Source organism: Haliotis rubra, unplaced genomic scaffold (genome assembly GCF_003918875.1).
Source record: "Haliotis rubra isolate DU_JTF1 unplaced genomic scaffold, ASM391887v1 Scf1070, whole genome shotgun sequence".
Lineage (NCBI taxonomy): Eukaryota > Metazoa > Mollusca > Gastropoda > Lepetellida > Haliotidae > Haliotis > Haliotis rubra.
In genome coordinates this window covers 123,882-268,060 of record NW_025764971.1, presented here as the reverse complement: position 1 = coordinate 268,060, position 144,179 = coordinate 123,882, and the positions used below count along the sequence as shown (strand labels likewise).

At 41.6% G+C, this 144,179-nt stretch overlaps 2 protein-coding genes across 2 annotated transcripts; one reads left to right on the top strand and one right to left on the bottom strand.

The window, feature by feature from the left end:
- Positions 1–34,097: 34,097 nt before the first annotated feature.
- On the bottom strand, positions 34,098–70,281 carry LOC124280002 (sodium-coupled monocarboxylate transporter 1-like). The gene is made up of 12 exons (XM_046715885.1): positions 70,218–70,281; positions 66,484–66,638; positions 66,080–66,220; positions 62,969–63,098; positions 59,405–59,493; positions 55,908–56,023; positions 40,045–40,112; positions 39,814–39,900; positions 38,116–38,300; positions 37,858–37,958; positions 37,586–37,704; positions 34,098–34,579 (listed from the first exon to the last, which is right to left on the bottom strand). The coding sequence occupies exons 1-12, from the start codon at positions 70,275–70,277 to the stop codon at positions 34,508–34,510; spliced, it is 1,323 nt and encodes a 440-aa protein (XP_046571841.1). The 5' UTR covers positions 70,278–70,281; the 3' UTR covers positions 34,098–34,507.
- Positions 70,282–82,683: 12,402 nt separating this feature from the next.
- On the top strand, positions 82,684–125,499 carry LOC124279970 (probable beta-D-xylosidase 7). Its single transcript, XM_046715855.1, is given in 10 exon segments — positions 82,684–82,993; positions 89,203–89,362; positions 101,096–101,282; positions 109,578–109,880; positions 110,228–110,478; positions 113,462–113,684; positions 114,101–114,190; positions 114,420–114,647; positions 115,058–115,258; positions 125,394–125,499. Coding segments are annotated over 9 exon segments (1,938 nt in total). The 5' UTR covers positions 82,684–82,688; the 3' UTR covers positions 115,249–115,258; positions 125,394–125,499.
- The last annotated feature ends 18,680 nt before the right edge of the window (positions 125,500–144,179 follow it).

The window sequence follows — 144,179 nt, the reverse complement described above, 5'->3', positions numbered from 1 at the left end:
GACTGGCTTTTACCAGTGATTATCTCCTGGCCAGTGTTGCCCCTTTACCTACCATTAGACTGGCTTTACCAGTGATTATCTCCTGGCCAGTGTTGCCCCTTTACCTACCATTAGACTGGCTTTACCGAGTGATTATCTCCTGGCCAGTGTTGCCCCTTTACCTACCATTAGACTGGCTTTACCAGTGATTATCTCCCTGGCCAGTGTTGCCCTTTACCTACCATTAGACTGGCTTTACCAGTGATTATCTCCTGGCCAGTGTTGCCCCTTTACCTACCATTAGACTGGCTTTACCAGTGATTATCTCCTGGCCAGTGTTGCCCCTTTACCTACCATTAGACTGGCTTTACCAGTGATTATCTCCTGGCCAGTGTTGCCCCTTTACCTACCATTAGACTGGCTTTACCAGTGATTATCTCCTGGACAGTGTTGCCCCTTTACCTACCATCAGACTGGCTTTACCAGTGATTATCTCCTGGCCAGTGTTGCCCTTTACCTACCATTAGACTGGCTTTACCAGTGATTATCTCCTGGCCAGTGTTGCCCTTTACCTACCATTAGACTGGCTTTACCAGTGATTATCTCCTGGCCAGTGTTGCCCTTTACCTACCATTAGACTGGCTTTACCAGTGTGATTATCTCCTGGCCAGTGTTGCCCCTTTACCTACCATTAGACTGGCTTTACCAGTGATTATCTCCTGGCCAGTGTTGCCCCTTTACCTACCATTAGACTGGCTTTACCAGTGATTATCTCCCTGGCCAGTGTTGCCCCTTTACCACCATTAGACTGGCTTTTACCAGTGATTATCTCCTGACAGTGTTGCCCCTTTACCTACCATCAGACTGGCTTTACCAGTGATTATCTCCTGGGCCAGTGTTGCCTTTACCTACCATTAGACTGGCTTTACCAGTGATTATCTCCTGGCCAGTGTTGCCCCTTTTACCTACCATTAGACTGGCTTTACCCAGTGATTATCTCCTGGCAGTGTTGCCCCTTTACCTACCATTAGACTGGCTTTACCAGTGATTATCTCCTGGCCAGTGTTGCCCCTTTACCTACCATTAGACTGGCTTTACCAGTGATTATCTCCTGGCCAGTGTTGCCCCCTTTACCTACCATTAGACTGGCTTTACCAGTGATTATCTCCTGGCCAGTGTTGCCCCTTTACCTACCATTAGACTGGCTTTACCAGTGATTATCTCCTGGCCAGTGTTGCCCCTTTACCTACCATTAGACTGGCTTTACCAGTGATTATCTCCTGGCCAGTGTTGCCCTTTACCTACCATTAGACTGGCTTTACCAGTGATTATCTCCTGGCCAGTGTTGCCCCTTTACCTACCATTAGACTGGCTTTACCAGTGATTATCTCCTGGCCAGTGTTGCCCCTTTACCTACCATTAGACTGGCTTTACCAGTGATTATCTCCTGGCCAGTGTTGCCCCTTTACCTACCATTAGACTGGCTTTACCAGTGATTATCTCCTGGACAGTGTTGCCCCTTTACCTACCATTAGACTGGCTTTACCAGTGATTATCTCCTGGCCAGTGTTGCCCCTTTACCTACCATTAGACTGACTTTACCAGTGATTATCTCCTGGCCAGTGTTGCCCTTTACCTACCATTAGACTGGCTTTACCAGTGATTATCTCCTGGCCAGTGTTGCCCCTTTACCTACCATTAGACTGGCTTTACCAGTGATTATCTCCTGGCCAGTGTTGCCCCTTTACCTACCATTAGACTGGCTTTACCAGTGATTATCTCCTGGCCAGTGTTGCCCCTTTACCTACCATTAGACTGGCTTTACCAGTGATTATCTCCTGGCCAGTGTTGCCCCTTTACCTACCATTAGACTGACTTTACCAGTGATTATGTCCTGGGCAGTGTACCACTCTTGAAAACCGAGAATACGCCTTTAAGATACCATATATACTTATTTCATTAACAATTATTGAAAGTGAATAGGCAATATTCTGTTTCAATTACTATTAGTGTGAACATTTTGCGGCATGTCAGTAATGAGCAGAACAGATAGAAAAGACACTTGTATTTCTTCTGTGCCTACCCTTCTGTGTCTATGAAATTCTTCAAGGGCATTTAGAAGTTGGTGTAGTGATACAAGACAACTGTTATTGATAACAACGTCTTTAATTGTTTCTCACGACGTTTCTGGGCTAGTTCTGGCCCCTTCTTCGGGACAGACAAACAGACAGACAGACATGTCATTAAGTATATACAATCACAAAGAAAGAACAAAGAAATGGAATAAGTATGTACAAACAATAACGTGAGATGAGAGAGTAAGGTCTACATAGCAGAGTGGTTAAAGCAGGTTGAGTCTGAGATTTCTTGGTGATACACCAGGCGCTACGGACGCTAACCCCTTGATCCCTGCTAATCTCGGGCACTAATCGTCTTAATTTGATTGATCCGAAAAGTTGCGCCAATCACTGACAGTGGAAGCCAGGATTAAGTGTGTTGCCAGTTGATTAATTGGTTTGGATTGTTAACGATGTGTTCTGAGAGTTCAGATTTGAGATCAGATTTTTCAACTGAAGTTGTTTGTTCATTGAGTCTTATGTTGAATGGCCGGCAAGTTTCTCCAATATAGCTGCTTCCACAATCACAACTAATTTGGTAGACGCGTGCTCTGTGATGTGTAAGTGCGATTTCACTAGACAGTTTCTCAAACGAGAGAACTATCCTGGACCCATGTACTATGGCAATAACGAACGTAAACAACGTTCGAATTGTCTGTCTTAAAATAATTCTTGCATCTTGGTTCTATATGATATTGTGCATATTTTAAGAATGCATGCTTTCAGAATCTTGTTATCAAGTTCAACATGTAACGGAGCAAGTTATTGCAAGAACAATCATGTTATACTTGGTCAGTAGTGTTGACGATAACGGAATGAAGGGATGTGTCGATATCTACAAGTGACAGGTATACCTGATCACATGACGCTTGCTATACGTATAGCTAGGTAATCTTGCGTGGTTTTACCACTCCCCTGTAAACACAGCCTCCCTATCACATGACGCTTGCTATACGTATAGGTAAGTAATCTTGCGTGGTTTTACCACTCCCCAGTAAATACAGCCTCCCTATCACATGACGCTGGCTATACGTATAGCTAGGTAATCTTGCGTGGTTTTACCCTCCCCTGTAAACACAGCCTCCCTATCACATGACGCTGGCTATACGTATGGCGAGGTAATCTTGCGTGGTTTTACCACTCCCCAGTAAATACAGCCTCCCTATCACATGACGCTTGCTATACGTATAGCTAGGTAATCTTGCGTGGTTTTACCACTCCCCTACAAACACAGCCTCCCTATCACATGACGCTGGCTATACGTATAGCTAGGTAATCTTGCGTGGTTTTACACTCCCCTGTAAACACAGCCTCCCTATCACATGACGCTGGCTATACGTATGGCTAGGTAATCTTGCGTGGTTTTACCACTCCCCAGTAAATACAGCCTCCCTATCACATGACGCTTGCTCTACGTATGGCTAGGTAATCTTGCGTGGTTTTACCACTCCCCAGTAAATACAGCCTCCCTATCACATGACGCTGGCTATACGTATAGCTAGGTAATCTTGCGTGGTTTTTCCACTCCCCAGTAAATACAGCCTCCCTATCACATGACGCTTGCTATACGTATAGCGAGGTAATCTTGCGTGGTTTTACCACTCCCCAGTAAATACAGCCTCCCTATCACATGACGCTGGCTATACGTATGGCTAGGTAATCTTGCGTGGTTTTTCCACTCCCCTGTAAATACAGCCTCCCTATCACATGACGCTTGCTATACGTATAGCTAGGTAATCTTGCGTGGTTTTACCACTCCCCAGTAAATACAGCCTCCCTATCACATGACGCTGGCTATACGTATGGCTAGGTAATCTTGCGTGGTTTTACACTCCCCAGTAAATACAGCCTCCCTATCACATGACGCTTGCTATACGTATGGCTAGGTAATCTTGCGTGGTTTTACCACTCCCCAGTAAATACAGCCTCCCTATCACATGACGCTTGCTATACGTATGGCTAGGTAATCTTGCGTGGTTTTACCACTCCCCAGTAAATACAGCCTCCCTATCACATGTATGCACATCATGTTATCTTCAGAATACTTCACAGATAATATATACCCCAATATTGTATAGTTCCAGATAAACACACACATACACACACCCTCTCTCTGCCCTGCCTCCATGCCTGTCAGCATGAAGCCAGGCACGTATTCTGTGGGTGTTCCTGATAGTGCGCGACGTCACATATTGATTGACACCGGTGACTTGCCTGTGACACAGGACATTGCCGCCACCAGGGACATATATTTCACCCGCTGCTACATGTGGTCGTGCATTACGGTTGATAAAAGTCCCTGATAACCCATCTGTTCTTCACGCTGTGGACGGATATACCATGAAGTCGCTATGCATTCTACTCGTTCTGGTTTCTGGTAAGTACACGAGATATACTCATCAGGATATAATACAGAAATAAAAGTTGTATTACATGATATATATTAAATGATATATATTACATTTAATGCCGACGACAGATAACATTCCCACGATTTGAAAGTGTTTTCGGCTGACATAAAATATCACCGATGTTGAGTTTTCTTCTGTACGTTGCAAACGATAATTTGTCCGATCGTTCATTCATTTTAGCATGAAAAGGAACATATGAGTTGACTGTGAACGGTTTCCGAGGTTTGAAATGTTTACACGTATTTGAAGGGAAGTGTGTCTTAAAGTAATGCCTTTTATTGAAATGAATCCAATATGTATATAATGATACACACATAGCTGATGTCTTATGCTCGTGGCTGATCACACCACAGCACATAATTTCAAAATAGAGATACATGACCAGGTGCATTACAATATAATGACGTCATTTCAAAGCAATATAGGAACAGTGGGGCATACGTAAAGGATAGCAGTAATGTAACACACTCATAAAGTATGTTTTTGTAAAATACACATACAAAACTTGGTTTCTGTGAAAATAAATAAAAACAAAAGCAAAACCGACCAGGCCATACTCATCATAAATACCTGCTTTAAGTCCTATTTTATAGGATCATGTTTCTGAGATTCCTCGCGTTTGCCACGACACCTATTGTTCCCGAAAAGGTACAATCACAAGCACAATAGAAAGGTACGTCAACACTTCACACACAAAAAGCGAGAAGAAATAGTCTAATGCTGCCAATCCTTTAAGCGACATATTTCGTTGCTTCGATTACTTAGATGGTGCTTCGAAGTAATTTCTCGTTATTTCAATTAGACACAAGGAGGTGCAGACACAAGAAGGTATAGACACAAGGAGGTATAGACACAAGGAGGTGTAGACACAATGAGGTATAGACACAAGGAGGTATAGACACAAGGAGGCGTAGACACAAGGAGGTATAGACACTCGGACGTATAGACACATGGAGGTCTAGACACAAGGATACTATGGGGTGTAGACACAAGGAGGTATAGACACAAGGAAGTATAGACACAAGAAGATATAGACACAAGGAGGTATAGACACAAGGAGGTATAGACACAAGGAGGTATAGACACAAGGAAGTATAGACACAATGAGGTAGAGACACTAAGAGGGGCAGATACAATGAGGTATAGGCACAAGGTGGTATAGACACAAGGAGGTGCAGACACAATGAGGTTTAGACACAAGGAGGTGTAGACACAAGGAGAAGCGGAGGTATGGACACAAGGAGTATAGAGACAAGAATGCATAGACAGAAGGAGGTGTAGACACAAGGAGGTATAGACGCAAGGAGGTGGAGACACAAGGAGGTGTAGACACAAGGAGGTATAGAGACAAGGAGGTATAGACGCAAGGAGGTATAGACACAAAGAGGTGTAGACACAAGGCGGTTTAGAGACAAGGAGGTAGAGACACTAGGAGGTAGAGACAAAAGGAGGTATGGAGACAAGGAGGTGTAGACACACGGAGGTATGGACACAAGGAGGTTTAGACACTAGGATGTATAGAGACAAGGAGGTAGACACAAAAGGAGGTGTAGACACAAATAGGTAAAGACACTATTAGGTGTAGACTCAAGGAGATATAGACAGTATGGGGTGTAGCCACAAAGGGGTATAGACACAAGGAGGTATAGACACAAGGAGGCATAGACACAAGGAGGTGTGGACACAAGGAAGTATAGACACAACGGGGTATAGACACAAGGAGGTATAGACACTATGAGGTATAGACAAAAGGATGTGTAGACAGAAGACGGTATAGACACTATGGGGTGTAGACACAAGGAGGTTTAGACACAAGGAGGTAGAGACACGAGGAAGTAGAGACACAGGGAGGTATAGACACTAGTAGGTGTAGACACAAGGAGGTATAGACACAAAGAGGTAGAGACACAAGGAGGTATAGACACAAGGATGTAGAGACACACGGAGGTATAGACACAAGGAGGTATGGACACAAGGATGTATAGAGACAAAAATGTACAGACACAAGGAGGTATAGACACAAGGAGGTGTAGACACAAGGAGGTATAGAGACAAGGAGGTATAGAGACAAGGAGGTAGAGACACTAGGAGGTAGAGACAAAGGGAGGTATAGACACAAGGAGGTAGAGACACTAGGAGGTAGAGACACAAGGAGGTATAGACACTAGGAGGTGTAGACACACGGAGGTATAGAGAAGAGGAGGTATGGACACAAGGAGGTATAGGGACAAGAATGCATAGACAGAAGGAGGTGTAGACACAAGTGGTATAGACACAAGGAGGTATAGACACTAGGAGGTGTAGACACAAGGAGGTAGGGACACAAGGAGGTATAGACACAAGGAGGTATAGACACAAGGAAATAGAGACACAAGGAGGTATAGAGACACTAGGAGGTATAGACACAAGGAGGTATAGAGACAGGGTTACATAATGATGACATCATTTGCTTGATAACTGTTTTAGTAGCTACACCGAAACGTCGCTCATATTATATTAAAGAAGTTGTATATCCATAGAACTCTCCTCGTTGTTCATCACACAAACTTCTAAATGCCACTCAAGGAGATATAGACACAAGGAGGTATAGACACTAGGAGGTATAGACAGAAGGAGGCATATGCACAAGGAGGTGTAGACTCAAGGAGGTGTAGACAGTATGGGGTGTAGACACAAAGGGGTATAGACACAAGGAGTTATAGACACAAGGAAGTATAGACACAAGGAGGTATAGACACAAGGAGATATAGACACAAGGAGGTATAGACAGTATGGGGTGTAGACACAAAGTGGTATAGACACAAGGAGGTATAGACACAAGGAAGTATAGACACTATGAGGTGTAGACTCAAGGAGGTATAGACACAAGGAGGTATAGACTCAAGGAAGTGTAGACACAAAGGGGTATAGACACAAGGAGGTATAGACAAAAGGATGTGTAGACAGAAGTCGGTATAGACACTATGGGGTGTAGACACAAGGAGGTTTAGACACAAGGAGGTAGAGACACGAGGAAGTAGGGTATAGAGAGACACAGGGAGGTATAGACACTAGTAGGTGTAGACACAAGGAGGTATAGACACAAAGAGGTAGAGACACAAGGAGGTATAGACACAAGGAGGGAGAGACACAAGGAGGTAGAGACACAATGATGTGTAGACACACGGATGTATAGAGAAAAGGAGGTATGGACACAAGGATGTATAGAGACAAAAATGTACAGACACAAGGAGGTATAGACACAAGGAGGTGTAGACACAAGGAGGTATAGAGACAAGGAGGTAGAGACACTAGGAGGTAGAGACAAAGGGAGGTATAGACACAAGGAGGTAGAGACACTAGGAGGTAGAGACACAAGGAGGTATAGACACTAGGAGGTGTAGACACACGGAGGTATAGAGAAGAGGAGGGTATGGACACAAGGAGGTATAGGGACAAGAATGCATAGACACAAGGAGGTGTAGACACAAGGAGGTATAGACACAAGGAGGTATAGACACAAGGAGGTGTAGACACAAGGAGGTATAGACACAAGGAGGTATAGACACAAGGAGGTATAGACACAAGGAAATAGAGACACAAGGAGGTATAGAGACACTAGGAGGTATAGACACAAGGAGGTATAGAGACAGGGTTACATAATGATGACATCATTTGCTTGATACACTGAGATAGTAGACACACAGGAGGTATCGAACATATTAGGAAAAGACAGTTGTATATCCATAGAACACTCCTCGTTCTTCACAAGGAGGTGTAGACTTCAAGGAGGTGCAGTCACTCAAAGGGAGATATAGACACAAGGAGGTATAGACACAAGGAGGTATAGACACAAGGAGGCATAGACACAAGGAGGTGTAGACACAAGGAGGTATAGACACAAGGAGGTGTAGACACAAGGAGGTATAGACACAAGGAGTTATAGACACAAGGAGGTATAGACAGAAGGAGGTATAGACACAAGGAGGTGTAGACTCAAGGAGGTGTAGACAGTATGGGGTGTAGACACAAAGGAGGTATAGACACAAGGAGTTATAGACACAAGGAGGTATAGACACAAGGAGGTATAGACACAAGGAGATATAGACACAAGGAGGTATAGACAGTATGGGGTGTAGACACAAAGTGGTAGACACAAGGAGGTATAGACACAAGGAGGTATAGACACAAGGAAGTATAGACACTATGAGGTGTAGACTCAAGGAGGTATAGACACAAGGAGGTATAGACTCAAGGAAGTGTAGACACAAAGGGGTATAGACACAAGGAGGTGTAGACTCAAGGAGGTATAGACACAAGGAGGTGTAGACACAAAGAGGTATAGACAGAAGGAGGTATAGACACAAGGAGGTATAGACACAAGGAGGTATAGACACAAGGAGGTGTGGACACTATGAGGTATAGACACAAGGATGTGTAGACAGAAGACGGCATAGACACTATTGGCCGTATAGAGACACAAGGAGGTTTAGAAACAAGGAGGTATAGACACAAGGAAGTACAGACACAAGGAGGTATAGACACAAAGATGTATAGACACTATGAGGTGTAGACACATGGAGGTATAGACACAAGGTGTAGATACAAGGAGGTATAGACAAAAGGATGTATAGACACAAGGAGGTGTAGCCACCATGAGGTGTAGCCACCATGAGGTGTAGACACAGGGAGGTATAGACACAAGGTGGTATAGACACAAGGAGGTATAGACAGAAGGAAGTAGAGACACAAGGTGGTATAGACAGGAGGTATAGACACAAGGATGTATAGACACAAGGTGGTATAGACAGAAGGAAGTAGAGACACAAGGTGGTATAGACACAAGGATGTATAGACACAACAAGGGGGTATAGACACAAGGTGTTATAGACACAAGGGAGTAGAGACACAATTTGGTATAGACAGAAAGAGGTATAGACACAAGGATGTATAGACACAAGGTGGTATAGACAGAAGGAAGTAGAGACACAAGGTGGTATAGACACAAGGATGTATAGACACAAGGAAGTGTAGCCACAAGGAGGTATAGACACAAGGATGTATAGACACAAGGTGGTATAGACACAAGGATGTATAGACACAGGGAGGTATAGACACAAGGAGGTATAGACACAAGGATGTATAGACACACGGAGGTATAGACACAAGGAGGTATAGACACAAGGAGGTATAGACACAGGGAGGTATAGACACAGGGAGGTATAGACACAGGACTACATAATACATTTGTGAAACATTCCAAGGCACAACTCCGCTTTTTAAATGTATCTTGTTGCTATTTTTGCCTTATTTTCCGTTACAGTTTGTGAATCACAGCATCCTCAACGTGAATGTCAGCGGCCGGGATGTCACTACGACTTCAACATCTATTGCCTTAAATCAGGGCATCTCATACTTGGCGACTGCAGGCGCAAACGTGCTGTATGTCAGTAAGTATCACACTAATGTTGATCAACTCAACTCTAACTCTTTCATTCTCAACGAAAACCACTCTTGGTGGTAGAAGAAAAACATTCTTAAACATTTACAATACATACAGGCAAGATGGCAGAAAGTACAATTATATATGTGCAATATAGAAGCAACATAGTTCATCTTCTAAGTTTAGATATTTTGCTTTATTTTGTGATTGTTCCAGATTTTGCTTCAAAAACATGTCTCCATAAGTCATTAGATTTGGAAAAGAAAGGTCTTTCTTTGTACTGTAAAAGCATGGCACTTAAATAAATAACAGCAGGTGATTTACAGAGATTGCAGGTTCTATTTTTACGATGAATGCCATGCCAACGGCCAACTTCAACAGGTAGGTTTTGGTTATAGGTTCTGCATTTCAAAATCGGTAAATGTACATGTATTAAGCGGGAAGGAGGAGATAATTTTCTAAAATCGAAAGATTTTTTGTGTGTTTGTAATAGAAACCAGCTTTGGTAAATTGATCTTTCAGAATTGGTTCTACCTTAGAAGTTAATCTTTGGCATGAAACATTTACAGGGTTTTGAAATATAAAGATAGACCACATTTATCAAGTATGCCTCTTACATAGTTGGTCAAAATATCATATTCGTTCACTCTTGTGCCTTGGACAAGTGCATAATTATGAATCAATTTTGATAGTTTTGGTGTAGTTCCAACAGACTGTACCTTATACCAATAACATATTACCCTTTTAGCGGCTAATATATAAAGGGAAACTCTCGCTAGTTTTACCATATTAATTGGGTCAGAGATGCGCAGACCAATAGCTAATTTAAGACATCGCAAATGAATCTTCTCAATAACTTTTTCATATGCCCAAGTTTCACAGACAAAATGCAATATAGGTGAAATCATAACATCAACTGCTTTCAGTAAATAATCTAAAGGTGTATTAAAAATTCTTGATTTTTTTCAAAAGGCAAAACATAGCTTTAGATGCGCTTTCTGAAAGTATTTTTATTGCTTTGTTTAATTTTTAGAATCATGTTGAAAGTCACTGCAAAATAATCTACAATTTCAATCAAAGTATTTCCAAGGTTGATGTTTAGCTTGTAGTGTTTTGCTGGGCCGATCCCAAATATAAGTACCTTTGTTTTATCTAGGTTTACTTCTAACATGTTATAATGTGTGTGGAATGAGTTAAGCGTAGCTCAGTCGGCAAAACGGACTGTGTCATCTGCAGAAAGTAGTATCATAAATGAAATACATAAGTTCATTATCAATATCTGGGAAGTTACCGAGATTCGCAGGTGTACATCCGTCATTGGTTAGGTATTCGTCCAGGTCATTTATGAATAGACAGAACAAAAGTGTGTGAGTGAGTGAGATGAGTTTTACGCCGTTTTTAGCAATATTCCATCAATATCACGGCGGGGGACACCAGAAATGTGTTTCACACATTGTACCCATGTGGGGAATCGAACCCAGGTCTTCTGCGTGACGATCCAACGCTTTAACCACTGGGCTACCCCACTGCCCCAGACAGAACAAAAGAGGGGAAAGATTACAGAGGAAGTAATCCGACATATTATTGTTTGATAGTAGACACGATTTGACATTAGCATACATACTTTGTACAAGTGTTAAAAATCTGCCATTAATTCCCTTTTTATTAGATTATGCCAGAGTCCAACCCTCCATACATTATCAAACGCTTTCGAGAAGTCAATAAAAGCACGGACCAGGTTTCGTTTACTAATTTTTAATTATTGGTTGAGCATATTCATTACGAAGATGTTATCATTTGTTGAGTGGGCAGGGGTAATATATCATTCACTTCAAGAAAAGTGTTAAGTCTGTTATTCAGTATACTTGTAAACAGTTTCCCGAAACAGCTGAGTATCGTAATTTATTGGTCGATATGCGTTTGGGTCTGATTTATCTCCCTTTCCTTTGTAGATGGGCATGATACAGCCCGTCAACCACGGTAATATTCCTGTTGATAAAATCAAATTAAAAATATCTACCACATGTATGGCCAAGTAGATCAAATGAATCTATAAGATAATCATTTTCAGTTCCAGAGACTTTGTTGCGTTTAAGATTTTTAATTGGAAAAGCTATTTCCTCAAATAATATATCTTCAATAAACACATAGTCATCGTAACGTTTCTCGCTGATTCGCGGTCTATTTGGGGATAATCTGAACTCTGTTTCGCACTTATATCTTTAAAGTGTTCAAAAACATTACCAATATCAATTTGTAAGCATATTCCAAAATTATTCAGGCTTATGCTTTTGTTTTTCTCAAAACAATTTACAAAAAAATCCATTTTTATGCTGCTTGATATGCTTGTTCATACACTTCTTATACTCTTTATAACATCGGCGGTACACAACCTTTATAACATCGGCGGTACACAACCTTTATAACATCGGCGGTACACAACCTTTATAACATCGGCGGTACACAACCTTTATAACATCGGCGGTACACAACCTTTATAACATCGGCGGTACACAACCTTTATAACATCGGCGGTACACAACCTTTATAACATCGGCGGTACACAACCTTTATAACATCGGCGGTACACAACCTTTATAACATCGGCGGTACACAACCTTTGTAACATCGGCGGTACACAACCTTTGTAACATCGGCGGTACACAACCTTTGTAACATCGGCGGTACACAACCTTTATATAACATCGGCGGTACACAACCTTTGTAACATCGGCGGTACACAACCTTTATAACATCGGCGGTACACAACCTTTGTAACATCGGCGGTACACAACCTTTGTAACATCGGCGGTACACAACCTTTGTAACATCGGCGGTACACAACCTTTGTAACATCGGCGGTACACAACCTTTATAACATCGGCGGTACACAACCTTTATAACATCGGCGGTACACAACCTTTATAACATCGGCGGTACACAACCTTTATAACATCGGCGGTACACAACCTTTCAAGAGATGTTTTGCAATTAAAGTATTTGCGTTTGGATTTATGAAAATTGTTATTTTTAACTGCAGTCTTTGTCAAACGGGCGTTTAACACTGAACGTGGCACGTGCAGCATCAGCAAGATTCGCTACTCTAGAGGGAATCCATTGAGTGCATGCGCTGTATCATCGTGACCTGTTATCGACTGCAAAATGTGTTACAATCTGGAAACATTTTTGATGTTGATGTCATCTGCAATTAATTTAGATGAATTTATGTCATAACGCTTAGGTTTCTGGGTATTATTATTTCGGGGTACGTTTGTATAAATATTTTACACCTTAAAATATTGTTCTGCTATTATATCATTGAAACGAAAGGTCAGAGAGAACATGAATGGAGAGTGGATATATGATGAAAGGGCTGAAAATTCAGTAATCTCAAAATCTCTAATAAGTGAATCTGAATAGATCACTGAAAGCTGTTTCCTGTATCATGAACCATCGAGATATGCAACCAATGAAGGAAAGCCAATGATAATGTCAATAGTACCCTGGTTAACAGCCGTCATTCAGCCTCAGGCTGTGTTCTCATGCCAGCATCAGTGCCAGACAAAACATGCCGTCTCCACACGCAAGTAGCATCGTAAAACATTAACTCATCAGACTTGAATATATTACATTGGTACAGACCATTACCCTTCTGGCGATATATTATCACTTATCACGGCAGGGTACATCAATATTTCGAGTTCTTGCGAACATCAGGAATCTTCTACGACTGTTAGTTAACAGATATCCCAGGGTCTTGTTTCTGACGTAGTATGACATGTGTCCAACACAAATGTAGTATCACGTAGTTTCCATCACTCTATGCACAGCCAGCCTGTACTATACAGATGGATACAGTTTCTGCCCATCTATGCACAGCCAGCCTGTGCTATATAGCTGGATGCAGTTTATATCCCTCTCAGCACTAACTTATACACGACCAGCTTGTTTTATATAGCTGGATGCAGTTTCTGTCCCTCTAAGCACTAACTTCTGCACAGCCAGCCTGTGCTACATAGCCGGATGTAGGTTATGTCCCTCTAAGCACTAACTTCTGCACAGCCAGCTTGTAGTACATAGCCGGATGCAGGTTATGTCCCTTTAAGCACTAACTTATGCAAGCTGACAGACAGACAGACAGATTGTTTATTTCGAAGTCTCACCTCATACATTGTACATTTAAAAACTAGTATATGAAATGAGCCATCCCTTATAGGATTATGACAGACTATTTACAAATATAAAATTATACGAAATATAAAAAGGAATTTACAAATATTAAACTAATGATAATGGCGCTTCATGTCATATCTTGAATCCTTCTGACATGTTTGTGTATTAAGGGCCGGTGGCCCCTTACTAAATAAACACACATCTCTCACTAATGATAACGGCGAACACGTCTTGGCTGTTAATTTACATAAAATAGGACTAGACATTAAAAACGATAGCTTTTCCTCATCCGTAGAATTTATAAAATTACCATGTAAAACTATGCACTTATCCAACAGACATTTTGTAAAAGATTGATAAACATGGCTATCTCTCTTCTGTGGCCTCATGGGATGTTATCAGTATTGCAACGTTCCGCTCCATAATTCGTCTTAAAAGTTCTGTAATGACGGAGGTATTACCTCCCTTGCCATCTCGACTGGTCGGGCAATCTATCTTCTTCTTCCAGTTCTCATAATATCTGTCTCGTACTGCTCTCTGAACTTTGTTTACAACTTCCTTCACACGTAATCCATTGTTTCCTTGTTCGAAATCAGTCAAGTTTAGTGATGTCAGCTTCACGTGTAAGCGTTTTCTCCAGTTATTTTTCTTTCTTGATGCCATCTGTTTGGTTCAGTTAAAAATCTTAAAGTCCGTCTATCGGCGTTTAGGCTGTTCAGTCTGGTGTACGTGCTCATCACAGTCCCCCATAGTGTCACTGGTGTAGGGGTCCAACCCATGTCTCCTCCCACCGCAGTGTGTGTGTGGGGGGGTGGGGGGTGGGTAGATTTCCGCACACCCATAAAGAATTTCATAGCTCTGAAGAGTAGTGACGTATGTAGCGTTTTAGTTCTCCCAAATCGCTGCTCCATAGTCAACAGTATACCAGACCATAGTGTCAAAGAGTTTCTTATAAGTGCTATAGTGCATGCCGCCCATGGACTTGAATTTGGATATCAATAAACCCAGTGCTCGACCTGCTGAACTTACTACAGCCTTGACCATTCGTGTATAGTCCAGGTGTTCTGTTATCAGTAGACCTAAATAACAGTAACTGTCCGCTAGTTCCAGGGACGTTGTGTCACAGTGAAAAGTACAAGTCGTTCTTGGTACATGCACGGGTCTACAATGCATTACATGTACTTTGGATTTATCCGGGTTTACAGTCATGAGGTTATCCGTACACCAGTTATGTAAAATGTCTAAAAGCACTTTTAGGTCCGCTTCATCTTCAGCTAACAAGACCAGGTCGTCTGCATAAGCCAATACAGCAAGTGGTTCGTTCTTAATCTTCACATGGATAGCAAGACTGTTCAGGGTAGTGATCAAATCGTTGCCGTAGACGTTGAACAGTAGAGGGGAGAGAAGACACCCTTGTTTCAGACCACATCTGACATCAACATGGGCATCACTTATGCCGCAAGTTGCATAGGATGTCCCTATTGCCCTTCCTGGTATACGTTCTGCCACTTGATGTAAATATACAATTGTCCTTAGCCTGACATCAACATAAGCATCACCACAAGCTGACATCAACATGAGCAACATGACAGACTGACATCAGCATGAGCATCGTCAAAAGCAGACAACACGAGCATTACGACATACTGACATCAACATGAGCAACGCAACAGGGTGACATCAACATGAGAATCGTGACAAGCTCACATCAGATTGAGCATGACGACAGGCTGACATCAAAATGAGCATTACAGCAAGATCACATCAACATGAACATCACGACGAGCTGACATCAACATGAGCATGACGACGACCTGACATAAATATGAGCATTACGACATACTGACATCAACATGAGCAACGCAACAGGGTGACATCAACATGAGAATCGTGACAAGCTCACATCAGATTGAGCATGACGACAGGCTGACATCAAAATGAGCATTACAGCAAGATCACATCAACATGAACATCACGACGAGCTGACATCAACATGAGCATGACGACGACCTGACATAAATATGAGCATCACGACAGGCTGACATCAACATGAGCATCACGACAAGATTAAATTAACATGACCAACACGACAACATGGCCATCACGACAAACTGTCATAAATATGAGCACCACGACAAGCTGCCATTAACATCAGCATAATGAAAAACTGATATCAACATGAGCATCATAACAACCTGACATCAACATGAGGAGCATAACAGGCTGACATCAACATGATCATTACGACAGGCTGACATCAACATGAGCATCATGAAAAACTGACATCAACATGAGCATCACGACAAGCTGACATCAACATGATCATCACGACAGGCTGACATCAACATGATCATTACGACAGGCTGACATCAACATGAGGATCATGACAGGCTGACATCAACATGACCTTCACGAGAAACTGACATAACTATGAGCATCACGACAGACTGCAATCAACATCAGCATCACCACAGGCTGACATCAACATTGTCATCACGACAGGCTGACATCAACATGAGCATCATGACAAGCTGACATCAACTTGAGCATCATGAAAAACTGACATCAACATGTGCATCACAACAGGATGATATCAACATGAGCATCACAACAGGCTGACATCAACATGAGCATAACGACAAGCTGACATCAACATGAGCATCACGACAGGGTGCCATCAACATGAGCATCACGACAGGCTGTCATCAACATAAGCATCATGAAAAACTGACATCAACCTGAGCATCAGCACAAGCTGACATCAACATGAGCATCATGACAGACTGACAGCAGCATGAGCATCGTCAAAAGCAGACAACATGAGCATCACGACACGCTGACATCGACATGAGCATCACGACAGGCTGACATCATCATGAGCATCACGACAGGCGGACATGAATATGATCATCACGACAGGCTGACATCAACATGAGCAACATAAAAAAAACTGACATCACCATGAGCATCAGAACAAGCTGACACCAACATTAGGATCATGACAGGCAGACACCAACATGACCATCACGAGAAACTGACATAACTGAGCATCACTGACATGAGCATCACGACAGGCTGACATCAACATGCGCATCACGACAGGCTGACATCAACATGAGCATCACAACAAGCTGATATCAACATGAGCATCACGGCAAGCTGACATTAATCAACATGGGCTCAACATAACATGAGCATCACAACAAGCTGACATCAACATGAGCATCACAACAAGCTGTCATCAACATGAGCATCACAACAAGCTGACATCAACATGAGGATCATGACGTGCTGACATCAACGTGGCCATCACGAAAGGCTGACATCAACATGATCATCACGACAAGCTGACATCAACAGATCATCACGACAGGCTGACATCAACATGATCATCACGACAGGATCACATTAACATGATCATTACGAAAGGCTGACATGAACATAAGCAACATGAAAAACTGACAGCAATATGAGCATCACAACAAGCTGACATCAACATGAGCATCACGACAGACTGCAATCAACATCAGCATCACGAAAAACTGACATCAACATGTGCATCACAACAGGATGATTTCAACATGAGTATCACAACAAGCTGACATCAACATGAGCATCACAACAGGCTGACATCAACATGAGCATCACAACAGGATGATATCAACATGAGCATCACAACAAGCTGACATCAACATGAGCATCACATGAGGATGATATCAACATGAGCATCACAACAAGCTGACATGAATATGACCATCACGACAAGCTGACATGAATATGGGATCACAACAGGCTGACATCAACATGAGCATCACGACAAGCTGACATCAACATGATCATCACAACAAGCTGACATCATCATGAGCATCACGACGGGCTGACATCAACATGAGCATCATGAAAAGCTGACATCAACATAAGCATCACAACAGGCTGATATCAACATGAGCATCACCACAAGCTGACATTCACATGAGCATCATGACAGACTGACATCAACATGAGCATCGTCAAAAGAAGACAACATGGGCATCACGACAGGCTGACATCAATATGAGCATCACCACAAGCTGACATCAACATGGGCATCACGACATAAATATGAGCATCACAACAACATGGCGACGAGATGACATTAACATGAGCATCACGACAGACTGACATCAACATGAGCATCACGACATAAACATCAACATGGCCATCACGACAAACCGACATAAATATGAGCACCACGACAAGCTGACATCAACATGAGCATCACGACAGGCTGACATCAACATGATCATTACGACAGGCTGACATCAACATGAGCAACATGAGAAACTGACATCAATATGAGCATCACAACAAGCTGACATCAACATAAGGATCATGACGGGCTGACATCAACGTGGCCATCACGAAAGGCTGACATCAACATGATCATCACGACAGGCTGACATCAACAGATCATCACGACAGGCTGACATCAACATGATCATCACGACAGGCTCACATTAACATGATCATTACGAAAGGCTGACATGAACATAAGCAACATGAAAAACTGACAGCAATATGAGCATCACAACAAGCTGACATCAACATGAGCATCACGACAGACTGCAATCAACATCAGCATCATGAAAAACTGACATCAACATGTGCATCACAACAGGATGATTTCAACATGAGTATCACAACAAGCTGACATCAACATGAGCATCACAACAGGCTGACATCAACATGAGCATCACAACAGGATGATATCAACATGAGCATCACAACAAGCTGACATCAACATGAGCATCACATGAGGATGATATCAACATGAGCATCACAACAAGCTGACATGAATATGAGCATCACGACAAGCTGACATGAATATGGGCATCATGACAGGCTGACATCAACATGAGCATCACGACAAGCTGACATCAACATGATCATTACGACAGGCTGACATCAACATGAGCATCATGAAAAACTGACATCAATATGAGCATCACAACAAGCTGACATGAATATGAGCATCACGACAGGATGACATCAACATGAGCATCATGAAAAACTGACATCAACATAAACATCACAACAGGCTGACATTCACATGAGCATCATGATGCTCGTTGAATATTTTCCGTTGTGCTTATCTGATTGAGATGAATGCACAGGTCACCAAAGGGAACTATATCCAGTTTTGACCCAGTCATTCTTGAGAGGGGTAATAATTTATCTCCCGTTAAGCCGAGTGTTCTAAATAAGGCCTTACAAGCCTTAAGGTAGGTGTTCCACTGGTTAATATAAGTGCTCCATTCGACTCGTTTATCTTGAGACTAGCTCCATTAGATTTATAAGTTTCGTCGGTTAGTGAATAAACACCAGAATAACCATCGAACATAATACCTGCTGTTGTTTCTCTCATTACTTACACCAGTCCATTGCGGCTAATACGTTACATCGCAGAGCGCGACTTTGAGTTGCCCACACGTGTTATCACTAGCTATAGCGCCAATCACTTGAATAGACAGCCCGTTTGTTATTCTCGGGAGCGTAACAAACATGTTAAACATGCAAAGTTACTGGATTATACATTCAACATGTACATGCCGGGGTTGTTTTGTTCTAAAAGTAATAATATAAGTGCTGCCGATCTCATACAAACGATGATTGTGGTTGATGCCGGCGGTTCCAGTTTCCAAACTCGGTTTATAGATATATTTTGAAATTATAGGTTTTCAGTAACGAATGTTAAAAAGTACACACTTGGTTTTCGACATAATCAATTAAACTTCGCTATATGGTGCGCAACAGCTGGGTGTGGCATGACTTTCGACGACAGTCGTGATAAACGTGGTCTGTTTTCTTACCTCACGTATACTACCAGATTAAGCGAATATTTAAGTAAATAAGCGCACCGAGTCCACGGGACCCCGCATGGAGCGTGGCGAATAATCCGTACGATCTTCGTGCGTATGAACGTATTTGTGATGAATTTGAAATTAATGCGAATACAGATTGGCGATTACCGGGAGTTAATCATGGATTGGGTATACCAGTCGTTCACAATATCCCCTGAGAAGGTTGGAGATACTCAGCTGTTTTGGAAAGTTTTAGATAATATGAATGTAGGTGTGAATGTTGATGGCTTGAATGTAGGTGTTTTAGCATATGCTGATGATCTTATTTTATTAGCTGAGAGTGAAACAGATCTTAATATTTTATTTGATTGTCTTAACACATGGTGTGATACGAACAAAATGTCTGTCAATGATAGTAAATCCAAAGTTATACATTTTAAGAATCAGTCCGTTGACAGAACCAGCTGTACATTTACTGGTGGAAATCTAAATCTTGAAGTTGTTGATTCTTATTGTTATTTGGGCCTGTTACTTAATGAACATCTAGATTACTCTAGAATGGCAAAGGCCGCGGCAAGTTCAGCCAACAGAACCCTAGGTTTGTTAATCTCAAAGGTTAAGCTCATTGGTGGTATGGAGTACCGAATTTTTACCAAACTTTATGATTCCATGGTGTGGTCTGTGTTAGATTATGGCGCATGTATAGGGGGGAACACAAAACATGTCATGTGTGAACGCTGTGCAAAACCGTGCAATGCGGTTTTATTTGGGCGTGAAAAGGTTTGCACCCAACGCAGCTGTGAGCGGTGACATGGGTTGGACTCCCCCTATCGTGCGCCAGTGGGGCAGTGTTGTCAGATTTTGTAAACGTCTTTGTAACCTGGATCAATATCGACTAACGAGCAAAATGTTTCTTTGGGGTAACCACTGGGCTTTTAGAAGAAAAAGAAACCTTAATTTTAAAATTCATAAAAAGTTAGCCAATGTTGATCTTGAGCATTTTATTTCCCCCACTAATAGTTTTAACTCCAGGTTTATTGTACAAAGCGTTATGCAGAAATTATTTGATACTGATACTTATAGACAGGTGTGGAAGGAATCGGTAGGGAATACCTGTGGTCCATCTAAACAGGGGACAAATAAGCTACGCTTTTATAGTACTTTAAGGATGTTTATACCCCAGAATTTTACGTAACTCATCCCATGCCCCGCTCATACAGAAGTGCATATGCTAAGTTCAGATGTGACACTGCACCAATAAATATTGAGCTGGGTAGATATATATCAATATCCCACTTAACGACAGAAAATGATTTTATTGTAAACACTGTGTTGAAGACGAAGTTCATGTTTTAATTAATTGTCCGGTTTATAGTGATGAACGTTTTAGTCTTTTAAATAATTGTGATAGTCTATGTCAGAATTTTAGTAATTTTACTGATATACAAAAAGCTGCTTTTATCCTGTCCAATAGCAATATCTGTTTTATAGCTGCCAAAACCTGCCATGTTATTTTAAAAAAGGGGAAAATCCGTATTATATAACTTTTAATGATTGTAACTCATAACACATGTACATGCAATTTTTAAAGAATTTTAGTCTCTCATAATTCCGTATGGAATGGCCCTTATGTAAATATATGTTCGATTAGTTTGTATATATGTATAACAGGGGTGAAACTTTAATAAATAATCTGTCTGGAAATCTGTCCACCATTGTTCTCAATAAAAGATTAAATAATTACCTGGAAATAAATAATATCTTTACTAAAGCGCAAGCCGGGTTTAGAAAGAGTTACTCTGCAACTGATAACATCTTTGTCTTGGATATGTTATATACAAATTCTTAAACAAAGTAAGAACAAATTATACTGCGCTTTTATTGATTTCTCAAAAGCGTTTGATAATGTGTGGAGAGCTGGCTTTAGGCATAAAGTACTAAAGTGTGGTGTTAAGGGTAAATTCTTCCATCTAGTTCAAAATGTGTATGCAAATATAAGATCGTGTGTGTATATCAATGATGCTGAAATGTATTACCTTTATTTATTTTCATCAATGACCTTGAAACATTTCTTTTGAAAGATGGATGCACGACTGCTGGAACTGGCGCTACGAACACTTTACATGTGCAGTTATGTATCTGTTTCCTAACCCTTCTATATGCGGACGACACAAATCCTACTTGCTGATTCTAGCGTGTATTATCTGTTGTTCTTCGCGTGGTTTGGGTTGCGCAAATAAATTGAGCGATATATTTGCACTCTTCAAACTTTTTTCCAATAAGATTTATTCAACAGCTCAAGTTGAGTAAACATTATCGGGAGTAGCTCAGACTACACTGCTTTTGGTTGTCAAATCATTCCAATATATATGCAAGCGTTTTTGTTGACAGTTTTGGTGAAGAAGAGGATCCTACATTCCGCTCCTGCTTGGTTGTTGTGGAGGCAAGAAGATCCAGGTGAACACCTGTCACAGATCGCTTCATAGTTGAACTGTCACGGTGATTGTACTGAACTCTTGTCACAGATTGTTTACTAGGTGTGGTGTCACGGTGATCGATCTTATCTAGATTATCTAATAGTTGTGACGTCACGGCGAAACACCAGTCACAGATCTAGTATGTTCGATATTTATTCAGCCAAGGTGATCGGGTAGATCGAGCAGACCAAGGTTATTCTCGTTGATAAGTACATATACGTCATGCATGTTTTCCCGAGAAAAGGTCAGAAATAAAGTACGTCCAAGGTTACGTTATGTATTCAGAGTATTTATGTATTCCACTTCATCGTATGAACCTATGAAAAATGCTGTCCAGAGGCAAAACGTTTGTGTTTACTGATAACACATACGCATAGCACTTTAAAGCGCTGCAATATTTCATAAACGCCGAAACTAAACTGACGAAAAAAAGAAACAACGCATCCTAATTGATCTGATCGCCTGTTTGAAATGTAGCTATCTTTGTGGTTCAGGCTCATAACGCCGACCTTTTGACCAACCTGCACGGTTGAGTGGAAACAAAATATCGGCGTCCTGAGACGGTGTCCTCTCCTTCTGCCTACACATCATTCTGCCTACAGCTAAAAACAACACAAGTCATGGTCTGTTGGTCACAACTGTTTAGGCAGTTGTTTCATTTTGCCAATTAATAAAGGATTACGAGGACAATGAAGGATCAACGAGTTGTTAGAAGAGGAGAAGCCGGTTTATGCGGATGAGAGCACACCTAATGAGAAGACAACAGTTTATATTTTTATCAGTTCATTTCTATACTTGAAGCACTCATCAACAAACTCAGTTGACAGATTTTAGCGTTTTTAACAATGATTCACATAGGTAAATACGTGACATTTTCAATAAACACACCGCATATCCGATGCGTATTAATGATACATATAGCACACGTATTTTTCACAGAGATTGATCCACAGATATTAACCCAAATGCAACAGGTGGAATGCTGAATCAGCAAACTGTCCTACGGACAGTGTTCCTTGTCTGAGCTGGTGACGGATGTCATCCAGTCGTCGCTGCAAGTCCCTGTATTTCTTCTTCTTGGGCGGACGCTTCTGGCCAGCAGCGTACTTGACCAGCTTATTGTCAGTGTTGGTCTGTTCTCGTGACGGGAACGGCACAATCTCGAAGATGTTTGGGTGAGCCTTGCCGATGTATCTCTTCAGACGTGAATGCAACCCTTTCCGGTGGGTTTTGGTTCATGGCCCATCTGAGGTTTGGTGGTTCCATTACATTCCATTGCGATATATTTACCTAGTGCGACGAGTTAACCTTATCAAAACATCTAGAGTAGACTATCTGCAACCTTAATTACGCCTAATCAGAACCTAACCTTCAAAGGAAACTTTTAGATTATGATGACAATGTGTTCAACAGAGACATAACTCTGGATGAAATAGTATAGTCCATTAAGAGTATTAAACGTAACAAAGCTTCAGGGACCGATAAAATTGAAAATGACCATCTTATTGATTCGTTTGCTGTCGTTGCAAATTTATTTGTCTTTTATTTCAATTTGATATTATCTTCAGGAATACTACCTGATGCATGGCTTCCTGGCCCTGTACGCCCCATATTCAAAAGCAAATCCGATCCTAACTCTTATAGATCCATCACAATACTTTTCGCCATTGTTCTCAATTAAAGAGTAAATAATTTAGTGGAGATAAGTAATATCATAACTTCTGCGTAGGTCGGATTTAGACAGAGTTATTCTGCAACTGATAACATCTTTGTCTTGGATATGCTGACATAGATTCTTAAACTAGTGCAGGGGCTTGTGTAATTCCGTGGGAATTACATGTTAATTATTGGAACCAATACTAATTGTAATCACTGTTGTGGATGGATTCAGGAAAAACATGGTTCCATTTTTTCTGTTTGCTATAAGTGTCATTGTGGGGTGATTGAATATGAGTTCCCAAAATTGCTTGCAACACCATTTTGAGAAAAAAATGCTTCATAAACCTATCACAACATAGTCATGTAGCTTATCAAAATGCAGCTTATGATGGATGCCATAGAGATAACCACATAATTTGCTTCAAATTTCAATTTGGTGATATAAACTATGACATAATCATATAAATTAATCAAATATTATCTTTCCTTCATCGGACGCCAACATTGTAAGTATTGGCCTATATCAATGGAAACCATTTATTCAATTAATGTATTCTCCCATTTCATAATATATACTACCATGACACACTACGTACATAATAGTACCCAGGTAAGGTTAATGTGACTATCATATAGTCGTGCACAAGTAATTAAATGACAAATGACATAAAGCCAAATCTGCAGTCAATACAAACTGAATGTATTACTACAGGAGTGACAAATGATATCACAGTAAACAGATAACTACATATTACTAGTGGGGTATGCAAGTGCAATATATAATGTGCACTAGTATCTTTATTTTAACTTTTACATTGTTAAGTAACTTGCATAGACAATCAATCCGTCATTAACCTGCAAGAACAAAATATGCTGTTGAAATACAAGCTTCGACATTATTTGGCATACAAACACAAGCATGAAGTCTTTTTTTCTTAATTTGGAAACTAGAAGGGACCTCGGAGAACATGCCTCCGCCTTGCACAGCAATTTCCTTTCACGTTTACATTTTTAAAGTACTACTGTGTACTTGTATTTTAATGTACTTTCACCAAACCGTACGTAGATAGCCCTAGTGTCATACCTAACATAACCACCAAGATTCCATCAAATCCTTCTATAACGTTTTGAGTTATTATTCATATTCTTCATTTATTTAACATTGCGATTATTTTCAAAGTACATCTGTGTACATGTACTTTAACATACACTCTTCAAAAAAAAGAAGAAGAAGGCAAAACAAAATTTGAAAAAAATAAAAGTAAAATGTAAAATTAAACATGTTTTGAGGGTTCAGTTTGTTGTTGGTATGGTTTAGAAGAACATGCGTGAGCGAATGCAACCAGAAACGATTTTGAATGGTTTTATCGATCATGATTGTCATGATGAGCTTGGCTGGTATGGAACACAACCAATTCAAAAGCCGCAATTACTGCTTTTCGCGTGCAACCTATGACTATAAAAGACCCCAATGCATCTCGCAAATTCATCCAAGACCCTTGCAAATATTGGATGAGAAAATGGGACGTCTCAACGGTGCCCACCGAAATATTGCCATTGGACGATTACAAGCTGGCGAATCCAAGAGTGTCGTAGCGAGGACCTTCAGCATTCACCCCAGCACAATAACTCGTTTGTGGGGTCGTTTTGTGCATTCCATTTCGACAAATGACCATCCAAGACCAGGGAGACCGTGAGTCACCACACAGCCCAAGATCGCTACATCCGGGTAACCCACCTACGTGACTGCCATCATTCCGCCCGAGACACAGCACAAGAACGGTTTGGAGACCGGAGAATGTCCGACCAGACAATCAGGAACCGTCTCCGATAGGTAGGTATGCGTGTCAGACGTCCACAGGTCGCCCCCTCTCTGACACGATTTCATCAACATCCGTGAGTCAGGTGGTGTAACGAGGTGCAGCCATGGAGCCTTGGAAACTGGAGGCACATATGGTTCAATGATGAATCGCGGTATCCGCTCGACATGACGGAAGACAACGTGTCTACAGACCACGCAATGAACGTTTTGCATCCAACTGCATCAGGCATGTGGACAGATTTGGTGGAGATGGTATGATGATCCATATCAGACACCTGCAACTCGGAAATTGTGCTCGTCCAAGGCAATCCTACGGCCTCGAGATATACCGACCAGATTCACCTCACGTCCATCGTCTTGCCGACCGCCAAAGGGAGCTGTACCACCAGGACAACGCCAGACCTCACACAGCACGTGCTACAGTGGACTACCTGGACAATAACAACATCAATGTCCTCCCCTGGACCGCCACATCCCTAGATCTGAAACCAATTGATTACATGTGGGATGAGATAGATAAACGTGTACGTCAACGTCGTCATCCGCCATTGATGCTTTAACAGTAACTGTTGTTCAACTTGCTGCAGGAGGAATGGAGGATTCCACAACGAAACATCCAACACTTGATTCAGTCTGTGTCAAGGAGGTGTTGTGCAGTTCTAGCAGTAAGAGGTGGCCATACAAGGCAGTAGCGTCAACGTCACCTCGTGGACAGCAGTAATGACTGTGATGACTGTCATTCTTGTGAAATGTGCACGAGATACCAATGTATTGCTCTACATAATTTCAATGCTGTACTGTTTATTTTCGCTGATTTACCTAATTGAATAAGACCAATTTTTTCAATGATATTTTTCTTTTGCGCTTCTAATTGATTTGTCCTGGGGATATACCCAAGAGGTCCAGAAAGTTTCATTGAAATCCATCTAGTAGTATTTGAGTAAAGATGCTAGCACATAAATATATACACACACAAACAGCGTTGAATGCGCACCCTCTGCAAAACACCTTCGGTTTTGGCAGAAGCACTTATGATCATATTGATTATTATGCATACATATATTATTGAGATTCATCATATATAACGGTAGTTGTAAAACACACATCACAAGGTACATTTTGACATACTACATGCCTATGTTGTGATAGGTTCATAAAAATATGTTTTTCTCACATTGGTGTTGCAGCTCGATTATGGGTACCGATGTTCAGTTACCCCAGAATGACACTTATAATCAGCAGAAAAAATGGAATCATGTTTTTTCTGAATCCATATGCAGTACTGATCACAATTATCAGTGGTTCCAAAAAGTGTCATGCACTTCCCACGGGAAGCATATTTGCTACATAAGCCCCTGCACTGAACAGAGTAAGAAAAAAATATACTGCGCTTTTATTGATTTCTCAAAAGCGTTTGATAATGTATGGAGAGCTGGCTAATGGCATATAGTACTAAAGCGTGGTCTTAAGGGTAAATTCTTCCATCTTGTTCAAAATGTGTATGCAAATATAAGATCGTGTGCGTCTATGAATGGTGCTGTGTCAGAGTATGTTCCATGGTATTCAGGCGTGCGTCAGGGAAAAGATTTATCAGCAAAACGTTCGTAAACATTTACCTACCTGGTAAATGGTATATTTGTTTCCGTTTAGAATGGGAAATTCGCAAGATAACGGTCAGGCGAAACACAGAATTTATGCCACTCATACTCCATCATGTCCCATTGCATCGTTCAAAATGTCAAAAATTGAACCACGAGAATTCCGCTCTCTGCTACTTTCCCCGCAAGGCTGTCACTGCTATGTTCGTACACTTTGAAAAAAGCTTGGCCACAATCAAGTCCCAAATGATGAGAACAATGTTCCAAGGAATCCCAAGTTAGTCGCATGTTCACAAAGCAGCACTGTCACTCTTTCCGGGGTGGAGGCACGTACGTGAAATCATGATCGACACTCGCCGGCCATAAAAATCAATAGTCTTTGATGAGTTACAGGTTGTAGGTCGATCAGAAAAGGATCCATTCTTCGATTCTGCAGGGTTCAGATTCGACAGTCAGTCAAATATTTTCCACTATCACTTCGAATTTCAACCTTTCCCAAATGTAAACACTGGCTCGTCCGCCATTTCAAACTGTTGCGTAACTGTCTACTTCCAAGAAAATAAGTAGGTCAGACGAATCCATTATAGCGTGACCAGGGGGGTACAGTAACACGGCACACAAAACAATAGGCTGGTTTCGGTCGTGTGGAGTTCAAATTATAAAAACCAAGCTCTTAGGTGTTACATTATTGCATTGAATAAACAGTAGTTTGTTTTCTTTGGACAGAATATTTTTTATGTTGCAATATTTAAAAAAATACGAACGGCATCTACCACTCCCTACACAGACGAGTTCAATTCGCCTCTCGTCCCATGCCGGATTACACAGTGTCTTCCGCAGGACGAGGAAGTTCGATTTTAATTCGGTTATGGTAGAATGGAGATAAACATATTGTGCTCGGCTTGAGAATAAATTAATTGATACTTAATTTTGATACTTGTATGAAAAGTGTCATGTTTTAAATTCACTAAAAACAAATCGTGTACTTTTTGTTAAGTTCCAGAGTGCATGAAAATGTAATAATAAACTATGCTATGATTATAAGGCAACAGTATAAAGACGTACATTGACTTCATTTTCTTTTACTAACATTTATACCACTGGTAGTTGCAATTAAACTTCAAAATGCTTTCAGTTGTTGTCATAATAATGAAGATGGACAAATTAATGGACAAAAATATGAATTCAAGTATATTCAAAGACGAAACGGTATACCATCTTTGTTGATAAATGTAAGGATACGCCTAAATACTACCAATTGCGCATGCGGGTGACGCAGTAGACGCAGTCAAGAATTCTGAGATGTCATCTTGTAATCGCGGGGGGAAAGCAATAACAAAAGCAAAGAACCAGTCCTGGAGAATTGCTTTAGATCAGTGTCCCTTTAAAACTACCAGCGGTGGTACAAAATATTTGGTATTGATCGCGAAGGATTTCATCAACCGCCTTCACAAAACACTGAGCGTTAGATGAGCTGGGATAAAATCCCTTTAATCACCTATTGTTTTGTCATAGAGTAAACCATTTCAATAAGTTTCTGTAAAACTTCATATATTCAAACAACATAATTTTTTCAATATATATCCAAAGTGCACCGAAATTCTATCCCCTTTGCCTGTTTAATGTATTTAGCAATCATTCCGTGTAGCCCTTTTATTATAACACCCCACATCCCACACCTCCACCTCCTCCGGGCAGCACCCTTAATTCTTAATGTTATCAGTAAATGCCAAGCAACACCTCACTACGTCAGCGGATCTGACGTATGCACATGTGCATAGGTCAGTGACCTTGCATAACGTGACGTAATATCCCTATGTATAAAACCTGACTGACATGGTCACTCAGGGAGACCAAGCAGGGAGACCAGTCAGAGACGAGGCGACGAGACCGGCCCAGATCATCAACAGAAGCGGACGGATTGTGCGGCTAGTCGGGGCGTCGGCCAATGCCGTCGCCTCACCAACGACTAGGTCGACGATGAAGAATCGCCGTCCGACTTCTGAATGCTCGTAATTGACAGAGCGGGTCTCCACACCGGGAACATTGGCCACTCGGTCCCGATCTGCGTTCTGTCACGTGATTTCAATCGTATGTACCATTTCTACCATCATTCCCCAACCATAATAAATATGGCTGCTGCTCTCGTCAACTCTGCTACCGCTCACTTTTGCCCTCCTTCTCTTGTCCACCATCCTGAACTACCATCCGAGAGTAACCCTACCGAACGCTCTTTGACAGTTTTAATAGAGACAGCTGGTCTATACGTCGTCTTTACACTGCTGCTAGAATATAAATATCAGCTGTAATGTACATCGTCTTTACACTGCTGCTAGAATATAAATGGTAGCTGGTCTATACGTCGCCTTTACACTTGTGCTGGAATATAAATGGCAGCTTGACTGTACATCGTCTCTATGCTGCTGCAAGAGCATAAATGACAGCGGGTCTATACGTCGTCTTTTCACTGCTGCTAGAATATAAATGGCAGCTGTAATGTACATCGTCTTTACACTGCTGCTAGAATATAAATGGTAGCTGGTCTATACGTCATCTTTACATTTGTGCTGGAATATAAATGGCAGCTGGACTGTACATCGTCTCTATGCTGCTGCAAGGCATAAATGCATATAATGTCTTTTCACTGCGGGTCTATACGCTGTAATGTACATCGTTTTACACTGCTGCTAGAATATAAATGGCAGCTGGTCTATACGTACATCGTCTGGAATTAAATGGCAGCTGCTGCTCGTCTCTATGCTGCTGCAAGAGCATAAATGGTCTTTTTCACTGCTGCTAGACTGTATATCGCCTTATAAATGCTGGACTTATATCGCCTTTATGCTAAGTATAAAATGGCAGCTGGACTATACATCGTTGTTATACTGTTGCTGGAATATAAATGGCATATGTACTGTACAGCGTCTTCACACTTGTGCTGGAAGATAAGTAGCAGCTGGCTGCATATCGTCTCTATGCTGCTGCTGAAATATAAATGGCAGCTGCTCTATACATCGTCTCTATGCTGCTGCTGGAATATAAAAGGCAGCTGGTCTATACATCGTCTCTATGCTGCTGCAAGAGCATAAATGACAGCGGGTCTATACATCGTGTTTACACTGCTGCTGGACTATAAATGGCAGCTGGACTATATATCGTTTTAACACTACTGCTGGAATATAAATAGCAGCTGGTCCATACGTCGTCATTACATAGCTGCTAGAATGGAAATGACAGCTGGACGATACGTTGTCTTTATACTGTTTTTGGAATATATATGGCATCTGGATTATTCATCGTCTTTACACTTGAGCTTGAAATATAAATGGCAAATGGACTGTACAAAGTCTTTCCACTGCTGCTCAAATATAAATAGCAGCTGTAATGTTCATCGTCGTTACGCTGATGCTGGAATAATAATGGCAGCTGGTCTATAGACATCGTGTTTAAACTGCAGCTGGTATATAAATTGCAGCAGGTCGATGCTACGTCTTATAGCAGTACATTGCAGCTGGACTCCACGCTTACGTCCAGGTTTGTAACCGTAACGTGTGAAATATTGTTTATTTTGAAAATGATGCTGTTAGTTTTATGGGTTTGTTTGGGGTTTTTTTATTGTTTTTTTTTGTTTGTTTTTGTTTTTGTTGTGTTTTGTTGTTGTTGTTGTTGATATTGGGAGGGGTTGTTCCCAAGATTGTAATATCACACATATAAAAAGCCGTGTCACATACGGCTTAAAGTAATACAGCTACATGATTAATCATTATTTGTATAAATGATTTTCCGCAAAGAATATTTCTTTTTTTGTACATATAAAGTTAGATGTAAAGTTAGATTTGGAAGCATATTTTTAATATTGCATATGTGAATATGTCTCTTCTCAGCAATGATGATGCGATTTAGTATTCTATTTTCATGTGGAGTACCAAACCAAATCATGTTTTTTGATAATATCAATGGATGGGGATAAAATTGTTAGGCCAAATTTGTTTGTTTATCCACAAGGTTTGGATCTCCTGACATTCCCACTACACATGACACACACTCTCATTTATATCATTGCAAAAACAACAAAAACTGTTATTAACTTTTTTCATTTTGACCACTTCCTTTTTTGTATAAATAATACCTTGTAGAAATCTATATTCAAAGTCTATAAGCTTTTTATCTTGTAATCCCTTTCAATATACTGTCAATATATTTTTCCAATTAAAGTCAGTTTCAGGAAATAAAAGCTGCCATTTATTACAAATGTTTGGATATTTATCATTGCAAAAAAGTTATCATAAAAAAATGCTCCAGCCTTTTCATGCTTTTACTAAATCTATCTACTATTGATTAACATTTAAATTCCTGACTTGGATAGAGTGACAGTGCTTTAAAGTATGTTTCCACGATTCAGGTAATATGTTCAGTAAATATGTACATATAGGAAAGTACCTTTGATATGATAATTTTCTTTAAAGATTCTATTGATAGTAATCCATTTTCATCACATTTTCCCCTGATATTTACAATCCCTTTCTCTGCCCAATTCTTTATGAAATGTGTAGAGGTTTAAAAGTTGTCATTGAACCATAGTGGTTGGGATAAAATGTTGTTACTGTTATTTGTGTCAACATAATGTTGTTTGTGAAATAGTTTCCAAAGCATGCTTTCAGCACATCATCCCAAAAACGTTTTCAATCTCAATAAAAGTTTCAGAATTTGAAAGGTATCTTGCAAGGATTGTTTTCACATTTTTAAAAAATAAAGTCTTAAGGTGGATAATTTCAAACCGTCAATAAATCTATTTATATCAGTCATTCTCAATCCTCCTTCTTCATATCTATTTTTTATAACACTCTTCTTTATTTTATCATTTTTATCATTCCAAATGAATTTTAAAAAATAGTTTTTCAAGCAAAGTAATAAATTCTACTGTTGGGTTGGGCAAAGAGTTGAAATATTAACTAGTTTCGAAATTGCTAGGGGTTTTATTACTTTATTTTACCGATAAATGTTAAATGTTTTTTTCTCCAAGATGCTAAGAGTATAATAACTTCTTCCAGTCTCTTTCTGGTGTTGATAATTGTTCATGATCTGGTGTAAATTTAATACCTAGTGCATCAGATTCACCAGTTACCCATTCAATTTTTAGATCATTACATATTTTATCAGTAGATTTAGCTTTGGATCCAATCCAATTTGCTTTTGATTTATCTAAATTGATTTTCAAACCTGACATTTTATAAAATGCATTAGTTGTGTCAATAGCAAGATACAAATTCTCCTCGGTTCCATCAAGAAATAGTTCAGTATCATCAGCGATTGATGCAGTTTATATTCATTATCATTGATGACAATACCTTTAATGTTTTCATTGTTTCTGATCATACACCATAGAATCTCAGCTACAAAAAAGAAAAATGTAAGGCGAAAGTGGGTCTCCCTGTCTATACCCTCGTTCGTTACCAAAAACGTCAGAGAGATTACCATGTTGGATGAGATAAAATGTTGTTTCAAAAGTCAATATATTTATCCATCTTATTATTTCAGGAACAAATTCAAATTTATGTAATAAGAATTAGCTAACCAGGAGTGTTTTGTTTCTTTGTTTCGAACATTATTTCATACAGCTATCTTGTATTTTCGCTGATAGCCCTACCTGGTATAAAAACAGTTTGATTCCATTGAATACGTTCAGCTAAATTAGCTTTTAATCTATGTGCAATGCAGGAACCGATAATTTCATAAGCAGCATTGAGTAGAATGATAGGCATCCATTTTTTAAGTAACGTTCTATCTTTGTAGGATTTTGGAATACAGGTTATGACACCCCTTTTCATATTTGAAGACATTAATTTATTAGTTGATACTTTTTTAACGAATCTATCAATCCTCACTTTTAATTCTTTCCAATTTTGTTTTAAAGAAATCAATTCCTGATGGTGTTAGTTTGCTGAAACGCAAGTAATGTGACTGTGGAATCTTTGTCTCTCGGACATTCAATGTACAATATGATTGCCTCATTTCTGTGACTTATACAGTCAATGTACAATATGATTGCCTCATTTCTGTGACTTATACAGTCAATGTACAATATGATTGCCTCATTTCTGTGACTTATACAGTCAATGTACAATATGATTGCCTCATTTCTGTGACTTGGACTGTCAATGTACAATATGATTGCCTCATTTCTGTGACTTGGACTGTCAATGTATAATGTGATTGGTTCATTTCTGTGACTTATACAGTGATTGCCCCTCATACAGTCAATGTATAATGTGATTGGTTCATTTCTGTGACTTGGACAGTCAATGTATAATGTGATTGGTTCATTTTTGCGTCTTGGACATTTAATATAGTAAGCGATTTCCTCAGATATTCAATGTAAAATACGATTTCTTTATGCTTGTGACCCAGGGCGTTCAATGTATACTGTGATTTCTTCATATTTGTGTCTTGGACACTTAATATATATAGCGGTTTCTTCATGCCAGTGCCTTGGACAGTCATTGTATAATGTGTTTTCTTCATGTTTATAAATGAATGATCAATGAAGTGTTGTAAAAGATGTATAGAAAAAACACCAGACCTCTTCTGACATTGTTGTTTTATTGTAGCAACACTGAGCATATCACCAACACTGGAGATGTCTTGTTTCTCACACACATGGCAAATGTGCACAAATAAAGTAGGATCATTTAGTCGTCCCTTTTGGAAATGAAGTACAACAACCCGAGTTGATGGTTATCGGCAGAGTTATCCCGCTCGTGTCATGCCGCCATGGAGTTCACAACACTGAAGAAGTTTGAGTCTGGAGTAAAGGAACAGCATCCTTCCTGGGTGAAGATCACGGTTATCCAGCTCTGGCCTGCCTGTATGACGGTGTTTACATTATCAAGCAACGTGTTGTGAGCTTAGCTGCCTCTTAAAATCAGGAAGTGTGACAGCCTTTTGAAGAACGATTTGAAGACGCGTCAAGTTGATTGTCGTACAAGGGCGATTTATCGAATATCGAGAATCACAGCACTCTATCAGCGGGTAGTTTCTTACACTCTGCCACTTGCTCCACAATTTGTATGTCGGCACGGGGCTGTAACAGAAACAATACAAACAATATAATAGTTTTTCATGTATACGGTGAATGAAAGGATAGTAAAATTGTTATGTGGCAGTGATATATATTGTGCAGCAAGTGTAGCACATTGTACATGTAGTATGTGGCAATGATATATATTGTGCAGCAAGTGTAACAGATTGTACATGTAGTATGTAGCAATGATATATATTGTGCAGCAACTGTAACACATTGTACATGTAGTATGTGGCAATGATATATATTGTGCAGCAAGTGTAACAGATTGTACATGTATTATGTGGCAATGATATATATTGTGCAGCAAGTGTAACAGATTGTACATGTATTATGTGGCAATGAAGTATGTGGCAATGATATATATTGTGCAGCAACTGTAACACATTGTACATGTAGTATGTGGCAGTGATATATATTGTGCAGCAACTGTAACACATTGTACATGTAGTATGTGGCAGTGATATATATTGTGCAGTAACTGTAACACATTGTACATGTAGTATGTGGCAGTGATATATATTGTGCAGCAAGTGTAACACATTGTACATGTAGTATGTGGCAGTGATATATATTGTGCAGCAAGTGTAACACATTGTACATGTAGTATGTGGCAGTGATATATATTGTGCAGTAACTGTAACACATTGTACATGTAGTATGTGGCAGTGATATATATTGTGCAGTAACTGTAACACATTGTACATGTAGTATGTGGCAGTGATATATATTGTGCAGCAAGTGTAACACATTGTACATGTAGTATGTGGCAGTGATATATATTGTGCAGTAACTGTAACACATTGTACATGTATATGTGGTAGTATGTGGCAGTGATATATGATATATATTAAGTGTGCAGCAAGTGTAACACATGGTTGTACATGTAGTATGTGGCAGTGATATATATTGTGCAGCAAGTGTAACACATTGTACATGTAGTATGTGGCAGTGATATATATTGTGCAGTAACTGTAACACATTGTACATGTAGTATGTGGCAGTGATATATATTGTGCAGTAACTGTAACACATTGTACATGTAGTATGTGGCAGTGATATATATTGTGCAGCAAGTGTAACACATTGTACATGTAGTATGTGGCAGTGATATATATTGTGCAGCAAGTGTAACACATTGTACATGTAGTATGTGGCAGTGATATATATTGTGCAGCAAGTGTAACACATTGTACATGTAGTATGTGACAATGATATATATTGTGCAGCAAGTGTAACACATTGTACATGAAGTATGTGGCAGTGATATATATTGTGCAGCAAGTGTAACACATTGTACATGTAGTATGTGGCAGTGATATATATTGTGCAACAAGTGTAACACATTGTACATGTATTATGTGACAATGATATATATTGTGCAGCAAGTGTAACACATTGTACATGAAGTATGTGGCAGTGATATATATTGTGCAGTAACTGTAACACATTGTACATGTAGTATGTGGCAATGATATATATTGTGCAGCAAGTGTAACACATTGTACATGTAGTATGTGGCAATGATATATATTGTGCAGCAAGTGTAACAGATTGTACATGTAGTATGTGGCAGTGATATATATTGTGCAGCAAGTGTAACAGATTGTACACATAGTATGTGGAAGCGATATATATTGTGCAGCAAGAGTAACATATCATACATGTGGTTTGTGGCTGTGATATATATTGTGCAGCAAGTGTAACACATTGTACATGTAGTATGTGGCTGTGATATATATTGTGCAGCAAGTGTAACACATTGTACATGTACTATGTAGCAATGATATATATTGTGCAGCAAGTGTAACACATTGTACATGTAGCATGGGGCAGTGATATATATTGTGCAGCAAGTGTAACACATCGTAAATGTAGTATGTGGCAGTGATATATATTGTGCAGCAAGTGTAACAAATTGTACATGTAGCATGTGGCAGTTCACGTCGCTATATGTTTAGTTATCACCTACCTCTATATCTACAGTTGTGTATATGCGTTCATGTCGCTGTATGTTTAGTTATCACCTAACTCTATATCAGTTGTGTGCTAACTCTATATCCTATATCTAAAGTTGTGTGCAGTTGTGTATGTGCGTTCACGTCGCTATATGTTTAGTTATCACCTACCTCTATATCTACAGTTGTGTATGTGCGTTCACGTCGCTATATGTTTAGTTATCACCTACCTCTATATCTACAGTTGTGTATATGCGTTCACGTCGCTATATGTTTAGTTATCACCTACCTCTATATCTACAGTTGTGTATATGCGTTCACGTCGCTATATGTTTAGTTATCACCATCCTCTATATCTTCAGTTGTGTATGTGCGTTCACGTCGCCATATGTTTAGTAATAACCTACCTCTATATCCACAGTTGTGTATATGCGTTCACGTCGCTATATGTTAAGTTATCACCTTCCTCTATATCTAAAGTTGTGTGCGTTCACGTCGCTATATGTTAAGTTATCACCTACCTCTATATCTACAGTTGTGTATGTGCGTTCACGTCGCCATATGTTTAGTTATCACCTTCCTCTCTATATACAGTTGTGTATGTGAATTTACGTCGCTATATGTTTAGTTATCACCTACCTCTATATCTTCAGTTGTACATGTGCGTTCACGTCGCTATATGTTTAGTAATAACCTACCTCTATATCTTCAGTTGTGTATGTGCGTTCGCGTCGCTATATGTTTAGTTATCACCTACCTCTATATCTACAGTTGTGTATGTGCGTTCGCGTCGCTATATGTTTAGTTATCACCTACCTCTATATCTACAGTTGTGTATGTGCTTTTACGTCGCTATATGTTAAGTTATCACCTACCTCTGTATCTAAAGTTGTGTATGTGCGTTCACGTCGCTATATGTTTAGTAATAACCTACTTCTATATCTACCGTTGTGTATATGCGTTCGCGTTGCTATATGTTTAGTAATAACTTACCTCTATATCTAAACTTGTGTGCGTTCACGTCGCTATATGTTTAGTAATAACCTACCTCTATATCTACTGCTGTGTAGCTGAACTTCTGCTTCAGTGTTGTCGGCAAACACGGGAAGAGGATGTTGACCACTGGACATATGAGCTTTGGGTCCGTTTTGACCGGCTTGCCGTATCCTGTGTCGAGAGAAGAAGAAGAATACATCACAGACTCATTGATACCGGCCACATCTTCACGTTGCAAAATGTTAATGAAGTCAGGCACTTCTCACAGAGACTGACCTATAAGAACATAAGATCAACAATGCACAACTAAACAGCCGAGTATACCCGTTATCAGACTGACGACGATCCCAACAGCTACGTTGACGAAGGCTCCTGTTGCCGTGTAGTTGAGATATGAGAGGTGGTAGATGCCGAGGTAGTCACCTCTGAAAGAAAACAACGCGATTTAATAGATTTAAAATTAAATACTGAAATAGATATTCCACAATGTTTAGACATAATATAGATGGACTACGTGTATACAGCTACACTCTTGATGGCAGTACATGGTACGGACAGGAATAGTGGATATACTACACTTACGCTTCTCTTCCTTCTGTGAAGTTTGTAGATGAGGCAGCTGATGTCGGAGTAGTGGTGTTAGTGGCGTTCCAGTTGCAGCCACGTACAGAAAAGTGAGACATTGGTGTTTTTACGTCATACAGGTAGGCTCCAAAACCAACCCATGACAGAAAGAAGAGTCCGCTCATGTATCCTGCCATTGCACCCTGAAACCCAGGATGATGTTTACGTCCAGAGTCTCTCGGGGAAAGTGCTGTTATTATCCAGTTACACTGTGTTGTATATGTGAAGTAATCTTTACCCTGGGGTTATTTCAAACAATGGTGTTTTGCAATGGGGTATTCTTATTAGAGGATGCTATTTGGTCCGGAAGTTCAAAGTAGAAGGTGTTTTTATCCAGACTGTTACTTCCTGGGAATGAAATTGTATTTGCATCTACTTCAACAGTATATCATTGATACGCAAGACGCAAAATATGTTCCACATTAGGCTACTCAGGATAACTGATTGAAGTATTCTAAGCTACGTAAGTCATAGCCATGCCATGTTTGTGAGGTGACAATACAATGTAATACTCTTAATAGTAATGCATAAACAGTCTTATTATATTGACTACAGCGCGTTGCCACTACTCCTATGGTTAGATATTGTAAACTCTTCAAACAAAAATAGAAACGCACAGGCCAAAATACGGAAACGTATTAATCGCATTTAAGTGTACATCAGCTTGAACATAGATGAAGGAAATTCGACGAACGGATGAACATATGTATTGTTGTCATTGTCAGCATTAATTCAGTTCACTCATTGAACATGTGTGGACACAAGGGGGGCGGTCAGGTCAGTACCTGGTGACACCACCCCTTGCTCGACACCTTCTTGGAAGGGATTGCACAAGTCGTCGGATTTTTGCTTGGGGAATTCTTCGCCATTCCTTCTGCAACTCGTTGGCAAGTTCTGCAAGAGTCTGAAGAGTGAGTGAGTGAGTATGGTTTTACGCCGCTTTCAGCAATATTGTACCCATGTGGGGAATCGAACCTGGGTCTTCGGCGTGACGAGCAAACGCTTTAACCACTAGGTTACCCCACCTCCCAGAGTCTGAGAACGATGGTGATATTTACGGACGCGTCGATTAAGTTCGTCCAATAGATGCTCGATCGGGTTCAGATCAGGCGATTTGGAACCAGGGACGGACATCGACGTATTGGCAAACACGAGTTGTGTTGGGTCGAGCGTTGTCGTGTTGAAACAGCTCCATCTGGCGGTCAAAAAGTGGGAGGAGATGAGATCGCACGATTTGGTCGATGTAGCGATTTGCTGTAAGATTGCCATGAACCACCACTTGTCCCGATCTACCTGTGTAGGAATGGCTCCCCCAACACACTCCCTCCACCAAATAAAATGAAAATGGATTTGGTTTGGCCCTATGTAGTCGATGTCCCTACTCATGTGTCAGAAACATTGCACGTGCATTACGTGGAAAACTTGTTCTCCACGCACTTTTCATGTATCGTTTTCATTTTCCTACGACAAACGTTTACAAACACACGCAATACACAACAACCACGACCTATTAACGGGATTTACTGTCAAAACATAGAACTGCTGAAGACATCTGTGCGTTTCCTTTTTAAATAGTGTATTATATAGTACACGTTATATAGTTCCAGGGCTATGGTAAATGTCGGCTCACTGCTATACTAACTACATAAAACTCACCCATTTATTAGCTCTAGGGAAAAACATTCCCAGGATAAATATTCCAAACAGTGGCCCGTCCAAAGTGCTGAGGATGGCATAGGAAATCTGTAACAATGCATTTATCGGTATTTGGAGCAAAACAGTAAAGACGTCGTCACTTATATCCTCGTCTGTTTAGGGACATTTTAACATTTTAATTCAGAATATTATGTTAGTAAAGTTATAATTATGATTGAAATACAGTTTTACCTGAAGTACATTTCCCAATGTGGACGCAACAAATGCTAGTCCGATGCAGAGGAAGCCAAAAGATGCAGCTGAAACACAGATACAGATTGCTATGACACATCCAAACACACATACAGATTGCTATGACACATCCAAACACACATACAGATTGCTATGACACATCCAAAAGCACATACAGATTGCTATGACACATCCAAACACACATACAGATTGCTATGACACATCCAAACACACATACAGATTGCTATGACACATCCAAACACACATACAGATTGCTATGACACATCCAAACACACATACAGATTGCTATGACACATCCAAACACACATACAGATTGCTATGACACATCCAAACACACATACAGATTGCTATGACACATCCAAACAGAGATACAGATTGCTATGACACATTCAAACACACATACAGATTGCTATGAGACATCCAAACACAGATACAGATTGCTATGAGACATCCAAACACACATACAGATTGCTATGAGACATCCAAACACACATACAGATTGTTATGACACATACAGACACACATACAGATTGCTATGACACATTCAAACACAGATACAGATTGCTATGACACATTCAAAGATAGCAAGGTCAATATACCGACAAAATAAGAAACTTCACACTTGAGGCATGAATTATATAAAAAAAGGGTAGTGCAAGGTAGTTTAATTGGGCGTATTACATAATGGACAAGTCTCAGCTGACGCTTCTCACTGTGGTTGAAACACAGATGATGGACTATCAACACCAATGTAACGCAAGCCCACACACAAACTAGTACATCAACTCTTGCCACTACCCCCCCACACAAACTAGTACATCAACTCTTGCCACTATCCCCACACACAGACTAGTACATCAACTCCTGCCACTACCCCCACACACAGACAAGTACATCAACTCCTGCCACTACCCCGCGACACAACAAGTCAGCATTGCCACCCTCACCCGACGTGCCAAATTCATTTACCATCCAGATGTCATCACCAGGGAACTTCGCCATCTCAAGGAAAGCTTCACTTCCTTCAGCAGTTACCCTGTCCATCTAGTCTCAAAAACCATCCACAAGACCCTCAAGATCTACAGCTCCGACCTAGGACCCAAAGTTGCCCCATCACCAATCAGAATCACTCTACCATACTAAGGCCCTGTCAGCCATCTGATTTCTAACCTCATCAAGAACAAAGCCAACATAGATGTCAACATTTCAAGCAACTGTGGCCACCAATACTTTGGAGAAACTCTCAGACCCCTCAACACTAGACTCAAAGAATATATGTCCTCTGTTAACAAACTAGACTTGAAATCCACCATCTCTGAACACATGCTCAAGAAAAAAGATCATCACATCATGTGGGAAGCCACCGAAACCCTGTCCACCACCAACATCAACTGACGACAAAGGAAACTACAAGAAGCCATTGACGTCAGGAGACACCAAGCAGCCATGCACCGAGACCAGGGAACCTATCTGCCTACTGTCTGGTCTTATTGCTGTCATTATTGTCTGTGCTTATTCTGGCTTCCATCTCTATTACTCTTACCTATCCGGACAGAGATGTTACTACACTGATAAACCCGATTGTCAGATACAGACGGGGAAATACCATAAAATAGCGTGAAAAGTTCTCTTCCCTGCTTGATGTATTTCAAAGATCGCTACTGACTGATATTCCGACAACCCTTGACAAACTAAATGATATATTATACTGATACATTTGCGGAACCTACAGCCCTATTGTATTTAACCGACAAAACCCTTTCCACATTTTGAAGACATGTCTACTGAAAGCAGAGTCGATTGTACCATTGTTACAATATCATGAGTATATATTTTCAATTTCGGGGTGTCGTGTCACAGAATACACAATTCACATGCAATGCGCGTGAAAGTTGGGGATCAGATAGTTTCAATGATGGGTATAAAAGGTTGATCGCTGTCTGTCGATTATTCACTGTATTTGGAATATTGTTGACGAACGCAAAATGCCACGTCTAAGTGAAGCCAACCGTCATATCGCCATTGGTTTGCTTGAAGCTGGCCAGTCTCAACGTGCAGTTGCCCGACGCATGAATGTTCACCAAAGCACCATTTCACGGCTCTGGGAGAGATATCGCCGGCAGAATGCGGTAGCAGATGCCCCTCGTAGTGGGCGACCTCGAGCGACCACTGCGGCGTAGGATCGCTACATCCGGGTACATCACTTGCGTCATCGAACAGCTACGGTGACCAGTATCGCTAGACAAATACCCGGATTGATGAGGCTTTCTGCACAGACCGACAGGAACAGGTTGAGAGAGGCTGGTGTACGTGCCAGAAGACCTTATTTTGGCCGTGGGTTTCGACAACAACATCGTCAACATCGAGTTCAATGGTGCACCAACGTTCAAGCCTGGAACCTACCGAATTGGCGTAGAATCTGGTTCAGTGATGAATCACGATTTCTATTGGAACGACGCGGTGGAAGAATGCGGGTGTACAGACGTCGACGTGAACGTTTTGCCGACGCTTGCGTTCCCCAGGTGGACAGATTCGGCCGGGGAAATGTTATGATGTGGGGAGCGATCACCTTCCGTAGGAGTAGTGATTGGTGATTATGCAGGGCAACCTGACAGCTCAACGGTACTGTGACGAAATCCTACTCCCACACCTCCTTCCAATCATTGATCGCCAGAGGGAGTTGTTTCAACAGGGCAATGCCAGGCCCCACACAGCACGTCACACTAGAGACTTCCTCCAGAACCACAACATCAATGTGCTACCCTGGCCCTCAAGATCACCGGACTTAAACCCGATCGAACGTGTGGGATGCCCTGGACAGACGGATGCGACGCCGTAACCCTCAGCTCCAGACACTTCAGCAACTCGCACAGGCACTACAGGCAGAGTGGGCTGCGATTGGGCAACACGAGATTCTGAGACTTATTCGTTCGATGCCGAGGCGAAGCCGTGCAGTTCTGGATGCCCACGGTGGTCACACGAGGTATTGACTTCAGCGCCACCACACGTCTCCATGTGACACTCAAACTGACTTTCTTCGAGTTGGTGCCAAAGACGGATAAGTCTGCATTCCCAGTGTGCAATTTCGCTATATTTCATTGACTCATAAAGCCTACAAGATGTTTTAAAATAAACATAAAAATACAGTTGAAATTCCTATATCCGTTTCTTTTTTGGGAGAGTATATTTGTTTCAGTAGCATTACAGCTGTACGATGTTGTTTGTAAACAAATCGAGTCTTAGTCACGCAACGCTCAACTCATACAATGCATGGGAACAGCATGCAAACGCATTCGACTATGTTGATCTTACGGGTTTTCCGCGAAGTAAAGTGCGTTTGGGCGATCAGACACCAACGTTTCTGTTCTGGAAACGTTTCAGAAGACACGACCAGAAGAAATCTCCGCCCAAAGCAGAGTCGACCGCACAACTGCGACATCATATACACTTTTATATCTTCAGCAGTATTACAGCTGTACGATGTTTGTAAACAAATCGAGTCTGGACCAGACAATCTAGTGGTTGTCCCCATGCGATACGGTCTGATTTATGAAAATGAAATGAAATAGTGGTGGTACCAGGTGTTCGCGAAAAGGTCAGCGTATCCTGCCCCACCGGTGGCACCCGTCATAAAGTCTAGTCATTTGTTAACCTCAAATAATTCGGGAACGTATGCATTAAGTCAAAATAGGGAATTGCACTGGGCATCATTTTTGTCACTGAGGCATCAAATTTGGAAATTTCTGCCATAAAAATTCTTGAAAGAGTTAATCAGGCAAAGGATGTTGTAACCATGATAATTTCCACTTCCACTTATCCTTTTCCTCCTATCAGCGCCAGTTAACTGTTGGCTCCTATCAGCGCCAGTTAACTGTTGGCTCCTATCAGCGCCAGTTAACTGTTGGCTCCTATCAGCGCCAGTTAACTGTTGGCTTCCCTTGTCTCCACCTTTGTTGTCTTATTACGTTTGCTCCCCAGAATAAAGTAGTTGACATTCATCACATTCTCACTTCAAAGAGCTGAGTTGAACCAAGCAGGATGCAAGCTTCAAAACACATTGCTTGTCACTTTGAAATATAGACAAGTGACCCCATCGTGACCGTGTGCACCAGGCGCACCTGAATGCCCAATGTTGTGGTGCGCGCTAGTCCATAACCCATTTATCAATTTGCAACAAATTAAGTTCTACATTTGATATGTTTTGGACAAATGAAACCACACGTCAAGCTTCGTTGTGTGTAGTGCATATTAAGAGATAGCTAACATAATGCAGCAGGACATCATCATTGAGGACACCCTGTAGCTCATAAGGCAGTACGGCATCACCAACTGGGACACCCTGTAGCTCATAATGCAGTACGGCATCACCAACTGGGACACCATGTAGTTCATAATGCAGTACGGCATCACCAACTGGGACACCCTGTAGTTCATAATGCAGTACGGCATCACCAACTGGGACACCCTGTACTTCATACTACAGTACGGCATCACCAACTGGGACACCCTTTAGTTCATAATGCAGTACGGCATCACCAACTGGGACACCCTGTAGTTCATAATGCAGTACGGCATCACCAACTGGGACACCCTGTAGTTCATAATGCAGTACGGCATCACCAACTGGGACACCCTGAAGTTCATAATGCAGTACGACATCACCAGCTTGGACACCCTGTAGTTCATAATGCAGTACGGCATCACCAACTGGGACACCCTGTAGTTCATAATGCAGTACGGCATCACCAACTGGGACACCCTGTAGTTCATAATGCAGTACGGCATCACCAACTGGGACACCCTGTAGTTCATAATGCAGTACGACATCACCAACTGGGACACGCTGTAGTTCATAATGCAGTACGGCATCACCAACTGGGACATCCTGTAGTTCATAATGCAGTACGACATCACCAACTGGGACACCCTGTAGTTCATAATGCAGTACGACATCACCAACTGGGACACGCTGTAGTTCATAATGCAGTACGGCATCACCAACTGGGACATCCTGTAGTTCATAATGCAGTACGGCATCACCAACTGGGACACCCTGTAGTTCAAAATGCAGTACGGCATCACCAACTGGGACACCCTGTACTTCATACTACAGTACGGCATCACCAACTGGGACACCCTTTAGTTCATAATGCAGTACGGCATCACCAACTGGGACACCCTGTAGTTCATAATGCAGTACGGTATCACCAACTGGGACACCCTGTAGTTCATAATGCAGTACGGCATCACCAACTAGGACACCCTTTAGTTCATAATGCAGTACGACATCACCAACTGGGACACCCTGTAGTTCATAATGCAGTACGGCATCACCAACTGGGACACCCTGTAGTTCATAATGCAGTACGGCATCACCAACTGGGACACCCTGTAGTTCATAATGCAGTACGACATCACCAACTGGGACACCCTTTAGTTCATAATGCAGTACGGCATCACCAACTGGGACATCCTTAAGCTCATAATGCAGTACGGCATCACCAACTGGGACACCCTGTAGTTCATAATGCAGTACGACATCACCAACTGGGACACCCCTGTAGTTCATAATGCAGTACGGCATCACCAACTGGGACATCCTGTAGCTCATAATGCAGTACGGCATCACCAACCTGGACACCCTGTAGTTCATAATGCAGTACGACATCACCAACTGGGACACCCTGTAGTTCATAATGCAGTACGGCATCACCAACTGGGACAGCCTGTAGTTCATAATGCAGTACCGCATCACCAACTGGGACACCCTGTAGCTCATAATGCAGTACGGCATCACCAACTGGGACACTCTGTAGTTCATAATGCAGTACGGCATCACCAACTTGGACACCATGTAGTTTATAATGCAGTACGGCATCACCAACAGAGACACCCTGTAGTTCATACTGCAGTATGGCATCACCAACTGGGACGGCCTGTACTTCATACTACAGTACGGCATCACCAACTGGGACACCCTGTAGTTCATACTGCAGTACGGCATCACCAACTGGGACACCCTGTAGTTCATAATACAGTACGGCATCACCAACTGGGACACCCTGTACTTCATAATGCAGTACGGCATCACCAACTGGGACACCCTGTAGTTCATACTGCAGTACAGCATCACCAACTGGGACACCATGTAGTTCATAATGCAGTACGACATCACCAACTGGGACACCCTGTAGTTCATTATGCAGTACGGCATCACCAACTGGGACACCCTGTAGTTCATAATGCAGTACGGCATCACCAACTGGGACACCCTGTAGTTCATAATGCAGTACGGCATCACCAACTGGGACATCCTGTAGTTCATAATGCAGTACGGCATCACCAACTGGGACACCCTGTAGTTCAAAATGCAGTACGGCATCACCAACTGGGACACCCTGTACTTCATACTACAGTACGGCATCACCAACTGGGACACCCTTTAGTTCATAATGCAGTACGGCATCACCAACTGGGACACCCTGTAGTTCATAATGCAGTACGGTATCACCAACTGGGACAGCCTGTAGTTCATAATGCAGTACGGCATCACCAAATAGGACACCCTTTAGTTCATAATGCAGTACGACATCACCAACTGGGACACCCTGTAGTTCATAATGCAGTACGGCATCACCAACTGGGACACCCTGTAGTTCATAATGCAGTACCGCATCACCAACTGGGACACCCTTTAGTTCATAATGCAGTACGACATCACCAACTGGGACACCCTGTAGTTCATAATGCAGTACGGCATCACCAACTGGGACAGCCTGTAGTTCATAATGCAGTACCGCATCACCAACTGGGACACCCTGTAGCTCATAATGCAGTACGGCATCACCAACTGGGACACTCTGTAGTTCATAATGCAGTACGGCATCACCAACTTGGACACCATGTAGTTCATAATGCAGTACGGCATCACCAACAGAGACACCCTGTAGTTCATACTGCAGTATGGCATCACCAACTGGGACGGCCTGTACTTCATACTACAGTACGGCATCACCAACTGGGACACCCTGTAGTTCATAATGCAGTACGGTATCACCAACTGGGACACCCTGTAGTTCATAATGCAGTACGGCATCACCAACTAGGACACCCTTTAGTTCATAATGCAGTACGACATCACCAACTGGGACACCCTGTAGTTCATAATGCAGTACGGCATCACCAACTGGGACACCCTGTAGTTCATAATGCAGTACGGCATCACCAACTGGGACACCCTGTAGTTCATAATGCAGTACGACATCACCAACTGGGACACCCTTTAGTTCATAATGCAGTACGGCATCACCAACTGGGACATCCTGTAGCTCATAATGCAGTACGGCATCACCAACTGGGACACCCTGTAGTTCATAATGCAGTACGACATCACCAACTGGGACACCCTGTAGTTCATAATGCAGTACGGCATCACCAACTGGGACATCCTGTAGCTCATAATGCAGTACGGCATCACCAACTTGGACACCCTGTAGTTCATAATGCAGTACGACATCACCAACTGGGACACCCTGTAGTTCATAATGCAGTACGGCATCACCAACTGGGACAGCCTGTAGTTCATAATGCAGTACCGCATCACCAACTGGGACACCCTGTAGCTCATAATGCAGTACGGCATCACCAACTGGGACACTCTGTAGTTCATATTGCAGTACGGCATCACCAACTTGGACACCATGTAGTTTATAATGCAGTACGGCATCACCATCAGAGACACCCTGTAGTTCATACTGCAGTATGGCATCACCAACTGGGACGGCCTGTACTTCATACTACAGTACGGCATCACCAACTGGGACACCCTGTAGTTCATACTGCAGTACGGCATCACCAACTGGGACACCCTGTAGTTCATAATACAGTACGGCATCACCAACTGGGACACCCTGTAGCTCATAATGCAGTACGGCATCACCAACTGGGACACCCTGTAGTTCATACTGCAGTACAGCATCACCAACTGGGACACCATGTAGTTCATACTGCAGTACGGCATCACCAACTGGGACACTCTGTAGTTCATAATGCAGTACGGCATCACCAACTTGGACACCATGTAGTTTATAATGCAGTACGGCATCACCAACAGAGACACCCTGTAGTTCATACTGCAGTATGGCATCACCAACTGGGACGGCCTGTACTTCATACTACAGTACGGCATCACCAACTGGGACACCCTGTAGTTCATACTGCAGTACGGCATCACCAACTGGGACATCCTGTAGTTCATTATGCAGTACGGCATCACCAACTGGGACACCCTGTAGTTCATAATGCAGTACGGCATCACCAACTGGGACACCCTGTAGTTCATAATGCAGTACGGCATCACCAACTGGGACATCCTGTAGTTCATAATGCAGTACGGCATCACCAACTGGGACACCCTGTAGTTCAAAATGCAGTACGGCATCACCAACTGGGACACTTGTACTTCATACTCACAGTACGGCATCACCAACTGGGACACCCTTTAGTTCATAATGCAGTACGGCATCACCAACTGGGACACCCTGTAGTTCATAATGCAGTACGGTATCACCAACTGGGACACCTGTAGTTCATAATGCAGTACGGCATCACCAAATAGGACACCCTTTAGTTCATAATGCAGTACGACATCACCAACTGGGACACCCTGTAGTTCATAATGCAGTACGGCATCACCAACTGGGACACCCTGTACTTCATAATGCAGTACCGCATCACCAACTGGGACACCCTTTAGTTCATAATGCAGTACGACATCACCAACTGGGACACCCTGTAGTTCATAATGCAGTACGGCATCACCAACTGGGACAGCCTGTAGTTCATAATGCAGTACGGCATCACCAACTGGGACACCCTGTAGCTCATAATGCAGTACGGCATCACCAACTGGGACACTCTGTAGTTCATACTGCAGTACGGCATCACCAACTTGGACACCATGTAGTTTATAATGCAGTACGGCATCACCAACAGAGACACCCTGTAGTTCATAATGCAGTACCGCATCACCAACTGGGACACCCTGTAGCTCATAATGCAGTACGGCATCACCAACTGGGACACTCTGTAGTTCATACTGCAGTACGGCATCACCAACTTGGACACCATGTAGTTCATAATGCAGTACGGCATCACCAACTGGGACAGCCTGTAGTTCATAATGCAGTACCGCATCACCAACTGGGACACCCTGTAGCTCATAATGCAGTACGGCATCACCAACTGGGACACTCTGTAGTTCATACTGCAGTACGGCATCACCAACTTGGACACCATGTAGTTTATAATGCAGTACGGCATCACCAACAGAGACACCCTGTAGTTCATACTGCAGTATGGCATCACCAACTGGGACGGCCTGTACTTCATACTACAGTACGGCATCACCAACTGGGACACCCTGTAGTTCATAATGCAGTACGGTATCACCAACTGGGACACCCTGTAGTTCATAATGCAGTACGGCATCACCAACTAGGACACCCTTTAGTTCATAATGCAGTACGACATCACCAACTGGGACACCCTGTAGTTCATAATGCAGTACGGCATCACCAACTGGGACACCCTGTAGTTCATAATGCAGTACGGCATCACCAACTGGGACACCCTGTAGTTCATAATGCAGTACGACATCACCAACTGGGACACCCTGTAGTTCATAATGCAGTACGGCATCACCAACTGGGACATCCTGTAGCTTCATAATGCAGTACGGCATCACCAACTGGGACACCCTGTAGTTCATAATGCAGTACGACATCACCAACTGGGACACCCTTGTAGTTCATAATGCAGTACGGCATCACCAACTGGGACATCCTGTAGTTCATAATGCAGTACGGCATCACCAACTTGGACACCCTGTAGTTCATAATGCAGTACGACATCACCAACTGGGACACCCTGTAGTTCATAATGCAGTACGGCATCACCAACTGGGACAGCCTGTAGTTCATAATGCAGTACCGTATCACCAACTGGGACACCCTGTAGCTCATAATGCAGTACGGCATCACCAACTGGGACACTCTGTAGTTCATATTGCAGTACGGCATCACCAACTTGGACACCATGTAGTTTATAATGCAGTACGGCATCACCATCAGAGACACCCTGTAGTTCATACTGCAGTATGGCATCACCAACTGGGACGGCCTGTACTTCATACTACAGTACGGCATCACCAACTGGGACACCCTGTAGTTCATACTGCAGTACGGCATCACCAACTGGGACACCCTGTAGTTCATAATACAGTACGGCATCACCAACTGGGACACCCTGTAGCTCATAATGCAGTACGGCATCACCAACTGGGACACCCTGTAGTTCATACTGCAGTACAGCATCACCAACTGGGACACCATGTAGTTCATACTGCAGTACGGCATCACCAACTGGGACACTCTGTAGTTCATAATGCAGTACGGCATCACCAACTTGGACACCATGTAGTTTATAATGCAGTACGGCATCACCAACAGAGACACACCCTGTAGTTCATACTGCAGTATGGCATCACCAACTGGGACGGCCTGTACTTCATACTCACAGTACGGCATCACCAACTGGGACACCCTGTAGTTCATACTGCAGTACGGCATCACCAACTGGGACACCCTGTAGTTCATTATGCAGTACGGCATCACCAACTGGGACACCCTGTAGTTCATAATGCAGTACGGCATCACCAACTGGGACACCCTGTAGTTCATAATGCAGTACGGCATCACCAACTGGGACATCCTGTAGTTCATAATGCAGTACGGCATCACCAACTGGGACACCCTGTAGTTCATAATGCAGTACGGCATCACCAACTGGGACACCCTGTAGTTCATCATACTGCAGTACGGCATCACCAACTGGGACACCCTTTAGTTCATAATGCAGTACGGCATCACCAACTGGGACACCCTGTAGTTCATAATGCAGTACGGTATCACCAACTGGGACACCCTGTAGTTCATAATGCAGTACGGCATCACCAAATAGGACACCCTTTAGTTCATAATGCAGTACGACATCACCAACTGGGACACCCTGTAGTTCATAATGCAGTACGGCATCACCAACTGGGACACCCTGTACTTCATAATGCAGTACCGCATCACCAACTGGGACACCCTTTAGTTCATAATGCAGTACGACATCACCAACTGGGACACCCTGTAGTTCATAATGCAGTACGGCATCACCAACTGGGACAGCCTGTAGTTCATAATGCAGTACCGCATCACCAACTGGGACACCCTGTAGCTCATAATGCAGTACGGCATCACCAACTGGGACACTCTGTAGTTCATACTGCAGTACGGCATCACCAACTTGGACACCATGTAGTTTATAATGCAGTACGGCATCACCAACAGAGACACCCTGTAGTTCATACTGCAGTATGGCATCACCAACTGGGACGGCCTGTACTTCATACTACAGTACGGCATCACCAACTGGGACACCCTGTAGTTCATAATGCAGTACGGTATCACCAACTGGGACACCCTGTAGTTCATAATGCAGTACGGCATCACCAACTAGGACACCCTTTAGTTCATAATGCAGTACGACATCACCAACTGGGACACCCCAGTAGTTCATAATGCAGTACGGCATCACCAACTGGGACACCCTGTACTTCATAATGCAGTACGGCATCACCAACTGGGACACCCTGTAGTTCATAATGCAGTACGACATCACCAACTGGGACACCCTGTAGTTCATAATGCAGTACGGCATCACCAACTGGGACATCCTGTAGCTCATAATGCAGTACGGCATCACCAACTGGGACACCCTGTAGTTCATAATGCAGTACGACATCACCAACTGGGACACCCTGTAGTTCATAATGCAGTACGGCATCACCAACTGGGACATCCTGTAGCTCATAATGCAGTACGGCATCACCAACTGGGACACCCTGTAGTTCATAATGCAGTACGACATCACCAACTGGGACACCCTGTAGTTCATAATGCAGTACGGCATCACCAACTGGGACAGCCTGTAGTTCATAATGCAGTACCGCATCACCAACTGGGACACCTCCTGTAGCTCATAATGCAGTACGGCATCACCAACTGGGACACTCTGTAGTTCATATTGCAGTACGGCATCACCAACTTGGACACCATGTAGTTTATAATGCAGTACGGCATCACCAACAGAGACACCCTGTAGTTCATACTGCAGTATGGCATCACCAACTGGGACGGCCTGTACTTCATACTACAGTACGGCATCACCAACTGGGACACCCTGTAGTTCATACTGCAGTACGGCATCACCAACTGGGACACCCTGTAGTTCATAATACAGTACGGCATCACCAACTGGGACACCCTGTAGCTCATAATGCAGTACGGCATCACCAACTGGGACACCCTGTAGTTCATACTGCAGTACAGCATCACCAACTGGGACACCATGTAGTTCATAATGCAGTACGACATCACCAACTGGGACACCCTGTAGTTCATTATGCAGTACGGCATCACCAACTGGGACACCCTGTAGTTCATAATGCAGTACGGCATCACCAACTGGGACACCCTGTAGTTCATAATGCAGTACGGCATCACCAACTGGGACATCCTGTAGTTCATAATGCAGTACGGCATCACCAACTGGGACACACCCTGTAGTTCAAAATGCAGTACGGCATCACCAACTGGGACACCCTGTACTTCATACTACAGTACGGCATCACCAACTGGGACACCCTTTAGTTCATAATGCAGTACGGCATCACCAACTGGGACACCCTGTAGTTCATAATGCAGTACGGTATCACCAACTGGGACACCCTGTAGTTCATAATGCAGTACGGCATCACCAAATAGGAAACCCTTTAGTTCATAATGCAGTACGACATCACCAACTGGGACACCCTGTTGTTCATAATGCAGAACGGCATCACCAACTGGGACACCCTGTAGTTCATAATGCAGTACCGCATCACCAACTGGGACACCCTTTAGTTCATAATGCAGTACGACATCACCAACTGGGACACCCTGTAGTTCATAATGCAGTACGGCATCACCAACTGGGACAGCCTGTAGTTCATAATGCAGTACCGCATCACCAACTGGGACACCCTGTAGCTCATAATGCAGTACGGCATCACCAACTGGGACACTCTGTAGTTCATACTGCAGTACGGCATCACCAACTTGGACACCATGTAGTTTATAATGCAGTACGGCATCACCAACAGAGACACCCTGTAGTTCATACTGCAGTATGGCATCACCAACTGGGACGGCCTGTACTTCATACTACAGTACGGCATCACCAACTGGGACACCCTTTAGTTCATAATGCAGTACGGTATCACCAACTGGGACACCCTGTAGTTCATAATGCAGTACGGCATCACCAACTAGGACACCCTTTAGTTCATAATGCAGTACGACATCACCAACTGGGACACCCTGTAGTTCATAATGCAGTACGGCATCACCAACTGGGACACCCTGTACTTCATAATGCAGTACCGCATCACCAACTGGGACACCCTTTAGTTCATAATGCAGTACGACATCACCAACTGGGACACCCTGTAGTTCATAATGCAGTACGGCATCACCAACTGGGACAGCCTGTAGTTCATAATGCAGTACCGCATCACCAACTGGGACACCCTGTAGCTCATAATGCAGTACGGCATCACCAACTGGGACACTCTGTAGTTCATACTGCAGTACGGCATCACCAACTTGGACACCATGTAGTTTATAATGCAGTACGGCATCACCAACAGAGACACCCTGTAGTTCATACTGCAGTATGGCATCACCAACTGGGACGGCCTGTACTTCATACTACAGTACGGCATCACCAACTGGGACACCCTGTAGTTCATACTGCAGTACGGCATCACCAACTGGGACACCCTGTAGTTCATACTGCAGTACAGCATCACCAACTGGGACACCCTGTAGTTCATAATGCAGTACGGCATCACCAACTGGGACACCCTGTAGTTCATAATGCAGTACGGCATCACCAACTGGGACACCCTGTAGTTCATAATGCAGTACGGCATCACCAACCGGGACACCCTGTAGTTCATACTGCAGTACGGCATCACCAACTAGGACACCCTTTAGTTCATAATGCAGTACGACATCCCCAACTGGGACACCCTTTAGTTCATTATGCAGTACGGCATCACCAACTGGGACACCCTTTAGTTCATAATGCAGTACGGCATCACCAACTGGGACACCCTGTAGTTCATAATGCAGTACGGCATCGCCAACTGGGACACCCTGTAGTTCATAATGCAGTACGGCATCACCAACTAGGGACACCCTTTTAGTTCATAATGCAGTACGACATCACCAACTGGGACACCCTGTAGTTCATAATGCAGTACGGCATCACCAACTGGGACACCCTGTACTTCATAATGCAGTACCGCATCACCAACTGGGACACCCTGTAGTTCATAATGCAGTACGACATCACCAACTGGGACACCCTGTAGTTCATTATGCAGTACGGCATCACCAACTGGGACACCCTGTAGTTCATAATGCAGTACGGCATCACCAACTGGGACACCCTGTAGTTCATAATGCAGTACGGCATCACCAACTGGGACACCCTGTAGTTCATAATGCAGTACGGCATCACCAACTAGGACACCCTTTAGCTCATAATGCAGTACGACATCCCCAACTGGGACACCCTTTAGTTCATTATGCAGTACGGCATCACCAACTGGGACACCCTTTAGTTCATAATGCAGTACGGCATCACCAACTGGGACACCCTGTAGTTCATAATGCAGTACGGCATCGCCAACTGCAACACCCTGAAGTTCATACTACAGTACGGCATCACCAACTGGGACACCCTGTACTTCATACTGCAGTACGACATCACCAACTGGGACACGCTGTAGTTCATAATGGAGTATGGCATCACCAACTGGGACACCCTGTAGTTCATAATGCAGTACCGCATCACCAGCTGGGACACCCTGTAGTTCATAATGCAGTACGGCATCACCAACTGGGACACCCTGTAGTTCATACTGCAGTACGACATCCCCAACTGGGACACGCTGTAGTTCATAATGCAGTACGACATCACCAACTGGGACACCCTGTAGTTCATAATGCAGTACCGCATCACCAGCTGGGACACCCTGTAGCTCATAATGCAGTACGGCATCACCAACTGGGACACCCTGTAGTTCTTAATGCAGTACGACATCACCAACTGGGACACCCTGTAGTTCATAATGCAGTACGGCATCAACAACTGGGACACCCTTTAGTTCATAATGCAGTACGACATCACCAACTGGGACACGCTGTAGTTTATAATGCAGTACGGCATCACCAACTGGGACACCCTGTAGTTCATAATGCAGTACGGCATCACCAACTGGGACACCCTTTAGTTCATAATGCAGTACGGCATCACCAACTGGGACATCTTACTGTAGTTCATTATTCAGCAGAACATCATCAACTAGGACATCGTCAACTAGGACATTTTGTAGTTGGTAATCAATCAGTGGTACAGATTCCAAGAACCGCATGTATATGTTCATCATGTCGCGATCGTACCCTCGTTGGACTAAGATCAATCATTTCACCGAGTCTCTAAGTTATCAGTATTTTAACCGTTTTGGGATTGATGTAACCCATTTTCATTAAATGTATATAATTTAAAATGCATTTATAATTTCAAAATCAAATTACAAATTCACCCGACGGCTTTTGCTCTGCTAGATGGAATAAACTATTTATGAAATTAATGCTCCTAAAGGCATATCTTACTCAAAATCTCACCTGTACATTTAGTGATGATTGTAGCTTGAAGGTTGCTGAGGGATCGAGAACTGAAGGGCCTGACGTAGTCCTGGAGCACCACGGCTGACAAAGCATTTATACCCGAGGACAATGAGCTGCAGTAAATGAATTAGCACGTCAATAAGGTTCGCCAGGGGAACACAACGTCAATATAACAATACTAGATAGCGTGAGTATAGCTCATCAGTGGTAAACTATGAGAGTAGCTCAACAACAGCAAGTAGCGTGAGTACAGCTCACCAGTGGTAAACTATGAGAGTAGCTCAACAACAGCAAGTAGTGTGATTATAGCTCATCATTGGTAAACAATGATATGTGACTGTCATTGTATGTTGTATATACACATATGGTAATTGTTATACCTGAGGCTGTCATTGTATATTGTATATACACATATGATATTGTTGTACCTGAGGCTGTCATTGTGTGTTGTATATACACAAATGAAATTGTTGTACCTGAGGCTGTCATTGTATGTTGTATATACACATATGGTATTGTCATACCGGAGGCTGTCATTGTATATTGTATATACACAAATGATATTGTTGTACCTGAGGCTGTCATTGTATATTGCATATACACATATGGTATTGTTATACCTGAGGCTGTCATTGTATATTGTATATACACATATGATATTGTTATAGGCTGTCATTGTATGTTGCATATACACATATGATATTGTTATACCTGAGGCTGTCATTGTATGTTGTATATACACATATGATATTGTTGTACCTGAGGCTGTCATTGTATGTTGTATATACACATATGATATTGTTGTACCTGGGACTGTCATTGTATGTTGTTTATACACATATGATATTGTTGTACCTGTGACTGTCATTGCATGTTTTATATACACATATGATATTGTTGTACCTGAGACTGTCATTGTATATTGTATATACACATATGATATTGTTGTACCTGTGACTGTCATTGTTTGTTGTATTTACACATATGATATTGTTGTACCTGAGGCTGTAATTGTATATTGTATATACGGAGATGATATTATTGTACCTGAGGCTGTCATTGTATATTGTATATACACATATGATATTGTTGCACCTGTGACTGTCATTGTATATTGTACATACACAAATGATATTGTTGCACCTGTGACTGTCTTTGTATATTGTATATACACAAATGATATTGTTATACCTGAGGCTGTCATTGTATATTGTATATACACAAATGATATTGGTGTATCTGTGACTGTCATTGTATGTTGTACATACACAAATGATATTGTTGTACCTGTGACTGTCATTGTATATTGTATATACACATATGGTATTGTTATACCTGAGGCTGTCATTGTATATTGTATATACACAAATGATATTGTTGTACCTGTGACTGTCATTGTATGTTATATATACACATATGATATTATTGTACCTGTGACTGACATTGTATGTTGCATATACACATATGATATTGTTATACCTGAGGCTGTCATTGTATGTTGTATATACACATATGATATTGTTATACATGAGGCTGTCATTGTATATTGTATATACACAAATGATATTGTTGTACCTGAGACCGTCATTGTGTGTTGTATATACACAAATGATATTGTTGTACCTGAGGCTGTCATTGTATGTTGTATATACACATATGATATTGTTGTACCTGAGGCTGTCATTGTATGTTGTATATACACATATGATATTGTTGTACCTGAGACTGTCATTGTATGTTGTATATACACATATGATATTGTTGTACCTGAGGCTGTCATTGTATGTTGTATATACACATATGATATTGTTGTACCTGTGACTGTCACTGTATATTGTACATACACAACTGATATTGTGGTACCTGTGACTGTCTTTGTATATTGTATATACACATATGATATTGTTATACATGAGGCTGTCATTGTATATTGTATATACACAAATGATATTGTTGTACCTGTGACTGTCATTGTATATTGTATATACACATATGGTATTGTTATACCTGAGGCTGTCATTGTATATTGTATATACACATATGATATTGTTGTACCTGAGGCTGTCATTGTATATTGTATATACACATACGATATTGTTATACCTGAGGCTGTCATTGTATATTGTATATACACAAATGATATTGTTGTACCTGTGACTGTCATTGTATATTGTATACACAGAAATGATATTGTTGTACCTGAGGCTGTCTTTGTATATTGTATATACACATATGATATTGTTATACCTGAGGCTGTCATTGTATATTGTATATACACATATGATATTGTTGTACCTGAGGCTGTCATTGTATGTTGTATATACACATATGATATTGTTATACCTGAGACTGTCATTGTATGTTGTATATACACATATGATATTGTTGTACCTGAGACTGTCATTGTATGTTGTTTATACACATATGATATTGTTGTACCTGAGGCTGACATTGTATATTGTATATACACAAAGTTATTGTTGTACCTGTGACTGTCATTGTATATTGTATATACACAAATGATATTGTTGTACCTGTGACTGTCTTTGTAAATTGTATATACACATATGATATTGTTATACCTGAGGCTGTCATTGTATATTGTATATACACATATGATATTGTTATACCTGAGACTGTCATTGTATGTTGTATATACACAAATGATATTGTTATACCTGAGGCTGTCATTGTATATTGTATATACACAAATGATATTGTTATACCTGAGGCTGTCATTGTATATTGTATATACACATATGATATTGTTATACCTGAGACTGTCATTGTATGTTGTATATACACAAATGATATTGTTATACCTGAGACTGTCATTGTATGTTGTATATACACAAATGATATTGTTATACCTGAGACTGTCATTGTATATTGTATATACACAAATGATATTGTTATACCTGAGGCTGTCATTGTATATTGTATGTACACATATGATATTGTTGTACCTGAGGCTGTCATTGTATATTGTATATAGACATATGATATTGTTGTACCTGAAGCTGTCATTGTATGTTGTATATAGACATATGATATTGTTGTACCTGAGGCTGTCATTGTATATTGTATATAGACATATGATATTGTTGTACCTGAGGCTGTCATTGTATATTGTATATATACATATGATATTGTTATACCTGAGACTGTCATTGTATGTTGTATATACACATACGATATTGTTGTACCTGAGGCTGACATTGTATATTGTATATACACATATGATATTGTTGTACCTGTGACTGTCATTGTTTGTTGTATTTACACATATGATATTATTGTACCTGAGGCTGTCATTGTATATTGTATATACACATATGATATTGTTATACCTGAGGCTGTCATTGTATATTGTATATACACAAATGATATTGTTGTACCTGATACTGTCACTGTATATTGTACATACACAACTGATATTGTGGTACCTGTGACTGTCTTTGTATATTGTATATACACATATGATATTGTTGTACCTGAGGCTTCCACTGAAGATACAGGAGAGGAAGATTCCAGGTAGACCAGGCAGATGTCCCAAGATGTCCATCACGAACAGAGGCAGTAACTGCAATGCCAAGGTGGGGTTTCGTATTTTCATATCGAATGATAGGAAATGATTAGCATGTTTGTGAAAGTGGATTGAATGGAATAATAGATATCTAATCGCTGTAAAGATAAAGCAAATATATTTAATGAATATTGTGCTAACCATGCACAAGTAGATTATCCTTCCTTACACTTGAATGTAAAGTTGAGACTGCACTTGACTCTATTGTATTGACTACGCAAGAAATAAGAGACATCCTATTATCAGTTGATATTTCCAAAGCCAGTGGACCAGACAAAATAGGTAACAGATTTATCAAAATGATTGCGCCATCCCTTTTTACTCCTCTTTCTAATCTATTCAATTTATCATTAGAATATTGTGAATTCCCAGCAATATGTCATTCCTATTCATAAACAAGGTAGTTTTAATGAATGTAAAAACTACAGACCAGGAGCTCTTACCAGCTGTTTATCAAAGGACGATTTGCGGGGCAGTTAGAGGAACAAGTCATGATTAAATATATATAAGGAAACTGACTCCATGCCCCTAGTTGACCGTAGACAATTTAACAAGTTATCATTATTTTACAAAATGGTTCATCATATGACACCAGTTTATTTAACAGTATCACAGTTAAGTGACCATAGATTAAGAAACAGAAATAACATTCAAATTATAAGATGTCGTAGTGATTTGTATAAGAATTCGTTTTTACCAGATACAATAGACAATGGAATGATTTGCCTGAAAATATGTACGCTATTGAAACCATAGGCCAATTCAAACATGTATTAGAATCATCAAAACCACTTAATTTTAATATATACTCTCTCCAAAAAGAAACGCATCATGAAAATAGCAATTTCATGTAGCAATGAATTAAAACGTGATTCATTTTACAAAAGGTTTTGCTCTGTTTATGAGTCCTATGGTGTTTATGTTTTGAAACATCACAACAAAACGCACCATTCGTAAAATACCCATTATTTTCAATTTCTGCGTGTAGTGTCACAGAATACACAATTTACATGCAATGCACGTGAAAGTTGGGGATCAGATAGTTTCAATGATGGGTATAAAAGTTTGATCGCTGTCTGTCGATTATTTACTGTATTTGGAATATTGTTGATGAACGCAAAATGCCACGTCTAAGTGAAGCCAACCGTCATATCGCCATTGGTTTGCTTGAAGCTGGCCAGTCTCAACGTGCAGTTGCCCGACGCATGAATGTTCACCAAAGCACCATTTCACGGCTCTGGGAGAGATATCGCCGGCAGAATGCGGTAGCAGATGCCCCTCGTAGTGGACGACCTCGAGCGACCACTGCGGCGTAGGATCGCTACATCGAGGTACATCACTTGCGTCATCGAACAGCTACGGCGACCAGTACCGCTCGAAAAATACCCAGATTGAGGAGGCTTTCTGCACAGACCGCCAGGAACAGGTTGAGAGAGGCTGGTGTACGTGCCAGAAGACGTTATTTTGCCCTTGTGTTTCGACAACCAAATCGTCAACATCGAGTTCAATGGTGCACCAACGTTCAGGCCTGGAACCTACCGAATTGGCGTAGAATCTGGTTCAGTGATGAATCACGATTTCTATTGGAACGACGCGATGGAAGAATGTGGGTGTACAGACGTCGACGTGAACGTTTTGCCGACGCTTGCGTTCCCCAGGTGGACAGATTCGGCCGGGGAAATGTTATGATGTGGGGGGTGATCACCTGCCGTAGGAGAAGTGATTTGGTGATGATCCAGGGCAACCTGACAGCTCAACGGTACTGTGACGAAATCCTACTCCCACACCTCCTTCCAATCATTGATCGCCAGAGGGAGTTGTTTCAACAGGACAATGCCAGGCCCCACACAGCACGTCACACTAGAGACTTCCTCCAGAACCACAACATCAATGTGCTCCCCTGGCCCTCAAGATCACCGGACTTAAACCCGATCGAATATCTGTGGGATGCCCTGGACAGACGGGTGCGACGCCGTAACCCTCAGCCCCAGACACTTCAGCAACTCGCACAGGCACTACAGGCAGAGTGGGCTGCGATTGGGCAACACGAGATTCTGAGACTTATTCGTTCGATGCCGAGGCGATGCCGTGCAGTTCTGGATGTCCACGGTGGTCACACGAGGTATTGACTTCAGCGCCACCACACGTCTCCATGTGACACTCAAACTGACTTTTCTCGAGTTGGTGCCAAAGACAGATCAGTCTGCATTCCCAGTGTGCAATTTCGCTATATTTCATTGACTCATAAAGCCTACAAGATGTTTTAAAATAAACATAAACATTACAGTTGAAATTCCTATATGCGTTTCTTTTTTGGGAGAGTATATTTGTTAAAAACTTTGGTACACGTTTCTGCCAAATTATCCACTCACGCCTCAGACTTGGGTGCAGTGATTTGAAAGCGCACATGTTTAAACGGCACATTTCAGTTGATCCATTCTGCTCCTGTGGTCACCCCTATGAGGATACTTTACATTACTTCTTTACTTGTCCTAATTATTCCAACATCAGATATCACATGTATTTTTACGAACATGGATATACTTTAAATTATGTCCTAAATGGCAATCCAAACAAAAATAAACTTCTTTTATACTAAAATCTGTCCATTCTTTTATAATAAATTCGCATAGGTTTGATAAATAATTAATGATGTTCAATACGCAGGTTGCTTGCTTTCCTATCATGCAGCATATTATTTAATATTTGTTTTATTCATACATCAATGAAATGGAGAGGTATTCAAATAAGCCATTACGGCTTGTTTACCAATCCTAGTTCAATTTATTTTGAATAAAATATGTTTACACTAATCGGTGTACCCCTGTCAATGACATACGATGCCGCAAGAGGTGAGGTGAAATTGGGTTTAACGTCGGTCTTGAGAATATTTCGCTCACATGACGACGTGCATGCGTGTGTATGTGTATGTGCGGCTGCTTGTACTAGCCCAGACAGAAGCTGGTTTTATAGTGCTATCCCACTGAGATACCATGCCGCAGTGAAGCATGAATACCTCACTCAGACACATTATACTGACTCCGAGCCGACCAGTCTTTGTTGTACCCATTAATGCCGAGCGCCAGGCAGGGACAACAAGTACCATATTTTAACGTCTTTTAATATGACGCGATGGGATCGAACCCGCGACCTTCCACTCTCCGGGCGGACGCTCTAACCTTTTCACGACGGAGGTGGTCCCGATGCCGCAAGAACATGTTGTTAATCATTTGCTCTACGGAGAAGTTCTGACAAAGGAGAACCAGTTTTATGTAATAATGCACCTCCTCGGTGATGCTCACCAGGTTATATGAAGAATGATGTTCTGTGCGTGACGCTCTGTCTATATTAAGGCACTTGCCACTGTATGTTCCCAGTACACTTTGACAGGTGCTGTCTGCAGCAGGCTCTCTCTTGTATCCGCTGTATAGCTAAGACTAAATAGCATATGACGTTCTACATGTCACTGTACCTCGTCCGTGCTGTTGATGAGGTTATAGTGCAGCGGATGGCAGTCTTTGTAGAAGGCAAACATCACAATCCCGATGAGGCAGCAGATACTGACAATGACAGCTAGCCCAACCGAGTTAATCCAAATAGCACTGGAAACAGGAAACAGAGATGCTGACATCGTATCAAACCAAACTGACTTTATTTTTTAGCCTCATTTTGAGCATTACATTCTGTATATTCCCCAAGTCATATCGTCCCCCATAGTGTACACCCTATCCATACTATAAAACGTTATGTACACTTGTCGAGCCTGACCATCCTGAACAATCTTTGAACTTCATCATCCAAGAGTAGCATCCTACACACTACGTGAGCCCTATAATGGCGTCATATCATTCAATACACCCCTCGTCTCATAAAGCAGCACAACACTACGCTCTTCCGAAAACAGCATATTGCCATCCCTTGTATAAAATCCCGAAACTCCCTTCATCCTAAGATGCAACCAGCAACAGCGTATATTCATGATGCCCCACCGCCATCCCTTGTATAAAATCCCGAAACTCCCTTCATCCTAAGATGCAACCAGCAACAGCGTATATTCATGATGCCCCACCGCCATCCCTTGTATAAAATCCCGAAACTCCCTTCATCCTAAGATGCAACCAGCAACAGCGTATATTCATGATGCCCCACCGCCATCCCTTGTATAAAATCCCGAAACTCCCTTCATCCTAAGATGCAACCAGCAACAGCATATATTCATGATGCCCCACCACCATCCCTTTGTATAAAATCCCGAAACTCCCTTCATTCTAAGATGCAACCAGCAACAGCATATATTCATGATGCCCCACCACCATCCCTTGTATAAAATCCCGAAACTCCCTTCATTCTAAGATGCAACCAGCAACAGCATATATTCATGATGCCCCACCACCATCCCTTGTATAAAATCCCGAAACTCCCTTCATTCTAAGATGCAACCAGCAACAGCATATATTCATGATGCCCCACCACCATCCCTTGTATAAAATCCCTGAAACTCCTTCATTCTAAGATGCAACCAGCAACAGCATATATTCATGATGCCCCACCACCATCCCTTGTATAAAATCCCGAAACTCCCTTCATTCTAAGATGCAACCAGCAACAGCATATATTCATGATGCCCCACCACCATCCCTTGTATAAAATCCCGAAACTCCTTCATTCTAAGATGCAACCAGCAACAGCATATATTCATGATGCCCCACCACCATCCCTTGTATAAAATCCCGAAACTCCCTTCATTCTAAGATGCAACCAGCAACAGCATATATTCATGATGCCCCACCACCATCCCTTGTATAAAATCCCGAAACTCCCTTCATTCTAAGATGCAACCAGCAACAGCATATATTCATGATGCCCCACCACCATCCCTTGTATAAAATCCCGAAACTCCCTTCATTCTAAGATGCAACCAGCAACAGCATATATTCATGATGCCCCACCACCATCCCTTGTATAAAATCCCGAAACTCCTTCATTCTAAGATGCAACCAGCAACAGCGTATATTCATGATGCCCCACCGCCATCCCTTGTATAAAATCCCGAAACTCCCTTCATCCTAAGATGCAACCAGCAACAGCGTATATTCATGATGCCCCACCGCCATCCCTTGTATAAAATCCCGAAACTCCCTTCATCCTAAGATGCAACCAGCAACAGCGTATATTCATGATGCCCCACCGCCATCCCTTGTATAAAATCCCGAAACTCCCTTCATCCTAAGATGCAACCAGCAACAGCATATATTCATGATGCCCCACCACCATCCGTTGTATAAAATCCCGAAACTCCCTTCATTCTAAGATGCAACCAGCAACAGCATATATTCATGATGCCCCACCACCATCCCTTGTATAAAATCCCGAAACTCCCTTCATTCTAAGATGCAACCAGCAACAGCATATATTCATGATGCCCCACCACCATCCCTTGTATAAAATCCCGAAACTCCTTCATTCTAAGATGCAACCAGCAACAGCATATATTCATGATGCCCCACCACCATCCCTTGTATAAAATCCCGAAACTCCCTTCATTCTAAGATGCAACCAGCAACAGCATATATTCATGATGCCCCACCACCATCCCTTGTATAAAATCCCGAAACTCCCTTCATTCTAAGATGCAACCAGCAACAGCATATATTCATGATGCCCCACCACCATCCCTTGTATAAAATCCCGAAACTCCTTCATTCTAAGATGCAACCAGCAACAGCATATATTCATGATGCCCCACCACCATCCCTTGTATAAAATCCCGAAACTCCCTTCATTCTAAGATGCAACCAGCAACAGCATATATTCATGATGCCCCACCACCATCCCTTGTATAAAATCCTGAAACTCCCTTCATTCTAAGATGCAACCAGCAACAGCATATATTCATGATGCCCCACCACCATCCCTTGTATAAAATCCGAAACTCCCTTCATCCTAAGATGCAACCAGCAACAGCATATATTCATGATGCCCCACCGCCATCCCTTGTATAAAATCCCGAAACTCCCCTTCATTCTAAGATGCAACCAGCAACAGCATATATTCATGATGCCCCACCACCATCCCTTGTATAAAATCCCGAAACTCCCTTCATTCTAAGATGCAACCAGCAACAGCATATATTCATGATGCCCCACCACCATCCCTTGTATAAAATCCCGAAACTCCCTTTCATGCTAAGATGCAACCAGCAACAGCATATATTCATGATGCCCCACCGCCATCCCTTGTATAAAATCCCGAAACTCCCTTCATTCTAAGATGCAACCAGCAACAGCATATATTCATGATGCCCCACCACCATCCCTTGTATAAAATCCCGAAACTCCCTTCATTCTAAGATGCAACCAGCAACAGCATATATTCATGATGCCCCACCGCCATCCCTTGTATAAAATCCCGAAACTCCCTTCATCCTAAGATGCAACCAGCAACAGCATATATTCATGATGCCCCACCACCATCCCTTGTATAAAATCCCGAAACTCCCTTCATTCTAAGATGCAACCAGCAACAGCATATATTCATGATGCCCCACACACCAACATTCCTACACAGCAATGGTCACACGTACACCTGGGCTCTCTTCAGCGTCGGGCAGGCGAGGAGTCGCTGTATCTGGCACTGGTTCACGGCGTAGTAGGACATCCACATCATGCCGCCCCCAATCGCCACGGACCAGAAGGAATGCCGAGTAGTAGGGCTCGCGCTGAAACTGATGGCATTGGCGGATCCAGAGGGGGGATTCAGGGGGTTCGACCACATTGAAGTTAATGTTTTGCAATGGCGGGGCCAAGGTGGAGTTCGAACGCCCCGACCCCCAACCCCCCTTTTTTTATTACTATAAAGTAACATTCCAATACTGCAATGTATTATCAACAGACATGTACATACTTGCAAACAATCTAAGCACAAAAACATATTTGACGTTTACGAACAGCTGAGGTTGCTGAGGCTGCAAATGAGTGGCATCCTTACTCGTGGAAGTAGACGCGACTGTGCTCACTAGCTACCTCCCAGGCATTATGAAGGCCATCAGTGACAACAGTGCCTTGGATGAAGACCGACAACAGGCCAACAAGGATGAGAAGCGCCTGGAAACTGTCTGCCCATAGAACAGCCTTCATTCCGCCCTGGAACACACGTCATACATATTACACGAGCACGGAAGACATATCAGCCTTCACACAAACACGTGTACATTTACATACATCAAGGCGCACACAGGCACACATCATCAATGTGAATAATGTGAACAGTCTTACCCGTCTAACCATTAATTTGAATACAGTGTAGAGTGGACTGTCCTAAACGGCTCCTCACCATCAGTGTAAATAGAGTGGACTGTCCTAAACGGCTACTCACCATCAATGTAAATAGAGTGGACTGTCCTAAACGGCTCCTCACCATCAGTGTAAATAGAGTGGACTGTCCTAAACGGCTCCTCACCATCAGCGTAAATAGAGTGAACTGTCCTAAACGGCTCCTCACCATCAATGTAAGTAGAGTGGACTGTCCTAAACGGCTCCTCACCATCAGTGTAAATAGAGTGAACTGTCCTAAACGGCTACTCACCATCAGTGTAAATAGATTGGACTGTCCTAAACGGCTACTCACCATCAGTGTAAATAGAGCGAACTGTCCTAAACGGCTACTCACCATCAGTGTAAATAGAGTGGACTGTCCTAAACGGCTCCTCACCATCAATGTAAATAGAGTGGACTGTCCTAAACGGCTACTCACCATCAGTGTAAATAGAGTGGACTGTCCTAAACGGCTCCTCACCATCAGTGTAAATAGAGTGAACTGTCCTAAACGGCAACTCACCATCAATGTAAATAGAGTGGACTGTCCTAAACGGCTACTCATCATCAGTGTAAATAGAGTGAACTGTCCTAAACGGCTCCTCACCATCAATGTAAGTAGAGTGGACTGTCCTAAACGGCTCCTCACCATCAGTGTAAATAGAGTGAACTGTCCTAAACGGCTACTCACCATCAGTGTAAATAGAGTGGACTGTCCTAAACGGCTACTCACCATCAGTGTAAATAGAATGAACTGTCCTAAACGGCTACTCACCATCAGTGTAAATAGAGTGAACTGTCCTAAACGGCTCCTCACCATCAGTGTAAATAGAGTGGACTGTCCTAAACGGCTACTCACCATCAGTGTAAATAGAGTGAACTGTCCTAAACGGCTACTCACCATCAGTGTAAATAGAGTGGACTGTCCTAAACGGCTCCTCACCATCGGTGTAAATAGAGTGAACTGTCCTAAACGGCTACTCACCATCAATGTAAATAGAGTGGACTGTCCTAAACGGCTACTCACCATCAGTGTAAATAGAGTGAACTGTCCTAAACGGCTCCTCACCATCAATGTAAGTAGAGTGGACTGTCCTAAACGGCTCCTCACCATCAGTGTAAATAGAGTGAACTGTCCTAAACGGCTACTCACCATCAGTGTAAATAGAGTGGACTGTCCTAAACGGCTACTCACCATCAGTGTAAATAGAATGAACTGTCCTAAACGGCTACTCACCATCAGTGTAAATAGAGTGAACTGTCCTAAACGGCTACTCACCATCAGTGTAAATAGAGTGGACTGTCCTAAACGGCTACTCACCATCAGTGTAAATAGAGTGAACTGTCCTAAACGGCTACTCACCATCAGTGTAAATAGAGTGGACTGTCCTAAACGGCTACTCACCATCAGTGTAAATAGAGTGAACTGTCCTAAACGGCTACTCACCATCAGTGTAAATAGAGTGGACTGTCCTAAACGGCTCCTCACCATCAGTGTAAATAGAGTGAACTGTCCTAAACGGCTACTCACCATCAGTGTAAATAGAGTGGACTGTCCTAAACGGCTACTCACCATCAGTGTAAATAGAGTGGACTGTCCTAAACGGCTCCTCACCATCAGTGTTAATAGAGTGGACTGTCCTAAACGGCTCCTCACCATCAGTGTAAATAGAGTGGACTGTCCTAAACGGCTCCTCACCATCAGTGTAAATAGAGCGAACTGTCCTAAACGGCTCCTCACCATCAATGTAAGTAGAGTGGACTGTCCTAAACGGCTCCTCACCATCAGTGTAAATAGAGTGAACTGTCCTAAACGGCTACTCACCATCAGTGTAAATAGAGTGGACTGTCCTAAACGGCTACTCACCATCAGTGTAAATAGAGTGAACTGTCCTAAACGGCTCCTCACCATCAGTGTAAATAGAGTGAACTGTCCTAAACGGCTCCTCACCATCAGTGTAAATAGAGTGGACTGTCCTAAACGGCTCCTCACCATCAGTGTAAATAGAGTGAACTGTCCTAAACGGCTACTCACCATCAGTGTAAATAGAGTGGACTGTCCTAAACGGCTCCTCACCATCAGTGTAAATAGAGTGGACTGTCCTAAACGGCTCCTCACCATCAGTGTAAATAGAGTGGACTGTCCTAAACGGCTACTCACCATCAGTGTAAATAGAGTGGACTGTCCTAAACGGCTCCTCACCATCAATGTAAATAGAGTGGACTGTCCTAAACGGCTACTCACCATCAATGTAAATAGAGCGGACTGTCCTAAACGGCTCCTCACCATCAGTGTAAATAGAGTGGACTGTCCTAAACGGCTACTCACCATCAATGTAAATAGAGTGGACTGTCCTAAACGGCTACTCACCATCAGTGTAAATAGAGTGAACTGTCCAAAACGGCTACTCACCATCAGTGTAAATAGAGTGGACTGTCCTAAACGGCTACTCACCATCAATGTAAATAGAGTGGACGCTCCTAAACGGCTACTCACCATCAGTGTAAATAGAGTGGACTGTCCTAAACGGCTCCTCGCCATCAATGTAAATAGAGTGGACTGTCCTAAACGGCTCCTCACCATCAGTGTTAATAGAGTGAACTGTCCTAAACGGCTCCTCACCATCAATGTAAATAGAGTGGACTGTCCTAAACGGCTCCTCATCATCAGTGTAAATAGAGTGGACTGTCCTAAACGGCTCCTCACCATCAGTGTAAATAGAGTGGACTGTCCTAAACGGCTACTCACCATCAGTGTAAATAGAGTGGACTGTCCTAAACGGCTCCTCACCATCAGTGTAAATAGAGTGAACTGTCCTAAACGGCTCCTCACCATCAGTGTAAATAGCATGAACTGTCCTGACGGGCAACTCACCATCAATGTAAATAGCGTGAACTGTCCTGACGGGCTACTCACCATCAATGTAAATAGCGTGAACTGTCTTGACGGGCTACTCACCATCAATGGGAATCGTGTTTAAAGTCCTACCCGAATACTTAGCATGAACACTTATGGGACGTAGGGTCCTGCTGAGGTATTTCATCATGATTACTTACGGTACGACCAGTTCTGACAATGTTCTAACCATCAAAGCTTACGGTACGAAGACCCGGGTTCGATTCCCCACATGGGCACAATGTGTTAAGCCCATTTCTGGTGTCCCCCGCCGTGATATTGCTGAAATATTGCTAAAAGCGGCGTAAAACTAAACTCAGTCAGTCAGTCAGACAATGTTCTAACCATCAAAGCTTACGGTACAACCAGTTCTGACAATGTTCTAACCATCAAAGCTTACGGTACGACCAGTTCTGACAATGTTCTAACCATCAAAGCTTACGGTACGACCAGTTCTGACAATGTTCTAACCATCAAAGCTTACGGGTGACCAACTGGCGCACTGAACTCACCATGGACGTGTACAGGGTCACCAGACCGCCTACAGTCAGAATGGACACCCAAAGCTCCATTCCTGTCACTACAACAACAAACATTTAGTGTTTACTTATCACCAACATAGCAAGCAAATATACAATGCAATGTTGGCAGAAATGTAAAGATAACAATATGCACAGGAACACATTAGCACTTGATCCAACATACAAGGAACTACAACAGAAGCATATCATCGAGTACACGCTGAAAAGGGATACTATACAGTATATATACAACATGGCGTGGTCTGAAGTTTGTTATCTGCTGTCTAACAAATATGTACTCAGATACAAAATACAACGTGGTCAAATGCAATTTAATTTCTAGTGCGATACACTGACCACGTGGTCAGATTCAATACACATCTGGGGTGATCACCTGGAAGGGACAGACTACGTTGCGTTATTTACACACTATCATGTAGTATATAAAGAATGACTCGCTGCAGTAGCAAGTATAGATGTAAGCATCATATTGTAACAGAATACCATATTGTAACCGAATACCATATTGTAACAGAATACCATATTGTTGCAGAGTACAGAATTCCTGTTCGTAGATACAGAATATCTTGACAATAATGATGTTTCAGGTAAATTATAGCGGCAAAACACTTTCCACAAGAAATATCTGCCCGGAGAAGAGTCAGTTGTACTATTGTGAATATATCATTCGAGGTGTTTATGAATGACTATCAGATATGTACGATAAGTGGTGTTTGTGAAACGCTGAGCGTATCCTGCCTAGTCTGTGGCACCGATCACAAACACGTGCAAAGGCTAGGCAAATGTTCATCTGTTCTTTCGGAAACAGATGGTACAAACCAAAATAGGATTTTGCATTGGACATCATTCTGATAATGATGTGTTAAATATGGTACAGCCCCCCATATGGGCCTTTGTCATATTTTAGGGTTTACTGAGTCCTTAGATAGTTTAGCCTTGATAGAACAAGCTGTGAGCAACAGTAGTGTGACGCCCTTAGGCGGGTTAGGAATATGCTCGATTGTACCTGCAAAGTTTTAAAATGTAATCTCCAAAGGCTGTTGGAATATCTCTTGAAATAAAGGAAATAATGAAAATACAGTTAGCCATTTGAAAGTTGAAAACATCATACTCTACAGCCTTGTGGAGAGGAGGTTTGTCACACTGAATCTTTATGCTCAGGTCTAAATATGAAACAAATGATCCATTATTTCAAGTTCAGGTGGGTAAATCATTGGAAGGAATTGGCTATCTTTTTGGACGATATTAGATCATCGATATACCTGACTCTGGCGTTAAAAGTCTTGGCCAAATAATATTCTTTTATTTTTGCCTACCCGAGCAGTAATTTGGATTCACATACATAAATATCCGCAAGGAAGTGGAACAGTTTGTGTCCGCTTTCTATGCACTTTGTACATAGTTTTTAATGAGGAAATCCATCGTTTTCTATGCTCAATTGGACGTAGTTCTCAATGAGGAAATCCATCGTATTCTATGCTCAATTGTACGTAGTTCTCAATGAGGAAATCCACCGTATTCTATGCACAGTTGGGCGTAGTTCTCAATGAGGAAATCCACCGTATTCTATGCACAATTGTACGTAGTTATCAATCAGGAAATCCACCGTACTCTATGCACAATTGTACGTAGTTATCAATCAGGAAATCCACCGTATTCTATGCACAATTGTACGTAGTTATCAATCAGGAAATCCACCGTTTTCTATGCTCATTTGTACTTAGTTCTCAATGAGGAAATCCACCATTTTACATATGGTTTTCCCAGTAGCTACAGATGGCATTTGCTCTCACATTTGTCGTTAGCTTAAGAATGTCGTGTTAAGAATATCGTGTTGTTATATGATAATATTATGTTGTTAGATGAGAATATCGTGTTGTTAGATAAGAATATCGTGTTGGTAGATGAGAATACCGTGTTGTTAAATTAGAATATTATGTTGTTAGATGGGAATACCTTGTTGTTAGATGAGAATACATTGTTGTTAGATGAGAGTATCGTGTTGTTAGATGGGAATATTATGTTGTTAGATTAGAATACCGTGTTGTTAGATGGGAATATTATGTTGTTAGATTAGATTATCGTGTTGTTAGATGAGAATACCTTGTTGTTAGATGAGAATACATTGTTGTTAGATGAGAATACATTGTTGTTAGATTAGATTATCGTGTTCTTAGATGAGAATATCGTATTGTTGTAAGATGAGAATACCTTGTTAGATGAGAATACATTGTTTTTAGATGAGAGTATCGTGTTGTTAGATGGGAATATTATGTTGTTAGATGAGAATACCGTGTTGTTAGATTAGATTATCGTGTTGTTAGATGAGAATACATTGTTGTGAGATGAGAATACATTGTTGTTAGATGAGAATACCTTGTTAGATGGGAATACCTTGTTGTTAGATGAGAATACATTGTTGTTAGATGAGAGTATCGTGTTGTTAGATGGGAATATTATGTTGTTAGATGAGAATACCGTGTTGTTAGATTAGATTATCGTGTTGTTAGATGAGAATACATTGTTGTTAGATGAGAATACATTTATGTTAGATGAGAATATTGTGTTGTTATATGAGAATATTATGTTGTTATATGAGAATATCGTGTTGTTTGATGAGAATACATTTATGTTAGATGAGAATATTGTGTTGTTAGATGAGAATACCATGTTGTTAGATGAGAATACCATGTTGTTGGATAAGAATATCGTGTTGTTAGATGAGAATACCATGTTGTTAGATGAGAATATCATGTTGTTAGATAAGAATATTGTGTTGTTAGACTTGAATACCTTGTCGTTATATGGAATGCCACCGTAGTTTGTACAGAATGCGCTATAGCTTCTTGAAGGATATGACCATGTACATGCACTGTGCCACGCTGTGGGATTGGGACAGAATATTAAAATGTTCATAGATGGGAGACCAATTTCGTGATTCAGCATGCCATGATGTTAGACACTGTATACTTTATGGTGCATAAATAACATAACCTGCTTGGTTGTGGAGTACAGTTCATTGTGTGGTAGACATGACAAAAGCAATACTATACATTTATCTGGAGATTTGGAATCTACAATAAGCCGTGAAACATTCAGCGAGAGTTATACAACAGCTGTCATACGCTACCTGATTTCAGAGCTAAAGATGGCGCGTAGAGAACAAAGGAGAGGTAGACAATCTGAAATGGAACCAAATGATGATTAGCAAGTTTACTAAAGAGTGTCATATGTGATATTCCATGTGTGACGATGGTACATAATTATTTGTACGGAAGTTGACACTATGTTACCAAACTCACCGTTTGAAATAACCAATTGAGCGACGCTAAAATGTCGACTTCTTTTTTTTCCACTTTTATTGGTGGATTGTGTACTGAAATTGTAGAAAGTGTTAAATTTCATGTAGAGCTGTTTCATGATTTTTTTTTTAGAGATATTGCTATTACTTTTTGCAGATGATGTCATTCTCTGCGATAAAACCAATCACAGCAAAACTAACTTGGTTTCCGCAATCCGGAAACCTGATGGAAAGTGGACTGAAACTTAAGTTTCCACCTAGAATCCAGTGAGTTTCCGTTCTTACCCACTTTCTGAGGGTTTCCTCAGGGTATCCGTTACCAAACCTCCGACAGTTTCAGTTAACTTAGAATCCACCAGGTTTCCACAAGGTTTCAGTTACTGTTCTGTTTAGAAGGGGTGGGCGATTAGCAGCTAAACAGAGACTCACATTACAAAGACTTTGTTATTGATGTTGTGAATTCATATAAAGATAAAAAATGTTCATGAATTATGTTTACAAACTTTACCTCAGTAGTACAGGTAGTTTCATAGTATGCAAGTACAGTGTTTCCTTGATCACATTGTCAAATACCATGCTATTCCCAAATATGTAAAATGGTCAAACTAAGCATGTATATGAAGTGTTACATGTTTGCAGAGTTTACCTCAGCAGTACACAGTACAGTACAAATAGCTTCATTGTACACAAGTACAGTGTTTCCTTGATCACATTGTCAAATACCATGCTATTCCCAAATATGTAAAATGGTCAAACTAAGCATGTATATGAAGTGTTACATGTTTGCAGAGTTTACCTCAGTAGTACAGTGTTTCCTGCTTCATTGTACACAAGAACAGTGTTTCCTGTTATAATAGGTCAGGACAAAATGTTCTTTATTACGCTAAGCGAACTGTATTTCTTTTCTAGGATGCCACATTTAATACACAAAGGGATTAATCCAGGTAGAACACAAGCAGAAAAACAACGATAGGGCTAACTATGGGGACGCGGTGGGCGAGCTGGCTAGTTGCCTGGATATGTGCGCTATATAAATATACTATAATAATAACTAATGGGCTCTTCCAGTCACAAGTTGAGCACGGTTTACGTTCGGGTTAAATGTCTTCTCTTCTCTATATTATTTTAGTTACGTCTGTGATTATTGTAATCACATTGGGAAATGTAAACGTCGCACTTCTGCTACCAACCTAACGTTTGGTCACGCGACATTCTACGGATGCATTGTGGGACTGTGGCCATAGCCTCAGTCAGCGAACATTGCGATTCGAGCTGAGACATTTATCCGTCGAAAATTGTAAAACGTAATGTTTTCACCAGTGATGTCGGCGCCTTTGATCTTTTAGTGAATCATCTTACAAAGATATACATGTATGCTCAACTTTAAGGTGAATATCACATGCATTCAAGATAAAATCATAACACTTTGCACCTTTCTTAACTCATTACAGTGGGTTTATCTATTTTTAACATATCCTGGTATTTCTTTATAGCCTGGATTAACCCTTGATAATGAAGGAAGTTGACATCAAGTTCTAAATTGTATTGGAATTGTTTAAGTGATAGGTAGTTTTCTTCAGGATTTATAAAGTCTCGTACTTTATTTCTCTAATCATTTAGAATGATAGATAATCTCCTTGTCAATGGTGATGTCTTTGTTGTAAAAGACAGGTTCTGTTATAAAGTCATCAAATTATTCAGGCTGTAGTTTTTAGAACTTATCAAATGAAAGGCAGCATCCAACCAAAAAATGTTATTTATTTTTATAATGCTTTAGCTGGGAAAGTACTGCCAATGTGCCTAGATTCTGACAGGTAGGAAAATAAGCAAAACAATGTTTTCCATTTAGATTTTTTTGTGATGTCCCAAAATCTTCTTATCCATGGGAGCTTCAATGAATCTGCGTAGGACAAAATACATACAAAGACCACCCTCCTTCACATGTTGCACATAACAGGCCTTTTAATCTTGTCTGATAAGGAAACAGCAGTTTTACCCAAATTCAAAGAATAATTAAAAAGTACTCCAAGAAACTATTCTTCGTCTACTTATCCAGTCTGTGCCGAGACGGCGCCGAGCAGTAATTGCTGCCAGTGGTAGCCTTACAAAGTACTGACTTTGAGGCCATCTTGTGGACTCAAGTAAACAGAAACACTTCAATAAAGGCTGCCTTATGATTTTTTACCTGTTTACCACTAAAAAATTACATGAAATAATTGCTCTTAAACTAACGCAAAAAAAATCTTCTAAAAATCTCTTTTGAATTCATTTTTATTAAAGAGTGTATATTATATGGGAAAATTCTATAAAATTCGTAAGGGTTATCCAATAAATATGAGATACATATTTAACAAACCAACTGGTCAAAGCTCCCTTCTGTCCATCGCAGCATTTACCACGAAGAGTAAAAATCATTCGTACGCCCAGAGCCGCCTCTATTTACAAGGCATTCTCGATTTCGACGAGGTGCCAAGTTCGTTGACGGTGACGTAAATATTCGTGAATAACAGGTGAAGGTGTTTTGCTAGTTACAGCGATCCCACATCGTTACTGAGTCATCCCCGAAAGTTTCGTTCTGTCAAGAGTTAACGCCATGGAAAAGCTCCTTCCGTTAACGCCACACTATGTTGCGCCTGTCAAGGGAGTTCAAATATACCTGGATTCATCCCTAAAACATAACGGTTGTCCGACGGCGATTTGTACAGCAATGTCGCTCTTGACACACACGACATGCACATCCCACAACTTGGTGTGCAAATAATATCACCCAAAATGGAATATCTCTTCTTTTCAATATTACAGCAAACACACGTGTCTTCAAAGTACGAAATTTTCGAGTTTAATTATTTACCTTCCGACTTGCCGCCTCCACCCGAGCCCTGCTGCAAAACCGCCTGCTCACCACACCCAAGGGGCTCATGTACACATATATATATACTTATACGACGGCCACCAACAACGCCCATTGGCTGGCGATGCTGTAGTCGGTACCTGTCAGTTAAGAGGCAATCGAATAGGAAATAAACAGCTTGGTCATGAGAGTCGTATTGCGGCTCCACAGGTAGACATTATGCTGGTGCAGTCATGCTTGTTATGGCCGGCTATTCGTGCGGTGCAACAGAGGGCCTCTGAACCAGACACCCCAGCTTCTGTTGTCCAGCTTAATTGATGGCAATAAAAATGCAATGATACACGGATGTGAATGAGAACTTGGGTACAGTATATTGTTTGCAGCTCCATGTCAGGGTGAATACATCACCATTTAACAAGCGACTGTAATTGCCTTGTGAACATTTATATAGAAAGACGAACATATTGGAACAAATTTGCAGATGACTAAGTAGCACTACAATAGGTAATCAGTGCCTACCTGCCGAATGACTTGATTATATTGACCATTTGTGTCACTGTGTGTGTAGACACATGTTGTGCTCATATGTGTAGACATATAGACACACGTTGCGTTGGTGTGTCTATAGACACATTTTGTGCTGATATGTGCAGACATATAGACACATGTTGCGTTGGTGTGTCTATAGACACATGTTGTGCTGATATGTGTTGACATATAGACACAGGTTGTGGTGTTATGTGTAGCATATAAACACATGTTGTGCTGATATATGTTGACATATAGGTACATGCTGTGCTGGTGTAAGTAGACACCTGTCGTGTTAGTTTGTGCAGACACATGTTGTGCTGGTGTGAAGACACCTCTCATTTGTGTCACCGTTTGTGTAGACACATGTTGTGCTCATATGTGTAGACATATAGACACACGTTGCGTTGGTGTGTCTATAGACACATGTTGTGCTGATATGTGCAGACATATAGACATATGTTGCGTTGGTGTGTCTATAGACACAGGTTGTGCTGTTATGTGTAGCATATAGACACAGGTTGTGCTGATATATGTTGACATATAGGTACATGCTGTGCTGGTGTGTGTAGACACCTGTCGTGTTAGTTTGTGCAGACACATGTTGTGCTGGTGTGTAGACACCTGTCGTTTTCGTTTGTGTAGACACATGTTGTGATCATATGTGTAGACATATAGACACTCGTTGCGTTGGTGTGTCTATAGACACATGTTGTGATGATATGTGTTGAAATATAGACACAGGTTTTGCTGTTATGTGTAGCATATAGGCATATGCTGTGCTGGTATGTGTAGATTCCTGTTATGTTGGGTTCTGTAGAGACATCTTGTGTCTGTGTGTGTAGACACCTGTCGTGCTGGTGTGTTTAGACACCTGACGTGTTGGTGTGTACAGACACCAGTCGCGTTGGTGTGTCTATGGACACCTGTCGTGATGGTATGTGTAGACACATGTTTTGCTGGTGTGTGTAGACACCTGTTGTGTTGGTGTGTGTAGACACATGTTTTGCTGGTGTGTGTAGACACCTGTCGTGTTGGTGTGTGTAGACACATGTTGTTCTGATGTGTGTAGACACATGTTGTGCTGGTTTCTGTAGAGACATGTTGCGCTGGCGTGTGTAAACCCTGCTGTGTTGGTGAGTGTAGACACCTGTCGTGTTGGTGTGTGTGGACACCTGTCGTGTTGATGTGTATAGACACATGTCGTGTTCGTGTGTGCAGACTCCTGTCGTGTTGGTGTGAGTAGACCCCTGTCCTGTTCGTGTATGTAGAATCATGTTATGTTGGTGTGCATAGGCACTTGTCGTTTTGGTGTGTGTAAACACCTGTCGTGTTGGTGTGTGTAGACACCTGGCCTGTTTTCCTGTGTAGACACATGTTGTGTTGGTGTGTGTAGACACCTGCTGTGATGATGTGTGTTGACACCTGTCGTGAAGGTGTGTGTAGACACCTGTCGTGCTGGTGTGTGTAGACACATGTTGTGCTGGTGTGTGTAGACACCTGTAGTGCTGGTGTGTGTAGACACCTGCAGTGCTGGTGTGTAGACACATGGTGTGCAGGTGTGTGTAGACACATGGTGTGTTGGTGTGTGTAGACACCTGTAGTGCTGGTGTGTAGACACATGTTGTGCTGGTGTGTGTAGACACATGTTGTGTTGGTGTGTGTAGATATCTGTAGTGCTGGTGAGTAGACACATGTTGTGCAGGCGTATGTAAACACATGTTGTGTTTGTGTGTGTAGACGCATGTTATGTTGGTGTGTGTAGACACATGGTGTGTTGGTGTGTGTAGACACCTGTAGTGCTGGTGTATGTAGACACCTGTAGTGCTGGTGTGTGTAGACACCTGCAGTGCTGGTTTGTAGACACATGGTGTGCAGGTGTGTTTAGACACCTGTTGTGTTGGTGTGTGTAGACACCTGTCGTGTTGATGTGTGTAGACATAATGGCGTGTTGGTGTGAGTAGACCCCTGTCCTGTTCGTGTATGTAGAATCATGTTATGTTGGTGTGCATAGGCACTTGTTTTGGTGTGTGTAAACACCAGTCGTGTTGGTGTGTGTAGACACCTGGCCTGTTTTCCTGTGTAGACACATGTTGTGTTGGTGTGTGTAGACACCTGCTATGATGATGTGTGTAGACACCTGTCGTGAAGGTGTGTGTAGACACCTGTAGTGTTGGTGTGTGTAGACACATGTCGTGTTTGTGTGTGTAGACACCTGTCGTGTTGGTACGTGGAGACATCTGTCGTGTTGGTGTGTGTAGATACCTGTCGTGTTGATGTGCGTAGACACCTGTCGTGATGGTGTGTTTAGACACCTGTCGTGATGGTGTGTGTTGACACCTGTTGTGATGGTGTGTGTAGACATATGTTGTGGAGGTGTGTGTCAATACATGTCGTGCTGGTATGTGTAGACATCTGTCGAGTTACTGTGTGTAGACACCTGCAGTGCTGGTGTGTAGACACATGGTGTGCAGGTGTGTGTAGACACATGGTGTGTTGGTGTGTGTAGACACCTGTAGTGCTGGTGTGTGTAGACACCTGCAGTGCTGGTGTGTAGACACATGGTGTGCAGGTGTGTGTAGACACATGTAGTGCTGGTGTGTAGACACATGTTGTGCAGGTGTGTGTAGACACATGTTGTGTTGATGTGTGTAGACACCTGTAGTGCTGGTGAGTAGACACATGTTGTGCAGGTGTATGTAAACACATGTTATGTTTGTGTGTGTAGACACATGTTGTGCAGGTGTGTGTAGACGCATGTTGTGGTGGTGTGTGTAGACACATGCTGTGTTGGTGTGTTTAGACACATGTTGTGTTGGTGTTTGTAGACACATGCTGTGTTGGTGTGTGTAGACACATGTTGTGTTGGTGTGTTTAGACGCATGTTGTGTTGGTGTGTGTAGACACATGTTTTGCTGGTGTGTCCATACCTGCATACCTTAGTGTTACCTGAAACTGACTTGTAGCTTAACCTTGCATGCCTTGGTGTCACGTGAAACTGACGGTCATCAAAGACAATCGTCCCTTCAAATGCTAATTGTACATTTGATTTGTCTATAATATGCAAACAAGTGGAACAGGTGATATGGCGTCAAAGAGAGGTAGACAACTTACCGGAACTTGTGTAGACTGCTGATAGACCGAGAGAGGCCACACAGGACATTCACAGGGTCATAACATAGGGTAATGGCTTTCAGCAGCAGATGCCAGCAGTGGAGGGGCAGTCACAGGGTCTTCCCGCAGAAACGGGTTAAAGGCGGACAGTCAGTCGCCATATAGAAAGCAAGTTAAACATACGGCAGCACAAACAAAATACAAGGAGGAAGGATATACTAGGACGACAAAACTAACCGGAAATGGTACAGAACAGCAAGTGATAACAAACAGTAACATGGAACATGACATATCACATTTTCAAGCAGCACCAGATGTCATGGGGCAGTGTTATTCCTTGTGTCGGAATGTCCTCAGTGTAATACGTTGTACATGTAGAGGTCCAGTGAGGGCCAGTGATGTCTTATACTTGTGTTATACCTAGGTGAACATTATCATCTCTGTCATAATTGTATCACATTGTAGAACAGCATTACAAATCAAACCGGAGAGCATGACAGAGTGTCGCAACGAACGGAAGCTTGTCAATGCCTTGTTTCGTAACCTGTATGTCTCAGTCCATCACAATCCCTTGTCTCGTCCCTTGCATGTCTCAGTCCATCACAATCCCATGTCTCGTAACCTGTATGTCTCAGGCCACAATCCCTTGTCTCGTAACCTGTATGTCTCAGTCCATCACAATCCCTTGTCTCGTAACCTGTATGTCTCAGTCCATCACAATCCCTTGTCTCGTCACTTATATGTCTGTCCATCACAATCCCTTGTCTCGTCACTTACATGTCTCAGTCCATCACAATCCCTTGTCTAGTCCCCTATATATCACAGTCCATCACAATCCCTTGTCTAGTCCCCCATATATCTCAGTCCATCACAATCTCTTGTCTCGTCACTTACATGTCTCAGTCCATCAGAATCCCTTGTCTCGTAACCTGTATGTCTCAGTCTATCACAATCTCTTTGTCTCGTCACTTACATGTCTCTCAGTATGCTGTTGATCACTGGATTGTCTGGTCCAGACTCGATTATTTACAGACCGCCGCCATGTAGCTGGAATATTGCTGAGTGCGGCGTAAAACCAAACTCACTCACTCACACAGTCCATCACAATCCCTTTGTCTCTGTGCCCTGTATATCACAGTCCATCACAATCCCTTGTCTTGTCCCCTATATATCACAGTCCATCACAATCCCTTGTCTTGTCCCCTGTATATCACAGTCCATCACAATCCCTTGTCTTGTCCCCTATATATCACAGTCCATCACAATCCCTTGTCTTGTCCCCTGTATATCACAGTCCATCACAATCCCTTGTCTTGTCCCCTATATATCACAGTCCATAACAATCCCTTGTCTTGTCCCCTATATATCACAGTCCATAACAATCCCTTGTCTTGTCCCCTGTATATCACAGTCCAACGTAATCCCTTGTCTTGTCCCCTGTATATCACAGTCCATCACAATCCCTTTTCTTGTCCCCTATATATCACAGTCCATCACAATCCCTTGTCCTGTGCCCTATATATCACAGTCCATCACAATCCCTTGTCTTGTCCCCTATATATCACAGTCCATCACAATCCCTTGTCTTGTCCCCTATATATCACAGTCCATCACAATCCCTTGTCCTGTGCCCTATATATCACAGTCCATCACAATCCCTTGTCCTGTGCCCTATATATCACAGTCCATCACAATCCCTTGTCCTGTGCCCTATATATCACAGTCCATCACAATCCCTTGTCCTGTGCCCTATATATCACAGTCCATCACAATCCCTTGTCTTGTGCCCTATATATCACAGTCCATCACAATCCCTTGTCTTGTCCCCTATATATCACAGTCCATAACAATCCCTTGTCCTGTGCCCTATATATCACAGTCCATAACAATCCCTTGTCCTGTGCCCTATATATCACAGTCCATCACAATCCCTTGTCCTTTGCCCTATATATCACAGTCCATCACAATCCCTTGTCCTGTGCCCTATATATCTCAGTGGATTAAGGGCCTGCTGATTAAAGCGTTCGTTCATCACGCCGAAGACCCAGATTCGATTCCCTACATGGGCCTTGTCTCGCCGCCTGTATCTCTCAGTAGATGTCAAGGCCTTTTTTGGTCCACTGTACATCTCCCTAGATGGCAAGGATTTGTCTAGTAACGTGTATATCTCACTAGATGACAAGGCCTTGTCTAGTAACGTGTATATCTCCCTAGATGACAAGGCTTTGTCTAGTAACGTGTATATCTCAGTATATGACAATGGGTCCACAGTATATAACTGCTTGTATAGGCTTTGTCTCCTCCCCTGAATCTCTCAGTTCATGACAACGCCTTTGTCATTGTCCATGACATTGGTATTGTAAGCAATAGAGTTGGTCGTTTTGTGCAGGTAATTTAGCAACTGTCCGGTCTGTTGGTGACGCTGATATCATGGAGCAATAGTGTTGGCCTATTCATGTCTTCGATGTCATACGAATATAGCCAAATGCACTACAATTTGACCCTGTCTTAATAATGGAAGAGTTTGCAGATTACCAGATGTTCTAAGCACACTGTTGAACGGCTGGCAAAACGTGATATCTTATCTTAGTTTCCAAACTAAGGCTTCAGTGAGATGTCAGTAAACAGATTGGCTAGAATGTTCAGTATGACTATTAACAGACTTACGATCGTGTTTTGTCTTTCGGCATTTACGTACGCCGACTTCCCGTTCCGGAACTCGTCCCTGTCGTGGGAGGACAGGGTGGAGGACCTGGTGGGTCGCCTCACTCTTGAGGAAATCATGACGCAAATGACCCGGGGAGGGGTCAGCCCCATCAACGGCCCCACTCCGCCGATCCGTAGGTTGGGGATCAAGCCTTACTCCTGGGACACGGAGTGCCTGCGCGGGGATGTTAAGGCTGGCAATGCCACCTCGTTTCCTGAACCCATTGGCCTGGCTGCTTCCTTTGAGTAAGTGCTAACATTAGTACGTCAAGCAATCTTAATGCTTCAGCAGGTAATAGCATCATCACCAACATATGGTGTGTGTTAGCGGCGGGTTAGTTACGTACACTCTAACCTGGCAGTGCAACCTGGCACTCACTCACTCATGCAACTCCATGTAATCGTTTCTCAACAAACAATGCTAAAGCTTAGCCCGTAGGTTATCCCGCTGCAAATATTGTAATCACATTGCAAATACTACTAACCTGCCCGATCCGATTAGGTGAAGCAACTGACAGACAGACAGATAGACAGACAGACAGACAGACAGACAGACAGACAGACAGAAAGCCAGCCAGCCAGCCAGCCAGCCAGCCAGCCAGTCAGACGCCAGCCAGCCAGCCAGCCAGCCAGCCAGCCAGCCAGACAGATAGACAGACAGACAGACAGACAATACTTTATTACCTTAAAAGTAATTCGTTTTGGATCACAGAGCTTGACAAAAATACAATATAATTAAATGAATAAGATGATAACTGGACATTCAACATTTGTTAAAAATTGCAATACTTTGAGGTACCAAACACGTTCGAGCTCATTAAGTCTTGGTGATTGGCACTGTATAGCGGCGGCCCGAAGGTAAAAGCTTATTCTCTTGATTTAAAAATGTGTTGTGTCATTCATGATTTTTTCAGACGTTGACTGTAACATTTACTATACAGGGCGTCTGTGTAAACTGTGACATTTACTATACAGGGCATCTGTGTAAACTGTAACATTTACTATGCAGGGCATCTGTGTAAACTGTAACATTACTATACAGGGCATCTGTGTAAACTGTACTACATCTGTGTAAACTGTAACATTACTATACAGGGCATCTGTGTAAACTGTAACATTACTATACAGGGCGTCTGTGTAAACTGTAACATTTACTATACAGGGCATCTGTGTAAACTGTGACATTTACTATACAGGGCATCTGTGTAAACTGTAACATTTACTATACAGGGCGTCTGTGTAAACTGTGACATTTACTATACAGCGTGTCTGTGTAAACTGTGACATTTACTATACAGGGCATCTGTGTAAACTGTAACATTTACTATACAGGGCATCTGTGTAAACTGTAACATTTACTATACAGGGCATCTGTGTAAACTGTAACATTTACTATACAGGGCATCTGTGTAAACTGTAACATTTACTATACAGGGCGTCTGTGTAAACTGTAACATTTACTATACAGGGCATCTGTGTAAACTGTAACATTTACTATACAGGGCATCTGTGTAAACTGTAACATTTACTATACAGGGCATCTGTGTAAACTGTAACATTTACTATACAGGGCATCTGTGTAAACTGTAACATTTACTATACAGGCATCTGTGTAAACTGTAACATTTACTATACAGGCATCTGTGTAAACTGTAACATTTACTATACAGGGCGTCTGTGTAAACTGTAACATTTACTATACAGGGCGTCTGTGTAAACTGTAACATTTACTATACAGGGCATCTGTGTAAACTGTAACATTTACTATACAGGGTGTCTGTGTAAACTGTAACATTTACTATACAGGGCATCTGTGTATAACAGGGCATCTGTGTAAACTGTAACATTTACTATACAGGGCATCTGTGTAAACTGTGACATTTACTATACAGGGCATCTGTGTAAACTGTAACATTTACTATACAGGGCGTCTGTGTAAACTGTAACATTTACTATACAGGGCATCTGTGTAAACTGTAACATTTACTATACAGGGCGTCTGTGTAAACTGTGACATTTACTATACAGGGCATCTGTGTAAACTGTGACATTTACTATACAGGGCATCTGTGTAAACTGTAACATTTACTATACAGGGCGTCTGTGTAAACTGTGACATTTACTATACAGGGCGTCTGTGTAAACTGTAACATTTACTATACAGGGCATCTGTGTAAACTGTAACATTTACTATACAGGGCGTCTGTGTAAACTGTAACATTTACTATACAGGGCGTCTGTGTAAACTGTAACATTTACTATACAGGGCATCTGTGTAAACTGTAACATTTACTATACAGGGCATCTGTGTAAACTGTAACATTTACTGTACAGGGCGTCTGTGTAAACTGTAACTTTTACTATACAGGGTGTCTGTGTAAACTGTGACATTTACTATACAGGGCATCTGTGTAAACTGTAACATTTACTATACAGGGCATCTGTGTAAACTGTAACATTTACTATGCAGGGCATCTGTGTAAACTGTAACATTTACTATACAGGGCGTCTGTGTAAACTGTGACATTTACTATACAGGGCATCTGTGTAAACTGTAACATTTACTATACAGGGCATCTGTGTAAACTGTAACATTTACTATACAGGGCGTCTGTGTAAACTGTAACAGTTACTATACAGGGCATCTGTGTAAACTGTAACATTTACTATACAGGGCGTCTGTGTAAACTGTAACATTTACTATACAGGGCGTCTGTGTAAACTGTGACATTTACTATACAGGGCATCTGTGTAAACTGTAACATTTACTATACAGGGCGTCTGTGTAAACTGTAACATTTACTATACAGGGCGTCTGTGTAAACTGTAACATTTACTATACAGGGCGTCTGTGTAAACTGTAACATTTACTATACAGGGCGTCTGTGTAAACTGTAACATTTACTATACAGGGCGTCTGTGTAAACTGTAACATTTACTATACAGGGCATCTGTGTAAACTGTAACATTTACTATACAGGGCATCTGTGTAAACTGTAACATTTACTATACAGGGCGTCTGTGTAAACTGTGACATTTACTATACAGGGCATCTGTGTAAACTGTAACATTTACTATACAGGGCATCTGTGTAAACTGTAACATTTACTGTACAGGGCGTCTGTGTAAACTGTAACTTTTACTATACAGGGCATCTGTGTAAACTGTAACATTTACTATACAGGGCGTCTGTGTAAACTGTAACATTTACTATACAGGGCGTCTGTGTAAACTGTGACATTTACTATACAGGGCATCTGTGTAAACTGTAACATTTACTATACAGGGCATCTGTGTAAACTGTAACATTTACTATACAGGCATCTGTGTAAACTGTAACATTTACTATACAGGGTGTCTGTGTAAACTGTGACATTTACTATACAGGGCATCTGTGTAAACTGTAACATTTACTATACAGGGCATCTGTGTAAACTGTAACATTTACTATACAGGGCATCTGTGTAAACTGTAACATTTACTATACAGGGCGTCTGTGTAAACTGTGACATTTACTATACAGGGCATCTGTGTAAACTGTAACATTTACTATACAGGCATCTGTGTAAACTGTAACATTTACTATACAGGGCATCTGTGTAAACTGTAACACTACTTGTACACTTCTCAGATATATGTCAGGTATATGTTAGACCAGCTAGGCAGATTGTGTCCATGAGAATGCCCGACCGTTTGCCTGTAGTCTGCCATTGCTGTATACAGTTTTCCAATAAATTATTGAGAAAATCTTAGTTTCCTAATACTGACAATAGAATTTTAAAATAGGTGTTACATTATGTAGTAAAGTACTCAGTATGGGGGCCACACTTGTAGGCTTCAGAATGAACCTTACTACATGAAGAGTTATCTCCCCTGGTGTAGAAGAAGTCTTCCTTTGTTGACATGGCAGATTTGACAGCAGAAGAGAACAAAAAGCTTGTTCTAGATGATTTTGAAAGGGGCGTGACTAATTGCAAAAGAGTTAGCTGGTAGACATGACATTCCTCTGTCTACAGTATACAGAACTTTGAAGAATATTCAGTCAGGAAGTTCAGTACTACGGATCGTCGGCGACTTGGTCCGATTGTGAGTAGGGGAAAACTGATAACCGTTGAGAATATAGGAAATGGGTTTATTGATAGTGGAAGTCCTCGGGTATGTAAAGAAACCCTTAGTCAAGAATTACGAAGACTTAACTGGGTGAAAAAGCGCGGAATCACCTCACGAGGAGTGACGCCGTTGTACTGAAAGTTTGACGAAAGAACGATATGTTGACACATTAAATGGTCACCTCCTTCTAACGACCCGAACACTGTATGAAGATAATTTGATTTTCCAGCATGATAACAACCCAAAACACACTGCGGGCTACACAAAACAATGGTTGTCGGATGAAAATGTTCAGGTTTTAGACTGGCCCAGCTACAGCCCAGATCCTATTGAGAATGCGTGGGGACTAATAAGGACAGATTTAACCAAGAAGGACCTAGAAATATTGAGGATACGAAGAAAGAAGTGGTCCAATTTTAGTATTAGCTGTCACCCGATTTCCTACAAACTTTAGGTGCATTCAGTCGTGTATTGCAGGGAAAAGAGGTCTAACAAAGTACTGAAAAGACGCTTAGACTGTAAGGGAATCATATCTCAATGTATTCATTTAAGTAAAACTTCTTTAGTTTATGTAGATGAATTAGACATTTGCCGAAACAGCTTTCTCAATAATTTCTGGGAATACTATACATGGTGATCTTTGTAGACTGTCCGTGAAAAAATATATCTGAAAATAGACAGTCCGAAGAAATAAAAACTCTTCATAAAAGACTGGCCATAAATAAGGAAATAGATGAAGGAAATTGGACACATGGAACATGAACAGTGATTATGTATTGTCATTGTCAGCATTAATTCAGTTCAGTCACTGCACATGTGGGGCGTTCAGGTCAGGTGACACCATCCCTTGCAACCGTCACTGCTCGACATCGCCCTGGAAGGAATTGCACAAGTCGTCGGATTTTTGCTTGGGGGAATGTTTCGCCATTCCTCATGTTGGCAAGTTCTGCAAGTGTCTGAGGATAATGGTGACGGTTACGGATGTCTCGAGAAAGTTCGTCCGATTAATGCTCGATCGGGTTCAGATAAGGCGATTTGGAAGGCCAGGGAAGAACATTGACGTTTGCTTTGGCGAGATAAGCACCTGCTACACGAGCTGCTAAACGGCTCCCTTTGGCGTCGGTTAAAACGTGGGGTAGGGGAGGTAGCAGGATTTGGTCAATGTAGCGATTTGCTTTAAGATTGTCTTGAACCACCAATAGCTCTGATCTACCCGTGTAGGTCATGGCTCCCCACATCATGACGCTCTCTCCACCAAATCTGTCCACTTGTCCAACGCGGCTTGGCGCAAAACGTTCGTGTCGACGTCCTGTCGTTGCAGGAGGAAACGCGATTCATCGCTGAAGCAAACGCGTCACCAGTTCCCCAGGTGCCATGTGTGTACCCTGTTGCACCATTGGACACGTCCTTGTCGATGTAGTCGTGTCAGAACAGGTCCGACCTTTGGTCGATATGCTCGAATTACCACATCTCTCAGACGATTTCTGATGGTTTGGTCGGAAATTCTTCGAAGACCAGGCACATGTCCTGCAGTGTCCGTTGCTGTAGCAAATCGGTGACGTAGGTGAAACACCCGGACGAATCGGGCCTGAGCGGGAGTGGTCACTCTTGATTTTCCACTTCTTGGACGATCTTGGGTCGAATTGATGGCATAATCGAGATATGGTGCTGTGGTGGACGTTGAAGTGTCCTGCAACGGCAGACTGGGACTCCCCTGCTTCAGAGCGTCCATGGCGATATTTCGGCCAGTAGTATTCAATCTTGGCATTTCTTGGCATACGTTGTAAATTTCGTACTGAAAAGATGAATTTGTCTTGGAATTTTATGGTCGATGCCTCTACCCGTGTTTCCGAGACATTGCAGGTGCATTACGTGGAAAATCTTTTCTGTATGCATTTTTCCTGTATCGTTTTCATTTTCTATCACATACGTTTACAAACACATTTAGGGATGCGTTTGCGCGCAATACACAACAAGCACGACGTTATCAACTGGTTTCAAAGCATAGGAATATTGTCTCAGTCACGATTGCTTTCAAAACATATCGCAATGACTTTCTGAAAACGACTGTAAGTTTCTTTTTTTCATCTTTTTGTTGTTGGTGGTGGTGGTTATTTTGTTTTTTTGAAGAGTGTATTGTCAGATAATATAAACAGTCAGTGAATGTATAGTGTCTCAGGAACTAGAACTAGAAGCTGAATAAACGTGTCGCAGCAGATGCCAGCTGATGCCAGGGCCTTGAGAGAAGACGACTGTTGCGTCGTCATAACAAAACGACCAGGTATCAGGAAATGGGTTCCTCTCAAACACTGCCCTATATGGCATCTCTGTTTGCATGTGTCAAGTCCAACGCTGATTTTCCGTGTGGCTGAGGCCACCAGCATAGAGGTGCGAGCCAAGTACAACAACTTCAGTCAGCACGCCATGTACGGCACTCACAGGGGCATCAGCTGCCTCAGCCCCGTCATCAACATCCTGAGGGACCCCAGGTGGGGCAGGAACCCGGTGAGTACTCTCAGCAGTTTAGTCGGTTGTGATTGTTGTTTGCATGAATACTGATTACAGAGTATACGGATCACTCACATTTGTCCAATGTGGTATATCACACAGAATATGCTCCAGACTAATGGCTATTGGAACATATGGTAGCCTTGCAATGGTCACCACCGGATTGTGACAGCTGGGGTGACAACATCTGATTGCCCATCTTCGGCGGTAAAAAAGCAACCGCATATATGTCTGGAGGGGAAGAAGCAATCACATAATTATGTTTGGGGGGGAAGCTGCAGGCACATAATCATATGTCTGGAGGGGAGGAAGCAATCACATGATTACATGTCTGGAGGGGAAGCTGCAGGCACATAATTACATGTCTAGATGGGAAGAAGCAGTCACATGATTATATGTCTAGAGGGGAAGAAGCAGTCACATGATTATATGTCTAGAGGGGAAGAAGCAGTCACATGATTATATGTCTAGAGGGGAAGAAGCAGTCACATGATTATATGTCTAGAGGGGAAGAAGCAGTCACATGATTATATGTCTAGATGGGAAGAAGCAGTCACATGATTATATGTCTAGAGGGGAAGAAGCAGTCACATAATTATATGTCTAGAGGGGAAGCTGCAGGCACATAATTACATGTCTAGATGGGAAGAAGCAGTCACATGATTATATGTCTGGAGGGGAAGAAGCAGTCACATGATCATATGTATAGAGGGGAAGAAGCAGTAACATAATTACATGTCTAGATGGGAAGAAGCAGTCACATGATTATATGTCTAGAGGGGAAGAAGCAGTCACATGATTATATGTCTAGATGGGAAGAAGCAGTCACATGATTATATGTCTAGAGGGGAAGAAGCAGTCACATGATTATATGTCTAGAGGGGGAAGAAGCAGTCACATGATTATATGTCTAGAGGGGAAGAAGCAGTCACATGATTATATGTCTAGAGGGGAAGAAGCAGTCACATGATTATATGTCTAGAGGGGAAGAAGCAGTCACATGATTATATGTCTAGAGGGGAAGAAGCAGTCACATGATTGTATGTCTAGAGGGGAAGAAGCAGTCACATGATTATATGTCTAGATGGGAAGAAGCAGTCACATGATTATATGTCTAGAGGGGAAGAAGCAGTCACATGATTGTATGTCTAGATGGGGAAGAAGCAGTCACATGATTATATGTCTAGAGGGGAAGAAGCAGTCACATGATTATATGTCTAGAGGGGAAGAAGCAGTCACATGATTATATGTCTAGAGGGGAAGCTGCAGGCACATAATTACATGTCTAGATGGGAAGAAGCAGTCACATGATTATATGTCTAGATGGGAAGAAGCAGTCACATGATTATATGTCTAGATTGGAAGAAGCAGTCACATGATTATATGTCTAGAGGGGAAGAAGCAGTCACATGATTATATGTCTAGGGGGAAGAAGCAGTCACACGATTATATGTCTATAGGGGAAGGAGCAGTCACATGATTATATGTCTAGATGGGAAGAAGCAGTCACATGATTATATGTCTAGAGGGGAAGAAGCAGTCACATGATTATATGTCTAGAGGGGAAGAAGCAGTCACATGATTATATGTCTAGAGGGGAAGAAGCAGTCACATGATTGTATGTCTAGATGGGGAGAAGCAGTCACATGATTAAATGTCTAGAGGGGAAGAAGCAGTCACATGATTATATGACTAGAGGGGAAGAAGCAGTCACATGATTATATGTCTAGAGGGGAAGAAGCAGTCACATGAGTATATGTCTAGAGGGGAAGAAGCAGTCACATGATTGTATGTCTAGATGGGGAAAAGCAGTCACATGATTACATGTCTAGATGGGAAGAAGCAGTCACATGATTATATTACTGGAGGGGAAGAAGCAGTCACATAATTGCATGTCAGGAGGGGAAGCAACAATCACATAATTACATATCTGGAGGGGAAGAAGCAGTCACAACCTTATGTGTCTGGAGGGGAAGAAGTAGTCACATAATTATATGTGAGGAGGGGAAGAAGAGGTCACAAACTTATGTGTTTGGAGGGGAAGAAGTAGTCACATAATTATATGTCAGGAGGGGAAGAAGCAGTCATATGATTATATGTCTGGAGGGGAAGAAGTAGTCACATAATTGCATTTCAGGAGGGGAAGAAGCAGTCACATAATTACATGTCTAGATGGGAAGAAGCAGTCACATGATTATATGTCTAGAGGGGAAGAAGCAGTCACATGATTATATGTCTAGAGGGGAAGAAGCAGTCACATGATTATATGTCTAGAGGGGAAGAAGCAGTCACATGATTATATGTCTAGATGGGAAGAAGCAGTCACACGATTATATGTCTAGAGGGGAAGAAGCAGTCACATGATTATATGTCTAGAGGGGAAGAAGCAGTCACATGATTATATGTCTAGAGGGGAAGAAGCAGTCACATGATTATATGTCGAGAGGGGAAGAAGCAGTCACATGATTATATGTCTAGAGGGGAAGAAGCAGTCACATGATTATATGTCTAGAGGGGAAGAAGCAGTCACATGATTATATGTCTAGAGGGGAAGAAGCAGTCACATGATTGTATGTCTAGAGGGGAAGAAGCAGTCACTTGATTATATGTCTAGATGGGAAGAAGCAGTCACATGATTATATGTCTAGAGGGGAAGAAGCAGTCACATGATTATATGTCTAGAGGGGAAGAAGCAGTCACATGATTATATGTCTAGATGGGAAGAAGCAGTCACACGATTATATGTCTAGAGGGGAAGAAGCAGTCACATGATTATATGTCTAGAGGGGAAGAAGCAGTCACATGATTATATGTCTAGAGGGGAAGAAGCAGTCACATGATTATATGTCTAGAGGGGAAGAAGCAGTCACATGATTATATGTCTGGAGGGGAAGAAGCAGTCACATGATTATATGTCTAGAGGGGAAGAAGCAGTCACATGATTGTATGTCTAGAGGGGAAGAAGCAGTCACATGATTATATGTCTAGATGGGAAGAAGCAGTCACATGATTATATGTCTAGAGGGGAAGAAGCAGTCACATGATTGTATGTCTAGATGGGGAAGAAGCAGTCACATGATTATATGTCTAGAGGGGAAGAAGCAGTCACATGATTATATGTCTAGAGGGGAAGAAGCAGTCACATGATTATATGTCTAGAGGGGAAGCTGCAGGCACATAATTACATGTCTAGATGGGAAGAAGCAGTCACATGATTATATGTCTAGATGGGAAGAAGCAGTCACATGATTATATGTCTAGATTGGAAGAAGCAGTCACATGATTATATGTCTAGAGGGGAAGAAGCAGTCACATGATTATATGTCTAGGGGGAAGCAGTCAGTCACGATTATATGTCTATAGGGGAAGGAGCAGTCACATGATTATATGTCTAGATGGGAAGAAGCAGTCACATGATTATATGTCTAGATGGGAAGAAGCAGTCACATGATTATATGTCTAGAGGGGAAGAAGCAGTCACATGATTATATGTCTAGAGGGGAAGAAGCAGTCACATGATTGTATGTCTAGATGGGGAGAAGCAGTCACATGATTAAATGTCTAGAGGGGAAGAAGCAGTCACATGATTATATGTCTAGAGGGAAGAAGCAGTCACATGATTATATGTCTAGAGGGAAGAAGCAGTCACATGAGTATATGTCTAGAGGGGAAGAAGCAGTCACATGATTGTATGTCTAGATGGGGAAAAGCAGTCACATGATTACATGTCTAGATGGGAAGAAGCAGTCACATGATTATATTACTGGAGGGGAAGAAGCAGTCACATAATTGCATGTCAGGAGGGGAAGCAACAATCACATAATTACATATCTGGAGGGGAAGAAGCAGTCACAACCTTATGTGTCTGGAGGGGAAGAAGTAGTCACATAATTATATGTGAGGAGGGGAAGAAGAGGTCACAAACTTATGTGTTTGGAGGGGAAGAAGTAGTCACATAATTATATGTCAGGAGGGGAAGAAGCAGTCATATGATTATATGTCTGGAGGGGAAGAAGTAGTCACATAATTGCATTTCAGGAGGGGAAGAAGCAGTCACATAATTACATGTCTAGATGGGAAGAAGCAGTCACATGATTATATGTCTAGAGGGGAAGAAGCAGTCACATGATTATATGTCTAGAGGGGAAGAAGCAGTCACATGATTATATGTCTAGAGGGGAAGAAGCAGTCACATGATTATATGTCTAGATGGGAAGAAGCAGTCACACGATTATATGTCTATAGGGGAAGAAGCAGTCACATGATTATATGTCTAGAGGGGAAGAAGCAGTCACATGATTATATGTCTAGAGGGGAAGAAGCAGTCACATGATTATATGTCGAGAGGGAAGAAGCAGTCACATGATTATATGTCTAGAGGGAAGAAGCAGTCACATGATTATATGTCTAGAGGGGAAGAAGCAGTCACATGATTATATGTCTAGAGGGGAAGAAGCAGTCACATGATTGTATGTCTAGAGGGGAAGAAGCAGTCACTTGATTATATGTCTAGATGGGAAGAAGCAGTCACATGATTATATGTCTAGAGGGGAAGAAGCAGTCACATGATTATATGTCTAGAGGGGAAGAAGCAGTCACATGATTATATGTTTAGAGGGGAAGGAGGAGGCACATAATTATTTATCTTACCTCACCGATAAATGTCGCTTTCTGATTGACTGAGGGCTCTTCTATTATTTTCAATGTATCCTGATTACAAGCGAGTAACATATCAATGTACCCCGCTGTCAATGGCAACTCATTCTGTACTTCGTGGTAGTAATTCTTTATCTCGAATAACATTGAATCACGTATGATGTACGGAAATTTACGATGTTTTGCGAATGCAAATCGATGGAATGGAGATAACTCTAACTCTGTTTTTCTTGTCAGCAAAATCTAGCGATGTGTGTGGTGGTGTGTGTGTGGACGAGAGAAGCACCAGATAATTATATGTCTGGAGAGGAAGGAGCAATCACATAATTATACATGAATGTACTCAATGTTTTCAACTGATGACTGATACTAAAGGTCAGTTGGGAGGGTGCAAAGTATTGGGTTAGCTGTGAAACCGTTATTACCGGACCACTGAAATCAGTGATGGCATTCATACAATTTGCCACGCATAGTAAGAATCCACAGCCCAAAGCCGCACAGCAATATCCCTGCCTTTACGGCGGACATGAAACAAATCACACAATCGATGGACGAAGTGAGGATATCGTGAAATGATTTCAATGTTGGCAGATCTGTGGCAGGTACAGCTTATACAGGTTCAGACAATACAATTCTACAAACAACGTCTAAAATGTCAGAACAGGTAATTCTTCATGCTACATATTTACAAAACTTATGTCAAAAGAGAAACATAGATATTTGTGTTTAATATAATATTGGATTTTTCAGGGTGCCGTTGTGCTACACCTCCGCGCTAAGATTGTTATAAGTCAATTTTAAGATGTGCGTATCACAATCACCTCAGCGCTAAGACTGTTGTAAGTCAATGTTAAGATGTGCGTGTCACAATCACCTCAGCGCTAAGACTGTTGTAAGTTAATGTTAAGATGTGCTTCTCACAATCATCTAAGCGCTAAGACTGTTGTAAGTCAATGTTAAGATGTGCGTGTCACAATCATCTAAGCACTAAGACTGTTGTAAGTCAATGTTAAGATGTGCGTGTCACAATCATCTAAGTGCTAAGACTGTTGTAAGTTAATGTTAAGATGTGCGTGTCACAATGACCATAGCGCTAAGACAATTATAAGTCAATGTTAAGATGTGCGTGTCACAATGACCGTAGCGCTAAGACTGTTGTAAGTCAATGTTAAGATGTGCGTGTCACAATGACCGTAGCACTAAGACAATTATAAGTCAGTGTTAAGATGTGCGTGTCACAATGACCGTAGCGCTAAGACTGTTGTAAGTCAATGTTAAGATGTGCGTGTCACAATCACCGTACTGTTGTAAGTCAATGTTAAGACAATGTTAGCTAAGTCAATGTTAAGATGTGCGTGTCACAATCACCTAAGCGCTAAGACTGTTGTAAGTCAATGTTAAGATGTGCGTGTCACAATCACCTCAGCGCTAAGACTGTTGTAAGTCAATGTTAAGATGTGCTTGTCACAATCATCTAAGCGCTAAGACTGTTGTAAGTCAATGTTAAGATGTGCGTGTCACAATGTAGTCAATGTTAAGATGTGCTAAGTCACTAAGCGCTAAGACTGTTGTAATTCAATGTTAAGATGTGCGTGTCACAATCACCGTAGCGCTAAGACTGTTGTAAGTCAATGTTAAGATGTGCGTGTCACAATCATCTAAGCGCTAAGACTGTTGTAAGTCAATGTTAAGATGTGCGTGTCACAATCATCTAAGCACTAATAATGTTGTAAGTCAATGTTATGATATGCGTGTCACAATGACCGTAGCGCTAAAACAGTTGTAAGTCAATGTTAAGATGTGCGTGTCACAATCATCTGAGCGCTAAGACTGTTGTAAGTCAATGTTAAGATGTGCTTGTCACAATCACCTCAGCGCGAAGACTGTTGTAAGTCAATGTTAAGATGTGCGTGTCACAATGACCGTAGCACTAAGACTGTTATAAGTCAATGTTAAGATGTGCTTGTCACAATCACCTCAGCGCTAAGACTGTTGTAAGTCAATGTTAAGATGTGCGTGTCACAATCATCTAAGCGCTAAGACTGTTATAAGTCAATGTTAAGATGTGCGTGTCACAATGACCGTAGCAATAAGACTGTTGTAAGTCAATGTTAAGATGTGCGTGTCACAATCATCTAAGCGCTAAGACTGTTGTAAGTCAATGTTAAGATGTGCGTGTCACAATGACCGTAGCGCTAAGACTGTTGTAAGTCAATGTTAAGATGTGCGTGTCACAATCACCTCAGCGCTAAGACTGTTGTAAGTCAATGTTAAGATGTGTGTGTCACAATAATCTAGGCGCTAAGACTGTTGTAAGTCAATGTTAAGATGTGCGTGTCACAATCATCTAAGCACTAATAATGTTGTAAGTCAATGTTATGATATGCGTGTCACAATGACCGTAGCGCTAAAACAGTTGTAAGTCAATGTTAAGATGTGCGTGTCACAATGACCGTAGCGCTAAGACTGTTGTAAGTCAATGTTAAGATGTGCGTGTCACAATGACCGTAGCGCTAAGACTGTTATAAGTCAATGTTAAGATGTGCGTGACAATCACAATGACCGTAGCACTAAGACTGTTGTAAGTCAATGTTAAGATGTGCGTGTCACAATCATCTAAGCACTAAGACTGTGTTGTAAGTCAATGTTAAGATGTGCACAATGACCGTAGCGCTAAAACAGTTGTAAGTCAATGTTAAGATGTGCGTGTCACAATCATCTGAGCGCTAAGACTGTTGTAAGTCAATGTTAAGATGTGCTTGTCACAATCACCTCAGCGCGAAGACTGTTGTAAGTCAATGTTAAGATGTGCGTGTGTCACAAGTGACCGCGTGTCACAATGACCGTAGCACTAAGACTGTTATAAGTCAATGTTAAGATGTGCTTGTCACGATTACCTCAGCGCTAAGACTGTTGTAAGTCAATGTTAAGATATGCGTGTCACAATCATCTAAGCGCTAAGACTGTTATAAGTCAATGTTAAGATGTGCGTGTCACAATGACCGTAGCAATAAGACTGTTGTAAGTCAATGTTAAGATGTGCGTGTCACAATCATCTAAGCGCTAAGACTGTTGTAAGTCAATGTTAAGATGTACGTGTCACAGTGACCGTAGCGCTAAGACTGTTGTAAGTCAATGTTAAGATGTGCGTGTCACAATCACCTCAGCGCTAAGACTGTTGTAAGTCAATGTTAAGATGTGTGTGTCACAATAATCTAGGCGCTAAGACTGTTGTAAGTCAATGTTAAGATGTGCGTGTCACAATCATCTAAGCACTAATAATGTTGTAAGTCAATGTTATGATATGCGTGTCACAATGACCGTAGCGCTAAAACAGTTGTAAGTCAATGTTAAGATGTGCGTGTCACAATGACCGTAGCGCTAAGACTGTTGTAAGTCAATGTTAAGAAGTGCGTGTCACAATGACCGTAGCGCTATGACTGTTATAAGTGAATGTTAAGATGTGCTTGTCACAATGACCGTAGCACTAAGACTGTTGTAAGTCAATGTTAAGATGTGCGTGTCACAATCATCTAAGCGCTAAGACTGTTGTAAGTCAATGTTAAGATGTGCGTGTCACAATGACCGTAGCGCTAAGACTGTTGTGACCGTAGCGCTAAGACTGTTGTAAGTCAATGTTAAGATGTGCGTGTCACAATCACCTCAGCGCTAAGACTGTTGTAAGTCAGTGTTAAGATGTGCGTGTCACAATGACCGTAGTGCTAAGACAATTATAAGTCAATGTAAGGATGTGCGTGTCACAATGACCGTAGCAATAAGACTGTTGTAAGTCAATGTTAAGATGTGCGTGTCACAATCATCTAAGCGCTAAGACTGTTGTAAGTCAATGTTAAGATGTACGTGTCACAGTGACCGTAGCGCTAAGACTGTTGTAAGTCAATGTTAAGATGTGCGTGTCACAATCACCTCAGCGCTAAGACTGTTGTAAGTCAATGTTAAGATGTGTGTGTCACAATAATCTAGGCGCTAAGACTGTTGTAAGTCAATGTTAAGATGTGCGTGTCACAATCATCTAAGCACTAATAATGTTGTAAGTCAATGTTATGATATGCGTGTCACAATGACCGTAGCGCTAAGACTGTTGTAAGTCAATGTTAAGATGTGCGTGTCACAATGACCGTAGCGCTAAGACTGTTGTAAGTCAATGTTAAGATGTGCGTGTCACAATGACCGTAGCGCTAAGACTGTTGTAAGTCAATGTTAAGATGTACGTGTCACAATCATCTAAGCACTAAGACTGTTGTAAGTTAATGTTATGATAAGCGTGTCACAATGACCTTACCTCTAAGACTGTTGTAAGCCTTTGTAAAGGTAGGCACGTCACAATCATCTTACCGCTAAGACTGTTGTAGTCTTTGTAAAGGTAGGCATGTCAGATAAGACAACTTGTTCGTCAACCTCCTCAGTCTCCAATCCCTTGGTGGAACTTGGCTGGGCGCTGCAAAAGGAGTGGGTATACTCCCTCATACTCCCTCCCTGTGAGAGATTTATAGCCAGTAACCTTTGTCGAACGAATGAATATTTGACAGAACAATAAATAGGTCTGTTCCTTCTGACTTCCGCACCACTTGGACTGCCGGTTGAATGGGCTTTCAAAGTGAACAATGACTTGGCTATTTTGTAACACGAATATGACATGTTTCTTGCACATTTCGTGCAGTTAGGGCAATAACTGCATGGTTGCGTTTATTCGACCATTTAACACACTCTAATTTTCTCATAATACACTCTCAACTGTCTCAATTCCAAAAATGCATTCTCAAGACCACAAATGAAACAAGTCCATGTCACAATGAATGCCGAGTTTACTGGACAGCTACAGAGATCCATTTACAATTATTCGTCAACAAAGTTTACAATTACGTTTTAGAGCATGTTGCAATCATTTATAGCAGTACATGAATATGAAACACATCAATGATACACATGGTCAGTACTAAGTACGATGCTCGTTTCAAGGTAACCAAGGTGAGTCAAAGGTTTCCACCTGACTGAATATACAGTATAGCTGACCTGCTCCAGTACATAGAGTGTCACAAAGGATGATACTGTAGTCGTCATGCTAAAAGGTAAACAGCGTAATAACGTTAAGTAGAACAAATCTGTAGCGAAAATGCTGTATTTTCAAACATGTATAACCCGTCCACAAATAGACTTTAGTACATGAATTTTTGCATCTGTTTAAAGATTTTTAAAAAATGCAAAATGCTTATACGTTTCTTTTTTGAGATAGTATATTATACTCAATGAAAATCGGCTATACCTTCTTAAGACTATTTAGCAAAAATCGACGTAAAAATGTTTTGTATATCTTTATTCTCTTTTTTTTGTTTGTTCTTCCCGTGAATTATTTATTGAAACTGGCAGGTATGCAGGTATACAAATAGAAAACAGAATATGTCAATTATGTAAGATTAATACTGTAGAGGATGAATTACATTTCCTTCTAATCTGTCTTGTTTATACGACTCTACGAACGAATTACCACCTAAAGCCATGCTAATATAAGCATCCAAGTGCAAGAACATTAATTTCATTGTTAACAAAGACTACCACATCACTATTACAGAATCTGGCAATTTACATCTATTTCACTATGAATTTAAGAAAAGGGATTGTTATAGAAAAGAATTTGTGAGTGACTCGTGACTACTCGTGTAAACTTTAAACGTACTACAGGCCTGTGGCCTTTCTAAGTACTGAGTAAAGATCGATTAAAGAGATATCGGCCATGGATTGTCTCCGATGTTCGTTCTCTATTTAAAGAAGATATAATAAATATAAATTTCGTAAGACATGTAAAATGGCCAAAGAAAATATACTCTCCCAAAAAAGAAACGCATATAGGAATTTCAACTGTATTTTTATGTTGATTTTGAAACATCTTGTAGGCTTTATGAGTCAATGAAATATAGCGAAATTCGTTCACGTCGACTTCTGTACACCCGCATTCTTCAATCGCGTCGTTCCAATAGAAATCGTGATTCATCACTGAACTAGATTCTACGCCAATACGGTAGGTTCCAGGCCTGAACGTTGGTGCACCATTGAACTCGATGTCGGCGATATTGTTGTCGAAGCACAGGGCCAAGATAAGGTCTTCTGGTACGTTAACCAGCCTCTCTCAACCTGTTCCTGACGGTCTGTGCAGAAAGCCTCCTCAATCCAGGTATTTGTCGAGCGGTACTGGTCGCCGTAGCTGTTCGATGACGCAGGTGATGTACCCGGATGTAGTGACCCTCGATGTCGCCCACTACGAGGGACATCTGCTACCGAATTCTGCCGTCAATATCTCTCCCAGAGCCGTGAAATGATGCTTTGGTGAACATTCATGCGTCGGGCAACTGCACGTTGAGACTGGCCAGCTTCAAGCAAACCAATGGCGATATGACGGTTGGCTTCACTTAGACGTGCATTTTGCGTTAGTCAACAATATTCCAAATACAGTGAATAATCGACAGACAGCTATCAACCTTTCATACCCATCATTGAGACTATCTGATCCCCAACTTTCACGTGCATTGCATGTGAATTGTGTATTCTGTGACACTACACGCCGAAATTGAAAATCATGCAGTTAAAATACGGGTATTTTACGGATGGTGCGTTTTGTTGTGATGTTTCAAAACATAAACACCATAGGACTCATAAACAGAGAAAAACCTTTTGTAAAATGAATCACGTTTTAATTCATTGCCACATGAAATTGCTATTTTCATGATGCGTTTCTTTTTTGGGAGAGTATATATCTATGTACACACAGGAAAAAGTCGTAAAAAACAGCTTACAAATGCTAAAATGATCCATATTATGCATATGGTTAACCCAGCCTCGGCCAAGTTCAGGTTGTGACGTCATACTGGTGAGACGTCTGTTGTTTCTTTTGTTCACAAAACATTCATCTTCATGGCGAGGACCTTATTTATCCGTTATGCTCGGTATTCAGTAGACGCGATATGAGATATTGATTTTGCTAAGGTGTTAACGAGTTAAGGTATATGACCTTTGTCCTTTCTACATTATGATGTCTCAGTCAAGTCATGCCCTGTACAGGAGACGTATGGCGAATGCCCTTATCTCACCGGTGTCTACGCAACTCAGTTTGTTCACGGTCTCCAAGGCAACCACGAACGCTTCATCCGGGCTAACGCAGGGTGTAAACATTTTGATGCCTATGGTGGACCTGAAAATATTCCCATTGATCGACATGTATTCAATGCCAAGGTGAGTTACGTTTAATGTATACATCCTGCACTGCAATGTCATGCTGCACTGTAATATCATGATGCACTGCTTTGTCATGCAGCACTTTAGTGTCATGCTGCAACACAGTGTCATTCTGTCACTGTAATGTCATGCTGCACTTTAGTGTCATGCTGCAACAGTGTCGTTCTGTCACTGTAATGTCATGCTACACTTTAGTGTCATGCTGCAACATAGTGTCATTCTGTCACTGTGATGTCATGCTGCACTTTAGTGTCATGCTGCAACATAGTGTCATTCTGTCACTGTAATGTCATGCTGCACTTTAGTATCATGCTGCAACATAGTGTCATTCTGTCACTGTAATGTTATACTGCACTTTAGTGTCATGCTGCAACATAGTGTCATTCTGCCACTGTAATGTTATACTGCACTTTAGTGTCATGCTGCAACATAGTGTCATTCTGCCACTGTAATGTTATACTGCACTTTAGTGTCATGCTTCAACATAGTGTCATTCTGCCACTGTAATGTTATACTGCACTTTAGTGTCATGCTGCAACATAGTGTCATTCTGTCACTGTAATGTCATGCTACACTTTAGTGTCATGCTGCAATATAGTGTCATTCTGTCAATGTGATGTTATACTGCACTTTAGTGTCATGCTGCAATATAGTGTCTATCTGCCACTGTAGTGTCATGCTACACTTTAGTGTCATGCTGCAATATAGTGTCATTCTGTCACTGTAATGTTATACTGCACTTTAGTGTCATGCTGCAACATAGTGTCATTCTGCCACTGTTCTGTTATACTGCACTTTAGTGTCATGCTGCAACATAGTGTCATTCTGCTACTGTAATGTTATACTGCACTTTAGTGTCATGCTGCAATATAGTGTCATTCTGTCACTATAATGTCATGCTACACTTTAGTGTCATGCTGCAACATAGTGTCATTCTGTCACTGTAATGTCATGCTACACTTTAGTGACATGCTGCAATATAGTGTGATTGTGTTACTGTGATGTCATGCTACACTTTAGTGACATGCTGCAAGATAGTGTCATTCTGTCAATGTGATGTTATACTGCACTTTAGTGTCATGCTGCAATATAGTGTCATTCTGCCACTGTAGTGTCATGCTGCACTTTAGTGTCATGCTGCAATATAGTGTCATTCTGTCACTGTAATGTCATGCTGCACTTTAGTGTCATGCTGCAACATAGTGTCATTCTGTCAATGTAATATCATGCTGCACTTTAGTGATATGTTGCAACATAGTGTCATTCTGCCACTGTAATGTTATACTGCACTTTAGTGTCATGCTTCAACATAGTGTCATTCTGTCACTGTAATGTTATACTGCATTTCAGTGTCATGCTGCAACACAGTGTCATTCTGTCAATGTGATGTTATACTGCACTTTAGTGTCATGCTGCAATATAGTGTCATTCTGCCACTGTAGTGTCATGCTACACTTTAGTGTCATGCTGCAATATAGTGTCATTCTGTCACTGTAATGTTATACTGCTCTTTAGTGTCATGCTGCAACATAGTGTCATTCTGCCACTGTTCTGTTATACTGCACTTTAGTGTCATGCTGCAACATAGTGTCATTCTGCCACTGTAATGTTATACTGCACTTTAGTGTCATGCTGCAACATAGTGTCATTCTGTCACTGTAATGTCATGCTACACTTTAGTGTCATGCTGCAACACAGTGTCATTCTGTCACTGTAATGTCATGCTACACTTTAGTGTCATGCTGCAACATAGTGTCATTCTGTCACTGTAATGTCATGCTACACTTTAGTGCCATGCTGCAATATAGTGTGATTGTGTTACTGTGATGTCATGCTACACTTTAGTGACATGCTGCAAGATAGTGTCATTCTGTCAATGTAATGTCATGCTGCACTTTAGTGTCATGCTGCAATATAGTGTCATTCTGTCACTGTATTGTCATGCTGCACTTTAGTTATATGTTGCAACATAGTGTCATTCTGCCACTGTAATGTTATACTACACTTTAGTGTCATGCTTCAACATAGTGTCATTCTGCTACTGTAATGTTATACTGCATTTCAGTGTCATGCTGCAACACAGTGTCATTCTGTCACTGTAATGTCATGCTTCACTTTAGTGTCATGCTGCAACATAGTGTCATTCTGCCACTGTAATGTTATACTACACTTTAGTGTCATGCTGCAACATAGTGTGATTCTGTCACTGTAATGTCATACTACACTTTAGTGTCATGCTGCAACAAAGTGTCATTCTGTCACTGTAATGTCATGCTCCACTGTAGTGTCATGCTCCTCTGAAGTGTCTAAGGTAGTACCATGTGTCATGCTGCACTTTAGTGTCATGCTCCACTGTACTGTCATGTTCAAAGGTAGTGTCATGCTCCACTGTAGTGTTATGTTCCAAGTTAGTGTCATGCTCCACTGTAGTGTCATGCTCCACTCTAGTGTCATGCTCCACTGTAATGTCATGCTCCAATGTAGTGTCATGCTCCACTGTAGTGTCATGATCCATTGTAATGTCATGCTCCACAGTAGTGTCATGCTCCTCTTAAGTGTCTAAGGTAGTACCATGTGTCATGCTCCACTGTAGTGTCATGTTCCAAGGTAGTGTCATGCTTCTCTGTAGTGTCATGCTCCACTGTAGTGACATGCTTCAAGGTAGTGTCATGCTCCACTGTAATGTCATGTTCCATTGTAGTGTCATGCTGTCACTCTTATGTCATGCTCTGCTGTAATGTAATGCTCCACTGTAGTGTCATGCTCCGCTGTAATGTCATTCTCCACTGTAGTGTCATGCTTGAAGATAGTGTCATGCTCCACTGTAATGTGATGCTCCACTGTGGTGTCATGCTGTCACTCTTATGTCATGATCTACTGTAATGTCATGCTCCACTGTAGTTTCATGCTCCACTGTAATGTCATGCTCCACTGTAGTGTCATGCTCCACAGTAGTGTCATGCTCCACTGTAGTGTCATGCTCAACTCTAGTGCCATGCTCCACTGTAGTGTCACTGACCAAGGTCGAATGATGCTCTACTGTAATGTAATGCTCCACTGTAGTACTATGCTCCCCTGTAATGTCATGCTCCATTGTAATGTTATGCTCCATTGTAATGTAATGCTCCACTGTAATGTCATGCTCCATCGTAATGTTATGCTCCATTGTAATGTTATGCTCCACTGTAATGTGATGCTCCACTCTAGTGTCATGCTCCACTTTAGTGTCATGCTCCTCTTTAATGTCATGCTCCCCTCTGGTGTCCAAGGTAGTGCCATGTGTCAGGCTCCAAGGTAGTGTCATTCTCCACTGTAGTGTCATGCTCCTCTGAAATGTCTAAGGTAGTACCATGTGTCATGTTCAAAGGTAGTGTCATGCTCCACTGTAGTGTCATACTCCACCGTAGTGTCATGCTCCACAGTTATGTCATGCTCCACTGTAGTGACATGCTTCAAGGTAGTGTCATGCTCCACTGTAATGTCATGTTCCATTGTAGTGTCATGCTGTCACTCTTATGTCATGCTCTGCTGTAATGTAATGCTCCACTGTAGTGTCATGCTCCGCTGTAATGTCATTCTCCACTGTAGTGTCATGCTTGAAGATAGTGTCATGCTCCACTGTAATGTGATGCTCCACTGTGGTGTCATGCTGTCACTCTTATGTCATGTTCTACTGTAATGTCATGCTCCACTGTAGTTTCATGCTCCACTGTAATGTCATGCTCCACTGTAGTGTCATGCTCCACAGTAGTGTCATGCTCCACTGTAGTGTCATGCTCAACTCTAGTGCCATGCTCCACTGTAGTGTCACTGACCAAGGTCGAATGATGCTCTACTGTAATGTAATGCTCCACTGTAGTACTATGCTCCCCTGTAATGTCATGCTCCATTGTAATGTTATGCTCCATTGTAATGTAATGCTCCACTGTAATGTCATGCTCCATCGTAATGTTATGCTCCATTGTAATGTTATGCTCCACTGTAATGTGATGCTCCACTCTAGTGTCATGCTCCACTTTAGTGTCATGCTCCTCTTTAATGTCATGCTCCCCTCTGGTGTCCAAGGTAGTGCCATGTGTCAGGCTCCAAGGTAGTGTCATTCTCCACTGTAGTGTCATGCTCCTCTGAAATGTCTAAGGTAGTACCATGTGTCATGTTCAAAGGTAGTGTCATGCTCCACTGTAGTGTCATACTCCACCGTAGTGTCATGCTCCACAGTTATGTCATGCTCCACTGTAGTGTCATGCTCCACCGTAGTGTCATTCTCCACTGTAATGTCATATTCCACTGTAGTGACCTGCTTCTCTGTAGTGTCTAAGGTAGCATCATGTGTCATGTTCCGCTGTAATGTCATGCTCAACTGTAGTGTCATGTTCCAAGGTAGTGTCATGCTCCACTGTAGTGTCATGCTTCAAGGTAATGTCATTCTCCACTGTAATGTCATGTTCCAGTGTAGTGCCATGCTGTCACTCTTATGTCAGGCTCTACTGTAATATCATGCTTCACTGTAGTGTCATGTTCCAAGGTAGTGTCATGCTCCAATGTAGTTTCATGCTCCACTGTGGTGTCATGTTCCACTGTAATGTCATGCTCCACTGTAGTGTCATGCTCCACTGTAGTGTCATCCTCCACTGTAGTGTCATGCTCCACTGTAGTGTCATGTTGTTACTGTAATGTCATGCTCCAATGTAATGTCATGCTCCACTGTAGTGTCATGCTCCACTGTAATGCCATGTTCCAAGGTAGTGTCATGCTCCACTATAACGTCATCCGCCTCTGTAGTGTCATGTGCCATGCTCCAGTGAAGCGTCCTGTAAAGTGTCACTCTACTGCCTGATTAGTTTCATCTTATCTCCTGTTAAACGTCATCCTAGTTCCTGTAAGATGTCGCACTGCTGCCTGTAAAGTGTCATCCTCCTTCCTGTAAAGTGTCACTCTACTGCCTGATTAGTTTCATCTTATCTCCTGTTAAACGTCATCCTAGTTCCTGTAAGATGTCGCACTGCTGCCTGTAAAGTGTCATCCTCCTTCCTGTAAAGTGTCACTCTACTGCCTGATTAGTTTCATCTTATCTCCTGTTAAACGTCATCCTAGTTCCTGTAAGATGTCGCACTGCTGCCTGTAAAGTGTCATCCTCCTTCCTGTAAAGTGTCACTCTACTGCCTGATTAGTTTCATCTTATCTCCTGTTAAACGTCATCCTAGTTCCTGTAAGATGTCGCACTGCTGCCTGTAAAGTGTCATCCTCCTTCCTGTAAAGTGTCACTCTACTGCCTGATTAGTTTCATCTTATCTCCTGTTAAACGTCATCCTAGTTCCTGTAAGATGTCGCACTGCTGCCTGTAAAGTGTCATCCTCCTTCCTGTAAAGTGTCACTCTACTGCCTGAATAGTTTCATCTTATCTCCTGTTAAACGTCATCCTAGTTCCTGTAAGATGTCGCACTGCTGCCTGTAAAGTGTCATCCTCCTTCCTGTAAAGTGTCACTCTACTGCCTGATTAGTTTCATCTTATCTCCTGTTAAACGTCATCCTAGTTCCTGTAAGATGTCGCACTGCTGCCTGTAAAGTGTCATCCTCCTTCCTGTAAAGTGTCACTCTACTGCCTGATTAGTTTCATCTTATCTCCTGTTAAACGTCATCCTAGTTCCTGTAAGATGTCGCACTGCTGCCTGTAAAGTGTCATCCTCCTTCCTGTAAAGTGTCACTCTACTGCCTGATTAGTTTCATCTTATCTCCTGTTAAACGTCATCCTAGTTCCTGTAAGATGTCGCACTGCTGCCTGTAAAGTGTCATCCCTCCTTCCTGTAAAGTGTCACTCTACTGCCTGATTAGTTTCATCTTATCTCCTGTTAAACGTCATCCTAGTTCCTGTAAGATGTCGCACTGCTGCCTGTAAAGTGTCATCCTCCTTCCCTGTAAAGTGTCACTCTACTGCCTGAATAGTTTCATCTTATCTCCTGTTAAACGTCATCCTAGTTCCTGTAAGATGTCGCACTGCTGCCTGTAAAGTGTCATCCTCCTTCCTGTAAAGTGTCACTCTACTGCCTGATTAGTTTCATCTTATCTCCTGTTAAACGTCATCCTAGTTCCTGTAAGATGTCGCACTGCTGCCTGTAAAGTGTCATCCTCCTTCCTGTAAAGTGTCACTCTACTGCCTGATTAGTTTCATCTTATCTCCTGTTAAACGTCATCCTAGTTCCTGTAAGATGTCGCACTGCTGCCTGTAAAGTGTCATCCTCCTTCCTGTAAAGTGTCACTCTACTGCCTGATTAGTTTCATCTTATCTCCTGTTAAACGTCATCCTAGTTCCTGTAAGATGTCGCACTGCTGCCTGTAAAGTGTCATCCTCCTTCCTGTAAAGTGTCACTCTACTGCCTGATTAGTTTCATCTTATCTCCTGTTAAACGTCATCCTAGTTCCTGTAAGATGTCGCACTGCTGCCTGTAAAGTGTCATCCTCCTTCCTGTAAAGGTTGTAATAGGTAGTAATTCGTTTTAAAAAAACTGCTGTTATGTCTGAAAATCAAACAAATTTATAGATGTATATTGGAAATCCATCTAATACAGGAGGGTTGTTGTTTTTAATGATTTGACTGCAAATCTATTTTTCTCAGATCCAAGGTTTTTTTCCCCAATGTTTCACTCATTTGGCTATCAAGAGATGGAACTGTGATATTGTGTGTTCAGAATATTTCTTGCATCAACAGTAGCAGCACCAGAGGATATACTTGTATATAAATTGTCATAGAAAGGTTGTGTTCGTTGACTATTTCTTTACCATCAAAAGCTTCTTCTTCAGTGTCTTCGATAAGGGAATTCACTAAATTATTGGTATAGTGGCGGTTTTCCAGGTGGCAAAAGTACCTTCCACCTTCTCCACACCAAAGGGATCTAGGTTTAAAATCAAGATCTTTCATATACTCTTGTTTAATACTTTCGAGTTTTGATTTGTCTGATGACAAGTCAGTAAGGAAGTCTTTATTGATTACTTGAAAATGTTGTCCTTTTTCGTCTCCCTTTTCATTAACTTTGTTTTCCAACTGCAGAGTATCAGTATGTTCTTTCTGTTTAATATAGGTTGCGTAAGAAATGGTTTTGAATCTAACTTTCATGAGTTAAGTCTCCAAAACCAGTGGATCACTGATAGGAAGTTCTATGTTTTGGTCCTCAATGTCAGACTGGTCTTCTGAACTATAAATATTCTTCGCATATTCTAACTTAGTTTCTAAAAGAGTGTTTTTTTTACGATATCAGTGTATTCATATATTCTCAAAAGAGATGTGTTGAGTTTCCAGTGACCTTTTCCTCTATTCTTACTCAAAGAGTTACTTAGGGCCAGTGTATTAACCGAGTGATCGCATGTGTATCCTGGCTGAATATCAGAGGAAACTGTGAGATTGGCTAAATATCCAGAAACTAGGAAAAAATCGAGTCTTGACTGTTGTCTAGGTTTTGGATTCCACCATTTGTGTTTTCTATTTAAAGGATTAAGTTCCCTGCAGATTTCTTAAGTCATTGTTTTATATTTCGCTACTCACTTCATTACGTACTTTAGCGTTATTAATATTTCTGTAATTTTCAAGATCAACTGGTGGGTTTAAAACCAAGTTCCAGTGCCAAAGATTACTAAGGATTCGTTTTCAAAGTCATCAATATCAGCAAATGGAGTTGTAAAACGTGGGGTTTTCAGAATTTGGTCCATATAAATTAGCAAAAGTCAGTTTGTTAACCATAAGTAGTTATGTCAGCTATAATGTAATTACCCTGATTATCTTTCTTACTTTTATAGATCTGAATTTATTATTATTATTACATAAAATGGCAACGCCTCTGGCATAAGACTCAAATGGTGCAATAAATACTCTTAAGACCTCACTCGGTTCTCAGAGTAGATTCTAAATTTGGGAGATATAAATATCCTGAAGGCAAATAACTGATAACCTTTTTTCTCCAAATGTTCAAAATGTCTTTCCATTTCTGTGTTTCTGCAAAGCCATGTGTCCCCTTTCAAGTGAAGTGATGGCTTCTCCACATGTCACCTTTCAAGTCACCCTACTTATCGTGAAGTGACAGGCTTCTCCATGTGTCACCTGTCACCCTACGTATCTTCAGGGTTCTCCATGTGTCACCCTACGTATCGTGAAGTGACAGGGTTCCCCATGTGTCACCTTCTACGTATCGTGAAGTGACAGGGTTCTCCATGTGTCACCCTACGTATCGTGAAATGACAGGGTTCTCCATGTGTCACCCTACGTATCGTGAAGTGACAGGGTTCTCCATGTGTCACCCTACGTATCGTGAAATGACAGGGTTCTCCATGTGTCACCCTACGTATCGTGAAATGACAGGGTTCTCCATGTGTCACCTTTCATGTCGTTGCAGCATCAACGGTATACCGTCGTGTGCAAACAAACGCCTCCTGTCGGATGTACTGCGGAAGGAGTGGGGGTTTACTGGCTACGTGATCAGTGATCAGGGGGCGACAGAGCAGGTGATGACAGCTCACAACTTCACCAATAGCAGCGTAGACACGGCGGCAACCTGCATTGAGGCCGGTCTCAATCTGGAGATATCTGGCCGTAGTGAAGAACATCCAGTATTGATGTCCATGAGTAAATACAATTAGTATCACCATTTTAAGAACTACTGCATCTGCTAAATGCTGTCAGAATTACACAGTCGTATTGCTGTGCTCCAAATATACACTAACATTTACCGTTCATAAATCCTACATAAATATTCATCTAAACTAAACTCAATGGATGACCGAATTTGTTAATCACAGTACCTGCTAATCACAGTATTTGTTCATCACAATAATTGTGTGTTACTGATTTGCCAACTGGAACCATCATCCCCAGCTGTCCACCAAACAAGCATGTGTCTGTCCCCACATGACAGATCGCCGCCAACACTAACCCCATTGTACAAGTGTTCAGTGAGTCAATATGTCTTCCAGTCGAAGCAGTCCAACAAGGCAAACTGAGTGAAGACTTGGTCAGAGAGCGGGTAAAACCTCTCTTCTACACCAGAATGAGGCTTGGAGAGTTTGACCCACCGGAAATTAACCCTTATGCACAACTGAACCTGTCGGTAATAGAGTCACGTGACCACAGAGCCCTTGCCATTGAGGCAGCCATGAAGTCTTTTGTCCTGTTAAAGAACGAAGACAGTTTCCTGCCACTGAAGAAGAAGTACAACACACTAGCGGTAAGTCCACGCTGGCAGTCATTTATCACATCTAAACAATTTGACGTCACACACATTTGAAACGAAACAATTCCTCAAATGGCAACACATACAATCAGACCAGTGGAGAAACTGGGAGACATAGGGAATAGACCAGTGGAGAAACAGGGAGATAAAGACAATAGACCAGTAGAGAAACTGGGAGATACATACAATAGACCAGTAGAGAAACTGGGAGATATAGACAATAGACCAGTGGAGAAACTGGGTGACATAGACAATAGACCAGTGGAGAAACTGGGACATACAGACAATAGACCAGTGGAAAAACTGGTAGACATAGACAATAGAGCAATGGAGAAACTGAGACATACAGACAATAGAGCAGTGGAGAAACTGGTGGACATAGACAATAGACCAGTGGATAAACTAGGAGATATAGACAATAGAGCAGTGGAGAAACTGGGTGACATAGACAATAGACCAGTGGAGAAACTGGGTGACATAGACAATAGACCAGTGGAGAAACTGGGAGATACAGACAATAGACCAGTAGAGAAACTGGGAGATACAGACAATAGAGCAGTGGAGAAACTGGGAGATACAGACAATAGACCAGTAGAGAAACTGGGAGATATAGACAATAGACCAGTAGAGAAACTGGGAGATACAGACAATAGACCAGTAGAGAAAATGTAAGAAACAGACAATAGACCAGTGGAGAAACTGAGAGCCATAGAGAATAGACCAGTGGAGAAACTGGTAGACATAGACAAATGACCAGTGAAGAAACTGAGACATACAGACAATAGACCAGTGGAGAAACTGGGAGACATAGACAATAGACCAGTGGAGAAACTGGGACATACAGACAATAGACCAGTGAAAAAACTGGTAGACATAGACACAGAGCAGAAAGTGGAGAAACCAGTAGACATACAGACAATAGAGCAGTGGAGAAACAACAAGGAGACATAGACAATAGACCAGTGGAGAAACTAGGAGATATAGACAATAGACCAGTGGAGAAACTGGGTGACATAGACAATAGACCAGTGGAGAAACTGGGTGATATAGACAATAGACCAGTAGAGAAACTGGGAGATACAGACAATAGACCAGTGGAGAAACTGGGAGATACAGACAATAGACCAGTGGAGAAACTGGGAGATATAGACAATAGACCAGTGGAGAAACTGAGAGATATAGAGAATAGACCAGTGGAGAAACTGGTAGACATAGACAAATGACCAGTGAAGAAACTGAGACATACAGACAATAGACCAGTGGAGAAACTGGGAGACATAGACAATAGACCAGTGGAGAAACTGGGACATACAGACAATAGACCAGTGGAAAAACTGGTAGACATAGACAATAGAGCAGTGGAGAAACTGAGACATACAGACAATAGAGCAGTGGAGAAACTGGGAGACATAGACAATAGACCAGTGGAGAAACTAGGAGATATAGACAATAGAGCAGTGGAGAAACTGGGTGACATAGACAATAGACCAGTGGAGAAACTGGACATAGACAATAGACCAGTGGAGAAACTGGGAGACACAGACAATAGACCAGTGGAGAAACTGGGAGATACAGACAATAGACCAGTAGTGAAACTGGGAGATATAGACAATAGACCAGTGGAGAAACTGGGAGATACAGACAATAGACCAGTAGAGAAAATGTAAGAAACAGACAATAGACCAGTGGAGAAACTGAGAGCCATAGAGAATAGACCAGTGGAGAAACTGGTAGACATAGACAAATGACCAGTGAAGAAACTGAGACATACAGACAATAGACCAGTGGAGAAACTGGGACATACAGACAATAGACCAGTGGAAAAACTGGGAGACATAGACAATAGAGCAGTGGAGAAACTGAGACATACAGACAATAGAGCAGTGGAGAAACTGGTAGACATAGACAATAGACCAGTGGATAAACAAGGAGATATAGGCAATAGACCAGTGGAGAAACTTGGCGACATAGACAATAGACCAGTGGAGAAACTGGGTGACATAGACAATAGACCAGTGGAGAAACTGGGAGATACAGACAATAGACCAGTAGAGAAACTGGGAGATACAGACAATAGAGCAGTGGAGAAACTGGGAGATACAGACAATAGACCAGTAGAGAAACTGGGAGATATAGACAATAGACCAGTAGAGAAAATGTAAGAAACAGACAATAGACCAGTGGAGAAACTGAGAGCCATAGAGAATAGACCAGTGGAGAAACTGGTAGACATAGACAAATGACCAGTGAAGAAACTGAGACATACAGACAATAGACCAGTGGAGAAACTGGGAGACATAGACAATAGAGCAGTGGAGAAACTGAGACATACAGACAATAGAGCAGTGGAGAAACTGGGAGACATAGACAATAGACCAGTGGAGAAACTGGGACATACAGACAATAGAGCAGTGGAAAAACTGGGAGTCATAGACAATAGAGCAGTGGAGAAACTGAGACATACAGACAATAGACCAGTGGAGAAACTGGGAGACATAGACAATAGAGCAGTGGAGAAACTGGGACATACAGACAATAGACCAGTGGAGAACCTGGGACATACAGACAATAGACCAGTGGAAAACCTGGGAGACACAGACGAATACGAGATAAGTAAGGCCCCACACATCTATGAGTACATACTGACATGTGGGGATACATAAACCTACAAACATCGGATATACAGTGTGAAATATATCTACTGATGCCTGATATGCAATGAGACATAGATCTGCAAATACATATAGTTGGGACACAGACCGTAAGATACCGAGTATGTAGATACACGTAGATCTTCCAAGACAGGATGTGCTCAGGTGTTGGTACACACACGGCTTCTGTTATCTGATGGGCAAAGGGCACATTAACCTACTTGTATTGGATATCCGGTTGACTGGCAAATAGTCCAGTCGGTTCTGTATTCAATGTACAATTGCCTTGAAAACATCAGCATTGAGTGACAGTGAATCGTATGCAGGCTGTTGGTCCGCTGGTGTTCCAAGGCAAAGCTACAATGGGAGGGTACGCCCCGGACACAGACCCCAGTTGGATGTCATTGACTGTCACGGGCTTGGCTGACCTGGCCACCCACATCCGGGCTGTAGAGGGATGCAGCTCCACCCCCTGCCTCAACTACAACAGTAGCGGCGTGGCCTGGGCAGTCACCGGGGCCGACATCGTCTTCGTCACGCTGGGATTGGGTGGGTCAAACAGTTTACACATCTACATTTTTATCTTTCAACTTGATGAAAAATACTCTGTGTACTGGTCAGCAACACATATAACCTTTGTCTTTGCATTTAACCAGGGCAGCAGTGACCCAAAAACATATCCAAGGATATACAAATAACACAACGAAAGCGTTAGCTAGGAAGGATAACAATATATGGATGAACAACTTCTTTATAACAGTGGGAGGGACGTATTGGTGGAGGTCCTAACACCGTTATCAAGCAAGTGATGAAAGCGATAGTTGTGTCACTATTTAGAGGCAGGGTGTTTTATAGGGTATTTTCCCGAAATGTCCCTCGGCGAAAACATAACAAGCGAACACATCTTAAACTTGTCGCTGTCCATAAGTTTCCTTTCCTGGTTCATCAGCGAGTGTTTGCTGCAGGTAGCGACCTGGAATCTGAAGGCAACGACAGACCAAATCTTCAACTACCTGAATACCAGTTCGAGCTCCTCGGCGATGCAGTGTACAAAAGTAGGAAACAAACCTGTTGGTTTATTTCAAGTCACGAGTTGGTATACAGCGAGGGACTGGGTTGTTTAAGACATCTTTAAACACGGATCCTGCTGATGACGCAAGCACTGGGGTCATTTTGTAGAGAACCGCCGTAACATATATGAAATGTAATACACTCAAATTACAGTATATGCTTTATATTATATACTATAAACTATATTTTGGCATAATCCCAAATACTGGGCAGGTGGTGATGCTCCTGTTGTCGTCCTTCTGTTCAACGCCGGACCCCTGAACATGACGTGGGCGATGGACCAAAGCCGAATCAAGGCTATCATGGAGGTATTCTATCCTGCCCAGGCCACGGGGGGAGGCGCTGAGAAGAGTGTTGAGCAACTCCGGCCCAGGCGCGGTACCCGCAGGGAGATTACCAAATACCTGGCCATTTATTGTTCAAAACTTTACTCGATGGAAGGTAAAAGTGTGATCGAAGTTTACTCAATTTAAGAAACAGTCATTGAAATTAAGAATTCAATTTAAATGGTGGCGAGTAACAGTTACAGGTTGTATGCTAGTTGTTTAACGCCGCACTCAACAATGTGCATGACGACGATCTGCAAATATTTGAATCTCCACCAGAAAATCCAGTGATCAAAAGCACGATTTACAAAAGTACGATACGATGACATGTGCCAACAAGTCAGCGAACCTGACCACCCGGCCCCGTAAGTCTCCTCTTGCGACAACTATAGGTTGCTGAAAACAAATTTTAACCCGGATCTTCAGGTGTCTCAGTTCAAACACAGCAATGTACAAACACCGCATGTCACACATGTCGTTCATTGTGGTTGAGTCCTAGTGTTTATTCTGTGTGTAATCCACCAGTTCCCCGCCATGACGGACTACTCCATGCATGGCCGCACCTACCGCTACACCAACACCAACATACTCTTTCCCTTCGGTTACGGGCTGTCTTACTCAAGGTTCCGGTACGCAGACATGGAGGTCAAGGACACAGTTCAGGCAGGTCAAGATGGCTGGGTCAAGGTCATGGTCGAGAATCTCGGACCGTATGATGCTGATGAGGTAACAGGATTTATTTGTGTTGATCGACCTGTCGATCTGATAAAATTGTTAAGGGTTTGTGTCTGGGTGTGAGGATCATAGCAAGACTGGAATAGCACGATTACATATGCCAGATTATCGACATAACATCAGGTTGGTAAAGAATATCCTGACTCATGTTGTTCCATTCATAAGTCACCGAGTTCATTCAGAGTAGTGGCTAGATTAAGCGTTGGCGTACACGTCTGTGCTGGGTGTATTCCATGGGGAAATGTCGGGAGAGTGTGTTGGCGTACACGTCTGTTCCTGGTATATTCCACGGGAGAAGGTCGGGAGAGAGCGTTGGTGTACACGTCTGTGCTAGGTGTATTCCATGGGGAAATGTCAGGAGAGTGTGTTGGCGTACACGTCTGTTCCTGGTATATTCCACGGGGGAAGGTCGGGAGAAAGCGTTGGCGTACACGTCTGTTCCTGGTATATTCCATGGGGGAAGAATGGGAGATAGCGTTGGCGTACACATGCCTGTTACAACAGTACTCTTACAACAGTTGCCTGTTACAACAGTACTCTTACAACAGTTGCCTGTTACAACAGTACTCTTACAACAGTTGCCTGTTACAACAGTACTCTTACAACAGTTGCCTGTTACAACAGTACTCTTACAACAGTTGCCTGTTACAACAGTACTCTTACAACAGTTGCCTCTTACAACAGTACTCTTACAACAGTTGCCTGTTACAACAGTACTCTTACAACAGTTGCCTGTTACAACAGTACTCTTACAACAGTTGCCTGTTACAACAGTACTCTTACAACAGTTGCCTCTTACAACAGTACTCTTACAACAGTTGCCTCTTACAACAGTTGCTCTTACAACAGTGCTCTTACAACAGTTGCCTGTTACAACAGTTGCCTGTTACAACAGTACTCTTACAACAGTTGCCTGTTACAACAGTACTCTTACAACAGTTGCCTCTTACAACAGTACTCTTACAACAGTTGCCTGTTTCAACAGTACTCTTACAACAGTTGCCTATTACAACAGTACTCTTACAATAGTTGCCTCTTACAACAGTACTCTTACAACAGTTGCCTGTTTCAACAGTACTCTTACAACAGTGCTTTTACAACAGTTGCCTGTTACAACAGTGCTCTTACAACAGTTCCCTGTTACAACAGTACTCTTACAACAGTACTCTTACAACAGATGGCTCTTACAACAGTACTCTTACAACAGTTCCCTGTTACAACAGTACTCTTACAACAGTTGCCTGTTACAACAGTACTCTTACTCTTACAACAGTTGTGTTACAACAGTACTCTTACAACAGTTGCCTGTTACAACAGTACTCTTACAAACAGTTGCCTGTTACAACAGTACTCTTACAACAGTTGCTCCTTACAACAGTACTCTTACAACAGTTGCTCTTTACAACAGTACTCTTACAACAGTTGCCTGTTACAACAGTACTCTTACAACAGTTGCCTGCTCTTACAACAGTTGCCTGTTACAACAGTACTCTTACAACAGTTGCCTGTTACAACAGTACTCTTACAACAGTTGCCTGTTACAACAGTACTCTTACAACAGTTGCCTGTTACAACAGTACTCTTACAACAGTTGCCTGTTACAACAGTACTCTTACAACAGTTGCCTGTTACAACAGTGCTCTTACAACAGTGCTCTTACAACAGTTCCCTATTACAACAGTACTCTTACAACAGTTGCCTGTTACAACAGTACTCTTACAACAGTTGCCTGTTACAACAGTACTCTTACAACAGTTGCCTGTTACAACAGTACTCTTACAACAGTTGCCTGTTACAACAGTACTCTTACAACAGTGCTCTTACAACAGTTGCCTGTTACAACAGTTCCCTTTACAACAGTTGCCTGTTTACAACAGTACTCTTACAACAGTTGCCTGTTACAACAGTACTCTTACAACAGTTGCCTGTTACAACAGTACTCTTACAACAGTTGCCTGTTACAACAGTACTCTTACAACAGTTGCCTGTTACAACAGTACTCTTACAACAGTTGCCTTACAACAGTACTCTTACAACAGTTGCCTGTTACAACAGTACTCTTACAACAGTTGCCTGTTACAACAGTACTCTTACAACAGTTGCCTGTTACAACAGTACTCTTACAACAGTTGCCTCTTACAACAGTACTCTTACAACAGTTGCCTGTTACAACAGTACTCTTACAACAGTTGCCTGTTACAACAGTACTCTTACAACAGTTGCCTGTTACAACAGTACTCTTACAACAGTTCCCTGTTACAACAGTACTCTTACAACAGTTGCAACAGTACTCTTACAACAGTACTCTTTCACAACAGTTGCCTGTTACAACAGTTGCCTGTTACAACAGTACTCTTACAACAGTTGCCTGTTACAACAGTACTCTTACAACAGTTGCCTGTTACAACAGTACTCTTACAACAGTTGCCTGTTACAACAGTACTCTTACAACAGTTGCCTGTTACAACAGTACTCTTACAACAGTTGCCTCTTACAACAGTACTCTTACAACAGTTGCCTGTTACAACAGTACTCTTACAACAGTGCTCTTACAACAGTGCTCTTACAACAGTTCCCTCTTACAACAGTACTCTTACAACAGTTGCCTGTTACAACAGTACTCTTACAACAGTTGCCTGTTACAACAGTACTCTTACAACAGTTGCCTCTTACAACAGTACTCTTACAACAGTTGCCTGTTACAACAGTACTCTTACAACAGTTGCCTGTTACAACAGTACTCTTACAACAGTTGCCTCTTACAACAGTACTCTTACAACAGTTGCCTGTTACAACAGTACTCTTACAACAGTTGCCTGTTACAACAGTTCCTCTTACAACAGTACTCTTACAACAGTTCTCTGTTACAACAGTACTCTTACAACAGTTGCCTGTTACAACAGTACTCTTACAACAGTTGCCTCTTACAACAGTACTCTTACAACAGTTGCTCTTACAACAGTTGCTCTTACAACAGTACTCTTACAACAGTTCCCTATTACAACAGTACTCTTACAACAGTTGCCTGTTACAACAGTTGCCTGTTACAACAGTTCCCTGTTACAACAGATGTCTCGTACAACAGTACTCTTACAACAGTTCCCTGTTACAACAGTACTCTTACAACAGTGCTCTTACAACAGTACTCTTAGAACAGTTTCCTGTTACAACAGTACAACACAACAGTGCTTTACAACAGTGCTCTTACAACAGTTGCCTCTTACAACAGTAGCTCTTACAACAGTTCCCTGTTACAACAGTACTCTTACAACAGTTGCCTGTTACAACAGTACTCTTACAACAGTTGCCTGTTACAACAGTACTCTTACAACAGTTGCCTTTACAACAGTACTCTTACAACAGTTGCCTCTTACAACAGTACTCTTACAACAGTTGCTCTTTACAACAGTTGCTCTTACAACAGTTGCTCTTACAACAGTACTCTTACAACAGTTGCCTGTTACAACAGTACTCTTACAACAGTTGCCTGTTACAACAGTACTCTTACAACAGTTGCCTTACAACAGTGTTACAACAGTGCTCTTACAACAGTACTCTTACAACAGTTGCCTGTTACAACAGTACTCTTACAACAGTTGCCTGTTACAACAGTACTCTTACAACAGTTGCCTGTTACAACAGTACTCTTACAACAGTTCCCTGTTACAACAGTACTCTTACAACAGTGCTCTTACAACAGTACTCTTACAACAGTTGCCTGTTACAACAGTACTCTTACAACAGTTGCCTGTTACAACAGTCTCTTACAACAGTACTCTTACAACAGTTGCCTGTTACAACAGTACTCTTACAACAGTTGCCTCTTACAACAGTACTCTTACAACAGTTGCCTGTTACAACAGTACTCTTACAACAGTTGCCTGTTACAACAGTACTCTTACAACAGTTGCCTGTTACAACAGTTGCCTGTTACAACAGTACCCTCTTACAACAGTTCTTTACAACAGTTTACTTACAGTTACAACAGTACTCTTACAACAGTTCCCTGTTACAACAGTACTCTTACAACAGTTGCCTGTTACAACAGTTCTTACAACAGTTGCCTGTTACAACAGTACTCTTACAACAGTTCCCTGTTACAACAGTACTCTTACAACAGTTGCCTGTTACAACAGTACTCTTACAACAGTTGCCTGTTACAACAGTACTCTTACAACAGTTGCCTCTTACAACAGTACTCTTACAACAGTTGCCTGTTACAACAGTACTCTTACAACAGTTGCCTCTTACAACAGTACTCTTACAACAGTTGCAGTACAACAGTACTCTTACAACAGTTGCCTCTTACAACAGTTACTCTTACAACAGTTGCCTGTTACAACAGTACTCTTACAACAGTTGCCTGTTACAACAGTACTCTTACAACAGTTGCCTGTTACAACAGTACTCTTACAACAGTTGCCTGTTACAACAGTACTCTTACAACAGTTGCCTGTTACAACAGTACTCTTACAACAGTTCCTGTTACAACAGTACTCTTACAACAGTTCCCTGCTTTACAACAGTTGCCTCTTACAACAGTACTCTTACAACAGTTGCCTCTTACAACAGTTGCTCTTTACAACAGTGCTCAGTACAACAGTTACAACAGTACTCTTACAACAGTTGCCTCTTACAACAGTACTCTTACAACAGTTGCCTGTTACAACAGTTTACAACCTGTTACAACAGTACTCTTACAACAGTTGCCTCTTACAACAGTACTCTTACAACAGTTGCCTCTGTTACAACAGTACTCTTACAACAGTTGCCTGTTACAACAGTACTCTTACAACAGTTCCCTGTTACAACAGTACTCTTACAACAGTACTCTTACAACAGTTACAACAGTACTCTTACAACAGTTCCCTGTTACAACAGTACTCTTACAACAGTTGCCTGTTACAACAGTTCTTACAACAGTTGCCTTACAACAGTACTCTTACAACAGTTGCCTCTTACAACAGTACTCTTACAACAGTTGTTCCCTGTTACAACAGTTGCCTTACAACAGTTGCAACTGTACTACAACAGTACTCCTTTTACAACAGTTCCCTGTTACAACAGTTCCTCTTACAACAGTTGCTCTTACAACAGTTGCTCTTACAACAGTACTCTTACAACAGTTGCCTGTTACAACAGTACTCTTACAACAGTTGCCTGTTACAACAGTACTCTTACAACAGTTCCCTGTTACAACAGTACTCTTACAACAGTGCTCTTACAACAGTTCCCTGTTACAACAGTACTCTTACAACAGTTGCCTGTTGCCTGTTACAACAGTTGCTCTTACAACAGTTGCCTGTTACAACAGTACTCTTACAACAGTTGCCTGTTACAACAGTACTCTTACAACAGTTGCCTCTTACAACAGTACTCTTACAACAGTTGCCTGTTACAACAGTACTCTTACAACAGTTGCCTCTTACAACAGTACTCTTACAACAGTTGCCTGTTACAACAGTACTCTTACAACAGTTGCCTGTTACAACAGTACTCTTACAACAGTTGCCTGTTACAACAGTACTCTTACAACAGTTCCCTGTTACAACAGTACTCTTACAACAGTTGCCTGTTACAACAGTACTCTTACAACAGTTGCCTCTTACAACAGTACTCTTACAACAGTTGCCTTTTACAACAGTACTCTTACAACAGTTGCCTCTTACAACAGTACTCTTACAACAGTTCCCTGTTACAACAGTACTCTTACAACAGTTGCCTGTTACAACAGTACTCTTACAACAGTTGCCTGTTACAACAGTACTCTTACAACAGTTCCTGTTACAACAGTACTCTTACAACAGTTGCCTGTTACAACAGTACTCTTACAACAGTTGCCTGTTACAACAGTTCTTACAACAGTTGCCTGTTACAACAGTACTCTTACAACAGTTGTTACAACAGTCTGTTACAACAGTACTCTTACAACAGTACTCTTACAACAGTTCCCTGTTACAACAGTACTCTTACAACAGTTGCCTGTTACAACAGTACTCTTACAACAGTTCCCTGTTACAACAGTACTCTTACAACAGTTCCCTGTTACAACAGTACTCTTACAACAGTTGCCTGTTACAACAGTACTCTTACAACAGTTGCCTGTTACAACAGTACTCTTACAACAGTTGCCTGTTACAACAGTACTCTTACAACAGTTGCCTGTTACAACAGTACTCTTACAACAGTTGCTCTTACAACAGTTGCCTGTTACAACAGTACTCTTACAACAGTTGCCTGTTACAACAGTACACTTACAACAGTTGCCTGTTACAACAGTACTCTTACAACAGTACTCTTACAACAGTTGCCTGTTACAACAGTACTCTTACAACAGTTGCCTGTTACAACAGTACTCTTACAACAGTTGCCTCTTACAACAGTACTCTTACAACAGTGCTCTTACACAACACAGTTTGCCTGTTACAACAGTACTCTTACAACAGTTGCCTGTTACAACAGTACTCTTACAACAGTTGCCTGTTACAACAGTACTCTTACAACAGTTGCCTGTTACAACAGTACTCCTACAACAGTTGCCTCTTACAACAGTACTCTTACAACAGTTGCCTCTTACAACAGTACTCTTACAACAGTTGCCTGTTACAACAGTATTCCTTACAACAGTTGCCTGTTACAACAGTACTCTTACAACAGTTGCCTTTACAACAGTACTCTTTACAACAGTTCTTACAACCTGTTACAACAGTACTCTTACAACAGTTGCCTGTTACAACAGTACTCTTACAACAGTTGCCTGTTACAACAGTACTCTTACAACAGTGCTCTTACAACAGTACTCTTACAACAGTTGCCTGTTACAACAGTACTCTTACAACAGTGCTCTTACAACAGTTGCCTGTTACAACAGTACTCTTACAACAGTTGTCTGTTACAACAGTACTCTTACAACAGTTGCCTCTTACAACAGTACTCTTACAACAGTTGCCTCTTACAACAGTACTCTTACAACAGTTCCCTGTTACAACAGTATTCTTACAACAGTTGCCTGTTACAACAGTACTCTTACAACAGTTGCCTGTTACAACAGTACTCTTACAACAGTTGCCTGTTACAACAGTACTCTTACAACAGTTCCCTGTTACAACAGTACTCTTACAACAGTGCTCTTAGAACAGTACTCTTACAACAGTTGCCTCTTACAACAGTACTCTTACAACAGTTGCCTGTTACAACAGTACTCTTACAACAGTTGCCTGTTACAACAGTACTCTTACAACTTACAACAGTACTCTTACAACAGTTCCCTGTTACAACAGTACTCTTACAACAGTTGCTCAACAGTACTCTTACAACAGTTGCCTCTTACAACAGTACTCTTACAACAGTTGCCCAGTGTTACAACAGTACTCTTTACAACAGTTGCCTGTTACAACAGTACTCTTACAACAACCTGTTACAACAGTACCTTTACAACAGTACTCTTACAACAGTACTCTTACAACAGTTGCCTGTTACAAGTACTCTTACAACAGTTGCCTGTTACAACAGTACTCTTACAACAGTTGCCTGTTACAACAGTACTCTTACAACAGTTGCCTGTTACAACAGTACTCTTACAACAGTTGCCTCTTACAACAGTACTCTTACAACAGTTGCCTGTTACAACAGTACTCTTACAACAGTTCCCTGTTACAACAGTACTCTTACAACAGTTGCCTGTTACAACAGTACTCTTACAACAGTTCCCTGTTACAACAGTACTCTTACAACAGTTGCCTGTTACAACAGTACTCTGTTACAACAGTTACAACAGTACTCTTACAACAGTTCCCTGTTACAACAGTACTCTTACAACAGTTGCTCTTTACAACAGTACTCTTACAACAGTTGCCTCTTACAACAGTACTCTTACAACAGTTGCCTGTTACAACAGTACTCTTACAACAGTTCCTGTTACAACAGTACTCTTACAACAGTTGCCTCTTACAACAGTACTCTTACAACAGTTGCCTGTTACAACAGTACTCTTACAACAGTTCCCTGTTACAACAGTACAACAGTGCCTTTACAACAGTACTCTTACAACAGTTGCCTGTTACAACAGTACTCTTACAACAGTTGCCTGTTACAACAGTACTCTTACAACAGTTGCCTCTTACAACAGTACTCTTACAACAGTTGCCTCTTACAACAGTACACTTACAACAGTTGCCTGTTACAACAGTACTCTTACAACAGTTGCCTCTTACAACAGTACTCTTACAACAGTTACCTGTTACAACAGTACTCTTACAACAGTTGCCTGTTACAACAGTACTCTTACAACAGTTGCCTGTTACAACAGTACTCTTACAACAGTTGCCTGTTACAACAGTACTCTTACAACAGTTGCCTGTTACAACAGTACTCTTACAACAGTTGCCTCCTTACAACAGTACTCTTACAACAGTTGCCTGTTACAACAGTACTCTTACAGCAGTTGCCTCTTACAACAGAACTCTTACAGCAGTTGCCTGTTACAACAATACTCTTACAATAGTTGCCTCTAACAAAAGTACTCTTACAACAGTTGCCTTTTGCAAGAGTCCTCTTACAACAGTTGCCTCTTACAACAGTACTCTTACAACAGTTCCCTGTTACAACAGTACTCTTACATCAGTTGCCTGTTACAACAGTACTCTTACAACAGTTCCCTGTTACAACAGTACTCTTACAACAGTTGCCTGTTACAACAATACTCTTACCACAGTTGCCTCTAACAACAGTACTCTTACAACAGTTGCCTGTTGCAACAGTCCTCTTACAACAGATGCCTTTACAATAGTACTCTTACAGCTGTTGCCTGTTACAACATTCCTCTTACAACAGTTGCCTCTTACAACAGTACTCTTACTGCTGTTGCCTGTTACAACAGTACTATTACAACAGTACTCTTACAACAGTTGCCTGTTACAACAGTTCTCTAACAACAGTTGCCTGTTACAACAGTACTCTTACAGCAGTTGCCTGTTACAACAGTACACTTACAACAGTTGCCTGTTACAACAGTACTCTTACAATAGATGCCAGTTACAACAGTACTCTTACAACAGTTGCCTGTTACAACAGTACTCTTACAACAGTTCTCTGTTATAACAGTACTCTTACAACAGTTGCCTGTTACAACAAGGATGTATCAACACCAACGTCTTCTATATTTCTTCTGTGTATTTCATGTCTTTCTACATAACTGTTCCATCAGTGGCAACTGTTGTAGGAGTACTGTTGTAACAGGCAACTGTTGTAGGAGTACTGTTGTAACAGGCAACTGTTGTAAGAGTACTGTTGTCCAGTCCTCTTACAACAGTTGCCTGTTACAACAGTACTCTTACAGCAGTTTCCCGTTACAACACTACTCCTACAACAGTTGCCTGTTACAACAGTTGCCACTGATGGAACAGTTATGCAGAAAAAATCAAATACACAGAAGAAATATAGAAGACGTTGGTGTTGATACATCCTTGTGTAGACCTGATTTACCGTCCACTGATGCTGGACAGGCGGGTGTATTGTCAGTGTACGGAATAGTGTAACTAGCAACGTGTTAATCTCTTCAAGACATGGTAAAACAGTCATATCATGCTGATTCAAACTGCGCCAAAGTCTTTTTACAAGTTCGATTTGAATATAGTATGAATTATAATCAGATATATTAATGCAACATTCGTATGTGACGAGTGAATATACCTCATAATATATTGTCGGACCTCGTCCTATCGAACTGTTGTCCTATATGGCGAGTGAATAGACCTCGTACATATTTTGTCGGACCTCGTTCTATCGAACTGTAGTTGCACCTTGCGATTGAATATACCAGGTCAACATATTGTCGGACCTCTTTCTTTCGAACTGTTGTCGTATGTGACGAGTGAATATACCTCATAATATAATGTCGGACCTCTTTCTATCGAACTGTTGTCGTATGTGGCGAGCGAATAGACTTCATACATATCTTGTCGAACCTCAATGCAAAGCTCATATACAGTCAAAAGCGAATTTCATGCGCGTGACCTTCTTGTTTGGTGTTTGTGTTAATGAGATTCCTCAAACTCACATGATTTCAAGGTGTCAAATGAAAGTATCTTCAAAGGTGTAGTAGTGATGATATGTCCTTTTACTTAAGGTAGTCCAAGTGTATATTGCGTGGAAAACATCATCAGTGCCCACCCCCAGACTGCAGCTGACGGCATTTGACCGAGTAAGCTTGGCCTCTGGAACTACCATGCACGTCAACCTGACCATTGTGTCCGACAACATGGCAGTCTGGCAGGAGTCCAGCGGCTGGGTCATATGTGAAGGTTAGTAGACATATGAAGTCTCTTGCCTTTGTTCTGCTTATCTTTCGGTATTTCACTATATATACATTCAGGACAAGATATTTTATATCTTAAGTTTTCTCAATGCAATTTTGTGTGATAAACATTCATAATTCAATTCCCCAAGGTTATATAAGAGAATCTGTCCTCCCCAGGAACACTGGATGTGTATATCGGTGGACAACAGCCAAACCAGACCCGGTCAGTGGGGTCAGAGGTCCTTCACAAGACTATCCACATCGCAGGGAGCAAAGTCCTGGGACGATATTAGTATATACCACTAATCAATCATTAAAATCACTGTTCCACAGAACCGATACAGAAAACAGATACACAGAACTGATACACAAACTGAACTGACACAGGAACTGATACACAGAACTGATACACAGAAACGATACACATAATGGATACACAGAACTGATACACACAACTGATACACACAACTGATACACAGAACTGATACACACAACTGATACACACAACTGATACACATAACTTAAACACAGAACTTTAACACAGAATGGATACACAAAACTGATACACAGAAACCGATACACAGAACTGATACCCAGAACTCATAACAAGAACTGATACACCGAAGGGATACACACAACTGATACACACAACTGATATACAGAATGGATACACAGAACTGATACCCAGAACCGATACACATAATGGATGCAAAGAAATGATACACAGAACTGATACCCAGAACTGGTACACAGAATGGATACACAGAACTGATACACAGAACCGAAACACAGAATGGATACACTGAACTGATACCCAGAACTCATACCAAGAACTGATACACCGAAGGGATACACACAACTGATATACAGAATGGATACCCAGAACTGATACCCAGAACCGATACACAGAACTGATACACAGAATGGATACACGAAACTGATACACACCACTAATACACACAACTGATACACAGAACTGATACCCAGAACTGAAACACAGAATGGATACACGGAACTGATACACACAACTGATACACAGAACTGAAACCCAGAACTGATACACAGAATGGATACACAGAACTAATACCCAGAACTGATACACATAATGGATGCAAAGAAATGATACACAGAACTGATACCCAGAACTGGTACACAGAATGGATACACAGAACTGATACACAGAACCGAAACACAGGATGGATACACTGAACTGATACATAGAACTGATACACAGAACTGATACCCAGAACTGATACACAGAACTGATACACAGACCTGACACACAGAACCGATACACAGAACCGATACACGGAACTGATACAAAGAAACTATACACAGTACTGATGCACAGAACTGATACGCAGAACCGATAACCAGAACTGATACACAGTACTGATACGCAGAACCGATAACAAGAACTGATACACAGAACTGATGCACATAATGGATACACAGCACTGATACACAGAACTGATACACTGAACTGACACACAGAACTGATACCCCGAACTGATACACAGAACTGATACACAGAACTGATAAACAGAACCGATACACAGAACTGATACACATCATTGATACACAGAACTGAAACACAGAATGGATACACAGAAGTGATACACAGAACTGATACCCAGAACTGATACACAGAACAGATCCACAGACCTGATACACAGGACCGATACGCAGAACCGATATACGGAACTGATACACGGAACTGATACAAAGAAACTATACACAGAACTAATGCACATAATGGATACACAAAACTGAAACACATAACTGATACGCAGAACCGATAACCAGAACTTATACACAGAACTGATACACAGAACTGATACACAGAACCGATACACAGAACTGATACACAGAACTGATACCCAGAACTGATACCCAGAATGGATGCACAGAACTGATACACAGAACCCACACACAGAACTGAAACACAGAATGGATACACTGAACTGATACACAGAACCGATACACGGAACTGATACACGGAACTGATACAAAAAACTATAGACAGAATCGATGCACACAATGGAAACACAAAACTGATACACAGAACTGATACGCAGAACCGATAACCAGAACTGATACACAGAACTGATACACAGAATGGATACACGTAAAGTGATAGACAGAACTGATACACAGGACAGAAACACTTAACTGATACACGGAACCGATACACATAATGGGTACACACAACTGATACACAGAACTGATACTCAGAGCTGATACACAGAAAGGATACACAGAACTGATACACAGAACTGATATACAGAATGGATACACAGAACTGATACCCAGAACTGATGAACTGAATGGATGCACAGAACTGATACACAGAACCGACACACAGAACTGATACACAGAACTGAAACACAGAATGGATACACTGAACTGATACACAGAACTGATAACCAGAACTGATGCACAGAACCGATAGACAGAACCGATACACAGAACCGATACACGAAAAACTGATAAACGGAAGTGATACAAAGAAACTGATACACAGAATCGATGCAAAAATGGATACACAAAACTGATACACAGAACTGATACGCAGAACCGATAACTAGAACTAATACTCAGAACTGATACACGTAATGGATACACGTAGGTGATACACAGAACTGATACACAGGCCAGAAACACTTAACTGATACACAGAACTGATACAAAAAAACTATAGACAGAATCGATGCACACAATGGAAACACAAAACTGATACACAGAACTGATACGCAGAACCGATAACCAGAACTGATACACAGAACTGATACACAGAATGGATACGCGTAAGTGATAGACAGAACTGATACACAGGACAGAAACACTTAACTGATACACGGAACCGATACACATAATGGGTACACACAACTGATACACAAAACTGATACTCAGAGCTGATACACAGAAAGGATACACAGAACTGATACACAGAACTGATATACAGAATGGATACACTGAACTGATACCCAGAACTGATACCAAGAATGGATGCACAGAACTGATACACAGAACCGACACACAGAACTGATACACAGAACTGAAACACACAATGGATACACTGAACTGATACACAGAACTGATAACCAGAACTGATGCACAGAACCGATAGACAGAACCGATACACAGAACCGATACACGAAACTGATAAACGGAAGTGATACAAAGAAACAATACACAGAATCGATGCAAAAAATGGATACACAAAACTGATACACAGAACTGATACGCAGAACCGATAACCAGAACTAATACTCAGAACTGATACACATAATGGATACACGTAGGTGATACACAGAACTGATACACAGGCCAGAAACACTTAACTGATACACAGAACTGATACACAGAACCGATACACATAACGGATACACAGAACTGATACACAGAACTGATACTCAGAACTGATACACAGAATGGATACACGGAACTAATACCCAGAACTGATACTCAGAACTGATACACAGAATGGATACACGGAACTAATACCCAGAACTGATGCACAGAAGGGATACACGGAACTAATACCCAGAACTTATACCCAGAACTGAAACACAGAACTGAAACACAAAATGGATACACTGAATCGATACTCAAAACCGAAACAGGGAGCTGATACGCGGAACTGATACAAAGAAACTATACAGAGAACTGATGCACAGAACTGATACACAGAACAGATAACCAGAACTGATACCCAGAATGGATACACAGAACTGATACACAGAACTGATACACAGAACCGATACACAGAACTGATACACACAACCGATACACAGAACCGATACACAGAGCTGATACACAAAACTGATACACAGAACTGAAACACAAAATGGATACACTGAATGGATACTCAGAATCGATACACGGACCTGATACACAGAAAGTATACACAGAACTAATACACATAATGAATACACAAAACTGATACACAGAACTGATACGCAGAACTGATAACCAGCACTGATACACAGAACCGATACAGATAATGGATACACAGAATTGATACACAGAACTGATACACAGAACTGATGCACAGAACTGATACACACAACCGATACACAGAACTGATACACAGAATGGATACACGGAACCGAAACAGGGAGCTGATACGCGGAACTGATACAAAGAAACTATACAGAGAACTGATGCACAGAACTGATACGCAGAGCAGATAACCAGAACTGATATACAGAACTGATACACAGAACCGATAACCAGAACTGATACACATAATGGATACACAGAATTGATACCCAGATCTGATACCAAGAATGGATACACAGAACTGATACACAGAACTGAAACACAGAACCGATACACAGAACTGATACACACAACCGATACTCAGAACCGATACACAGAGCTGATACACAAAACTGACACACAGAACTGAAACACAAAATGGATACACTGAATGAATACTCAGAACCGATACACGGACCTGATACACAGAAAGTATACACAGAACTAATACACAAAACTGTTACACAGAACTGATACGTAGAACTGATAACCAGCACTGATACACAGAACCGATACAGCTAATGGATACACAGAATTGATACACAGAACTGATACACAGAATTGATGCACAGAACTGATACACACACCTGATACACAGAACTGATACACAGAATGGATACACGGGACAGATATATAGAAAAGATACACGTAAGTGATAGACTGAACTGATACCCAGAACTGATACGCAGAATGCATACCCAGAATGGATACACAGAACTCATACACAGAACTGATACACTTAACTGATACACAGAACTGATACACAGAACCGATACACATAATGGATAAACAGAACTGATACACAGAACTGATACGCAGAACTGATACATAGAATGGATACACATATCGTATACACAGAACTGATACACAGAACCGATACACGGAACCAATACCTAGAACTTATACCAAGAACTGATACACAGAACTGATACACATAATGGATACACTGAACCGATACCCAGAACTGATACGCAGAACTCATACCAAGAATGGATACACAGAGCTGATTCTCAGAAGTGATACACAGAACCGATACACAGAACTGATACACACAACTGATATACGGAACTGAAACACAGAACCGATACACAGAATGGATACACAGAACTGATACACAGAACTTATACACAGAACTGATACACGGTACTGATACGTGGAACTGATACACGAACCGATACACAGAACTGATACTCAGAATGGATACACAGAACTGATACACACTGCTGATACCTTGAACTGAAACACAGAATGCATACACAGAACTGATATGCAGAATGTATACACAGAACTGATACTCAGAATGGATACACAGAACTGAAACACACTGCTGATACCTTGAACTGAAACACAGATTGCATACACAGAACTGATATGCAAAATGGATACACAGAACTGACACCAAGAACAGATACACAGAACTGATACACAAAACTGATACACATAACAGAAACACAAAATGAATACACAAAACTGATACACAGAAGTGATACGCAGAACTGATAACCAGAACTGATACAAAGAACCGATACACAGAACAGATACACAGAACTGATACACAGAACTGATGTACAGAACTGATACACAGAACTGATACACAGAACTGATATATAGAAAAGATACACATAATGGATACACTGAACTGATTCCCAGAACTGATACGCAGAACTCATACCCGGATGGATACACAGAACTGATACACAGAACAGATACACTTAACTGATACACAGAACTGATACACAGAACCGATACACATAATGGATACACAGAACTGATACACAGAACTGATACGCAGAACTGATACACAGAATGGATACACATACCTTATACACAGAACTGATACACAGAATGGATACACGGAACCAATACCCAGAACTTATACCAAGAACTGACACACAGAACTGATACACAGAATGGATACACTGAACTGATACCCAGAACTGATACGAAGAACTCATACCAAGAATGGATACACGGAGCTGATACTCAGAATTGATACACAGAATTGATACACACAACTGATACACACAACTGATACACATAACGGATACACAGAACCGATACACAAAACTGATACACAGAGCTTATACACAGAATGGATACACGGAACTAATCAACGGAACTGATACACAGAACCGATACACTGAACTGATACACACAACTGATACACAGAACTGATTCACAGAACTGATACACAGACCTGATACACATAATGGATACACGAACTGATAAACGGAACTGATACACAGAACCGATACACTGAACTGATACACACAACTGATACACAGAACTGATGTACAGAACTGATACACAGAACCGATACACAGAACTGATACACAGACCTGATACACAGACCTGATACACATAATGGTTACACGGAACTGATACACAGAACCGATACACAGAACTGATCACCAGAACTGATACAAAGAACTTATACGTGATACACAGAACCTGATACACTGAACTGATACACACAACTGATACACACTACTGATACACAGAACTGATACACAGAACTGATACACACAACTGATACACATAACGGATACACAGAACCGATACACAAAACTGATACACAGAGCTTATACACAGAATGGATACACGGAACTAATAAACGGAACTGATACACAGAACCGATACACTGAACTGATACACACAACTGATACACAGAACTGATTCACAGAACTGATACACAGACCTGATACACATAATGGATACACGGAACCGATAAACGGAACTGATACACAGAACCGATACACTGAACTGATACACACAACTGATACACAGAACTGATGTACAGAACTGATACACAGAACTGATACACAGAACTGATACACAGACCTGATACACAGACCTGATACACATAATGGTTACACGGAACTGATACACAGAACCGATACACAGAACTGATCACCAGAACTGATACACAGAACTTATACGTGATACACAGAACCGATACACTGAACTGATACATACAACTGATACACACTACTGATACACAGAACTGATACACAGAACTGATGCACAGAACTGATACACATAATGGATAACCAGAACTGATGCGCTCAACTGATATGCAGAATGGATACACAGAACTGATACACAGAACCGATACACAGAACTGCTACATAGAACTGATAGAGATAATGGATACACTGAACTGATACACAGAACTGATACCCAGAACTGATACACAGAGCTGATACACATAATGGATACACGGAAGTGATACACAGAACCGATACGCAGAACTGATTCTCAGAATGGAAACACGGAACTGATACACAGCTGATTCCCAGAACTGAAACACAGAATGCATACACAGAACGATACAATGAAACAATACACAGAACTGGTACACATAATGAATGCAGAAAACTGATACACAGAACTGATACACAGAACTGATCCACAGAACTGATAAACAGAACCGATACACAGAACTGATACACATCATTGATACAAAGAAATGAAACACAGAATGGATACACAGAAGTGATACACAGAACTGATACCCAGAACTGATACACAGAACAGATCCACCGACCTGATACCCAGGACCGATACGCAGAACCGATATACGGAACTGATACACGGAACCGATACAAAGAAACTATACACAGAACTAATGCACATAATGGATACACAAAACTGAAACACATAACTGATACGCAGAACCGATAACCAGAACTTATACACAGAACTGATACACAGAACTGATACACAGAACCGATACACAGAACTGATACACAGAACTGATACCCAGAACTGATACCCAGAATGGATGCACAGAACTGATACACAGAACCCACACACAGAACTGAAACACAGAATGGATACACTGAACTGATACACAGAACCGATACACGGAACTGATACACGGAACTGATACAAAAAAACTATAGACAGAATCGATGCACACAATGGAAACACAAAACTGATACACAGAACTGATACGCAGAACCGATAACCAGAACTGATACACAGAACTGATACACAGAATGGATACGCGTAAGTGATAGACAGAACTGATACACAGGACAGAAACACTTAACTGATACACGGAACCGATACACATAATGGGTACACACAACTGATACACAGAACTGATACTCAGAGCTGATACACAGAAAGGATACACAGAACTGATACACAGAACTGATATACAGAATGGATACACTGAACTGATACCCAGAACTGATACCCAGAATGGATGCACAGAACTGATACACAGAACCGACACACAGAACTGATACACAGAACTGAAACACAGAATGGATACACTGAACTGATACACAGAACTGATAACCAGAACTGATGCACAGAACCGATAGACAGAACCGATACACAGAACCGATACACGAAACTGATAAACGGAAGTGATACAAAGAAACAATACACAGAATCGATGCAAAAAATGGATACACAAAACTGATACACAGAACTGATACGCGGAACCGATAACCAGAACTAATACTCAGAACTGATACACATAATGGATACACGTAAGTGATACACAGAACTGATACACAGGACAGAAACACTTAACTGATACACAGAACTGATACACAGAACCGATACACATAATGGATACACAGAACTGATACACAGAACTGATACACAGAACTGATACACAGAATGGATACACGGAACTAATACACAGAACTGATGCACAGAAGGGATACACGGAACTAATACCCAGAACTTATACCCAGAACTGAAACACAGAACTGAAACACAAAATGGATACACTGAATCGATACTACCCAGAACTGATACGCAGAACTGATACAAAGAAACTATACACTGACACAGAACTGATACACAGAACAGAACCGATACACAGAGCTGATACACAAAACCGATACACAGAGCTGATACACAGAACTGAAACACAAAATGGATACACTGAATGGATACTCAGAATCGATACACGGACCTGATACACAGAAAGTATACACAGAACTAATACACATAATGAATACACAAAACTGATACACAGAACTGATACGCAGAACTGATAACCAGCACTGATACACAGAACCGATACAGATAATGGATACACAGAATTGATACACAGAACTGATACACAGAACTGATGCACAGAACTGATACACACAACCGATACACAGAACTGATACACAGAATGGATACACGGAACCGAAACAGGGAGCTGATACGCGGAACTGATACAAAGAAACTATACAGAGAACTGATGCACAGAACTGATACGCAGAGCAGATAACCAGAACTGATATACAGAACTGATACACAGAACCGATAACCAGAACTGATACACATAATGGATACACAGAATTGATACCCAGATCTGATACCAAGAATGGATACACAGAACTGATACACAGAACTGAAACACAGAACCGATACACAGAACTGATACACACAACCGATACTCAGAACCGATACACAGAGCTGATACACAAAACTGACACACAGAACTGAAACACAAAATGGATACACTGAATGAATACTCAGAACCGATACACGGACCTGATACACAGAAAGTATACACAGAACTAATACACAAAACTGTTACACAGAACTGATACGCAGAACTGATAACCAGCACTGATACACAGAACCGATACAGCTAATGGATACACAGAATTGATACACAGAACTGATACACAGAACTGATGCACAGAACTGATACACACAACTGATACACAGAACTGATACACAGAATGGATACACGGGACAGATATATAGAAAAGATACACGTAAGTGATAGACTGAACTGATACCCAGAACTGATACGCAGAATGCATACCCAGAATGGATACACAGAACTGATACACTTAACTGATACACAGAACTGATACACAGAACCGATTCACATAATGGATAAACAGAACTGATACACAGAACTGATACGCAGAACTGATACATAGAATGGATACACATATCGTATACACAGAACTGATACACAGAACCGATACACGGAACCAATACCTAGAACTTATACCAAGAACTGATACACAGAACTGATACACATAATGGATACACTGAACCGATACCCAGAACTGATACGCAGAACTCATACCAAGAATGGATACACAGAGCTGATTCTCAGAAGTGATACACAGAACCGATACACAGAACTGATACACACAACTGATATACGGAACTGAAACACAGAACCGATACACAGAATGGATACACAGAACTGATACACAGAACTTATACACAGAACTGATACACGGTGATACGTGGAACTGATACACGAACCGATACACAGAACTGATACTCAGAATGGATACACAGAACTGATACACACTGCTGATACCTTGAACTGAAACACAGAATGCATACACAGAACTGATATGCAGAATGTATACACAGAACTGATACTCAGAATGGATACACAGAACTGAAACACACTGCTGATACCTTGAACTGAAACACAGATTGCATACACAGAACTGATATGCAGAATGGATACACAGAACTGACACCAAGAACAGATACACAGAACTGATACACAAAACTGATACACATAAAAAACAATACACATAACACAAGAAACTGATACACAGAAGTGATACGCAGAACTGATAACCAGAACAGAAACACAAAAGGAATACACAGAACAGATACACAGAACTGATACACAGAACTGATGCACAGAACTGATACACACAACTGATACACAGAACTGATACACAGAATTGATACACAGAACCGATACACAGAACTGATATATAGAAAAGATACACATAATGGATACACTGAACTGATTCCCAGAACTGATACGCAGAACTCATACCCAGAATGGATACACAGAACTGATACACAGAACAGATACACTTAACTGATACACAGAACTGATACACAGAACCGATACACATAATGGATACACAGAACTGATACACAGAACTGATACGCAGAACTGATACACAGAATGGATACACATACCTTATACACAGAACTGATACACAGAATGGATACACGGAACCAATACCCAGAACTTATACCAAGAACTGACACACAGAACTGATACACAGAATGGATACACTGAACTGATACCCAGAACTGATACGCAGAACTCATACCAAGAATGGATACACGGAGCTGATACTCAGAATTGATACACAGAATTGATACACACAACTGATACACACAACTGATACACATAACGGATACACAGAACCGATACACAAAACTGATACACAGAGCTTATACACAGAATGGATACACGGAACTAATAAACGGAACTGATACACAGAACCGATACACTGAACTGATACACACAACTGATACACAGAACTGATTCACAGAACTGATACACAGACCTGATACACATAATGGATACACGGAACTGATAAACGGAACTGATACACAGAACCGATACACTGAACTGATACACACAACTGATACACAGAACTGATGCACAGAACTGATACACAGAACCAATACACAGAACTGATACACAGACCTGATACACATAATGGTTACACGGAACTGATACACAGAACCGATACACAGAACTGATCACCAGAACTGATACACAGAACTTATACGTGATACACAGAACCGATACACTGAACTGATACACACAACTGATACACACTACTGATACACAGAACTGATACACAGAACTGATGCACAGAACTGATACACATAATGGATACACGGAACTGATACACAGAATCGATACACAGAACTGATAACCAGAACTGATGCACTCAACTGATATGCAGAATGGATACACAGAACTGATACACAGAACCGATACACAAAACTGCTACATAGAACTGATAGAGATAATGGATACACTGAACTGATACCCAGAACTGATACCCAGAACTGATACACAGAGCTGATACACATAATGGATACACGGAAGTGATACACAGAACCGATACGCAGAACTGATTCTCAGAATGGAAACACGGAACTGATACACAGCTGATTCCCAGAACTGAAACACAGAATGCATACACAGAACGATACAATGAAACAATACACAGAACTGGTACACATAATGAATGCAGAAAACTGATACACAGAACTGATACACAGAACTGATACACAGGATTGATACACAGAACTGATACACAGAACTGATACTCAGAACTGATACACAGAAAGGATACACAGTGCTGATGCACAGAACTGATACACAGAACTGATATACAGAATGGATACACTGAACTGATACCCAGAACTGATACCCAGAATGGATGCACAGAACTGATACACAGAACCGACACACAGAACTGATACACAGAACTGAAACACAGAATGGATACACTGAACTGATACAGAGAACTGATAACCAGAACTGATACACACAACTGATACACAGAACCGATACACAGAACCGATACACGAAACTGATACACGGAACCGATACAAAGAAACTATACACAGAATCGATGCACACAGTGGATACACAAAACTGATACGCAGGACCGATAACCAGAACTGATACACAATATGGATACACGTAAGTGATACACAGAACTGATACACAGGACAGAAACACTTAACTGATACACAGAACTGATACACAGAACCGATACACATAATGGATACACAGAACTGATACACAGAACTGATACACAGAATGGATACACAGAACTGATACACAGAACTGATGCACAGAATGGATACACGGAACTAATACCCAGAACTTATACCAAGAACTGATACACAGAATCGATACACAGAACTGATAACCAGAACTGATGCACTCAACTGATATGCAGAATGGATACACAGAACTGATACACAGAACCGATACACAAAACTGCTACATAGAACTGATAGAGATAATGGATACACTGAACTGATACCCAGAACTGATACCCAGAACTGATACACAGAGCTGATACACATAATGGATACACGGAAGTGATACACAGAACCGATACGCAGAACTGATTCTCAGAATGGAAACACGGAACTGATACACAGCTGATTCCCAGAACTGAAACACAGAATGCATACGCAGAACGATACAATGAAACAATACACAGAACTGGTACACATAATGAATGCAGAAAACTGATACACAGAACTGATACACAGAACTGATACACAGGATTGATACACAGAACTGATACACAGAACTGATACTCAGAACTGATACACAGAAAGGATACACAGTGCTGATGCACAGAACTGATACACAGAACTGATATACAGAATGGATACACTGAACTGATACCCAGAACTGATACCCAGAATGGATGCACAGAACTGATACACAGAACCGACACACAGAACTGATACACAGAACTGAAACACAGAATGGATACACTGAACTGATACAGAGAACTGATAACCAGAACTGATACACACAACTGATACACAGAACCGATACACAGAACCGATACACGAAACTGATACACGGAACCGATACAAAGAAACTATACACAAAATCGATGCACACAGTGGATACACAAAACTGATACGCAGGACCGATAACCAGAACTGATACACAATATGGATACACGTAAGTGATACACAGAACTGATACACAGGACAGAAACACTTAACTGATACACAGAACTGATACACAGAACCGATACACATAATGGATACACAGAACTGATACACAGAACTGATACACAGAATGGATACACAGAACTGATACACAGAACTGATGCACAGAATGGATACACGGAACTAATACCCAGAACTTATACCAAGAACTGATACACAGAATGGATACACAGAGCTGATACACAGAATTGATACACAGAACCGATACCCAGAACTGATACACGGAACTGAAACACAAAATGGATACACTGAATGGATACTCAGAACCGAAACAGGGAGCTGATACGCGGAACTGATACGCAGAACAGATAACCAGAACTGATATACAGAACTGGGTACACCTACAGAATACCGGATACCTACCAGTCATATTGTTTAGTGTCACATCACCCGAACCCAAACGCTAAACCTTACCCTAACCCTAAACCTTACCCTAACCCCTTAACCTTACCCTAACCCTAAACCTTACCCTAACCCTAAGTAAACTCGCGTGCTTTCAAAGATGGCGGAAGGTATCCGGTATTCTGTAGTCTTACCCAGAACTGATACACAGAACCAATAACCAGAACTGATATACAGAACTGATACACAGAACCGATAACCAGAACTGATACACATAATGGATACCCAGAACTGATACCCAGAACTGATACGTAGAACAGATAACCAGAACTGATACACAGAACTGATACACAGAACTGATACGCAGAACTGATACACACAACCGATACACAGAACCGACACAGAGCTGATAAACAAAACTGATACACAGAACTGAAACACAAAATGGATACTCAGAACAGATACACGGAACTGATACACAGGAAGTATACACAGAACTAATACACATAATGAATATACAAAACTGATACACAGATTTGATACGCAGAACTGATAACCAGCACTGATACACAGAACCGATACAGCTAATGGATACACAGAATTGATACACAGAACTGATACACAGAACTGTTGCACAGAACTGATACACACAACCGATACACAGAACTGATACACAGAATGGCTACACGGAACAGACATATAGAAAAGATACACATAATGGATACATTGAACTGATACCCAGAACTGATACACAGAACCGATACACATAATGGATACACAGAACTGGTACGCAGAACTGATACACAGAATGGATACACATACCTTATACACAGAACTGATACACAGAATGGATACACGGAACCAATGCCCAGAACTTATACCAAGAACTGACACACAGAACTGATACACATAATGGATACACTGAACTGATACCCAGAACTGATACGCAGAACTCATACCAAGAATGGATACACAGAGCTGATACTCAGAATTGATACACAGAACCGATACACAGAACTGATACACACAACTGATACACACAACTGAAACACAGAACCGATACACATAATGGATACACAGAACCGATACACAAAACTGATACACAGAGCTTATACACAGAATGGATACACAGAACTGATACACAGAACTTATACACAGAACCGATACACGGAATTGATAAACGGAACTGATACACAGAACCGATACACTGAACTGATAGACACAACTGATACACAGAACTGAAACACAGAACCGATACACATAATGGATACACAGAACCGATACACAAAACTGATACACAGAGCTTATACACAGAATGGATACACAGAACTGATACACAGAACTTATACACAGAACCGATACACGGAACTGATAAACGGAACTGATACACAGAACCGATACACTGAACTGATAGACACAACTGATACACAGAACTGATGCATAGAACTGATACACAAAACCGATACACAGAAGTGATACACAGACCTGATACACATAATGGATACACGGAACTGATACACAACCGATGCACAGAACTGATAACCAGAACTGATACACAGAACTTATACACAGAACCGATACACGGAACTGATACACGAAACTGATACACAGAACCGATACACTGAACTGATACACACAACTGATACACAGAACTGATGCACAGAACTGATACACAGAACCGATACTCAGAACTGATACACAGACCTGATACACATAATGGATAATAATAATAATAAATGCATATTTAAAATGCGCCCCTTCTACACCCTAAGGCATGCTCAAAGCGCTACAGAATATTTACACTTGAGTATTTACAGATGAAGTTATACATAATATACTGAGAAAAGGTCGGTTTTAAGTCTGGACTTAAAAATTTCAATTGTGGCAGAGCTTTTAAGGGCACATGGGAGAGAGTTCCAAAGCACAGGCGCGGAGTAAGAGAATGATCGGTGTCCGAAGGATGTCAGTTTGTAGGATGGGATGACCAGTCGGTGTTGTGTGTTTGAGCGCAAGTTGCGTGCGGGGACATACGGATGTAGGAGTTCAGACAAGTAGGAGGGAGCCAAACCATGGAGGCACTTGTATGTCAGACAGAGGATCTTAAAGTCAATTCTGGCCCTAACTGGTAGCCAATGCAGTTCTTTCAACACTGGTGTTATATGGGAACGTTTAGAAGTCTTGCCGATGATGCGGGCGGAAGTACTTTGGATCTTCTGAAGCTTATCAAGGAGTTTAGAACTGAGGCCTGAAAGGATGCTGTTACAGTAATCAAGCCTAGATGTAACAAGAGCTCGAACAAGGGCTTGAGTTGCAGCAGTTGTCAGGTATTGCCGAATGTTACCAATGGATCTTAGGTGAAAGTAGCAGGTCCTGCTCAGACGGTTAACATGAGCATCCAGAGTCAAGGAAGAGTCGATGTGGACACCCAAGTCCTTAACCACATCAGAGAATCTGACGTCAGAGTCTGCGACTGTAAGGGTGTCGGTTTTGACCTTGCTGAGTTGTTGCTTTGTACCAATGAGAACTGCTTCTGTTTTTGTGTCATTAAGTTTAAGCATGTTTCCTGTCATCCAGCACTTGATGTCCTGCGTACATTCAGCGATGCACTGAAGAGACGTAGATAGATCTGACAGATGAAATGCTTTCAGGAGCTGGGTGTCATCAGCGTAGGCATGATGAGAAACTGTGTGGTCTGAAGTATCCGTCCGACATATCCGGTATACAACACAAACAGGACTGGACCAAGGACTGATCCCTGTGGCACCCCATATGTGATTACAGTGCCTTTTGATCTCTCAGTGCCAACAACAACAGATTGCTGTCGGTCAGACAGATAAGACGTCACCCATTGAAGGGCATGACCTTCAAGTCCGTACTGTTGTGTGAGCCTGGACAAGAGTCTATGGTGATCGATTGTGTCGAAGGCTGCGGAGAGGTCCAACAACACTAGAGCAGCAATCCTACCATCGTCGACAGCACAACGAAGCTCATTCGTCACTTGCAGTAAGGCAGTCTCCGTACTATAGTATTGCCGATACGCTGACTGGAATTCATCAAGCAGAAGATGTTTAGAGAGATGGTCTTTGAGTCTGACATGCACGGCCTTCTCAATTATCTTGGAAATGAAGGATAAATTTGAGACAGGTCGAAAGTTCTGAAGATTCTGAGAGTCAAGATCAGGTTTCTTTAGCAGAGGTTTGACTACAGCATGTTTGAATCTTGATGGAAATACACTACTCTCCAAACTTGAGTTGACAATTTTGGTAATGCTTGGCAGCAACAAGTCAAGATATTGAAACAGAAGTTTAGTTGGTATGGGGTCGGAGTCGCAAGTGGTAGGCTTTGAAGATCGGATAATTGATTCAATGTCCTTGGGGGTGAAGGGCGCAAACTGTGTTAGTGGATCGCCTGTGAAGAGAGGTTCACTGAAACACCTATCAACTTCCTTGGCTGAAAGTCCTTGTCGAATGGTATCAATCTTTGAAATGAAAAATGAGTTGAAGGAGTCTGCGAGTTCCATGTGACTTTGTCCGGGAGGTACTCTATCACCATCACCTCCTTACACGGAACTGATACACAGAACCGATACACAGAACTGATAACCAGAACTGATACACAGAACTGATATGCAGAATGGATACACAGAACTGATACACAGAACCGATACACAGAACTGATACATAGAACTGATAGAGATAATGGATACACAGAACTGATACCCAGAACTGATACACAGAACAAATACACAGAACTGATACCCAGAACTGATACGCAGAACTGATACTCAGAATGGAAATGCAGAACTGATACACACAGCTGATACCCAGAACTGAAACACAGAATGCATACACAGAACTGATACGCAGAACCGATACACAGAACTGATACACAGAACTCATACCCAGGACCGATACACAGAACCGATACACGGAACTGATACATTGAACCGATACACAGAACTGATACACATAATGGATACACAGAACGATACACTGAAACAATACACAGAACTGGTACACATAATGAATGCCGAAAACTGATACACAGAACTGATACACAGAACTGATACAAAGAATGGATACACAGAACTGATACACAGAACTGACACAGAACGGATGCACAGAATGGATACACAGAACTGATACACAGAATGGATACACAGAATTGATACACAGAACCGATACACATAACTGATACGCATAATGGATTCACAGAACTGATACACAGAACTGATTATCAGAACTAATACACAGAACTGATACACAGAACTGAAACACAGAATGGATACACTGAACTGATACACATAATGGATACACAGAACTGATACGCAGAACCGATGCACATAACTGATACACAGAATGGATACACAGAACTGATACACAGAACTGATACACAGAACTGATACACAGAATGGATACACAGAACTGATACACGGAACTGATACACAGAATGGATACACAGAACTGATGCACAGAACCGATACACATAACTGATGCACATGATGGATTCACAGAACTGATACACAGAACTGATTATCAGAACTAATACACAGAACTGATACACAGAACTGAAACACAGAATGGATACACTGAACTGATACACGGAACTGATACACATAACCGGTACGCACAATAGATACACAAAAGTGATACACAGATTGGATACACAGAACCGATACACAGAATGGATACACAGAAC

Coding starts and splice junctions, on each gene's coding strand:
- LOC124280002 (XM_046715885.1), bottom strand. CDS start 70,277: ATGGAGCTTTGGGTGTCCATTCTGACTGTAGGCGGTCTGGTGACCCTG. Junction 59,494..62,968: donor TCATCAACAGCACGGACGAG/GTACAGTGACAT, acceptor TTGGCATTGCAG/TTACTGCCTCTGTTCGTGAT. Junction 37,959..38,115: donor TTCACAGAAGGAAGAGAAGC/GTAAGTGTAGTA, acceptor GTTTTCTTTCAG/AGGTGACTACCTCGGCATCT.